Source organism: Diuraphis noxia, unplaced genomic scaffold (genome assembly GCF_037042655.1).
Source record: "Diuraphis noxia isolate RWA-SAM2 unplaced genomic scaffold, SU_Dnox_SAM2 contig0001, whole genome shotgun sequence".
In the NCBI taxonomy this organism is placed as follows: Eukaryota; Metazoa; Arthropoda; class Insecta; order Hemiptera; family Aphididae; genus Diuraphis; species Diuraphis noxia.
The window spans coordinates 91,728,766-91,848,427 of NW_028301711.1; the positions used below are offsets into that span (position 1 = coordinate 91,728,766).

The following is a 119,662-nucleotide window of genomic DNA, read 5'->3' on the forward strand; positions in this document are numbered from 1 at the left end:
TATAAAAAGTACATAATACATGTACGATCCTAATTATATGGATAAAATTGACTTTTCGTAAATTTAGGAAGTCGGATCTCGAAGGACTCAGGGACATGAAGGAAATGTGGAAATATGCGTCAATGAAATGCCGAACGACGTTCCCAGAGAACTCAGTGCATTTGCAGAACATCAAGACGGCAATGCGAACCACTCTCCCGTTGATGAAGAACTCGGATACGATGAGGGAAGTTCCAATATCAAATCAGTATGCGTGTACCCAACGTCGTTAAAAAATTTGCTGTACCAGTATCCTTGTTGTCCGCCCGACGCTTTCGCGAACATCAAAGAATTTTATTTGAATAGTCGATTAAATACTATATTAGAAGAAGACAAAAAATGTAAAGTAGCTCTTAGGAATTGGTGCGCTATTATACGGGACTGGAGTATTAATGTATTTATAAAAATTTATTAATTCTATTATTAACTAAAATAATTCTGTTGTCGCTTAGGCCACGTAAACTAAAATCCTATGGCGCTTATGCTAAAATGTATAACTAAATGTTGCTTATTCACTATTTATACACATACCTATTAATTAATTTACACTTTTTGGCGCTTATGTCTAAATCTAAATTTCTGTTTTGTATTGTAAAAAATAATCATTTCAATAAATGAGTAAGAGTAATCGATAGAGAATGACGTCGCTTATTATACTATGTTGCATCATATTATTATTGTGAATGTGTATCACTCAATTGTGCATTGGGATAATATTGAAGACAACAATTTAGAATCAACTCCTATAAACACTACACACCAAAGTATTTCTGATAAAAATTGTTATTAAACACATTTTTTGAATTATTACCTAAGTTAAAAAATCATTACTCTGCAGAGCAAGAAAATCATTACTGCAAGTACTTCTAAACTATATTTAGAGCATGTTTGGCTCATAAAAACGGCCTTGTACAATTTTTATTGTAATGATTTTTGTGTGTCACATAATATCTCTCCAGTGAGTAATGCAATGTTTTACCTAACAGAAGAAAAAAATATTTCTTTATTTAAACCCAAAAAAGATGCATGTGATAGTATATGTACAGCATATGAAACTGGAAATTTATCTATTGAACAAAAAGAGTTACATGACCAAATGAAATTTGAAGCTCGTCAAGAAAAAGAAAAAAAGCGGGTAAGTGGGTATCGCTCTGCTGTACATTAGGGGGTGAGGTGAACCTCTGACTAGGGTAAGTTAAATTTGAATGCAATGATAGGTATCATTGTATACGAAAAACGATTCTGAACGGAGACGGTTTATCTGTCTAGGATATATTATAGATAATTAAAAATTTTCAAGTCTTAGATTTAAAAAGAAAATTTTTTATCAATTTCTATTTTAAAATAATTTGCGAATTTTCGTGATTTTTACGTATGTTGTCAAAATTTAAATTTAAATGCTTGTAAAAAAAAATTGTGGCTATATATTTCTTTTATTTTTCAACTGCTATTGTTACAATGTGTTAGGAGCCTTGTATTTAATTTTCAAATCCTAGATCTAAAAAGAAAATCTTTTATGAATTTCTTCTAAGATAATTTGAAAATTGCCGTAATTTTTACGTATTAAGTTAATATTTGAACTTAAAATGCTAATAAAAAAAATCGTGCCTATGTATTTTTATAATTTTGCAATCACTATAAAAATAACTTATGAGGAACTTTATATACAATTTTCAAGTATTTTGATAGGGCCAAAAAAATTTTATCAACACTTCAAAAAAATGTTTTCAGACAAATTGAAAATTTCAGTCGTCTATAAATACCTCAAAAAAAGTCAAAATATTTCGAAAATTAAATCATGTAAAAAAAATGCCAATCTAAATAACTTGTGAAATTTTCAAGTATCTACGACTTATACTTTTTGAATAATTACAAATATTTAAAATCGTTACACTATTTCGTAAAAATTTAAAATTCAAACGCACTTAAAATTTTTCCTATAATGATGTTTCGAGTTTTCTCTATAGCTACTTGAAGGAAAACTAATAGAAAACTTAGTGTTATATTTTTAATCCTTAGTTATAAACACAAAAAATTTTATAATTTTTCAACTTAAAAATTACTTGCAAATTTTCGCGTTTTCGACAGATTTTGTAAAAATTTGAACTATAAACGCTTATAAAAAAAATTGTGACTTACGATTTTTAATTTTTTTTAGCTACAATAAGAACAGCTCAAAAGGAATCTTGTATTAAATTTTCAAGTTTTTTTGGTTATCCAACATTTTTTTACCGACACTTCAAAGAAAAATTCTCAAAAAATCGAAAATGTCAATGGTCTATAAATAACTCAAAAAAAGTCGAAAATTTTTTTTTGTTTTTCTCGATTTTTTTGAAAGCTGTTGGAAAATGTTTACTTTTGACCTCTATAATGCACCAAGGATATTCACTTTTACATCGGAAACCACCCCCAAAGTTTGAAATTGAAGCATTATTTCGACTAGTTATGCTGTACACAGACACAAAAACAAAAACAAAAAAAAAACACACATCATTGTAAAATCAATACATTCATCACTTCGTTCAGAATCTAAAACTGACAAGGAATCAGAAAATAAAGTTTTCATTCTGTATCACTTAGTCTTAAATTAAATGTGCCATCACAATATTACAAAACTAAACTTATTCTCCATAATTTCACATTGTATTACCTTAAAAGGAAACAGGGTTACTGTTTTTTGTGGAATGAGACAGAAGGTGGATTAACAGAAAATGAATTTAGTTCAATAATTATATATTTCCTACAAAAATTTGTTATTGACACTGCTAAAGTACATAATGTCAATATCATATTGTACAGTTGATGGTTGTACATACCAAAATCGAAATTCAACCTTGTCTAATGCTCTACTTAATCTGTCATTACTATCAAGTATCAGGCATTACAATCATTCAAAAATATTTATTGAGAGGACATACTCAAATAGAAGTTGATTCAATACATTCAGCCATTGAGAGAAAAATTAGAAACAAAAAAATCAGTGTACCTGCAGACTATGTCACAGCTTGTAAGACTGCATGTATCATAAAATCCTATAATGTTGAGTAATTAAGTTTTAGTTTTTTTAAAATATTTACTAAAATTATATTTTTTAAATCAATTTTTTAAATCAATTCGTCTTGGAAACAAGAAAGGTGATCCAGTGGTCACTGAAATAAAAGCTTTAATGTATGAAGCTAATAAAAAAGCAAGTTATAAACTAAGGTTTTCAGAAGCCTGGAGTAATCTTCTACTATCAAGTGATAGCACTAAACAAACTAAAATAAGCATTGAGACACTACCCCATTTACACACTCATAGAATCAATATCAAAAAAAAAAATTTTGAACACTTACAGCAGTTAAAAGTATCAATGGAGAAAGATTATCACTCCTTTTATGACAATTTGCCCAAAGAATAAATGTTTCGTTACAAAACATTGTAATTTCTGCTGGAATCTCATCCATTAGCGATAAGTAATTTTGTACTTACACAATTAGTTTTTTTGGTTACATATTACGAAATTTTTTGAAATGGCCCAACGCTGAAATATCCAGCAGGGCCTCAAATCTATTTAATGACTACTAATGAATATGACACGTAAGCGAGATTTCTAAATTTTCCGTTTTCAAACGCATTTTTTCAAGGTTTTTCGAATTGTACAATAATTATTGTACGTACAATAATATTTGAATTTGAAAATACATAATTTTGGGATAAAAATTGAAATGAAATGGGAGTTTTTATATTTCCAAGTTGGTACACCTACATTTTAGTTCGGCCCTGATTGATGCGTTTATTCCATGAGATTAATCTGGTATTCCATGAGATAAATCTTGGCTGTTATCTCGGGGGTCTAACTGCCCGATGCCCGAAAATTACATTAGCAATAATCGACTTTTTGTGATAAGAGAATTTCAGTGGTTCTCAACGATTATTGCTAACTTGATGCTCTTTATTGCTAACTAATTATCGTACGCTTATAAAGTCAGTGTTACCACCTTATTATTTTATAAGTTTATTGCTACGTATTCGTGCTAATACTCAATTATATTGTTGTCAATTTACAGTCCTTAGGAGGTATTTTTACTAATTATTGCTGGCCTTTTTCCAAGGTGCCACTTGTTTACTGATATTATTGCTGAGAACTTATTGTACATTTTGTACACTATTTGTGTTTACAGAAAAAGTACTCGAATCAAATGCAGTGTCGAAGCTACTATAAAGTCATGAAACCTGTAAGTGTGCAATGGCAGTTAGTGTGAAATGTTTATGTTACAGTTAAAAGTAACATTATGTACATTGTATACTATTGTATAATTTACTATTATAGAAGTGCATTTTCCAAATCCACCCAAGAGGCAATGCAATGGATTCGTTTCATTTTTTTTTTATGCGTTGAAATGATCCCCTGTAGGCCTCTAGAAAACAACGCTTCTCACAAGTGATTCATTGTGTTAGTAGGTACCTATCTCAACTATTAATTTTATTTGGTTTTATGTTAGGTATATATTAAAAAATAAAATATATTTCGCTGTCCATTGTACACAACTTGTCATTAGCATTAATTATGAATTCACTATACCTATTATTGTTGACTATTACTCACAGATTTATATTAGCTTAGGTAGTGTTGTAAAGTATTCAAGTTAAACTATTACTATTAGGTATCTGGTGTTATTTACTAAACTATTTAAATACTTACCTACCATTGTTACTTACTTAATATTTGTATTGGACAACTCAATACCATAGTTATTAACTTTATTGATTTGTAATAATTGTTCATGTCTTCACTTTTATTTTCTAGGTTTTTGATTAACTTTTTTCCTGGCACAAGAGACATTTAAAATCACTATGTTCATAATCTGCTGTTGTGTCTAATTTATCCTCATCAGGAATACAATCAATCACCATCCAACGTTTGCAGTCCGTGCACTCAACCCATTCAACACCTTTTTTACCACACATTATTCTGTGAGCCACACCAGTCCGACCACAATATAAGCAGATGTCTCTCATGAAATCAGAATTTTCCAACAAATATGTCTTGAGATACCGCCTGTATTCCATAGGTTCGAAAAGCGAATTAAAACAATCTCCATTCATCAACGTAATGGCATAATATAGTACATACACTCCACAGTTGTACACGTCTTGTTGTAGCGGAACTTTTTGTAGTTTATGGGTACTTAAAGTAAATTTTGGAAACCATTTATGTTCACCATACGAACAGTACAGTTTAAGTCCCTTAATCAACTTATTGAAACGCCCTTGTTGATTGATCTGATTTCCCATTGGATCCAATATGTAGCATTCTTTTTTACAAAAATCTACAAATGCTATTATCCAATGTGAGTTTCCTGAATTCCAAGGCAGAATGAGAAAACTATTTTCTTTTATAGACACTTTACCTTTATATTTTTGTTTTTCAATTATAGCATCAACCAAACCAGATGTGAATATTTGGGTATTTGACTTTTTGCTGTATTTCACAGAATAACTAGCCAATATAATAGATATCACAAAATTAGTCAGCCACATTTTTTTGTTCCCATAAGGACTCTCCGACCGATAATCAGAGAGTGTATCGAAATCTGAAAACAATATTTCTGAGTAACCTACAATGTTTTCTATGTGTTTATAATCGCCTACAACATAATCTTTCTCCTCTTTGGTATCGTTATTTCTGACCATTTTTCTATAGAAATTGACATCTTTTTTTAATCTGTTAAGGTAAGTATCGTTTTTCAATTGTGTTTTATCTATAGGCGAACAGTAACTACCAGGCGTCGAAAATGTTTCTACAGTTTTAACTACATTCGGTGTCACCATAATATTATTTTCTGTTATTTGATTACCTTCATCACTAATCGTAGTTAAATCAACTACCGTCTCTGTTTTCTTGTGTATAGCTTTAATAGTTTTTAATTTTTTCATATTTGCCATTAAGCTGCCTTGCTTAAAATAACCTATTTTTTTATTTTTTCTAGCTCTCCATTGTTCAGCTTCTTCATCGTCACTCAGATCTGTGACAGTATCAAATGATAAGACGCTTTTTTTTTCCAAACTTTATCGCAATCGACATTTCGTCGTTTATTGGGAATAGCACAACACGTGTTTGGTATGTCACACAGCACTTCCTTGGTGACACTTTCTATCCTGTGTCTAGTAAGCCTTATGAAGCGACTACATTTCATACTTTTTGCTTGCAGGCTGTTCCCTTTGAGATAATGAAACCATAATTCTGCACCAGAATTATTTGGTCTATGGCACACTTTTAATTTGGAATATAACATAAGACAAGTCCACATTGGTATGACGGGTACAACAGATCCCATCAAGTCACTGAAATATTCTTCATTGTGAAACTCGTTTGGAACGCCTTTATTATCTATTGTAAATGATGCTCTTATGTCTCTAGACATTTTCGCAAAACGACCATAAAACTTTGAAGCTTTATATTTCCCCTTTGATAATGGGTTTGTTTTCAGATCATCTACTTGAGGACAAATTGTTTTCAAAATCCTTGTACTCTTTTGAATTCAACACCGTCATATCGCTATTGTTAAGTTCAATCTGGTAGTCAATGGATTTCTGGACATCACCATTTTGGTACGGTGAAAGTATAACAGTACAAAGTGCTTTAAACCACTTATCTAAATCATTTACCATTTTTAGGTCAAATGCTGGTGTTACAAAACCAACAACAATGCGTGGAAGATCTTTGTTTTTATTAGTTTTGCCAGCTGCACCATAGTACTTGAACACGTCATCTGAAATGTTTTTTACCAAATGACAGCAACACAAATTGAGTATGATTTTTGATTTCATTTGTTTATGATCGTACAAGTAATCATAACATTGATCTAGGTAGTCAATAACATCTTTGCACCCGTTAAAAGCCTGTTCCAGAGATTTAATTATTGCCGTAGAGAAATCACTCGTCACATTCGCAATTAAATCTGACACGTCAAAGCCGTGTTCAGTTGCAAACCGTTTAAATGCATCTAACCATTTGTAAATGGCTGTTGTCGATTGATCGGTGCTTATAAATTCCGCAACTGGCATCATGTGTTCGTTTGCTTTAATTACTGCCGCATAGTACAATAAACGTTTTTCTTGTTTTTTTTTTTACGTAGTAGGTCTTATGACTGTACCCGTCGCGTCAACATGTAAAGTGACCGGCTTGAGTTTATTCAAAACCATCAATTGTTCCTTACTGAAAATGTAACATTCAAAGTTGGGACTTTGGGGGTTTGATACGTATTTCACAAATTCTGAGTTTTCAGAAGCCATTTGTACCATATCTACTCTGTCATCGCTATCGAAATCAAACTTACTCAACGTCTCGTGTGACACTCTGTTATACACGCTGATTGATCTTATTTGTTGAAGGTTCCCGCGTTTAATCTTGCTTGGAGAAGATTTCATAACATGTTGTTGTCTCAAAGCCAACGGTTTTATGTGGCCCGCCTCTTTTCGATAACTCATTCGCTCAGGTCCTCTTAGAAAGTTTGTTAATTTCCCACCTTGGCTATAGTTAAGTTGATTGCTATGAACATATACCTTAACCCCACTTTCAGTTTTTTTTTTTCAAAATCAAACTTAAAATTTTTACAAGTATTGTGTCTGCAGTAACCATTAATGCTAGTGAATTCACCGCAACTATTTTTATTAACACTTTTTATGGACAGAACACAAGAGTTATTAACGGTTACAAACTTATCTCTAATTAACATATTTCTTAGATTTTTTGAAAATTTATCATGTCCATTAGACAACATTTCAAGTTTATTCCATTCACTTATGGACAACTCAAAAGTTCCCTCTATAGTATTAAGAAATGAAAAATTATAACGTTTTCCTTTTTTATTTTCTAAGTCACCACTTACTGTCAAAGGAAATATGTTTTTGGAATTCCTGGGAAGCGCTTTTGCGTCTGCGTCAGGAGTGCTACAAGCGACAATAGGACCAGGCAATTTTATTGGAGTTACAGCATCGATCACCTCCACCTCATTTGGTAGCACTATAGATTTCATAGAATAATTATTACTGTCAACATAACTTTTACGATATTTAAAATCAACGGCTTGCGGTGAATGTGTAAATGATTTTTGTGTAGAAATGTCTACTTCCAACCTAATCGGAGTTGAAGTGGTAATATTAAAACACTCAGCAACCAAAAAGTCATTTTTCTCTTCAATCATTTTAATTTCACCAGATATAAGGAAACTATCGTTCAAAGGGTGTACGGACCAATCAAGTTTGGAGACTCCACAGTCACTCCCAAAAGATTCATTTTGTTGCTTTGTCGCTGTACACTTTGAAATCTCTGACTCCATGTCACAGTTCACTTTAAAATCTAGTTTTCGCCTAACATCTCTCTTCAGTATTTCTTTTGAGGACGTGTCAATTGTATGAGACTCTCTAGAGCAGCAATTCAATACTGTTACATTTTCAGTTTCACAGGGATCCTTACCTGAATTTTTGACCGTCAAGTTTTGGTCATTGTCAACGAATCCTAGTTTTTCTGTTGACTCACAACTTATATTTGACAATGAGTGTCGAGTGATATTCTCTACTCCGTCACTGACATTTAAATTATTCTCAACGTTAGACTCACTAATGTCTACTGGCAAAAAGGTTTGGACACCTTCATCACAATTTAAAGATAAAAAGTTTTCCTCTTTTATTTTTTGAGACCTTTGACTGTTACGGAGTAAACGCATTATGTGTTTTTTACTTTTAGTAATTTTTTTTAGTCTACAAATTTCATTTGCAGTTGAATACGGATGTAGCACCAACTCATTGTTGTTAGGTATTAAATATTTTATGTTTGCAGGGACATTATATTCCGTAGTTCCTCTAATGAGTCTACACAGCGTTGAGTTTCTATCTGACAATGCTTTTACTAAATCATTACTTAGTTTTTTGATATTGTTTGTTTTAAATACCTCTTTGCAAATATCTATTATTCTCGGGTCTGACATTTTAACAGATCCATTTATTATAGATGGGTATTTTAATCTAATATAATCGGCAACATCATGAACTCTGTTCTTAAGACTTACTTTTTGTATGCGCCCACATATTTTTTTTTTGTTAAGAGATACTTCTATTATATTATTATCACTCTCAACAAGTGAGGAGAGTTTTGTTGTACCGTTTGTTACACCGCAGTGTTCCATGTCAATGTTATTGGACATAATGAATTTGTTTGTTTAAATAATAAAAAAAAAAAAACAACTTGTTTTTAATAAATCAGTGTTTTTATTAATGTTTTAATAATTAAAGTATATATTTTATAAATAGTATTATTTATTAAGAGTACACAATATACTTATAGCGTGTTAATATAGGTACACACGCTGTACCAAATGTCGGGTTCAGCACTTAGGATACTGCACTTAAAATCAAATATTTAACCGGGTAAATTGGCTTAGAGTTCCAATACAATATTGTATACACTCTGTCGGGGAAGTAACACCAAAGAATTAAATTATTTATAATTATAAATCAATGGTCCACGTGGGGAATGATAAAAAAGGAGTTCCAATACTTTCGTATACACTCCTGAGTGGTATATAACCAAAATATAAATGTATAATGGTTCCACTTATTGTAAAAAAACGCAGGCTGATTGGATATCTATAGTAGTAGGGGATTGTTGGTCGTATAGATCGCACAAAAACTGCTACCGCTGAAAAAAAAAAAAAATAAATAAATACAATTTATTAGTCATCATTATAACTAGTTAATTAAATCATATAATACTTTTAAAGCCATTTGAAGAATATTTTACTTTAATAAAAATAAATTTAAGGTTTCAAAATTTTTCAAAACAAAAATGTAAGGTTGATTAGTAATAATATACACCAAATGACTTTAAAAAATATCAATTTTTAGTTGTAACATTATGCATTTGATAATTTGAGCGATTGCATGTCCTTAATTCTAAAATAAAATTGTATGACCATAGCGTCTAAGTGTTTAACCAATTTTTACAACACATATAAAATATTATTGTAGTACATAGGTGCTCACGACGAAGAATTCTTAATTTCTTAATTTTGTTTCATAATACTATGTATTTAATTTAACATGAAGAAAAAGGTATTGAAATATGACTGTAAATGAAAAGAAAAAAAAAATGCCACATAAATAACTTCAAACATGTAAGCACAATATTTTTTTCTAACTCTTACAACCCACACAAAGAGCATAACAAACTGCTATTCAACAGAGCTAATCTTAGTGTTGATTACTTTAATATTATGATTGACCTATTATCAAACTTGAGGTTATAAGTTATGTGAGTGGTATGTAAAACATTAATTTAAAAATTGTGACATATGGTAGAAAAATTTAAACAGAATGTTTTTTAAACCTTAAGGTTTATAATAGGCCAAATCAGTGTAATATTAAGCTGCGCTGGCTGACGTGTTCTGAAAACAAATAACAATAATTAATAAACTTAATAAAATGTACAAGTTTTAAGCTTTTAAAATTATAAAATAGTCTTTAATCTTAAGTATAAACTTAGCTATTTCATCACAAGTAATAGGAGTAAAATAAATACTTTCAGAGATATAATAACCCTTATTTAGATCCTTAAAATTTTCTTTAGTATAATTTTTATGTAAAATATTATCATAGATACCTACTGCAGAAAAGAAATCATTTAAAATATTAGAAATAATTTTACTATCAAATATCTTAGTACCATCATTGTTTATTAATGAGTGTACTGTATTCTTGGAATTATTTGATGCTTTATAAGTTACATATTTAATTGTTTCCAAAAGTTTTTTAACATTACCTTTATTATTATTTATTTTATTATGGTAATAAAGATTTTTAGCTTTCTTAATCAAAACGTTAAGTAAATTCCTAAATTTGTTATATTTAGAAATTAGTGTCATATTATTTGGATTTTTATTTTTTTGACAATACATTTTTTCTCTGTGTCTGATAGAAACAAGGATTCCTTTTGTTATCCATGGTTTTAATTTATAGTTTTTAGAATTAAATCTTTTAGAATGTTTTTTGGTAGAACTAATTATACACAAATCAATTTTGTTAATAAAATTGGTGACATCATTATTAATGTCATTACTATTTAACATACTATCCCAATTTAAATTAATTATACATAAATTTAGTTTATCATAATCAATAATTGGTAAAATTGTATTAGTAATATTATAATTATCATACTGTAAAGAAGGATTATTAATTAAGTTAATAGATAAGATTATACTAAAATGATCTGTAATTTATTGAAGAAAGAAAAACATAAGAATGAATATAAATTGGTAAAATTTTCCCAACGAAGAAATGATCTATGCACGAAGCAGAAGTATTTGATTGTCTCGTTACATTATTAATGCATGAATAAAAACCAAAACCAGCAGAAATATTTAAATAATTACTTTTTAATATATCAATGTTAAAATCACCACAAATAATATGATCTTTAAGTTCAGAATTTTGTGTCAAATAATTATTTAATGAGAAGCATTAATAAAGCATCAATATTATCACTTGGGGATCTATAACACCCAGTAAAAATGTACTCTGAACCATTAATATCAAAAATTACTTCAATAGAATTAACATTAGACATGAGATTAGTACAAACATTTTAAACCGGATACCTATTCTTAATGAAAAGAGTAACACCAGCCGACTTATTATTTACACCAAGATAATTAAAGGATTGATAACCATTAATAACAAAATTTCATTTAATTTCATTTAAAAGCCAAGCTACATATAGAACAATAATATCAAAATCAACTACTATATCGTCCTAAAGTGATCATGTGCAAAAAGTGACCAAGTGAAATAACATGTGTAAATGTCTTATTTTGTCCCTATTAATATACGAAAAAGGTACTAAGTGATATCTTTATTAGCTTAGGAACCACTGAATACTTCATACTTCATACAAATACAAATTTGAAAAAAATGTTCCCACTTTTAACAATAAATCCCGCCATTTATTAACTTTTTGAACGGAGAAAATTATAGAAATTGTAGCTTGGCACACGACTTATTACTGCTAAAGCTAGTTATACAAGAGATTTATTTATTTGTTAATTACTTGAATATTGTTATGCGTGAAATTTTCAAGACCACTTACAGCACATTCTGATCAACTTAAGTCAGTCATATCTTGTCTGTGTTGGAAGTATGGAATGAACATACAGTCATTGTACACCCTTATAATTAGCCTATAACAAATATAATATTATATTAACACCACAAAATATCTATATCGACTTGTAAATGTAACTGACACACACAACCAATTTTTTATCTATATTATATTATATTTTTGTCTATATTATTAATATATTTCAATAATACTTTTACATGCTTTTAACATGAACCATGACTATAAGGTATGCAAGTCTAGAAAAAAAATAATGTTTCATCTATAATATACACCATAATAATAGTAACAATAATGTTGAAAAATATAACTCACCCACAAGATATGAACCATTGGTTGGTACGGTACGCTATCATTTGATTATGAACCTATACAATTGCAGATTCATTGTGTCATTCACCAGTAAGTTCACAACGTCGTGTTTCATTCCACACAACCTAAAAATAAATTAAATACTTAGGTAATTGATTATCATCAGATCATCAAACAAGGTTATAATGTTATGAGTGTGAAAAAACGGAAACAATGTTTATATTCTAACAATAAAATCGCATGGCGCATAAGGCATAACCACCATGGCAGTATGGCACCATAGAAAAAGAAGTAATAACCACGGCTTTGTAGTAGTAAAGTTTTTGGGTTATCTAGTTAGCGGTGGTTAGCGTAAGAGCGTGGTGATATCAGTTATTTCTCTCAAAGAATAAAGAAAAGTTGAGAATCTTTATCATGGACAAAAAAATATCATACAGTCTGATCAATCGACGAGACTGAGAAAAGCATAGATAATAGATTCTATTATCTATGGAGAAAAGTGTCATATAGTACTATTTAATAACTAATTTGTGGGGCCATCACGATGTTACGGCCATATTCAAAAATTGCTCAAATTATCAATATGCAATATAATTTTCAGATAACTCACCTAATAGATGAGGTCACCTGTGGACAAATTATATGCTAGATGTTCAACCTTATTAAGCATCATTATTCCACTAGACATTTGAAGTATTAATAAAATAGTCATTCATAATGCCTACGATAAAATAAATGTCTAACGTTTTTATGTTGTTTGGCACATTTTTTAAGACATTTTAATTTAAATAAAACTATTTTTAATAATAATTATTATTTTTAATTAGGGTGTAATAGTATTTATAGATACATTTATAAAAAAAACCTTAAGCAACAATTAAAATAGCTCCATCTGTTGAAAATATTGTATTCTTGTTATATGTAATATAACGACTAATAATGAGTATAAACGAATATCGTATTCGGTTTTAACTTTTGTTTGTAGTTCAAAAATCAGAACATAGATGGCATAATCCAATTAAGGACGATGTACTTATACATATTATATTTCATAATTCTAAACCAATTCTCAAATACACCCTGAAAGGTTTAATAAATTTTCATACAGTTATAACCTATAATTAAAGTACTTAAGTAGGTATTTAAGACACGATTTCCATGTTTTTATTTTCAATACCATGTACAGTGAGTGTATCCATGAGTGGCGCAACTAGCGGGTAAGTTAGCAATGTGAAACTTTGGGGCCCCCACAATAAAAATTTTTTTTTAGTTTTTTTTTCACATTTTATAAATATTATTTTTATTTCCGATACTTTATTATAAACATCTACGTATACAGTTGTGCTCACTCGTTAACACGAACTCGGTTAACACAAACTACTGGATAACGCGAACCGGTTTTTTGGTCCCGAGAAAGGTTCTATAGTCTATACTATAAGATAGGGTTTTTTTTATTTCCTAGGTGTATTTGTTTTTTCCGTACGTTAATTAATAAACAGTTTAGTATTCAACAGCAACGCATTTTCTTTTTACATTTAAAAATTTTCTAGCGTCATTCATAGACCATTAAAATAATTTTTAAATTTTCTCAACATTTTGAGGCAAATCCCTCGGCCATCCGCCTGGATGCGCCACTGATTTAATATAGTTTCATAAATCGTGTTTACCAGTGGCGCAACAACCAGGGCGGATGGCGATGCCTAGCATCGGGGCCCCATCATAATCGTAATCTGGAAGGATATTTTTAATGCTAAAGAAATAAATCAAATCTGAGATCATTTAAAATTTTGATATTGGATATTTTTGCATAGTATTCTTCCGTTGTTAGCAGAGCCACGCACTAGCAATGTCCATTACCTCTCCTCGCCATTTGACATAATTTCACCCCTATAATTTTGTTTATAACTTGCTGAAAACAATAAATCACTTGAAAAAAAAACTAATACATTTTGTGTAATTAAGTAAATATTTTTTTCTATAATTTAACTCCACTTAAGATGGTTTATATTTGTCTTATTAAGAACATACTACACAAAAATGCGTTTGTTATCTCTGTAAAACTAGAATAGTGTTGGGCTTTAATGGGACGAGCATTTTATATCAGGGTATGGGCTGGGTTGGGCCTGTATTCTGTAAATTTTTTTAATTTGTATTTGTGGACGACTTAAGATGAAAAATGGAAGACACGAATATGAATATGATGAACTTAATTTTATTATTTATAAATCTATTATTTTAGTACATGCACTACACGCTAATAGCGATTAAATATAAACATTACAAAATATATACGCGATGGTCATCGGAAATAGTCTTCGTAATCGTAATATTGATATTTCCATAAATAATAATAAATTATAAAGTATAAACTAAATATATCACTACGTAATAGCTTCATGTCATATAATTATCGTTGTACGGCAATATCCGTCTAAAAGTTTCATATAACAAATAATATTTTTAATTTACAACAAAAAAACTAAAATCGTTATTTTTGGTTTTAATATCTATTTTTGTCCAAATGTGCTTGTGTTTAGTTTTTTTTTTTTTTATATAAAGGTCTAAAATTAAAATCTAGAATAATATTATGATAGTTGACAGTTGACTGCAATGATGAACATATTACATATACATCGATGGTCATAATGATATTTTTCTTCGGAAACGGTATCCCTGACAATTGACAAAATATTGAAAATATATATTGCATATAATTATAACCGAGTTTTTATATAAAAATACGATGGTGGGGACTAGCTTCAAAAAAATCACTCATCGGCGATCGCCGCTCACCAGACTCCAATCAATTTACACTAAGCCTTGCTATTGAGCTCTTCTGACTGAAGACTCTTGTGACGGACGACGGTGTGACTATATTGTTTTGACCTACGAATTCTTATTGTAAGTATAGAACTTTGAACATTTTTTCAGAAATTTTTTAATTAATTTTTTTTGTGTTGATTTCATACATTGCTGAGGGTTTTGAATTTGAATTTTATCCTAAAATAACTAGAAACTTTTAATTGTTTTTATATATTATACAATTTATTGACGTTTAGGCTCCATGTATAATATTTTAATTTATACAATTGTTTAATTTTAATTTTCAATAATAAAAATAAAAATGTTAAATCTTATTTAATTATTTTTGATAAATAAAACTAACCAATTTGGAAATCTAGTTTAAAAAAAACTTTTCCTTGTAAAAATATTTATCTACCAAGTCAATAGTGGTATATTTTTTACCGGTTTTAAAAATGTCATTAATTTGATTGAAGAGTAATAACTTTAGTTTTTCAGCTAATAAAAATACAATTTTTTTTTAAATTTTCCGATCTTTTGGATTGCGATGAAGAATATATTTATAATATTAGTGGGTAGATGGTTTTTAAAACTTTATATAAAAATTTAAAAATAATAACGTTATATTTTAGATTCTGAGCGGAGCGATGAATGTATTGATTTTACCATGATGAGTGTTTTTATTTTTTTGTGTCTGTCATCACGTTTTGGGGCAGTAAAAATGCTTCGATTTTTGACTTCAGTACCTCGTTCGATCAGAAAGTGAATCTAGTTGGTACTTTGGGGGGTCAAAAGTAAAAATTTCTTAATACTTTTCTAAATAATCGAAAAAAACAAACTAAAAATTAAGGGAAAAACGGGAAATTTTACGCACACTCATTTTTCGACAAAATCGATTTTGGTTTTTGATGTAACATTAAAACAAATGACCATAGATACATGAAATTTTCACCGAATGTTTATATTAGTATATTCTATCCACCATGCAATTTTCAAAAATGTTCGACTTAAGTTGAACTTTTCATAGGTATTTGAAATTTTCGATCATTATTAGTTTTTTTTTAAATTAATATCGATAAAAATTTATTTGTTTGGCAGAAATGCTTGAAAATTTAAGACAAGATTCCTTACAAGTTTTTCAATCTTTATCATAAATAAAAATTCCACCGGAAATTCAAATTAATTTTTTATGAGCATTTGAAATTTAAATTTTTACAACATTGGATTTTCACTTTTAGCGATTTCCTTATTTTGGTGTAACTCTAAAACAAATTACCGCAGATACTTGAAATTTTGACTGAATGTTTATATAGGCGTTTTATATATTTGATAAAATTTTCAAAATATTTAGATTTGTTTTGAGCTGTTTACTGATATTTTAATTTTTCAACTTTTTTAGTTTTTTTTTCTATAAATATCGATAAAAATTTATTTGTTCGGTAGAAAAGCTTGAAAATTGAATACGAGGCTTCTAACACATAGTAACAATAGAAGTTAAAAAATATTAAAAATTCGTAGGCACGATTTTTTTTTATAAGCATTTAAAGTTCAAATTTTGACTAAATACGTAAAAATTACGGCAATGTTCAAATTATCTTAGTTAGAAATTCATAAAAGTTTTTCTTTTTAATTCTAAGGATTGAAAATTGAATACAAGGCTCCTAACATATTTTTACAATATAAGTTGAAAAATAAAAGAAATACATAGTCACATTTTTTTTTTATAAGAATTCAAAGTTTTAATTTTGACAACATATTATGTAAAAATCACGAAAATTCGTAAATTATTTTATGCTAGAAATTCATAAAAAATCTTCTTTTTAAATCTAAGATTTGTAAATTTTTAATAATCTATAATATATCCTAAACAGATAAACCGTTTCCGCTCAGAATCGTTTTTTTTTTAATTCTGAAAATAAAAATAATTAAATTAAATTAACATTTTTTTGCAAATATTCAAAATAGCCAATTTGTAAATCTGATTGTAAGAACAATTTTGACAGTAAAAACTATTGAATTATAATTCATCATAACATAAATGGCAATAATTTAACATTATATATGATATAAAATATTACAACTATGCTTAAACTAAATACATTTAATTATTGAATACACTTTTTAAATTATAGCCTTACTTAATTGATTATATTATATTAACTTTATAAAATTAAAGAAATATGGACGACAATAAGGTTCTTGAGGGTAACCAGGACGGTCTGGAGAGGCCGCAGGTCGACCACAACACGACCACGGAGAACAAGGTAGAGCAGCAAACGCCGTAGTAGCCCAAGTAACAATTTTCAATGATACAGGTTGATAAATATTTAATTTTGATTAAATAGTTAATATTTAATTTTCAATATTCTTACATCAATAATTAAATATTTTAAAACTATTATTTATAGTTCAATATTTAGAATATATTTATAAAATATTATGTAAGCAATATTCAAAATTCAACTATTAGTAAATATTTAACAATGATTAAATATAAATAAATATCAATGTTAGATAATAGTGTTTAATTAATATTTAAAAACCATATTTATTTAATATTAGTATTATACTATTATATATATTCAATAAATATTAATATTATAAATTTATACTTATGCATATATAGTTAGGTTTATTTTAATACTAGAAAAGGAAGAAGGTAGTGGTAAATTTAAATTAACTAAGTTAATTATTATCTTCATTTATATAGTTTATTATTAATTTAATCTATTCTGTGTTAATACTAATAAAAGTTTACTAGTATACAACTGTATACTAATAAGTAATATAATATTGACTGTACTATTGGACCAAGCATTTTAAATTTTATATTGTACTCGTTTGCAAAATTAATAAATGAGTATAAATAGATCAATAGTATATTGTTTCTAATTTCTAAGTTATATAATAATATGTGATAAAAATTATAAGAAAACCCACATCATCAATGTGTAGTATGATATCATAAACACATTATATTCTACAATAACCAGTTCTTATGCGTGTGTTCCTCGCGTTTATGTATACATTTGTTGTATGTTCCAATTCCAATATGATATACTCGAGGATATACTTAATATTAATAATATTATATTATATCATATCTCCAAAAAAAACTTCTGAGAAGTAAAAAAAGTCTTCTGTGCTTTACTTAAATGGATTGGAGTACTTGAATTTTGAGGTAAATAAAGAATTGAAATCAATATCAAAATTATGTGCTTATAGTAGGTGCAAGAGAGAGTATAAAGAATGTTCCTGTTAAAATTTTGGTAAATAAAGAAGTGAAATCAAACCTCAAAATGCTGTGCTATAAGACTAAATATTGACTTAATTGAAGAAAATTCGATGACATGCAATTTCACATTTTCACCACATTTTTAGCTACAAAAAAAAAATTGCACAGAACGAAGTGCATCCATGGACATGCGAATTTTTGCAGGCAAATGTAGAACGTTCTGTGCCTCTAGGCCCCCCTCTGGATCCACCACTGTTAAGTTCAATAAAAAAATATGGTTATATTACGTACGATAATGTACGCACTACACCAGCAGCACGGCGGCTAGCGAGCAATTCACATAGTCAACCGTCTGTACGTTATTGTTGTTATTGTAATAACTAATAATAATATAATATTAGGCTCGATATTAGGTAATATCAATAATATCGAATGGACTACCTAGCTAATACGCTGTCTCTGTTCACTTTGAGCCTCGACAGTCGACACCGGGGACCTGGCCGGCGTAAAGCACAGAACGCTCTCTAGCGAGATCTATCGATTTCTTAGTTATGAGTTTATGACTTACTAATATAATATATATAGCTACGATAATATATATTATAATAATATAGTGTCATATAATGATTCGTGATATTTATATATAATAATATTATATTGGTTATTGCCGCAATGCCGCCTATCGGAATATCTAAAATCGACGACAATATCTAATTATTATTTAATATTTATAGTAATATATAATAATAATATAATAAAATCGGTATTTCCCGAATCCCGATAACCAGCGATCGACGACGACCATTACAGTGCTGCACTGCTGCCCGGGAGATTACGAATATGGAATAGCTGTATAAGTATAATATACGAATGTACGATAGCGATAGGCGAAAGATATATATGTTATAAGACTATGGAAAAAACCCGACAATAACAATATCCGATATTTCGATAACAATCTACTATTTTTATGCCAAGTATACGCTTTACGCAGTCTGTTCACTGTTGTAGACTGTAGATAGTGTTGTCACTTGTCTGTACTTCGTTGAGTCGGTTGTCTTATGTCTACTCATCTTGGTTATTCGTCATTCACCCATTTTTATGCCATTTATGCGTCTGTACTCCGTTTAGTCCGTTGTCTATACTTTGTATTTTAGCTATTCGTCATTCACCTGAGTCCTGAAGGCGTTTCAACCTAACCTTGACAAACTTCGTCAATACGGACAATCCGGTAAGTGCACATACATTTTATTAACTAATTATTTATGAGAGAAATGAAATGATTAATAAATTACAAAACATAGGTTATTAGTAGGTTTTGACCTATTGACAATTGAGTATATTGACATATTTTTCTTTGATGTAAAATTAAATTTAGGTATTTTCCTTCAACATTTTTAAATCCATTTTTCGATAATGAAGTGTGCCATGTTCATCGTTGACGTATAAAGTTAATACTTAGTTAAAACCTACTTAGGTATACCTTAGGCTAACATTCTACCTAGTAAAAGTTGAAATTATTTAAAAAGAATGATATTTTGTACGTGTATTTTTTTTCCGTAATATTGTTGGTAATTATATGGACTATTACCTACTTATAGCCTATAGGTATTATTTATTTTATTGGTGATGGACAAGTTGAATGTTTGATGATTTGGTCTCATATTGTGGTATCCCATAAGTATATTAATACCTAGGTACCCATTGAAATTAATTTCTTTATATTATAACATCTATTCTCATAAGATATTAATTTTAAAAAATCCTGAAAAATTGACTGAATGTGTAATTTATGTTCAACTCTACATACTTTCTGCAATGCATTAAATCTTAAATATTAACAACATACATATCAATTCTTAATAAATTGCAGAAGTCTTATAATTTACATTACATTATTTAAATGGTACTTACCAGGTAGCCTAATTTGTTGATAATATTTAATTTGTGTATTTTTGTTTTTTATTTTTGGTAATTGTAATTTTATAAATTTGTTATAAAATTTAAATCTAATTCAATTTATTTATATCTTTTTGGTATCATAGTTTTAATCACAGAATGTGAGCTTCACATGCCTACAGTAATGTTGTGTTAACTGCTTCTGCTGTTCATCTTATTATTTTTATTTTTTTTTTTGTAAATTTTATTAGGTTCGTTAAAGTTAACTTCTTTTTTATTGTACCTATATTATGTATACTGCTTAGTATTTATCTATTTTACTTTATATTTTATTTAAATTTAAATTATAAATTATTAAGTTGGTAAATTGTTATCTTTTAGGAACATTCATATTTTAACTGTTTTAAGTGTACCTAATCATCACTGTACCTAATTAGTTGGCTTAGTTATTACCAAAGTTTTGTTTTTCACATTTCATTAAATTTCATCAGTTCAAAAATGTCTTTAAGCAAGTCTACCAAACGTAGGAAATGTTTAGAAGAATGTGAAGAACTAGGTTTAGCAATTGAAAGTAGCGAAATTAATTATGAACACTTAAATGTTACCAACCAGCCTAGCACCTCATATGAACATGAATCTGATCATGAAATATTAAATAATTGTGAAGGTGGTAAAAGTTATTTCACTAATTTTAGTACGGAAAGTAATCATAGTGACAGTGAAGGACTTGATCAACATTTAATTGTGGACAAAGTGATAGATGATCGTCAAAATGACATTATTTTAGTACCTACATTTTCTTCTGATTCAGATAATTGTAATGAATGTTACAGTGAAAAGTTATTAACAAATATTAAATACTGGGCTGTTGAGCATAAAATATCAAATCTAGCATTATCTAATTTGTTAAAAGTATTAAAGAATAATCATGACTGTTTTCATTACTTTCCATGTGATGCCCGTTCATTATTAAAAACAAGCATGAGTAACAACCCCTTACAAATTCAAACCATGAGTCCTGGTATATTTCATTATTTTGGTTTAGCTAATGGCCTAAAAGCAACTATTGGTACAAATGTTTTTTCTGATGATACTATTATATTACATTTAGGAATAGATGGTTTGCCTTTAACAGGGGGGTAAACCACTAGTGGAAGTAGGTGTACACATATTAGGAAATACTTTGGAAGTATTAGGAAGTACACGGAAGTCCGTGGAAGTACTTGGAAGTACTTGGAAGTACGTGGAAGTACTTGGAAGTACTCGGAAGTACTTGGAAATATGTGGAAGTACATGGAAATACGCGGAAGTACCGATATTAAATAATTATTATTTAACTTTATTTGGAGTGAAGCAAGTAAAGAACGTATGTCTGCCACGGCACAGTAATGTGCCCTGAGATTTTCTAGGTGTGCCGCGAGAAATGTGGTTGTCAATATTGCGTGAGTGTGCCGTGAACCAAAAAAGGTTGGGAACCATTGGTCTATATTGTTCAATATAAAAGTAAACATGACAAGAAACGGTGTTTTGCAGCTACCATGCTCTCATAATAATAATATTATGTGTGTGATGTGTATATTGCCCTGTTTATTGTATTATTAAATAATTTTGGCCTGAGTAATTAATAATAACTCTTCATTTTGAATAAAATATTTCTAAAAATAATTGAACTATACCAGTTTTAAATAAATATGGTTAAACTTGGCTATAAATAAATATGGTTGGGTTTGGCTTAGTATTATTTGCTTAGTCGTCTCCAGTCCGATCGAAGTCGTGTCCGTTGTATGACGTCTACACACATACAGCACACAAGTTAATTTTTCCACAGTTTTTCAAATAATTCTATGTCAATTGGTAAGTTTTTAAGATTTATTTACTCAATGTTAAGTTTTAAATAAAATATAATAACTATAATATGTCAGTAGAATCTATAATTATATTATAAATATGTAATAGGTAGATTTTAGAATTTAAATAAGTTGTATAGTAATGGAATTTCGATTTAGTATAATTAAAATAAATTTTAAAACAGTATGATACAATAATCAACACTACATATTATTATCTAGAATAATTTAAAATAAGTTTAAAAATTGAAATAAAGACTATTATTTGAAACTTAAAAAAAAATACATGTTTAATAATTTTGCGAGGTCTATTTTCAGCACTTTTTGCCTGTTTTTGTTTATAAATGTGCACATTGCTTTATTATACTTTGTGGTGCTGGTTATACTATACTGTATGCTTTTATTTCAAACAAATGTATTCATTTTCCAGATATTTATAAAAATAATTAGTGATGGGGACATAAATTGAAATAAATATTACGAAAATAATCAATTTTTTGTTTTTACTCTTGAACTCGAAATATTTCAAATTGTCGTTCCTGACATTAAATTTTATATTTAATAGTTTAAGTACTATTATCAGCCCTTTACTTACTCATTTCAGGGCTCGGAAGTTATAGCACTTAAACAATTAATTTTTAGCGCTTAAATATGCCCATTAAAACATTAATATAAGCGCTATAAATAGCACTAAAAATTGGAAAATATGCAAAATAAAATTCACAACAAATTTTTTTAAACATAAAATTTAAGAGATATCTAATTTTACAGATTTTTTTTAAATATGAAGTATTCGATTTTTTTAATTTTACAGATTTTTAATGTTTTTAATAGAAAAATAAACAATTTATTGGGAACGAACAAAATTGTCCTATTTAATCGACGATAACATCGTTTTTCCCGTTTATTTCGGATGCGTACCATCATAATTTATGTCCAACTGACTGTAACCAGCTCAAAAAAATTCAGTTAAGAGGTTGTTATACCCGTATGTGTTGTCTCCGTTTTACAAGTGTGTAACATAGCAAATTTTACGCTCAGCAGGATCACGCGAAGCTCCGTGAATTTAAAATTTAGAGTGAATTGACCTCTTATAAAAATTAAAGGTAACATTATTATCGAGGAATTCTCATTCACTTTATATTACAGTATAATTTTAAAGCGAGTTATGAGTATTTTAAAACTATAAAATATAAAATATAAAATTATAAATAATTATAAATTTATAAGTATCTCTTAAAATACTCATAACTCGCTTTAAAATTAAAATATAATAAAAAGCGAACGAGAAGCCCTCGATAATAATGTTACCTTTAATTTTTATAAGAGGTCAATTCACTCTTAATTTTAAATTCACGGAGCTTCGCGTGATCTGCTGAGCGTAAAATTTGATATGTTACGCACTTGTAAGACGGAGACAACACATGCATATTTAACATCCTCTTAAGCATTTTTACTGACCTAAAAGGTGATAGGCACACAAAACAAAAATCGTTCTAAAATACATTCATTGCTCAGCTCAGAATCTAAAATTACAATATTATATTTTTTTTAAATTTAATATTAAATAGATATCAATAATAATAATAAATTAAATAAGGGTATATTATAAGGGTCGTTCATACACCGCCGATAACAAAATTTTCAAAAACATTAATCGCAAACGATTTATAAATACCATTGTTTTAAAAACATTTAAACGTAAATTAAAAAACAAAAAAAAAATTACATTCGTGATAAGCTACGTCTTATGGTTATATGAGGTTATATGTATCATTCTGTTTGTAAATAATATTTTAAGATCTTACATCGAACATTAAAAAAAAAACCAATATACTTTTACAAATTTAGCCGTAATAAAAAAGCTAACTAATATAATTATATAATTAGTTAATTGATTGGTTTTAAATTAGATTTTGTATTTTATTCAATCAGATAGTTTGTGTGGGCGTTAAATTAAAATATTCGAATGGAGCTTGAAATGGATATCGCGAAAGATCCAAGCATAGAAAACTGTCCTTTTGCTGAGGCTGAACAGCACTTTCAAACACTTTTGCCAGATGGAATTAAAAAGATATTTATTGCAAATGGATTTTCGAATAAATTTGTTATTTCTAAAATTGACGATAAAGATATAGAAAATACTGAACAGTTTGCAATAGAAATATTGCCAGATATTATTGATGAAAGCGAATATCCTGAATATTACGGTATCTTCAAAAATAATATTAAAAAATTTAAGATTTTATCTGGATATAAAAAAGTCTTGCTTTGTATTTCTGATTTCTATAAAGAACAACTTCAAAAGAAGTCAATAGTTAAACTTGACTGATGGCTTTTAGAAAAACCAAGAGATCGGGTCAGCAGTGATCGGTTGCGGCGGTTTATAAGTAATTACGAATGTAGAATGAACAAAAAATCATCGAAAACTAGCCCTGAAAATAAAATACCACCTGTCTATACACTGACCAAAAAGAAAAAAGTTACTACTGATGAAGATTCTTCAGAAGATTCACAAAATGAAGTAATAAAATATGCAGATTCTCCAGACACTGAATCTTCTGAAAGCAGTCAAAATGATAGTATAATATCACTTCAAACTGAAAAATATTATGCTATCATATACGATAGTGGATGGTATATTGGTCGTATTCTCGAAATAACTGAAAAGAATTGTAAAATAAAATTTTTAAAAGCAGAGTTGGATAAGTTTAAATGGCCTAAAGTCGACGATTTACAATTAGTACCTCAAAAATACATATTTTATGGACCAATTTCTTTGATTGGTTGTAATCCATTCGATATTAAAAGATCAGATAAATGTAATATAATAAAACTATACAAAAAATTTAAATAATTATTATTGTTTAGTTACAGTAATTGTTATTATAGTTACAATGTTTTTTAATTTTTAATTTTTTAATTTTTTAATTTGTTTTAAATTGATACGATATGTATTTATAATTTTTATTTCATTTAAATAGTTTTTGGTTTTTCTCTTTTTATACATTATTTAATTATTAATCAATACCTTGTTCTAAACATAAAATTAAGTAATATAGTTACAAGTAATGAATTTTTATATTTTGTATTAAAAAATACAACTAAAGGCAAAATACATTTCTTTCATCTATAATAATAATTATTATTATCATTTCAATTAGCACATATTGTTTACTCTTATTTCAGTTATATGTAGAATTGTAGAATCTAAATATTTTGTATTCAAAATTTGTTTTTGTTATAGTTATAGCACAAGAATGTACCTGTTAATATTTAAGGAACTACATTTTATTCATTTTAATATAAGTGTTAAATCTGTACTTACTTAAAACTTGCATTTAACACTAATAAACTTATTTGTTCAAACCTGATAAAAATACATTTTGATTAACTATACTTGAACAATGAACATTGGTTCAATGTATTTTTAGTATAGTAGTACTTGTACACTATAATATTCTTTGGCTTTTTTCCTTATCAAGTATAATACTTTTTAATTACATAATATATGAAATCTAAAGAGTTTTTTGGGTTATCTGATGTAAAATTATAGATACTTCAAACAGTTACTTAAGCTTCTAATATAATAATTATTAAATTGTACTAAAATATTTTAACATGTTATGTATAACATGTTGAAAGTATTTAGAAAAGTAATAATAGGTAAATTTAAATATTTAGAAATATACATAGAAGTATTAGAAAGTAATGTATGGAAATACTTGGAATTATATGGAAGTACTTGGAAGTACATGGAAGTACATGGAAGTATACGGAAGTATACGGAAATACATGGAAGTACACATGGTTGGAAGTCTGGTGTACACAAAATTGACTAGTGGTTTACCCCCCTCCTTTAACTAAGTCAACAAACAGTCAATTTTGGCCAATTCTATGTTGTATAAGAAATTTAAATTATACCCGACCTTGTTTATTTTTAGTAGGTCTTTATTGGGGCACAGAGAAGCCATCTGATAGTAATATTTATTTATCAGATTTGGTTAATGAGATAAAAGAATTAAGTTCTAGTGGAATTGATCTACCGTCGGGTAGAAAACAAATAAAATTGGAAGCAATTCGCTGTGACGCCCCAGCTAAAAGTTTTATTTTGAAAACCAAAGGGCACTTTGGTTTTTCATCTTGTTCTAGATGTAAAACTGTTGGAGTGTTCCTAGAAAGAAGAGTTTGTTTTCCCGATATATCTTTTAATAAACGCACCCACACTGAATTTATCAATCGCTCAGATGAAGACTACCAAATATCTGATAGTATTTCTGTTTTATCTGAAATTCCAGGTATAGACATGGTGAATAGTTTTCCATTTGACTATATGCATTTGGTTTGTCTTGGGGTTGTGAAAAAAAATATTTTGTTATGGTTAGGTTCTATTAAAAAACTCTCCATTGTCGGTTCGTATACCAAGTAAAAATGTGAAGTTAATAACAATCAGACTATTAAATCTTAAAATATCTATCACCTGTGATTTTGTCCGTATCCCAAGAGGTCTTAATGAAGTTTTGCGGTGGAAGGCCACAGAATTCAGGACATTTATTTTGTATACTGGTCCAGTAGTTCTCCAGTCTTTAATAAGTAAAGAATGTTATGAACATTTTATTTGTTTACATGTTTCTATAACTGTTCTATTAAGTCCTGCATATGAACATTTTTTACATTTTATTGATAAACTTTTAAGCTATTACGTACAAAAGTTTGGTGAGATTTATGGAGAAGAATTTTTATCACATAACATCCATGCACTTCTTCATCTTTGTGATGATTATTCTAAATTTGGACCGCTTGATAATTGTTCTTGTTTCCCATATGAGAATTTTATGCAAACATTAAAAAAAATGGTAAGAAGTAATGCTAAACCTCTGCAACAAGTAATAAAACGGTATGAAGAATTTATTTTGTTTGGTAAACTTGTCATAAATGATATTCAATGTACTCAAGATGTCTTTAAACATTTACACTTTGATGGTCCTTTGAGTAATGACTGTACATCTCCACAGTATAAAATTGTTTGTAAAAAAAATAATATGATTAAAATAAAATCATCATCAGATTGTTTTATTGGATTTTACGATGATAACAAAAAACTTATTATTATGAAAGTAGTAAATATTTGTTATCATCCTGAAAGTAGTAAAAATGTATTTTTGGGCCACATTTTTAAAAATATAGAACCTTTCTACACTAAGCCAATTAATAGTTTAAAGTTAGGTATTGCTATTGTTTCAAATTTATCTAGTAGTTATAGTATATGTTACACCGATAGGATTAATTTAAAAAAGTACATGGTACTTAATAAAATTGCTTTTCCTGTATTACACTCCTCATATAAATAATTATTATTGTACAAAAATTATACTTAATAATATGTTCAAACTGTATCATTATAATATTATGTTTAACTTAAAATTAAAAAAAGTAATCTGTTTAGATAAATACTAACTGCTATAATTATTTATCCCTTTATGTATGTTGCTACCAAATATATATGTATTACATAATAAATGATATTCTAAGAAAAAACTATGTATTCATTATTATTTATTAATTTTATTTTAATAGAATTAACATGGACTCAACATTATATTCTGTTGTTTATTTTAATGATGATAACACCGTAGAATGTGTCCCTAACAGTTGGATAAAAACGGTACTTGTGCTTGGCCATCAAAACACATTAATGCTCGTAAAATGATTGAACAAAATTGTACACCTAACAAAAATGAATTTAACTTCTATAAAATAAGGGAACTGTGTTCTAACATAAGTAAGTCTGATTTTGTAATTTTCTCTTTAAAAATATCTATGTTATATATATAACTAATAGAAAGCATTAAATAATGATTCAATACAACAAATAGGTTAATAATATATGTTTATAAATACCTACAACAAAAAATGTATTTATTATTTGATTAATTGTTTTCATTTGTAATCTAAAAGTAATATACATTTTTTTAACCATATTTCACATTTAATTAATTCTCATAGAAACTCTAGCAGAAGCACAATTTAAAGCTAGAAAAGCACAATTTACTTCTGATTTATCAGATAATGATTATACCAAGAAAAAAAAGCTTAAGAGAAAGATACCCAATTCTACGGAATGCCCTATATATTCTGGTATGTATGTTTCTTATAAATTTCGTTATGTACAACAAAAAAATTTAGAAAATTCTACAATATTAATTTTATACTTTGATATTGATATGTTGTAGAAAAAACTAATAAACTATTTTAACCTAAATATATTTTTTATTTTTTTATTTAGATTCTGATAGTAATGACATGTTTATCATTCCAGACAATGAAAAAAAAAAATAAAAATATTAAAGGTCAGTATTTAATATTTATAAAATAGTAATTTCTTATATTATGCTAACAATTTGACTAATTCATATTTATTATTAAATCGAAATATATCAGAATCCAAGGTACCTAAATCATTAACTCTACAGTCACAAGAAATACAAAGAAAAGTGTTTTATGGTATGCAATAATAAATTACATAAAAAAATAAATACTAATAAAATTATATCTTATTTGAAATATTAAGTTCTTATAATAATTATTTGAATTTATAGATAATATGGATCCTGCAGTTGATCAGTGTATGTCCGAAAATCAGTTGTATTTGATGAATAGCCAATCTGAAATCATGAATAACTCATCTGAGCAGTTTAAATATCATAAATCATCAACCCCTCCAACAAAAAAAAAAAGGTATTATGAATACCTACTTACATTAATATAAATAAAATATTAGTTTGATTAATTAAATTTGCATGTTATGCTTTTAATTTTTAAAGGTAATAAAACATTAATTTCTGAAACTTATGATGAATTGCAAGGAAATTTGTTTGAGAAAGGTAGTGGATGGTCCCCTTCACCATTAAAAAAACCATGGTCTTCTTCTCCAAAAAAAAGTCAAGGTATTACATTCATATATTAGTTTCTATTGTTCTAAAAAATATCTGCTTAACTATTTTATATAAATTATTTAAACATTTAAAAATAATGAAAATTTTCATAGATAAAGTAATTGTGAAGTAATATGCTTTTTGCTTTTAGCTCTGACAGTGGATATATCTCATCCTAACTTGAATAAAGACCCACAAGTAATAATTGATACGTCTGATAAAGTGCAACGAAATTTGTTTGGAAAAAGTAGATCCTCTCCATCTCCTTCAAAAATTCAGTGGTCATCTCCAAAAAGGAAAAAAGGTATTTTAGTCTTAAATATCTTTTTATTTTAGATACTTATTTGTTTTAAAATTTAAAAATTTGAGTTTATTAGTATTCAACTAAATACACTAAAAAGTAATTTGAATCTGTTATAGTTAATATTTCAAACAATGCGGTTTCAAATGAAAGTTTTGTAAAATCATCAACAAACAAAATTAAATCATTAAATTCACCAAATGAAGATTATATTACAAATGGTAACAAAAACCTCAATAAACTTAAAAGGTAGTTTTCAAAACATTTTTTTTTTTTGGTTTTTTTTTTTTCATATTTAGATGTTGAATTTAAAAAACAAATATTGCGCAATATAATGTATTTAAAAGTTGAGTTAAAACATGTTGTAACAAACCAAAGTGAGATGTTGGAAAAATTACAAACTATTGAAAAGGAACTACAGCAGGAAAGACCTCACCAACTGCATACTAAAAATGTAGAGTTTAATAACTTCATGGCAGATTATCACTTACCAATAGACAATGAGGATGACTTGAATACCCTTGATGAAAAAACTTTAAATGATCAAGAATTTAAAAACAATCTGGTAAATAAAAATATATATTTATATTAGTAATATACCTACATTTTTAATAATTTTGCTCAATTTTTAGATTAAAGAACTATCGTGTACTGGTGCGAAAAATGTGAAATCTGCTATAAAAAGAATTATGTCCAAATTGTTTACAAACTCTTTTCTTTCGCAATATTCATTTTCCGGAAAGAAGGGAAAAAAGAAATTTTGTAATCTGTTTTTACTCCCAATTATTTTAAGTAAGTAAAGTGATTGATATGACAAAATAAGTTATTTGTTTTACCATTAACATTTGTTTTGTCATACATATTTTTAAGCTTAATTTAGACTCTGCTTTTATATGTATAGCTTTAATTCATATGTTGATTCCTACTAAAACATCGTTTAAAACAACTATTTGCATCTGATTAAACATTTCAGATAAAAACAATAATATTATATTAATAACAATTTATTCAGGTGACTAAAATAGACAGAATCCACATAGTAGTATACCTATAAGTGCACCTTAAGTAGCTTAGAAGTTTAAAAAAAATCATTAAGTTGTATAACTATTTTATAATTCCAATAATAATACTTAAATATATTTATAAAAAATAAAGTTTTCTGTTAGTGAATAAATATAAATGTGAAGTTTTCAATTCTTTTTTGTATAATTTGTGGAATAAAACCTTATGTGTAATGTATATGTAATATGCCCATTGTGTCAGGGGTGGATGCAGGAAAAAATTTCAGGTGGGTTTTGAAAAAAATTAGAATTTTTTGAACATAAGTTAGAATAACTACGTTTGTAATTAATCATCCATTCATTTCAGAGAGGGATTGAACCTCCCCCCTGTCACTGTGTTGTGTACATGTATATTGTATTTACATATATATATATATATATATATTGTTGTACTAACTATTGTCATTATTTTTTTTTTTTTTTTTTAATAGAGTCTATCAAGAAACAACTTAAATTTATAAATATAAGTGACCATGATATTGAAGAACCGATTAAAACATATTTGGCTCAAGCCCCGTTTGCTGAAAAAAGAAAAAAAAATGATTGATGTAAAATTGTTTTACAAAATTTTATATCATATGTAAACAATAAAAGAGTCTTAAAAAAAAATACTAGTTTTATTTAGCTAAAATATTCTAAACATTGTTGTAGTAAAGTGTTTAATGTACATGAAATTCTACTAATAACATCACATGCTATTAGTATTATTTTCTATAATTTAAATCTTCATTTGCGTTAAATGATTTTACTTCTTAGTATAGAGTTTTTCTACAACTGTTGTAGAGTATACATTTATCAAAAATTTAAATGACATTATTTATTATGAAGACTGAACTAAAATTTGAATAGTACTTATTTTAGAATTTTGTATCTGTTCATTATAATAAATATTAATAAATAGTTTAAAATAAATAATAGCTAACATTTTTAATTAAATATAATTCAATATTATTTTTATAATGTTGGATAATTAATTGGTTTTAATGCTTATGAAATATTGATAAATAAATGTAAGATAAATATATAATTTTGGTTCATTCAATGATTATTCAATATTGGGCAAATATTAAAAAATATTTAATAAATCAAAAACTAATGTTAATTATACATTTAATTTTTACAATATTAAAAAATAAATATTTGTGCATTATTTATTGAATGTTTGTTTGTTACTTGGGAGGTCGCCATCACAGGCCTCCTCTTATTCGGCCAACACAGAATACAGACGCAGCTTCTCCCCGGAGTCCTCTTCGGCATCCCGAAACCCCTTTCCAAGGGGTGGCAGGGGTGCCCGGGGTAGGGGCAATCCACTAGGCCGCGGTGGGTGGGGGCAGGGTAGACCTAATCCCAACATGGTCATGGTAAGATTTATTTTTAATATTTAAAAGAGATCAGCACAAGCCGTTTTTTTGGCCCAATGCTTAAATTAAAATAATGTCCTTCCCAGGCCCGGTCCGTTGTTTATTATTATAAGTCAATCCTAACCAGGCCTTAGCCATATTTATTTTACGAAGTGTGCTGATCTCAAATTTTTACTACCCTATGATGCTTGACTATTTTATTATGTATTTTGACAATATTAAATTAATTTATCATTACAGCTCTTACAGTATATGAGGATAGCTCAGCCAAAGCCCCGAAAACAGCGGCCTGGACGGTACCAGAGAGAGCTGCAGCGACGAGGTGGTGGTGGCGATAGAGGAGATGGCAGAGGTGGCGCAGGCGGCGCAAGTGGCACTGCAAAATAAAATGTCATTAAAAAATTAAAATAAAACATGCATTTTATTATTACCTAACCTACATTTAATTATTTTTCCATTGAAAATTGTCAATTTATATTTGATTATAATTATATTGATCATGGCAGGCGCAACATTTTATCTACAAACGGTTATTTATGGGGTTTGAGGCGGTTTGACACAGTACACATACAAATTTATATAATATTACTTGCTTTATTATTATACGATTTTGCGATAACATCTGTCACCAAGTCGATCTATTTTTAAATTATTATGCCGTACAATAATGGTTTTACCGCCTCGTGCTTGCCGTTAGTGCGTCCGGCGTCGTCAACCGTCGTAACGTTCCTAAGTCATAACAAAATAAATTTGTTTTGATATGTATGAACATAAATGAAGTAATAAACATTTTTTCAAAAAATAACAGAAAAAAATATTTTGTAATTTAAAACATTTTATTCATTTGTATAAATATATAAAATAAACTTTTTTCATAAATACTGAATGTTTCATAATATTTAAATGTGTGTTAAGTACATTAGGTACCTAGAAAACTAAAATTAAAAGTGTATTATAAAACAGTAAGTCCCATCATAATCACCAGTATGACTGATTTCTGTACACAACTAATGTCTACTAATAACATTAGAGAATTCCTATGCCTCACTATTCCTAATAATTAATTTTATTCATGTATTCATATAAACTACTAATTCTGACTATAACGCTACCTATGTACTTATGTCTGTTAAAAGTTAAAACATGCAATATACAAAACGACTAACCCTGGCCACTCCGGGATAATAAAGAATTGTTATTGAAGTTTTATTTTCTATATTTTTTAATTTTTAATTTTATATTATTTTTATTAGTAATAATAAAATTATGATATTAACAAGAAAATAAATAGTATACACTAACAAACGTATTATAACCTTATTGTATAGCCTTATACATAAATTTAATAGTTTGAAAAAAAAAACTAATACATTTTGTGTATTTTAAAGTAAATATTTGTTACTGTAATTTAACTCTACTTTCGATGGTAGCAAATTTTCGTTAGCTAAAATATCGAATAAAAACCAACGCATAAGTAAAGATAATGTTCTTAACTAAAACTTTTTAAAATACCTAGTGAATATATTATGTATATTTGCTATGTCGTACGTGTGAAAGACGGAGATAACAAAAGGATAGGTAGCGTTCAGAAAATATAGCTAATACCTACTAAAAAAAAATAAAAACTTAAAAATTTTAAATATGCTAAAATATTTTTTGGAAAATTAAATTTCTCAGAATGATTTAATTTATGTTAAAATATTAATAACCGAACTAAAGATATTTTTTTAATATCACTGACAAGCCAGTTGTCAAAATTACTCTAGTGATAAATATTTGACCTTCGATTATTAAACATAATAGCAGAGATGAGATTTTTTGAGAGTATGGTATATCATCAAATATAAACATTTAAAAATATTTTTCTTAAGGCTTATTATAGGTGTAAAGCCGGTAAAGAGCGTGTCAATAATATGGAAAAAATTTTAAAACAATTTTTTTGTATTTAAAATAATTTTTAATTCAACGTTATTTTAGACTTAAGTTCTAAGATTCTAGATTTAAGTGGTATTTGCACAACCACCCGGGTGATTGCCGGGAGATCAGCCAGACTCCAGTCGTCAGCTAAGTGACTCTATGGTTTTTAGTATTTTTGCATAAAATTAACAGGGATGGTAGCTGGGTACGAGTGTAATCTAATGGTGTATGATTCATTTCGATCGTACTATTATTCGATTTGTAATTAATTAATTCTGATCTAGAATAAAAAAAAAACCTGGGTGATTGCAGGGTGATTGCAAGGTGACTGCAAACAACCAGGTGATTGCAGGGTGATTGCAAACAACCAGGTGATTTCAGGATGATTGCAGGGTAACTGCAAATCTAACCTGGCAATCACCCTGCAATCACCTGGTAGTTTGCAATCACCCTGCAATCACCTGGTTTTGTGCAATCACCCTGCAATCACTTGGTAGTTTACAATCACCCTGCAATCACCTGGTAGTTTACAATCACCCAGCAATCACCTTGTTGTTTGCAATCAACCGGCAACAATAATACAAATTGTTGTAAGAAAAACTTGTCTCCCACTTTTACCTTTACTGGAAAATAAAAATAAAATGGAAATTGCACAAAATCGACAAACAGTTTCTGATTTGATTAATGTGACATTTTTTTTAGCTTAGCATAACATGCCTTTCCGTGGACATCGTGAAAATTGGTCACGTAAAAATTCCAAAGGAAATTTTAAAGACTTAGTCCTTTTAATGGCTCAACATTCATCTTCACTTCAACATGTTGAATTTATTAAATCAAGTAGGAAAAAAGAAGTTTCATTTTTAAGTTGGAGGCGACAAAATACACTAATAGAGTGTATATCAAATAATATTGCATTAACAATTTAAGAAGCTATTAAAACATCTGGAGTTTTCAGCATATCAATAAATTCAACGTTTGACTCAGCGCGTAAAGAACAAGTTTCTTTCATTCTTCGATATGTATGTAAAAATACTGGTGTAGTGAATGAAAGGTTAATTGCTATGCGTGAATCCCCTTACACCAGTGGAGTTGAACTATTTAATTTGTTTAAAGAAGTAATGGCTAAAAATAATTTGGATTGGATTAACAACTTAATAGGACAGTCCTATGATGGCGCTGCTAATATGCGTGGTGAGTATAAAGGTGTGCAATCCTTAATTAAAAATGAAAATAAATCAGCAATATAATATATATGGTGCCACGTCCATCGCTTGCATTTAATAGTTAAAGAACAGTTTCTTCTTGCACAGATGCAGTAAATCTCTTTGGTAATCTCGAAACTTTATACTCCTTTGTTTGGAATGCAAAAAAAAGAGTTGAATTATTTCGTTCAAACCAAAAAAAATACTCTTCAGCACAAAACAATTTGGCTCTTAAACGTGTTAACACCACACGCTGGTCATCACATTCAGCTGCTTTAAATACAGTTTTGACCTCTCATAATGCTGTGATTGAGACCCTGGCCACAATTAAACTTTCTGAAGGTCCTGGAGACGCCAAGACATGAGCTGCAGCTAGTGGTCTTTTAGATTATTTTACTTCTTATCGTTTTCTAATTGTAGCAATAATGTTTAAGAAACTATTTCAAATAATTGAACCTGCTAATAAAATATTACAAACTCGTGATTTGGACTTGTTAGCTGCAACAAATTTGATAGAAAGTGCTAAACATAAAATTAAATTATTCAATGATAGAAGTTTAAATGCTTTTCAAGACATTATAAAGGAAGTTGATCAATTTGTAATTGATTCGGAACAAGAATTTACTCCAATAGTAGTATCTTGACCAAAACGATGCCCAAAAAAGTCAGGCGAGTTAAGTAAAGATACTCACATATTAGACCCTGTGAAACAAATTAGAATTGAATGTTTTAATAAAACACTTTATATTATTCAAATGGATTTTAGTGAAAGTTTTAATATTAATGAGACTGGCTTAGTGAAAGATCTATCACTAATTTCAAGAAGAAGAATTATGGAAGTGAGAAAAAATCCAGAAACTCTTTCAAAAGATGCTTTTATTATAGTCTGTGAAATATACTCAAAATACCTGAACAGAGAAAGTTTGATTTCAGAATACCAACAATTTGCATCAAATTTTATTGAACTTGAAAAATCAATTAAACTTTCTTTATTTTTACATGAAACTGATGACCATTCTGATTGTGATGACGATGATGTACTAGAATTTGGCTTAGATATGGATTTATATTCTAATTGTGATGCAGATAATACTACACAATCTTCATTTTCACAAGAAAACTCAGGAAGCCTGGGGGATTTGTTCTCTATATTTTGTTTGGAAAATCTACAGAGCACATTTCCTACTCTCTATGTTTTACTACTTATATTTTGTTATTTGTAGGTAACTAATAAAATTATAGTTTAAACACTTCATTTCAAATTTTCTTTCGAATGTAATTATTAAGAAAATCTTATTAAAATTTATCATTGATAACTATATTTTTTTCCAGATACAAGATTTCATTAAATTAATATACATAATTTTTTCTGAAATATTTCATTAATTATGCTAGATAACAATATGCTATCCAATAATTTTGCTTTCCTTATGTGTATGAATTTATAAATAAAAACTAGTAATATATCAATTTTATTAACATGGCATGGTTGTAGGACTTGTATGATCTATTTAAAAAGTTGGAGCTGAGTATAGGAAATTATCAAAGGCGCAACTCCATACCCAAAAAAATGTTGTATGATTAGACTCATGAATGAATGTTTTAGGCATTTAGACTGATACTTGAACATTTTATAAATATGTTACAGCAATTTAAGAGCTATAAATGGATTTGGAGGGCTAAGCCCCAACAATAAAATTATGATGTGCAAGGAAAATTTACAAATCACCCCCTCCTTGGCGAACTCCAGATACACCACTGTTGCTAGGTGGGTATGTCAAAGTTATCATAATAGCAATCCATATAGCAAAAAATTGAGGTGGGCGCCCCTGGCGACAACAGTTCATGTGTCACATATAAAGGGCTACCATTTGCCTGAATCTGAAGAAGAAGAAACTTGCAATCAGATGATGAGGAATCATTAAACCAAATCATAGAACAAACCCAAGAGACTGATAATGGACAGGAACCAAAGACTAAAAACGAACAAGAACCAGAGACTGACAACGAACAGGAACCAGAGACTGACAACAAACAGGAACTTGAGACTAATTGTGAACTAGGAGAACCAAAGACCAGGAGGATAAGAAGACCTCCTACTTGGCATAATTCCTACCAGATATGACAGTCATGTAATAATACTCTAGTAATACTATAATAAGTTTGTTAGTATTATTGTTTAAATAATATTTTATTTGTTTATTTATTAATTTTGTAAGTATCAGTATGTACAAGTTAGAGTAGAAGTGACACTCTATTGCTGTAAGTTAAAAATTATTAACTACTTTAAATGTTTAAATTGTTTAGGTGAGAGCACTTAAAGTTCAGGATGCCCGAATGTTATCAACAATGTGATATGAATGTCATGGTAGAAGGACAGTCAGTCTACATTGTGCGAACGACTCTGGTGGTTTATTGTTTGACACTGTGTCGCCTGTGATATATTTTTATGAGTAATTAGTTTGTTAATAAATATCTTTTAAATCGAACTTATGAGTTACTTTTATTATAACACATTAAACATATCTGTAAACTTTTTTTTACCATTGAGTTGTTTAATATTTCTTTGACCAATTAAATGTAAACTATTGAACATGTTGTAACTTATAAGCAACTTAATACAAAATACAAATAATAAATAATATCACTTTCCAGATTTTTCCAATCGATGTGCGCAAAAAATTATGTTTTCGTTATCGCCTATGGTTGATGTCACACCTTAATTTTAATTAATCATTTTGGTAACTAATATCGCTACTGATTTGGCAACAACTCGTATCTGACATTTTTTTCAAAATTGACGTTTTGGTATCATTGGATTCGTATTTTCAAGGAGAATATAATTTAATTGAGGTTAGTTTAACGTACTATCGTTTATTTCCCGCTAAAACTTGTTTGAGTGATACCACGTATCAAATATTTGATTTTAAAACCACGTAACTGCAAATCAGATATTATGTTAAAATAACAGTACAATACTGCCATTATAGGCATTAATGCCTTTTTAAACATTAATCTGTCGACTGAATTTTAAGTTAATAGGTAAGTACTATATTAATTGTATGTTTTATTTTCGAAATGATAGATTTCATAATAAAATAGTGTACACTGCATGACATTCTATTTATTGTTGTTTTATGTACAATGCACCTAGATCAATATGACGTCGAAGAAACGAGTACATGCAATGGTCAATTTAGTTAAAAATCCTAGTCAACCTGCACAATATAATAAAGTATTTGAAGATAATCCCCCTGTGAAAAGTGACGAGTTTATGACATCTTTTATTAAAGATAATGACATCAAAAATACTACAGTTAAAGGTAAAAATATTATTTTATTATCTTCCCTCATAAAGTTTATACATTTTAGCATAATATTATATAGTTTAATTGAAGACAGAATACCTATTAATAATTTCTTTTTTTAGTTTCCTGTTTTAATGTAGACATTGAAGGATTTGAAACGTTTGACATTTTACAAAATGATACAGATAAAAGTAAAAATATTATTGTATTACATACTCTGATATTATTTATACATTTTAGCATTATATAGAAATTAATTGAGGGCATTTTATTTTTATTTTTAGTTTCTTGTTTGGATATAGACATTGATGCTATTGAAACGTTTGAAATTGAACAAACTGGTACTGGTACAACTAGCAATAATAATGGTGATTGTAACACAATTAATATTTTACAAACTTCAACAGCTGAGCTAACTGAAGGTAATGTTTTAACAAACAAAATTAAAATAACTATGACTATTGTATATTGTGTAGATAATGATTTATTTTGATTGTTAGTTTCTTACACAGATTTGAATGTAGATGATATTGAAATGAATAGTGATATTACAAATGACCCAAGTAATAAGAAAAATTTAAAGAAACGTCCTACTGCAATGGAAAATAGAATGTTTGGCCAAAATTATACTGGGTTTCGTAGATTGGGAAAAAATGTATTTCAAGATACTAATAGAGATTGTAGAAAAATCAAGCCTCGCTGTAATTCTACTGTTTGTATTAAATCAAAGGAATGCAATAAACTAACTGAGGAAGATAGATTGAATATGTTTAATTGCTTTTGGGCAACAACTTGGGATGAAAAAAAGACATACATTATAAATTTAGTAACAGAAGAAGATACCAAGAGAAAGACTACAGGAAAATATGAAGTAAAAAGTAGACGATCTTCATCATACCAGTATCATTTAAGAGATATAAATGAAAAGAAAATTCGTGTTTGTAAAAAAATGTTTTTGGCAACATTAGATTTAAACGAATGGATGGTTCACAACTGGGTAAAAAAATCTAATGGCCTATCACCTAAAGTATATAAAAAAAATGTCAAAAATAAAGATCCTGAAACTAATGAACAAATGAACAAAATTGCATTTACTGTAAGGTATGATCATTTTATTAAGTGGTTTGATAAACTTCCAAAAATGGAAAGCCACTATTGTAGAAAAAGAACTAATCGGCTTTACTTGGAAGGGCCATTTGAAACAAAGCAACAATTATACAGCTTGTATGTCCAAGAAGCAAAACATGTAAAATATACACCAATAAGTAGGGCATGCTTTAATAAGTTTATAAAATCAAAAAAAATTTCAATCTTTAAACCCAGGAAAGATCAATGTGATCTGTGCTGTTCATATAAAACAAATCAAGTAACAGAAAATGAGTATCAGGAACACATATTAAATAAAGATCTAGCCAGAGAACAATTAAAAAGTGATACTGAAAAAGCAAATAATCAAGAAAATTACACTTTCACTATGGACGTTCAGGCAGTTAAATTGTGTCCAGCCATGAATGCTAGTGCATTATATTACTCAATGAAGCTCAAAGTTCACAACTTCACAATATATAATGTAAACAACGAACGCCAATGTCACAACTATTGGTGGAATGAATGTGAGGGAGAGTTAGATGCATCAGTTTTTGTAAGTATTCTGTTATCTCATCTTGAAACCTATTGTATTAATATTGACCAAGAAGAAAAAAAAAATATTATTCTGTTTTCTGATGGATGTGGATATCAAAATCGTAATTCTATTTTATCAAACGCACTTTTAAATTTTTCCGTCCAACATAATGTAGTTATTGAACAAAAATTCCTAATTAAAGGTCACACCCAAATGCCCTGTGATAGTGTACATAGTGCTATAGAGCGCAAGTTGAAAAACAAGGAAATTCATCTTCCTTCAGATTATGTAAGAATAACTAAAGAAGCTAGAACCACTCCTTGTCCATACCAAGCAACATTACTTGATCATACATTTTTCAATGACTATAAAATAAACCAAACATATAAATCAATCAGACCAGGAAAAGGAAAGGGTGATCCCGAAGTTAGGGACATCAGAGCTCTTAAATATGATCCTGTAACTCAAATGATCTACTATAAACTTGATTTTAAGGATACATGTTATTTACCATTAACATTACCAAGAAACAAACATTTTGAGCTTATAGAACATTATCCTAAGCTGTATGCAAAACAAATTCCATTGACTCTATCCAAGTGGACAGACTTACAGAAGCTTAAGCATGTCTTGCCTGTTGACACCCATGCTTTTTATGACAGTCTACCACATGCAGATACATTAAAACAAAGAAAACACCCAGGAATATAATATTGTTACCTATTGTTAACTATTTGTATATACTATATATACTATAATTTGTGATTTTTAATGAAAACAGTGAGACTGGTTTTTTTTAAATATTTAATAAGAAAAAATATTTTATATTATTTTAAAAAGTTATAAATTTTAATTTTGTTTTGTTATGATTTTAAGAAGTTGAAAAATTAGTAATTTTAAAAAGTTATTATTATTTTATTTTGTTGAAATCTTATAAGTTGTCATTTTTATTTTGTTATTTTTTTTGTTATTCTATACCTATATAAACTAAATAAAATATTGTGATTAAGAAAACATTACAATTATAGTATAATTGAATACCTAAAAAAAATTTTCTGTAGAGTTACAATACCACGTAAGTTAAAAAATAAATATTTTTTTAAACACGTATCTACAAGTAACAATACCACGTATATAACTTTTGAAATGTAATAACCCGTAACTACAATAAAAAAAATTAATAACCACAAATATTAATAAAATTTGTCATATAATAGTATAGCATCTGAAAGTAAAACTATATTAATTAAAAATATTACATAATAATATCTTAAACAGAAATAAATTAGTTTTTAGTTGCTCCTGAAAAATGTATTGATTGTCAGTTACGTGTTGTTGCCAAATCAGTAGTGATATGCTCTTCGACCACTCTTGAATACATGTTATTTCCATGTAATCCATGTATATATTATCTATGGAGTAAACGGTGTAGCTCATTCTATGCGTGAAACGGTCCCGTTCTTTCGTGAGACAGACTATAGGTCGTGTGTTACAGGATGGGTGATAAAAAAAATTTAACCTTTTTTGAATAACTGTAAAATTTGCCATTATAAACTAACATCGAATAAATTCTTTGATGAACATAATTTTACTAATGTCTGGGAATATGATAAAAGTAAACTAAATTATCCTACCAGAGTCAACTCATTTATATACATTGGTTATTTATTATTTTAATGTTTATATCTGGACAGTGGACTTTATTGCAAAACCAAACTTGCAAAAAAAATTAATATCAAACATTAAAAATTATATTGATATTCAGTCTCTAAATTGTCCAAAACATGACCTCCAAAATATATTTTTAAATGCATCAGTTCTATTATTAATTTTTTTATATGTCAAAAAAATTAATTATATTTTAAATAAGGTGAGAATAATACAAAAGATTCTTTAAATACAATTAAGATTGTGGCTCTAAAGTACACCAAAACTTATAAAATAAAAAAAATAAAGATAAATTTGATGAAATGTGGTAGAGATTAAGAGATCTAGGTATATTATATTATATAAATAATTAACTTTGTTTTTTAATATATAAATGTATGTATATAATATATTATATTTGTATTAATATTAACTGTATTATTCTTTGTTTATAGTCCAATAAAAAGTTATGCTCCTATTAAAATTATTTGATTTATTTTTTCTTTATTGCGAATATGTATACCTAAGTATTATGACATAATATTCCATATTATATTATGTGTATATTTTTCAATTAATATTATCTATTACATTACCATCATAATGTTTCATGTTGAGGTGTACAGTAATTAATTTTATGTCAATTGATAAGTACCTATCAAACAATAATTAATTAATAAGAATACTAAATGCCTAAATAGCAAATAGTAGATACACTAAAAAATAGAAAAAAATAGATTTTATTGACTTACTATCGATAGTTTAGTTACTACGATAACCAGTGAGTGCTAGAATCGCTGTTTCAGTTGTCTGCTATGTATGTGCGTATGTGTGCCTACAACTATATACGAAGAATTCACAATGAGTGCGTCCAGGACAGGAACACAAAGTCAGTGTTGACACTACTATCCCCAAGAGGTACACCACACCACGTTGAATCACAAACACAAATTGCTGGTAATTTTCGAACAACCTAAAGTAGGAATGTCTAAAATGAATCTTTGCAACTTAATGGGTGTACCATCAATTAATCATAAGCAATTGACCGCCCGACAAATGACCGCAAACCATGCTAAAGCAGGCTATATAGGTTTTTTCGGTGTATTTTAAGGCAAATAGTGTTTTTTCATAATATTATTCGATCGATAACGATTAAATTTCATCATACTCGTACCCTATTTTATCAGTCCGAATTTTTCTCTATTAATTGTATAGAACCAGGGGCGTCAATTCACGTTTTTTTCGGGTGAGCGAAGTTTAAAGCAGGCCATATAAAAATAGATATACATACATGTATATTATACTGCATTCAATTATTTCCATACATTATAGACCGGTTATTACAATTTGATTTTAATCATATAAATAATTGTGCATTTGTGGCTCGTGCATTATTTTAGGCTACAGCAAGGCGCAGACCAATTGTAACATTCTAAAAGTAAGTGGTGCAACCGCACACCCTGCCATCCTTAAAATGACGCCCCTGTATAGATCATAGATCACCATGAAACGCTAAAACACAATCGTTAAACAATATACTAATAACTACGTGTAGCTGAAGTACTGTACATAAAATTATGACTCTAGACTTCTAGAGTATGTTTTAAGCGAGAAAAATAAGTATATGCTTATTTATCATGGTCTTTTACACGTAAAAGAACGAGAACATGAAAATGTTATTTTCCGATCAATTGCCATGAGGTAAATTGTAATCGATGGCCTGATGCTTTTAAATGGCTTGCGATCAATAATTTGCAGTAAATTGTCGTGCGGTAAATTGTAATTGCAATCAATAATTTGCAGTAAATTGTTTACGATCAATTGACGTGTATCGAACTTCATGTTTGCAATGCACGATAGATACCAGACGACTTTCTTGACAAAGTTCACAAAATCACAGCAGCGTGGTTGTGGTCACCAACTGCAACGACACAACAACAAAACATGCACAATTGCACATGAATAAAATTGTGCGAAGCACACATCTTGATGGCAAAGAACGAAAAGAAGTAAGTGGCATTAACGGAGAAACAAAATACGATGAAAACGATACGAAAGGTTTTTCAGTGTCACCACACTAAAATAATTAAAACTGAAAAAACTAAAAACTTTGTGACACTGAAAGCATGACTTGACTTCATGTGAAGTAACTTTGACAGTTTGACTAACTAGGTGTCTAATAATCATAGTTCGTGGGTATAACGTATAACAAATCTTTTGAAAAACATAAATTGATAACGATCACGCAGCTGGTCGGTCACAAACGGAAACATAATAACATTCTATAAATTGATTAAGGATGCAACTGCGGACCGCACCGTTACACGCACACGAAAATGATTATACAAAACAAAATTAAAATGACACATTGACACAAACATAACAAACTTAAACATAAGCAAAGTGTATAACAAGTTTTGTGTTTTAAAAATGTTTATTTTTTATATATATTTTAGTTTTTGAGAATTTGGCAATTTTCTTCTTATTTTCTTGTTGTGAAAATTGCCTCATTCTCATTCTAATGTAATAGTCTACAGTAAATGAAATTACATCCCCCATGACTTAAACATGAAAAATTTATTGTATTTTCAGACATCAAATCTGTGACGATGAGTTCAAACAACGACACGCTCTTAATAGTTAATAAATTTCTATACTTTTGGTAAAAATGCACGTTTTGTATTTCAAAAATTTAATTTAATCTGATAAATTTCATATTATTTTAAATACAGTCACGTTCCACAAATAAGCGTGTCACCAGGTGTTCACACCCAACGCTTTAACGAAGCTGAAAATGTAAAAATATAAACCCAAACCTTCCTAAGCCCAAACTTTAAAATGTTTATTTTTTAAATAATTTTTTTTTAACTAAAATATTTAATAACAAATTATAGTTAATTTATAATATAGTGCTAAAGGGGTATTGATAGTTCCTGTAGTGAATTGCATTCTGATACTTAATAAAAGTTAAAATAATAAAACAAAATAGAGACAACAGACAAATTAATTCCAGCCATAGAATGCATTTTAGTATAGGGTTACCAGGAAATTCCTATAAGAGGCAGTATGAAAGAGGAATGAATCCTCCCCATAGAAAATTCCTAGTTACGGCCCTAGCTATCCATGACAATATTTGTATAAATGAGTGTTAAATACTTACAAAGTAATGTCTATAGGCAAATAGTTCTATAGAACTCTAGACAACTAATTTTTAGTGACAACATTTTTTGGATTTCGAAAAAATCATAAAATATCCTTCATATACCTAACTAAGATTTGAAAATTTAAATCAAGATTCTTCATAAATTTTTATATTTTCAAAAAAAAAATCCTACTGAAAAGTCGCCTTAATATTTTTGAAAAATTCATTTTTACATTTAATACATTGCCTGCTGATTTAAATTTCTCACCGAACAACCTTTTGTTTTAATTCTAAAATAAATGACTCTAGAAAATTATTGTCAATAAATAATTTTTGCCCGATTATAAGACTTTAAAAGTAATCTAATTAATATAATGTGAACACAGTTTTTTTATGAATATTTAAATTTAAGTTTAAACAAAATTATTTATTTAAAGGACGCTATACACAAAGATTGTCTCCGTCTTACATGGGCATAACATAACAAATTTACGCTCAGCAGATCACATTTAGTTCTGTTAGTTTAAAAATTAGAGTGAATCAACTTATTATGAAACTTGATGTTAAAAACATTTTTATAATTATTTAAAAAAATTATCTAATTGAATATTTTAGTAATAAAATTTGTTAGCATTTCAAATTTAATTGATCATTTATTAGAATTGCCAACAGAAAAACTATTAAAATAAATTTTGTCAAAAAGTATACATTTTTATTTAGCAATTTAGTATACTTTCTGCTTGATTAAATTTAACTTTAGTCATAGGTAGCTTTAATATTACAAGAAACCTTATCTTTGAAATAAGTATAGGTAAGTTTGAAGTATGATTTTTTTAATAATCCTTTGTATAATATTATGTAAACCTGATTTAAAATCAGACACATATTATGTTTATGCAAAAATTAAACACCATATATACATTGTTAGAATTTAAAAATGTAAATATTTGTTTAGTCACTGTTATATAAAGCATTTAATACAAGGATAAGTTAAAAGAATGTAAAAATAAAAACTTTTAATATGTACAAATTAGCTAAGAAAACAATTATAGGTAAAATATAGTAAACCAAAATGTCTAAAACACTATACAGTCCACAAACATAATATGAAAACATGCAATTAAGTATAATGTAGGTCATGAGCAAAATGTAACTAGGTTAAAACAAATATCAATATAAGTCAATAGTATTTTATTGTAAGACTAATAAATAAACGATGTGTTTAGACAGAAAATGGGTCAGTTGGTGGTGATCATGTGACAGGATTACCAATGGCCACCAGTGTCAAAGTCAGAGTATGGTAACCATGTGACTAGGTTGCCACTGGACATCAGTGTCTAAATAAAGTGCTCTTAATTTATTATTTGTTTAATTTTTATGCAGCCTATACGACATCATATATACCTATAGTCCATGTTTTTACCTAATTTCATGTTTGACTGGTGACCCATCCAAGAACAATAATATTCGAGTAACATGTGTCTTGAATGGAAAATATACTTATACATTTATAATAAAATATTTTTGAAAGATCAAAATATTACAATATTGCTAAAAATATAAAACTATGATATTCAACACATCATTTAACAGTGCTAAATTGCTAACATATAAATAATTAAGGTTGTGGACTAGAATTATAAGTTTTCTACATACATGTTACGTACATAACTGGTAACACGTTGTTGCAACTAGTAAAATAATTAACAATTCAATTTATAATAATCAACCAGATTTAAATCAAATCGATAATACAAACTAAGATTATTTATATTAATTAGCACTCTTAAATTTTTGATCAATTTTAACAAAGACAATATCCATAATTTAGTATAATTTAAATGATGACAATAAATCACATTTTATATTTTGGAAGACAAAATGTACTTTAAATACCATAGAATTCAACCAAACATCTTAGGTTAGAATTACTCACTACTTTCAATTGAATTTAGCTTAGTACAAGTTCATGCATCTCAATTATGAATCATAATTCATATGATATTCAATATTACCAAAATATAATAATTAATAAACCACTAGAACTACTTTAATGAGATAAAGCACCCTTCTTTTACTCTTCTACACATAACTCTCTTGAATATCTAGCTCAAGTTCCAATGAAACTTAAGAACTCCCAATTCGGCAATGTAATGAATTTTTATACTTTGTATATTAAATTATCATTTTCTACCATAATCTTCTAATTTAGGTCAACCAGCATAACAAATATTATTATACAGATTGAAACAAATGTCAAATTACATGGAAAAATTTAGATAACAGGTAACATCAAAATACCACACAAGGAAGGATTATTTTGGTTTAAAACAAAGTAATATGATTTCAAAAAGATATACTCTTAATATTAACAATTTTAAGATAACTCTTAAGAAGCAACCTTCTTTTTATTGACATCAATGTCTAATGTTAATTTATTTAGTACATCATGAGTGTAGAAGTATATTATCTTATATGTTCACCTTGAAAAATATACATCCAAGTTTATAACAATTTACTTGCTTTTTATATATAAATAACTGGATAATTTTTCATTTGTATCATTGAAAAGAAATTAAAAATCAATTATTATGTCTCTAAACACAATGAAATAAATAGAAATAAAATAGAAAAACAATTTTTATTTTGTACAAGTAAAAAAAAATGTTACAGAAACATTGACTGTAAACAGTGCACAATATATAGGTACTTATATCAGCCTTCATATGGGCAAATTAATAATATCCAGTACAATTTAAACAGTAAAAGGTTATCATCGACATATGTTTCTAAATGACATTGACAATTTTAAGTTCCTAGTAGGAACAATTATTTTAATTTTATCGAAGGTTGGCAATTTTTTTAAGTCTATATAAATATATAAATAAATAAATAAATAAATAAATAAATAAAAAATGACGTGGAAATATGAATACAGGTATACAATTTTCCTAATAATTTCCATCAGTAGTTAACTAACATAAAAAAAGATCAATTTACTTATTATTAAACCTTTATATTTTGGTACTGTAATTCACATTTAAAGTTGATGTAATTAAGAGCAGATATGTATTTAATTTAAAAAAAAAAAATGAAATTAGTATTAATTTGCGTTACAATCTTTGGATAGATAACTAGACAATTTTATTAACAATTGTGTATTTTGATGTAAACTAACAATTAATATTAAAGTATTAGTCATCTATCCACAATGATTGTAACACATTTCAAGACAGTTAAACTTCTAGCATATTATAAAAACCACCTCAACCTAAACCATTTAATTAAAAATGTAAAAGAGCTTTAGGTTTGAGTAAGTTAGAATATGGTACATATAAATATATATATATATATATATATATATATTTTAAGGCCACCACATGATGAAAACACTGTCAAATGAAATAAAAGAACCCCATTATTATAAATACAATATTAAGTACCTCTACGGTTGATTTAAAAATGTCGTAAAACATTTGTGATGTTTTTTTTAAATTTTCCACGTTACCTTTTATTACATAATCATACAACATACATAATTCAAAGTACATTATGTACATAAACATAAGTGTAAATACGCATCTATATAAATACACATATATTTATACACATATAACATTATATTATAATGTAGATAAAAACCTTAAAAACCTGCAATTAAATCTACAAAGTAATATTACTGAAGTACATATTCATTCACCTAATTTGTATTTTATATAAGCTGATTTTGTTCAGGTCATGTATGTAATACTCATCACACTCATCCTAAATCTTCGATCCAGAATATGGTTAATGTACATTAAAAAAAAAAATGTTATTTTAAATTTAATAATAATAAAAAAAACAATAGTACTAAAAACTAAAAAGTTTTTTTTTTACCTATATTATTTGTTTATGTATACACATATTTATATAGAATTATATAACATATATACAAAAATAGGTTACACATAAAATACATCGAACATGTATGGGGGTTATACATAAACAATGGTGACTGAGGAAATGTGGTCACATGACTAAAAAAAAATGTTATTAACAACTAAATACCAGTATAATTACATAAACATTCATAAATTTGTGTGTGCGTATGCGACACACTAGCTGCTCAAAAAAGGGTAAAAATTAACTAGCAACAGAATACTAGTTTAAAAATAAAACTGATAATTGTCGGAAAAAATAAAAATATGTATTTATATGTATGATTATTGACCAGGAAGAAAACGTATAATTTATATGTGTAGTACAAGTATAAGTTTTCTTTACAAATGCACAAATACATCTACTAAGTGTAAGTTCACCATATTGAAAATACACTATCACAGTTGTATAAAAAATCACTAAACAAAATTTTAAAAAAAAAATAATAAAAAAAATCAGGGAATCGACATTTTAAAAAATAGATTTGTTTACTCATTCTTTTTCAATTTTAGAGAGCAATAAAATATATTTACATCACGGATGCCTCAAAATGATCTATTATAGTAAAACGGCACTTATCTTTTAGATGATAAATTCAATTGAACAAAAATTATAAAAATCAAATATCAAATTTGAGCTTAAGGTTTGAAGTAATCAAGAATTAAACAAATATATTTTTAAAAAACTTAAACGTCAAACCAAATAAGAAAAAGATATCTTAAAAATACTATTTAAAAAAAAAAATAATACTTTTAAGAAAAAAAAATTGTATTAAAACAATCAAGAAATGCTTATCTGAGCATCAAATACTAAGAATGGTTTTAAACCTCTTCGAGACGTAGCTAGGAAATTTTAATAAATCCATTATTCTGGTGTTGGCGATGGTGAATGCGACTTCGTTCTTGCAGCTGCAGCTGCGGCAGCTCTGCCTGCATTACTTCGTAAGTTCTTACGCTCGACATTCTCATCAACAGAAGTTTTCTTTAATCGACATCTTTTACGGTTTTTTCCTCCATTTTTATCATCATTTTCATCATAATGTTTTGTCATATCTATGCTTTCTGAATCGCATTTATCTAATAATTGTGAATCACATTCCGCGTCTATATTAGTGGATTGAGGAATATCCATTTTTTTAAATTTTTCTCTTTGTTTTTCAGGAGATTTAGCTTTAATAGTACCGGATAAATCAATACCAGATTCTGATAGATTTTCCCTATTAATAGATGGTAATTTTGTCATAGTATGAGGAACAGGTATTGTAATTGGTGATATCATATCTTTAGCTCGTTTGTTTGGTCTTTCATTTGATGTATTTTGATCCGATGGTCTCTTTAAAGTTTTCTCAATCATTTCCATGGATGGGAAACTAAATTTTTTGTCATCAGGCAATGAACGAGCAAATAGCTCAGGTGAAGCTTTACTTAAGTTCTCAAGAGCTTCTCTCATCTCTTGCTCTCTAGTTTTTTTTGAATCATTACCACTTGCTAGAGTACCCGCTGCTAATACATTAAATGATGGAATACTTGACATTAGGGAACGCAAATTGTCAACATCTCTTGAATTACGGGTTTTTGATAAATCTGGAGGAGGTAAATTACGCCCAGCTCTTGTTAAATTCTCAAGAAGATCTGTAGAACTTTGAGTTGGTGATGGAAGATGATGTGTACTGGTCCTTGGTTGTCTCTGGCTAGACGATGTAACAGTGCTAACATTAGAATTTTGACCACGGCTACTTGATGTTTTATGACGAGAAAGTGAGTTTTGAGAAGTGTTAGGTGATGAAACGTTTAAGCTACCATTCAACAACGAAAGACTATCGTATGCAGATGATATAGCTCCTGGTTGCAATGAAAATGGATTTAATCCACCCAAACCCAAAGGCGTATATAACAAGCTAGGATTTGGAAAGAAAAATGGCAACGAACCAGGCATACTTGAAGGTACATTAGCTGATGAGGATGGAATATTTTTACTATTAGATTCTGATTTCCTGGACTTGGAAGACTTAGAGTTCGACTGTGGACTTTGTGTTGAATGAGAACTATCGTTTAAACTCGATGGATCCATACCAGCCAAGCCAGGAAGGCCTAGACCAGCGAGGTTGGCAAATAAGGAATTGGTTAAATTCATATTACTCAATCCTCCCATACCTCCTAAAGCACCAATATTTGGCAATCCACTAAATGGCATTAGCAAAGGATTATTTTTAGGGTCAAAATTTCCCATGGACAAGCTTGATAACAAAGTAGATGGATTTAATCCACCAAGACCGGCTGATGCCAACGACGGAAAAGAAAGATTTGGTGCCATTGATGTTGAAGGTTGATTAGCCGATAAAGATTGACTAGATGGGCTTTCTCCAGATTGCATTGGTGGTCGACCAGGGCCTTTTTTGCGTTCTGTTTGAGGTAAGCGCTTTTGTAAATCATGAGTGAGGTTTCCACGTTCTTTAACTAAGTCTGCCCATTTAGGATCTACATCATAAGCTGGATTTTCAAGAAGCCATTGTCCAATCCTTTTCAACTGTGGAGCTTTTGTACCAGTTAACTAAAAAAATTTTTAAATATTATTTATAAATATTAAAATTTAAAAATATCAATTAATTTTAATAAACAAACATCAAAGAAATATTATTTCATTACACTGTACCTTCTTTCCTGTTGTTCTATTTATAACAGATACATTTTCTTCGCCAGTTAATTTTTTCCAATCCAATAATGTAGGATCTACCCTTGGCCGCCTCCTTCTTGGAGCTGATAAAAAGTCTGCAGACATTTGTTGGTCAGTCATTAGCGCGTTTTGTTCAGCTAACCATTTATTAACCTAAAACATTGATTAATTTAAGATAATATTTTTATCAAGATTTATTTGTTTAAAAAAATAAGTAATACTTTAGATTCTTGAGAAAATGATGAAGCATTTAGTTTCCCCGAATACTCAGCAGTACTCTTTGCCATACTGTCCATCATTGCTTCATACATTTTACGTTGTGTTTGAGATACAGACGACGCATTTGATGCTTGAGACATTTTTAATACCTGGGAGTGAAAAATAAGAGTTTAATCTTAAATTTTAGAAAAAATTAGTTCAATAAATTGTGTTACCTGTTGCTGTTGAGCAAGTTGCTGTTGTAATGTTGTATGTTGCTTAAGTAAATTAGATTGCTGTTCATGAACTTGAGAAGATAAATAAGCTGCTAGTGGATCTAATTTACCAGATTGTCTATGAGCTACTCCAATTTGTTGTGTCATATTTTGTTGTGATTTATTTGAAGGGGTTGGATAATTGTGAGCAGTAGAAGTAGATGCCAAGTGTTTTTTCTGCTCTGACGAAGGTAACGATTGCTGTTCTTTGGCAGCAGAGAGACCAAAAACAATTTCATCTAGTTTACGGCGTTTCATTTCCTTCCCAACAACGGGTTCATCAGCAGGCTAAAAATAAAAATGGAATAATATTATTTAAATTAAATTATAAGTTTATGTTTATCATTTCATTATTTGTTAAACTTACGCGAGGTGTGCGAACACAATTTTTTTTTTGCATTAGTTTGTTTAACATGTCATCTAATTTGCTTTTTGGAGGTGTAGATGAAGACGTTTGAGTTATATTTTGAACAGGTTTATTTTTGAATGGCATTGAAAAATCTTGAGCCTCATTGATAGACACAGACGTTGCTCTTGGTCCTGAACTCAAATCCATGCATCCAACTTGCGTAGCACCACTAATTTTAGAAGAAAATGTTAAAATGATCTAGGTATTTTTTATTCTTAAGAATTATCTTGTTGATAAATTAAGGATGTATTTTTTTTTTAAGTTTAATTTGATATTATGTATTACCCAGAAGATAAATCCATAGGTCCAGTAGATTGTGTTGTAGCAGCAACAGTAGTTGGAGGTTTTGGATTGTTCAACACTTTAAGATCATATCCCAAATTCATTAATCGTGAAGGTGTGTTATGAGATTGTTGATGAGCTGGTGGCGGCTGAATGAGTTGTGGTGTAACTGGAGTTGAACGCCTATGTATAAATGTTTAATATATTATATTTGTAAATATTCTGAAAAACTAAAATCTATCTAACCTTGAATCTTCAGAAAGTGATTCATCTGTTTGTTCCCACATAGGAGCTGGAGAGTGTTTGATTGGATGAGCTGGGATAGAGTTTGTATTTAATAATGCATGCAGTTTAGCTGTAACAATTTAAATATGTTTAAATATAAGCTATTTAGGTACAATTATGAAAGTTAAATCAACGAAAGTACCTCTTTCAGTCTCAACATCAATAGCAATATGACGTTTACGTTTTAAATTAGGATTTGAATGAGCCATAATATTATTAGATTTCAAACTTGAATGTTCATTATGAATATCGGATAAATTTAAATGATCATGAGATACACCAACATCTCTTTTAGAAACAGTTATATCAGTTTCTTCTATTCCCATTCCACACATATTTGGATTTTGAGCATAAGCAGAAAATTTCTTGCTAACAGGCCATTCACCTGTTTCAACACACTCTACTATATGCTGTAGACGGACCACTAGTGCATGTTCCTATTAGTTAATATAAACAATCAAATTAAACATCTACAAATGTATATCAAATAAATATTTAAAATCATTAGTTAACTTACTTTAGGCCATTTAATTGGATTTTGATAGCTAGTTGCTAAGAGATGAGCAATTGTTTGGTCAATCTGTTGCAGAGGCTTATGCACTGGTAATTTATCAATGGTTGGATTAGATACATCTTTGTGTACAACTTCCAGTTCTGGAAACATAGCTTTTAATCTATCTACACTCTCTACAGATGATGAACATTCCTTAGGTTTAACAACGGGTTCAGTAACTTTAGTATCAAATTTAACAATCGTGTCTGAAGGAACCTCATTAATGGCATTTTTAATAGATTCAGTTTTAGATTCAACATCATCACTTTTTACAGTATTTTCTACTTCAATATTTTTCAATTCATCTTTCTCTTTGTCATCAGTCTGTTTGCTTTCTACACTTGTAGTATTTTCTGATTTTTCATCTTCATTCTGATGATCAGGTATTTCATCAGAAGATTTATCATTTAATTGCTCTTTTGGAATATCAGATACTTCTACTTTACTACTATCATCAGGTATATCTGGTTTTTCACTTCCTTCATTGTCTAAATCCAAATGTTCTTTAGGTTCTTCATTTGATGGAATTTCTGCTTTGTTATCAGGAGTATTCACTAAATCACCATTTATATTAGCAGCAATAGTTTCAGTTCTTGTCGACTCGGTTTTATCAGAAGTTGAATCATCATTGATTTCGACTTTTTCTACTTCTGTTTCTTGTAACTCAACCGATTCTATTTTTATTTCTGAATCCACTTTTTCAGTCTTAGCGGTTTCAGATTTTGGTATTTCAGAGTTAATGGTTTCAGAATCGACTGATTCAACTTCAATGGCTTCGGTTTTAACAACATCTAGTTTGGTTACATCTGATTTAGCAGTTTCCGTTTTGGCGGTATCCAATTTTACTGCTTCTCCTTTGGTTGCATCTAATTTAACTGCTTCCGTTTTAGTTGATTCCAATTTAGCAGCTTCAAGCATTTCTGTAGTAAACGATCCAGATACAGCTGATAACAAATTTTTTTGAACGATTTCTCTGAATGATAACTCAGGGTCATTAAGAATATAAAAATCTGTTCTTCCTAAACCATGCCTAAAATAATAACAATATGATATTAAAAAAAATATAATTCTTATATTTTATTATAATAATAATAATGCCGTAATCTAAAAATTACTTTGAAACTCCAATGAGTAAGTCTTTATCGTGTTTCCCCGGTTGCCACCAATCAGGCACATCAGCAGATACTTGACAACCTTTTAAACGTTCATCTAGACGTGGATGATTCAATGTTTCTTCTCGTATTTTAACAATTAAATTAATACGATCAAGTGCTCGTCGAGCTCGTTCTTCATTTATCATCTCCATAGGGAAATCACAAAGTTCTAAAAATCATTTGTAAGAATTATTAACAATTAACATTGAACATAAAAAAAGCACATTTTCATAAATATTTTAATTACCTTCTTCTTCTGTTAAAGTTTGACCACATAAACGTTTACACATTGCATAAAACGAGCGGAAATATTCAGTTAATGTATCATCATATTTCTTTTCTAATCTAGCAACACTCTTAAACTTAGTCCAATTATAAGTCTTCGAAACCCTGAAATACATAAATTATTAACATGTTGTAAAAAAAAATTTTTCTCGTTAATTTATGAACCGGTATATACCTGTCATAATCTACACCATAAGCAGTAACAGCTCTATAAAATTCTTGCTCTTCTTTACGAGTCCATTTTTTCTGGCTTATTTCGAGTCTTTGACGTTCACGTTCCCTTACAAATTGTTCATATTTTTCTCGTCTTTCCACCTTCTATTTAAAACAAAATAATAATAAAAAAAAAATCAAAGATTAGTTAATATACAAATAAATATTTTACAATAGAAATACCAACAAATGTAAGGATATTATATTTTGTGAATAAATTCAAGTATATTTAATATTCATTCAATGATTATAAATTGATTTATATTAAAAATTATAATACTAAACGATGTTCATGCTCCGTTGATAAAGCGCTAAAATTAATTTAAATAGCCAATGAAAGCAAACTAAGATAATCCACACACACGCAGGCATCAAGCGTTAAAATCAGGCCAAATTTGACTTATAAGTGTAGAATAACATAAAAAATTTGTGTGAAAATACACTTCAGATTTATCAAGATTTTCCGTTCATCAATATACATGAAATGTCTGTCATAAAACACAGCGGTCATGAGTAACAACCAACTTAATAAACATTTAATTTAAACTTAATAATATAAAATGAATAGTTTTTTTTTCCACATGCATAGTTATCCCAAAAATTACATTTAGTACTCACTTAATTTGTTTTAATACAAAATTAGTAAATTAATGCATTAAATATAAAAACATAAGAGTGACAAGCACTATGTGTTTTACAAAGGTAACTAATATTGGATTTAATTAAACATTTTGAATCTATATTTATTTAAATTATATATTAGGTACAAACTGAAAAAGTATTATAAATTTTATATTATTCAGTCATTAAAACATATATTTTTTTTACAAGTAACAAATATAAATCAAGAACTCGTATACTTATTAAATTAACTTACAGGAAAAATTAAATAATAATAATAATAAATTAATAACCAAATTCAAAATGATTGCTTCACTATAATATGTATAAGATTGTCACTATCAAGTAATTAAGTTGCACTGTACACAATAAACTAATATATGACATCACTTAGTTCATAATTATAGCTCTACTATTTATATTCTGCTTACAAAAATTAAGAATTTTAACAACATTCAATGTCTAAAATATTTAACAATTATACTTAAAATGAAAAATGTAATATCACTGATCAAATACATTGTAATTTCACATCTCATAGGCAGCAGATTCAAAAAACATATATTATTTAAATTGTATAACAAGCATTAATAATGCTGAAGAAAATTTTTCATTCAATAATAGACAAATCAACAATATTGATTACTATAGAATATGATCTATTTTGAATAATGTATAATCAAATTCTTGTCATGTAAGACAATATAAACCAAGGGTGGCCAATATGAATACGTCCACGAGCTACATAGATAAATACAATGATATCAAATACCAAAATGTTTATAAATACATTTTATAATTTTATAGGATTTTATTGTTAATAAGTAAATACTGGTTTTTTTTATAATGATATGAGAGCCACTTACAACTATGACATGAGCTGCAAGTTGGCAACTCCTGATATATCCTTAATCATTATTTTAACCAATAAAATTGCATTATTAATTAACTACAAACTGTCACAAGAAATTCATGTTGTTAAGCTGTAGTATTAAATAACTATAGAAAAAATATTTCAAATTAATGGGTCTTATTATATAATGTTAAGAACAATTTGATATTTTTTTAACACAACCATTTACTATTATGTTTAATATTGCCTAATTTAAAATTACCTTTCTCTTATTTAATATTTTCGCACTAACCATGAAACTAAGAAATCCTATTTTATTCTACCTTAAAAATTTTTTTGGTATACTGCTGTTATTATGAAATAAAACGTAAATGTATTGCTTATAATTTTATTGGATTCCTAAAGTAAAAAGAGGATATGTTACTTCTACATTTGTTGTCTCCATCTTACAAGTGAATAGCATAGCAAAGCTTATGTTTAGTTTTTCAAGTTGTGTTAGTATTAATTATTTATCAAACATTAAGGTAATAACAATATCTTATCCTAGAGTTATCCTATAAGTATTTTTCAAACTCATAACTCACATTGAAATAAAAATATATTGAAAAAAGATTTCCAAGTAAGCAGATAATATTACTTTAAAATTAAGGATTGGTCATTTCATTTTAATATTTAAATTAACAATATAAACATATACTGCTGAACACATATTTGATTTTAGGTGTTTGCAAAATGGAAACAACAAATTTGGATGTGAAGTCTTTTATTTCATCTGATCAGTTTAAAATAACTATATTATATAATATAATCATAAATATGACTATAGCAAATATAAAAACACATAAGTTTTAATTGGAAATTTACCTAGATACTATTGAAGATGTGGGTATAAACATTAGCTTGGTAGAAAAATAAATAATTTGTATTGATATACTTGTTTTAATTATATTATTAAAACTTATTCACCGACAAATTTGTAAGAAAAATTCATTTTTATTAGGTAAATAATGTTAATAGTTAAATTTTTTTTAAATGTAAATCCCATGATCAAATTAACCACTTTTTAATATTAATTATTAAAAAGCAAGTCCAATCCATAACTATTAGTATTAGTGCAAATCCATTTTATTTGATGACCAACAAGTAATTTTGATGAACTCAGATACGAACCCAAAGATACATGGCCAGTTGTTGCCAGTCCCATCCGGGCTGTCCCGTACCAAGGAGGCTGGCAACGTCTCCTGGTAATTGGGCTGTACCTGACGTCGCTGCGCACGTTGATTCTCCTAGCTACGAACACACAAACATCCATGCAACTAGACATAATCTACGTCAACAGATCTACTATACTATAATATTATATTGAATGAAATTTCACATAAAAACATTAACATTATATTTTAGCTCAAGAAATCAAATCATCTACAGAAATCTACAAAAATATTCTAAACAACTAGATGTGTCTAGTTAAATAATAATAAATAATCGCTCAATAAAGATTAAATCATAAAATAATCTTAAAAAGATGTTAGCCGCCCAACTACTACATGTGTAAAAGCTTTCTAAATACATTAAATGTCTATGTAAATAAAAAAATTTAAAATATAAATAAAAATCCATCAAGTAGGAAGGTAGTAATTAATCTCAATATAAAAATTTAAAAAAATATTTTTTAGTTGTGTAGATTAAATTTATGGAAATTTTAAGAGTTTAAGTATATTTAAGACAAGCTATATGTGAACACAAAATGTTGAATCATTAAAGTTATGTGTATTAAGCAACTAATAAACGTAATGATGCAAACATATTAAATGCTGAGTACATTTTTAGTTTTTAAATGATATATAATGTAACAATTTGTTTTTACCATACAAATAAAAATAATAAATTTCATCAGTCAAGTCAACTACCAATGACACACACAACTTTTGTGGTTGGTAAATATAATTTTAATCAAACAAAAAAAGATAAACAATTCAATATGTATTTTTAGGATATATAAAATAAATAGGTTTATCTAACATTCTAGAACTATTATTTTATAACAATCAAGAGGATCAATTTTACTTCAAGAAATATTCCAAGGAGTAAAATAAAACATCTATACTTTTCAAAAAATGAATTTTCTTTTTCAATACTAAAATACAATGATAAATGACGTTTTTTTTAGACTTAAAATTTGCAATTTAACTCAAATATTTTACTTAAATTCTCAAAATTCAGCACAACATTTTTTAATAGTTAAAGGATTATTAAAATGAAATTTCAAGTTAATTTTTTGTTTATAAAATATTTAAATATATATATTGTGTGTGTGTGTTTATGTGTGTGTATGTACGCGTATATATGTAAAAATAAAAATTTAATTCAACGACACACAAGGCCATATCAATAATACTACGACATCATTCACACACACAAAACCAACGCAAAGAAAACATAATATTCATACAGACATTTATGCCTTTATATAACCCAAATCATACATATTTTTAGCTTTAAAGTTAAAAGTTATTTTAAGTAAATTAATTCAAAGTTAATTTTGGTTCCTTGGAATAAGAGAGTAATTACCATTTATTTAACTAAATAAATAACAAATAACAAAATATAGCGTGACCATATAATAAAACATGTTTTAAGGTGTGTCCTGAACAATTATTTTTCAATTTTTGTATTAAATTTTGAACAATATAAACTTTAAAAAAAATATACCACAAAAGTGCATGACAGTTGACCAACAAATTTGTACTGATGAAGATATAGTATAATAATTTCAAAGATTAATTTTCCATCTTCTTACTTCATGAAAATTAACCTACACCAAAACCACCAATTACCATAAGGATTCTATTAAATAAATAGTAACATTAAATATATTCAAGGACCAAACTATAATTTAATGTAATAATTTAATTTTAAAATTTTAAAATTTAATATTATTTTAAAATAATAGTTTTATAAATTAAACTTATTAATTGGTAACTGATCAATAAATTATAATGAAACACAAAACAAATATTTCAAAATATTTTAATCTATGTGTCATGCTGAATGAAAGGTTCAAATGAAAATCAAATAAAAAAACGAAAACAAAAAAAATAATAAAAATAATATAGAATATTCACAAGACACACACAAAAAGATTTACCGGCAATGCCTGTGATGAACTGATGGAATCCATCAAAGATCTCGGCGATCCGAGATCATATTTATACATGGTCACATCCTGCATAGAAACAAATACCAATTTTGGAGTTCCAGAATTCACAGTAGTAATAAAAATAGCTTACCTATTCTAACCTATCAATTTTGAATATTTACTTAATATAAATATAAATGAATTGAAAATGTTTCTTAGCCAGCATATCTAGGGTTATTAGCTAAATATTTAAGGCATAAATGCTTGATTTAACACTTAAGACAATTTCATAAATTTAAAATAGGATAGAATAGTTCCCTATATAGAATATTTTTTTAATTGGTAAATCTTGACTATGTTGTCTAAATACTATTCTGTATTTAAAAATATTACTAACCTTAGCTTTTTGCACCAACTTTTGTTCTTCTTTTTTGAAGTTTCTCTGGCAGGTACTTATTAATCGTCTAACCCTGTTGTTAAGATCACCAATTGACGGCCATATGTATTCATCTGTGGTAGATGTTGGTGTTGGTGGTGCTATAGCGTTATCTTCAGTTGCTAGAGGAGTTGGTGGCTCTGATGATACTTCTTCAGAGTTTAAAGGTAATTCAGCACTTTCTTCGATATCATTGAATTTTGTTACTGATGTTTCTTTTTCTTCGCTGATATATCAATTTAAAATATTTTAACACAAGTCAAATAATGAAATATTTTAATTATTTCTAATTCACGTATATTATTCTACACAAAATAATAAACTAATACATACAGTGTCGGTGGGCCACATTTAGCAAGGAAACTCAAAGCTGGATCACTTCTCATTTGGTTATAGGACTCAAAACCATGTTTATACGTTCCTACCAAAAGTGAACGATCTGCGTCACGGTCCCACCAAGGCGCAGGAGTTAAATCACAAATTGGTGTATTAATCGGTAAGGCACTAAAAAAGACAATCAAAATTAAATGTATGCTAAGAAGTCATAAGATATTAATATATTTAAAAGTAAAAATAATTATTATCTTAACTAATTTTAGGTTTTTTAAGCTTATGTTTAAATAAAATATTTGCAAAACATTTGAATGAGCCATAATATGATGAAATAAATATCACTGATAATGTAAAAAAAGATAACAAAATATACATTTAAACTTATCTGTCTAAAGAATATATTAATACCTCCCATATTTGAATGTTCAAATACTAAAAATTAACATTTTGTAAATATTATTTAGCAGTTTTAAAATACAATATCTACTAATTCATCTTTCATGTATTTTTATTTACATACTATATAATTTTGAATAAGCATATAACAAAATTCAAGTTGTACAATAAATTATTTAGTTTATACAAAATATAATAAAAATATAATTTCCAAATTCAATTGAAATTTTGACATTATGATCTATAGTATTTGCAACATAACAATTATAATTTGACTGATTTTTTATTTAAGATATATTTTTTATGATTATTTTCTCAATCAGAAAATTTTAAAACTATCATATTTTTTGTTTTTTAATAATTTCTATTAAATTATAATTAACTGACCTGACATGAACACCTTCAGCAACTTGTAATGCGAACTCACCAACTATATCACTTTTAATGTAATATAACATACGTATTCGCAATAAAACTCTGCAATATAAATTACAATTAACTTGTGAGGTTTTAAAAAAAAATATATATAAATAATATACTTGTTTGCATGTCGACTTAAATGTTTACGATAATTGCTTTCTAAAAACAAATCTCCATCATATTTGCTGTTTCTACTCCAATGTTCTTCATCAATTAATTGAGCAGTGTTAAAATCTTTTTGTTTAGGCTTTCTATATTTTTTTGATCCACGGGAACTTTGACCTTCAAAAATAGTTATGATATAATTCTTTATGATCCAAATTTTTAATTTTTTTTGCAACTTAAAATATTTCATGTTTTAAGTATTGTAAATGGTATCATCAATGATTATTATAAATAGATTAGGTTAAGTATCCATAATTATCAATAGGTATATTGGTGAAGAACAAATAATAAAAGACATAAAAAAAAAATACAAAATGTTATAGTGTATGCTCATTTTTTTTGCTGAATACTGATTCTAAAACAAATACTAATAATTTTGAAAATAGTATTGATTACAATAATCAGGTAAAAACATTATAATTACTTAGCATTACGACTAAAAATATAAGAGAGGAAGACAATAATGACAAATCTTATATTTAGGTAAGACAGCTGCCAATAAATGGTTTTTTATGGAAAAGAAGAATGTTATAGATCATTACATATTAATTTGTTATCTATTTATAAATTTACAGGTTCAACGCCCTTTTAGTAAATATAAAAATAAACATATTAACATATAAATGTAAATTAAAATTACTCCTACTACCATATAAATAGATAAGAATATTGTAATATTTATCAAAAATAAAAAAATAGTAAGTAATAAACTTGTTAGAAATTACGTGTATAATCACTACTAACTCTGATTATTATAATATTAAAGTCTTAAAGTTCTAATGGTATATTTAATATAGCATTTTGTTATTAATTTTTTATGTTAAAGGTGATTTATTTACTGAAAACTTTTTAATTTATTTGCAAATCACGAATACAAATATCTATATTGCAACAACAACCTTTAATTGATAAGTATTCAAACTTTTTTGTACATAGTTATTTGAATTAGTATAGTACTGATCATTCATTGAATTTTTAATTAGTGGAATTTTAACATTTATTTAATACATTTTTATTAAGAAGTAGGTTTGTGGTAGAAAAAAATAATCAGAATTGGAAAAGGCATACAAATATGGAAAATACAAAATAAAAATTCTTCAATGGGTATATTAAAAGATCTTATCACAAACAAAAATTTTTTTAACTCTTATAATAAAGCTGTTAAAAAAATATTAGTCTGATTTTAATAATTAATTTTTTTAAGTTTATAGATTTTTCATATGTTCTCTTTATTATTTGCCAGAATGTTTAGAATATTTACATTTTTCATTTAGTCACTACTAATACATTTTATAACTAAATATTAGGAAATTTATTAAAACAGCAGAATTGTAAGTATTAAATAAATAAAACATTGAGTTAAGATAAAATTTTAAGAATTCCACACAAATTCATAAAATGAGTAAAAATTAAATATTTAAAAACTAAGGTGTCGCATGCTGTATATTATGTGTCATATAGGTCAGTATAATGGATGTATTAAATTTCAATATAATGAAATAAAATTAATGTACACAAAATTATATATATCATCTTATATTAATTAGTATATACGTATTATAGTAAAATTGCTATTAAAGTCATTCATTTTAGGATTACAAATATAGTTGATTGAATAAATATTATTTACAAGAACATTGTGTTTGAAAATGTAATTGTGTGTATAAATTAAAATAATATACAATTAAAGTTTTAAGTACCCGAGAACAAAACATTTGAAATACAATAAAATAACATAGTAGTTATTCTCTAGGTAAATATCTAATTTAATTGAATTAAGAACTTTAAATATCTGTTACAAAAATAGTGTTTATATATTTTATTAGAAATTTAGGTTCCAGTATAAACAACTTATAAGAAACATTGGTTTAAACTTTCAATGCTAAGCTTTGAAAATTTGATTTTCAACTAAAGTAACTTTTCTGGTGGGAAAATGAATCTAGTTTATAATGTGTAAAAGTCAATATTAAAAAATTCTCTAAAAGATTTCTCATTTGTTGAAAAACACAAAATAGAAATTAAAGTAAAACAGTTTTGTTTCAAAATTCTATGTTTTTATATATGCTTAAATATAAAATATTTTGACTCTTTTAAAGCTATCTCTAGGTATAAGGAATCACAGATTTAAATCAGTTTTATTTTTTAATTGTTAACTCAAAAATGTCACTCAATTAAATAATTGAAATGTAATAAGAAGGTTTCTCTTAAATTGTTATGGATAATTTTTATTATAATTTCACAATATTTTGTATGCAAAAAAAAATTCAATTTACTATATCACTAATGATGTAATTGTAAAATGAATTAATTTAATAGCAATTACAACGTAAAATATATTAGCAATACAGGCTGACAGACCGCCTTCGCACTAAATCACTTTTTGAATTAGTGATTTTTTTAACCATGAATTAAAATTTTTCACATCTTATACTGTGATTTATTCAACAACACCACTTACCCACATTTGTATTTATAATTTTTACAAAAGAGATTGAATAGTACTGAAGAATTTAAGAAAGATATATGGTATTTTTGACTAATTTATTAAATGTTGGCTTAATTACTTATTTTGATATTATATTATAAACCAGGGGTACTCATCTTAATCTTGGGAGCCAAAAATTTAGGAAGCTAATATGAAGTGAGACGCATTGTTAAGAGAGATTTATGAAATTGTTAATAAACTAAAACAATGTTTCATTTTGTAAAAAAAAATAAAGGGACATATTATTGATACCACACAGACCATTTTTGTTCAGGTACCCTTTCTAACTTCTCTAACTATATTGTACCTATATCAATTGGGAGGATTAACTATTACTACAGCCAGAGTGATTCTATTCTGAGCCAAACAATTTTTGCTATATTGTACATTTGTTAGACGGAGACAACACAAACGGGTGTGGCGTCCTCATAACTATATATAACTAAATGTGACTGAAAATAATTTTAAAATGGCATTATTGGGTTTTTATCATAAAAATCTTAATAGAAAATTTAAAAATCATTTTAAAACAATTTTTAATACCAAATTTTCTTCAATCAATTATAGGTACCTTTTTTTGATATGAAATATCTTTTAAAAAAATAATACTTTCTAATTTTTTTATTAAAGACAATTATATAAAATTTATTTACTAGTGTTTTCAAAATTTATGAAGTTCTAACTGCTAACATATTATATAATTCTAATCCCGTGCACTTTATCACCCATTAAAAATTCCAAATCTATATGATTCAAACTTTGTTCAATTTGTCATTTAATAATTGAAGTAATGGGGTTCATAATTTAAAAATTTTTATTAGCATTAAAAAATCTTTTTGTGCATGATAAATATAAAACATATTAATAATAATACACACAGAATTGCACAACAATAATAATAATTTAATTACCAATTATACATTCATTAGAATTGTCAAAAAGAAAATATGTTATTTCAAAACTAAAAAATTTAAAATCTTTAAAATTAAAAACTTAGATCAATAATTCCAGGAATTATTTTTATTAAGTATTGTAGCTTATAAGTCATACAATAATACTAATATTATATTAATATCAATAAAAAGTTAGTATTTTTTTTTTAAATTCAAATGTCTTATGATTGCATTCATGTAACTCAATCTATTCAAGGTTCATTAAACATTTATTATTTATCATCATATATTTTTTTATAATCAAAATGTGCCAGCACTTCCTAAACTGTGCATCGTGTCGCCCTGGAGCGCCATAGTGTCTTTACAGGGGTACTGCGCTGCACGTGAATTATCATTCATCCTATTAATTTTATATGTACAAATAAATATATACCTAAATCTTAATATAACTAATGTCTTACAACATATTATGTATAATTACAATTAAATAAATATTTTCATAGAATATAATACAAATCTGTCTGGTTTTTCAATATTTTTTAAGAGGGGCACCATGTAAACCAGTTATTTCAAAAAAGAGCACCAAGATACAAAAAAGTTTGGGAACCGCTGTTTTAAGCAGTTAATATAAAAAAAACATTATCACTAATCTTTTGATAGTTTTTGTAAATGTTCACTAATGATAAAAAATATCACACAAAAGTAGTTGTTTTAGTTTATTTATATCATTCTGTTTATTTTATTTTTTATTGTATAAAATATTTCAAAATTATATTTAAAGAGATCATGTTTATATTTAATATTCAATAACTGATTTACAGGCATTAGAATGAATTTAAAATAGTGTTTGGTCATGGTATTTTCAAAATATACAAATTTTTATAAATAGCATATTAGTTTTATATGTTTTATGATTATTGTAAAAATTATTAAATTCAATGGTGCAAGACAATAATATCAGCATTAACGAAGTGAAATTATTTAATTTGGATACAAAATGTTTACTTTTAGAAGGGTAACTTCTTTTTTCTGGTACCTAAGGAAAAAATAATGGAATGGTCGGGTGTTACATTCGGCCATTCTAACATACATACAACTCTACTAACCATACAAAAAAAATTTTTTTTGATGGAAATTTATCTATTGTTCTTGTTAAAACTGCATTTGCAGTATCACTTTCCTCACACAATCAAAAACACATACACATCATTTATATTTTATATTTATTTCTAAAAACTTGATAAAGGATTTGATATTCTTTATTTAAAAAATATTAGCTCCATTGAATCAATTTTTGTTCAACTATTTAATTTGCAAAAAAGTACTAACCTAATTTAAAAAATTTTATATTGGTTCATATATTTAGCGTAGGTTATACACTCAACTCTCATTAATTTAAACCTTGATAACTTAAAGCTCTCGATATCTTGAATAGTTAAAATTCCTTTTAAAATGACAAGAATACTTTGATATTTCAAAATTTCTAATCCAAATTTAGTACTAAAAAAAATATATCAAGGCAATTATTTTTTTGATTAAGACCTGTTTAGTAAAACTTAATCATTATAATCAAGTACATATTTGTAACTTAAACCTTGATAACTCAATACAATATATTTCAGTTTTAGTTCTATGCTGTTTGTTCATATAATCATTTATCATGTGAGTGTGACAGTGATAAAACAGTGGTTATTATGGCTCAAAAAGAAAATTAAAAACATTATCACTTGAAAAAAAGAAACTTGTCTAAAATTATTGAAAAATGCGAAAATAAAAAATAAAAACAAGAATAAGGAAAATGGAAAAATTCAATAAAAATAATATGATTAATGTGTGCACAAACCATAAGTTATAAAATTCAAACAACTAGGTACATTAATATCGATATAACACTTACCACCATGAGAAGGAGAATCATCAGTTGAAATATTATCTGGTGTAATGAGATCCCAAATAAAGGACCGTATTTTTTCATCCCCACGATAGAAACGCAAACAATATAAAATCTATGATAAAAAAAATTGCAACATATTAATAACATATATTTCATAATTCGATAAAGATATTTGAAATAGACAGTTTATCATGTAAGAAAGACTAATTAATATTTAAACCAAACAGGCGATATGAATTAAGAAAAGAAGATTTGGATATTTTGTATTGTCTTTTTTAGATTGTAAGAACTGCTTTTAAATAAATGTGAATACACAATTATCAAAATTTAACTTAAAAATATTATATACTAATACCTTTAATAGCGAATTGATTCTTTGAAAAAATTAATTAGAAAACTTTTAGTTGGATTAAAAAAAAAATAACCAAAATAAACAGAACTAATTAAATTTCTAGGTTGAGACCATATAATTGGATGGAACAGCATGATGGTACAAAAACTGATTAATTTATCAGTGACAAAACATAATAATTGTACGTAACATATTAAAAAATCAAAAAATTTCGTGAACATGCAAAACTATATATAGTCTCTACTACATATCTATACACAAATGACAATTTATTACAAACACACTTCCTCAACAAGCATTATGGATATCTTATAGCCTATAATAAATTTCCTTAGGTCCCCACATAGCAGTGGCAGAAGCGGTAAAATGACTCCAGATACAATTTACGCCACTACTGGAGTGTGCGGTCACATAAATATTTCAACATCTCAAAAATCATACTTAAAATATATTAATAATTAATAAATAAAATAATTAATTTATGTTACATGAATAACTCACAACAATCCGAGCAAGATCCTCCACATCACTTTCTTTCCACCCTTCACGAAAGTCATTATGTTGAATTATTTCTGGCCAGCGACTCCAACTATATATCAAAACATAAATTCAAAAAATATAACTAAAACAATTTACTAAAAATAGTATACAAACCCAAAAGTTAAAATTCCCCTTTCAACTTTAAAACATTCACTTCTGGTCCAACATCCATAGGCGACTTCACCATCTTTAGGTACATAATCATCTGGTATAAATTTAGTACGTAATTTTTTGCTTTTTCTAGTCCGGCGTCCTAATAAATACAAATATATATATACAATGTTGTTTATCTTTTTTTTTTTTTACTAAGAAAAAATAAAATATATAAAATCATTTAAATTTATAAAATTGTTTAGAGGCTATAATTTAAAAATTTCTCTTAACAATTATAAATCAAATTTATTATAACTTTCAAGTTTTGAATTATACATAATTAAATTAAGGTTGTACAAATTTAAATATGTTAATTTTTAGGTCAATTGAAACAGTTACAAAAAAAAAATATAATGTAACTATAATGAAATAATTAAAAGTAAGAATTAACCTCTTCCACGACCGACTCCTAAACTATTGTCCACATCACTATCAGCAGAACCAGATGATTCCAATTCTGACATGTCCATCACAGCTTCATCATGACCATAACGTTTAATTTGTGTACGTCGACGTGGTTCTGATATAACTAAATCATTCTGTGAACAAAACAATGATAAATTAATTATAAAATAAAACAATTAGAGTTTAAAACAATTGTTTGACATACTTGATCTCCTCCTTCAGATGTGTCAATGTCAGCTTTCCTGGCCCATTTTTTCCAAAAATCAGGATCATCAATATCAATATCTTGTCGAATGCCACTAGATGCAAAACTTGCTTTTGAAAAAGTAGATCCTTTTTCACTTTCCAATGTAATGACTTGAGTCCTACGTTTTAGAATCTGATCTATATCTTCTTCACAAAATTTATCACCTGCATTATCTTCTTCCATAACAGCACCATAAGCTCCTAAAATCATTATGACTTGTGTTATTGAAAAAACTAACAATTTATAATAAATATAATTCTGAACCTTTCTTTAATAAGTCTTCAATTTCTTTTTTAGTAAGTTGTTTGTTGTTTAAATCTTTTCCTTGTGCAGTATTCATACTTTGAAGAATTGCTTTATCCAACCCAAGTTTTAAAGATGCTTTATTGAACATTTCTCTTTCATAAGTATTCCGACATAAAAGTCTATATACTTTAACCATTTTCTGTTGACCAATTCTATGACAACGTGCTTGAGCCTAAAATTTGAATTTATTTTACAAATACATTAATATTTATTCCTATTCAGTATTTTTAACTGATCATTAACCTAACATTATAATATTTTACCTGAAGATCGTTTTGGGGATTCCAATCACTATCGTAAATAATAACAGTGTCAGCAGCAGTCAAATTAATACCCAATCCTCCTGCTTTAGTACACAATAAAAATACAAATCTATCAGAGTCAGGTTTGCAAAATCTATCAATAGCAGCTTGACGTAAATTTCCTCGAATTCTACCATCTAATCTTTCAAACGGATATCTAAGAAACAAAATAAGTCATTACTAAAAATATTCAAATTTAAAATGATAGAACTTACTTTCTATACACTAAATAATCTTCAATAATATCCAAGCATCGCACCATCTGACTAAAAATTAATACTCTGTGTCCATTGTCTTTGAGTTTTGGTAACAATTTGTCAATTAATACCATTTTACCAGATGAATGAATTAAAGCTTTATAATAAACATCTGGATCATCACCATTCAAATTACGATAATCATATTGAATTTGGTCTTCAGCGCCTGTAAGTAATAATATGTTTAAACATGAGTTAAAAGATAAAAAAATTAAAAAAAATTAACATCATCAAACAAATACCATTCAATAAATAAGGATGAATACAACATTTTCTTAATTCCATCATTGTATTCATAAGGTTAGGTACATTGGCTGAAGTGGTTCCCTTCGATAAAAATGAAAAATTTTTCTCTAAAATTCCTCTATAGTACTTTTTCTGAATGTTGGTCAATTCCACCTGGAAATGCATTAATTAATATTCAGTAATTAATAAAAAAATTTAAGCTTACCTCAACAACAGTTTCTTCTTTAGGAGCAATTGATTTTTCAACATCTTCTTTTAATCTTCTTAACATCATAGGCTTTAATAATAATTGAAGTTTTTGTACTTCAGTTTCAGATTTCAAAGCCCCAAACTCTTGTAAGAAATCTTCACAGCTTGAAAACTGTGTTGGTTCGAGGAAATTAAGTAAAGAAAATAGTTCATTTACATTATTTTGTAGTGGTGTTCCAGACAATAAAACCCTATGTTCCTAAAAGTAAACGAAAATAAATACTAAGGAACACAAATAGTTAAATCGCTGTTTACCTAACATAAAGCTATTAAAAAAAACTTACAAGGTTTAATGCACGTAACCCTTCTAACAGTTTACAGTTCCTATTTTTAAGACGATGAGCTTCATCAATTACACATAGTCGCCAACTGATGTCTCGAAGTTCCATACAATCAGATATAATGGTCTCAAACGTTGTAATAAGAACATCAAATTTTGTTATATCCTTGATAATAGTCCCTTTTTCATTTCGATAATACATTTCATATTGCTGTACCATATTTCTACTATGAGATCTACAAACCAAATTTTAATTAATTTTTCTTTTTAATAAATACTAAAGATTTAGTTATTTAAAACTTGACTAATGATAACTCAATATTATTTAACTTCAGTAGGAACATATACATATATAATATAACTTTTAATAGACTTACGATCCATGGTAAACAATAACATTCAAGTCAGTCCATGCTTCAAACTCTCTTTGCCAATTTGGAATTGTTGATAATGGAGCTATAACTAAAAATGGACCTCGCACACCATATTCATGAACAGCATGAATAAATGTTAATGATTGTATTGTTTTACCAAGACCCATTTCATCAGCCAAGATACAATTGCGTCTAGAGTAATAAATTATTATTAAATATTAGTTAAGACTGTTTCATAAATAATGAATTAACTAATATCAAACTTACCCATTATACCAAGAAAAAAGTAACCAGTTAAGGCCTTCTAATTGATATTCTCTAAGAGTGTTGTTGCTTTTATATACAGGAGATTTATCTAATTTCACCCAATCATTAGGAGATGGTTTTTTCTTAGGCTAAAAAAAACATAATTTTTAAAACAATTACACTAAAAACTAAAAATATTGTTTACTACATTAAGTTGTATAATTTTTAATAAAACTATCTATTATATTGATGAAATAATTATTTTAATTAATTAATTTAGGAGTTCTATATAGAAGTAACATTCAGACGTAATATATTATCAATATGTTAAATATTTATACGATTATATAAACATTCATATTAGCATGGCTACAGTCATCATATTAAACTAATTAATAACATCATAGTAACAATATTTGTAAATTTACCTTCCATTGATCTTTTGATGGTGTATATCTGATTCTTTCAAAAACTTCAATTTTAGCTGGATCAACGTCTTGTTCTAATTCCCACGTACTGTCTTCATATTGAAGTGATCGCCACTTAACCAAATAGTACTTAGTTGGTTTTTCAGCATTTGGTTCTTCTAATTGTTCCGATACATCAAGAACACGATCTACTTCAATGTAATCAGGATTGAAAGGTTCTTCTTCGAGCTAAAATGAATATAAAATATTATAAATAAATAACAGTTTTTTCCCTAACTTTCTTTATGACTTACATTTTCAAAAATATTAGTATTATTTGCCATTTTTTGTTTAAATCTTTTAAGTTTAGCAGCAATTCTCTTGTCACCTTTCAATAATTCTTCCTCGGTTTTCCACTCACAATGAAGGTATGAAAAATTTCTATATTTAACATAATATTCATCGACTTCAATAGTTTTCTTTGAACCATCTTCATTTTCATCTGCATTTTGTTCAGTTTCATCATTTTTCACAGATTCATCACGTTCTGTTTTTAAAGTTGTATCAGATTCTTCAGGTTTGACAACAGATTTTTCATCAGGTAAGTCTTCTGACATCTTTTCAGATTTTACATCAGGTTTTTCATCTGATTTTTCATCACTTTGAACTTCTTCGATTTCTTTTTTAATTTCCCCTTCATTATCACTAGTTGAATTTTTATCATCTTTATTTAAATTGGTAGCTTCTCTTGTACCTTTTCGAACAGCTAATATGTGTTGAACAACCATTGAATCCTCATCGGTTACATTCTAAAATTTATAAATTTTTTAAATCATACATAATTATTATTATACAATCTAAATATAAACAACAATTTTTTTTTTTTAATATTCAATTTACTTACTATATATACCATATTGGGCTTAACGGAATTACTTCCATTTCCATTTTTATCTTGACTTGTTTGTTTATTTTCATTTACATTACCAGAAACTGCGGTTTTGGAACGTTGAGGAGAAGAAGATTTTCGTGAATCCTCATCAGACATAGCTAACATGATGTCATCCACATACTTTTTTCTTTGTGTATGTCTACCAGATCTTCGTTTCTATTAATTAATAAAAATATTTTTACAGTTGTAAAAAAAATTTGAAGATTATTATAGATCACATTTTATAATAGATCGCATTTCAATTTTTTTTTGCAGTATATGAACAAAATTGTTATTCACAATTATTTGCTAAATTATTATTGTTATAATTAATATCAAATATTTTGATCCTTAAAGCTAAATAATTTTCAAAATATTTTTACAGTTGATATGTTTTTAAATATTCTTAAGATATAGTAAATTGAGTAAATAATTATTTAAAAAATAAAAATGTATTCTAAACGTAAGAGAAAAAAGACAAATAAATGTAAATAATAAATTACAGATACTCACATTATCATCCCCTTCAGGCGACGGCGGTGGTGTAACATTAGGCTCATCATTTTCAGACTCATTTGTTACCAGCGGTTTAGGTTTCTTACGCCTATAGCATAAAAATACAAAAAACTCATTAGTTTTTATTTAAGTAACCACAAATTAAATATGATTAAATTTCAAATACTAATTACTTGTTATAAGTAAATTATATAAATATTAATAGTACGGTATAAAAAAAATTTTAAATGAAAAACATTTAATATTGTAAGCATAAGCAAAGATATGGTGTTAGGGTAGAGAGCTTAGTTTCCTGTCTTTAAATCATATATTAATAACATGGTCTGCATTGTTAATACAATCCTAGCCACCCTCCACTCTTTCTTTCAAAACAAATTCCAAAAGTTTCACCTTTAATTATAAAATATACATACACATAACACACAAATATATATTCATAACATACTTGGATGCACGACTGCTACGACTTTTTGACTTTCGATCAGTACTACGTTTAGATGATTTTGAAGATTTAGTTGGCTGCTCTGGTTGACTTTCAGATAATGACTCTACGTCTGCAAGTGATTCATCAGCTATAGCTTCTTTATCATTCTTCTCGAGATTTGTATCGAGCTCAGTATCATCCAACTCTTTTTCGACTGTTTCGTCGACTTTACTTTCCAGTTCATCAGGAGAAATTTCATCAATTACTCCCTCTTGCTTTATTTCCAATGTATTTTTACTTTTATCTATGTCTTCAGATACTTTATTTTCAGGTGTAGTGTTTTTCTTTTTTTTTGATTGTCTAAACAGTAAATTATACCATATTATTTTTAAAAACTTATTTAAATCAATTACGTTCAAAATAAAATGTTTTTGTAATTAACAGATATTGACAAAAACATTCGCAAACTTAAATTGAAAAAATAACTAAATAAAATATGATAACATTTCATCAATGATGAAATATCATCAAATAGCTAGTTAAATAAAAATTAAATTAACCTTTTAGGCTTTGGAGGAGGAGGAAGAGGAGTTTCTTCAACTGTTTCAGGTTCTAAAGTAATTTCTTTTTTCTTACGATCTTTTGCTTTAGATTTAGGAACTTTAGTTGCTTTAGGCTTTTTTGTTTTTGGAGATTGTGATTTTTTCGTTCTAAAATTAATATAAAGAATAATTAACAATAACATGTATATGATTAGAGATTACAAATCAAATTAAATACTTTGTTAGTGCTTTTAATTTCCGAGGAGATCCATCAGATAATGAATGAAGTGGTGGGGGAGGTTCTTCATCTTCAGTGAAATTGAAAATACTTGATTCAGTTATTTCATTTTCAGCTTTTGGAGATGTTGGAGGTGAAACTTCTGCGGTCAATGTTGGTGGAGGAGGATCATGTTCACTACCAGACCAACAATCTCGTTCAAGAGATTGTGGTTCATTTAATTCCGCTGGTGATAATGATCTAGACTGATGAGAAACAACTGAAGTATTATCATTATCTATGACTGGTTTTTCCACAGTAGGACTTCCAATTGGTGATTGAATATCAGGATCAGAATCTTTTTTCTCTTCTGTTGGAGCTTGTGGTGACAGTACTTCAGATTCAGGTGGCGGAGGAGATTGGTTTATTGGCTCCACCAAAGGAGATTCAGCACGCGATAATGACTCTGATTCAACTGGAGACTGAGGCATTATTGGTGGTTCTTGTATTTGTTGTTGTTGCAATTCTTCTAGTTGTGGCTGTTGTGGTGGAGGATGTTGCTGTTGCTGTTGTTGTTCAGGAGATATTTGAATAGGTTGTTCAAGGTGAACTGGAGGCATAGGCTCTGGATAAGGAACAGAATTTGATACTATTTGTGACTCAGAAGTGCAGGGTATAATTGGTTGCTGCACAGGCAACTGTTGCAACTGTTGTGGAGGAGGTTGTTGAGGCACATGTTGCTGTGGTGGACATCCTAAGGACTGCATATGGTGATGATATGAAGCATCTGAATTATTATACATAGACGATTGCGGTATATGTTCATGATGCATGGGGTTAGGTGGCATTCCCATATGTGGTATTCCGGGAGCCATCATATGATGAGGTTGAGGCATACCAGGACTCATATTCATATGCAATGGCATCATATCTTGTGGCACCATTGGATGTGTTGGCATTTCTGGTTGTAATAAAGGAGGAGAAAATGGAATTTGTTCAGGCTCTTGGGCTTTTTTCCTGCTTTTTCTAGGTCTGGGTGTCCCTCGGCCTTCACCTGAAGTAGTACCTCTTCCTCTTCCACGCCCTCTTCCTCTTCCACGTCCAGACACCTATATTAGTTTTTAATTATAAGTAATTTCATAAAAATTAAAAAAATTAAAAATTCATACCACTGGTACAGCCGGTTCCATTATAGCAGGTTGATACATAGGGTTGACAACTGGACAGTGTACACCACCCATACATTGATCATTTGCCTCATGTTGTTGCAGAATGGATATTCTGTCTTGAATATGATTTATCTAGACAAACATACACATACAATTTTAGTTCATATGAAAACACAGTGCGTTTTTTTTTAATAATTAAAAACTTAATGCTTTTTGAATATTTTATCATCATAACCTATGACTCTATGAGGCTATAAAACACAAAACATTTATCTAATTGAAACTTAATGTCCTCATACACACTAGTATATAATCAGCTTTATAATATTTTTCATGTTTATACTTATTTGAGAATTAAATATATAAATATAAATATCATAAGTACCCTTAATTGATGATCAGGCCCAGAAGGTGGCATACAATATAATTCTTGAAGTTGCTGTTGTAATGCAGCCATTTCTTGTTGGTGACTAATTGGTGAAGAATGGTACATTCCTGGAGGTGGAGGGCCTCTAGGATCGTACATCGAAGCTTGGGAATGTTGTATCTGTTGAGGTGCATCAGTTGGTTGATTGTTGATCATTTCTTCCATTTTATTACCATTTTGATACTGTGACATTGAGTCATTATAACCTATACTAGTAGAAGTCATACTGTTAGATCCCATATGTTCCATTGAACTTGGGTTCTGATTTGTTGGCTGTAATTGTTGCTGCTGTTGTGCTGGTGGTATATTTGTTTGTGGTTCTAATGTTGGAGGCATATCTGCAGAATGTGAAACAGGAATGTGTTGCGGTTCTAAAATGGTATATTTATTTTGTGCGTTAGGTGGATAATCGAGATTATTTTGATTTGGAATAGAATTTGGTTCACCCATATTAGGTATATTATTCATATTTAAATTACCACTAGAATTAGAATTAGATTGGGATTTAGAAGAATCCAGATTTTGGTCTTCAGATGGCATTGCTGAATAAACCGGTAATCCTTGGTCATTAATATTTTGAGAAACCATTCCTCCGTTATGTGGAGGTCTTGGTGCTGACTGCCAATGAGGTGAAGTATTAGCTTGTAAGCCACTTCTATATCCTGGGTAATCGGTGGTTGGGTTAGTATTAACTGTAGGCATCACCATTTGTTCAAGTTGTTGAAGGGTACTCTGTTGAGCATAAGGAGATGGGCTAGAAGTAGCCACTGCTTTTGGGGTTAATGCTGTAGCAGGCCTCGGAGACATATTAGATTGAGCGGAATGAGGATGTGGTGAATGTGTTGTTGGTTTTGCTGGTGACATTACAGGCCTTGGAGACATTTGTGGTCTAGGTGACATTTGAGGTCGTGGAGACATTTGGGGTGACAGTTGGGGAAACTGTGCACGGTATTGTGGCTGAGGACTTCCTCCTTGAGAAGTATGAGGTTTACTTTGGTTACCCCCACTAGGTGGTCCATAAGAAGGATTACTAGGTACATCGATTCCTAATGATCTTTGTGGCATTTGTTGTTGTGGTTGTTGTGGTTGAGATTGTTGTTGTTGAGGTGGTTGAGGTTGCTGTGAAAATGCTGGATGAGAAGTCATTTGGGTTTGTAAATGATTGTAGTTTGACGGAGCTTGAGGATTAGGAATTTCAGGCATTTGCATTTGTTGTTGTGGATATTGTTGCATGTGATGTGGTGGTATCCGTGAAGAAACAGTAGTAGTGTTCTGTTGATGACCATAAGCAGAATACCCTGGTGAAGTATTAGAATACATCATATTTTGATAAGGCGCCATTGATTGTTGTTGACTTCGCGAATAAACACTAGATGGAGTTTGATGTGAAGTCATCATAGATACATACTGGCCCGGTTTCTGTTGATTTTCTTGACTGGGTTGTTGTTGATAACTCATGTGTTGTCTGTAAGATGGTTGAGCTATGTGTGGATAATGCCTACTAATACCTGGAGCAGGATAATTAGACCAAGCTTGTAGAGCAGCTTGATCAGTGGCACCATACATGCCTGCAGCAGCATCTGAGTAAGGTGAATACTGTGGCGGTCCAGATTGTCCTAAATTAGGTCTTAGACCTGAAGAAACCCTACTTGCTCCATAAGCTGATCCAGAGTGATTAGTATGAAAATGATCCATGTGATTACCAGGGTTGTAATCCGGTGCACTTGGCCCTGTACCACTTGGGGGTCCAAATGATGCAAGTTTTTGTAGTGGAGACTCCCCTTGGTGACCATGCATTTCTCCAGGTAACTGATATGGTTGCGATTGGGCATAACCTGTATTTGCAGGGGGTTGACTTCCACGGCCAGCCACATCTGTGAAATTATCTCCTCCCAATTCAGATAAACCTTCCAACATGTTTCCACCCACATCCTCTCCAAACAACTCATATGAATCCATAATCTTCTGAACCAACTAAATACTGCTATTTAGCAGATCTTCATTGGTGTCGCCGTCTGACATTGTTTGACGTAATTGAAATTAATCAGTTTTGGATTTATTTCCTAGAACAAAAAAAAAATAGAAATTAATTTGGCTCAAAATAAAAATAAATTATACAAATAAACGTTTCAACTATACAAATTTAAAAATAGTTTAAAGATGCAGTTGATGTATAAAAATGACAAGTTTCTTATTATAAAAAATTTTGAATGTTGATTGTTGATGTGAATACACTAAAAGGGGAAAAGCTATACGCTTACGACTGTTATTATGAACATAACCGTTATAACTTTTCCTCTTTCAGCAAACCCAAATTATAAAGAACTAATTTATTTTAAACTTAATGTTAAAAATGTAACAATCCTATTTTTATGTACTAATATTTATACAAACTTATAATATATATTACAAAAAAAAAATGTGGGTGGAATAGAAGTATTTTATCAATCAAATATCTATAAATGCTAAAATCTATATATTTTTAAATTTACTTAAATTCTAGTTTCTAGCATGAAAAAAAATAAGTAGGTAATAAAACGCATAAATTAAGGTTTGAGGTTTAAAAAATAACAGTTAAACCACATATTTTGAAAATAAATTTTCAGACAGTTTTATGGTTTACAAGGTTGTTAAGCTTAAAAATATTACGCAATTAAATATAATCTATTAATTAAAGAGAACCTAAATGAAAAAAAATAAAAATGATTTGTCAACAAATACCTAAATGATTTACTTGATAATTTTTTCCCCCTAAGACTTGTATAATAAATATTGAGATCTATAGATATAGGCATATTTATTTTACATTATTATTATTGTTCATGTGATACCAATTATAGAAACAACCTTTTATCGAAAAACAAAATCCTTAACCAAATCTAAAGTCTGTTATAATTTTATATTGAAATTTCACTAACAATCATAGTATATCAGATAATTAAATTACTTTTATGACGTATTTAATTTATTATAGTCAAAATCATAACATAAAAAAAATTTAAATAACTTTTTGGCAGATAGATAATAAATCAAACGACGCACAAATGCAATCACAATTGATCATTCATTTATACACTTTCATCAATATACATAATATATATATATATACTGTGTACACCTTAAAAACAATCTTTATGTATATCTGAAAAAGATAAAGCTTAAAACTTTATCAGCTGATCTTTAACTATTAAAAGTTAACTTTTAGTTATCTTTTTAAAAATGGTTGCAATTTACCATTATATCAAAATAAAACGATTGACAGTTATCGGTTATCTAAGATTGTTGATAACGATCTGAAACCTTGCAGCAACACAGATTTTGTTTAAGTATAATATTATGTAAATTAGGTAGGTACCCAGTACCTAATTAGATGAAATCAATTTAAACCAATTTATATAAAATTACATAGGTACAATTTTGTAAGGAGTAGTCTTAAAAATACAAGAAAATATTAGCTGATATTTAATTGTCAGTAAAATCTGTGAAATAGGTATTCAATAGAAAAGTTAATTAATCGATTAATAAAAGTTACCCAATCATTTTATCCAGAATACATCACAGTATTTATTGATTCTGTTTTTAAATTAATTTGAATTGCTACTAACTTATGTAAGCATAAATAGTGTACACTGATCATCTGAATCGTATATTTATATTTATTTATCAGTAGAAACTTTAATTTAAATATTTTAATGTTTTATCACTTTTCCATTATTATTATTATTATTATTTAAATACCAGAACCTAATAGCTATATTATCTAAATAAGTTAGTATTAAATATATTTACACATCAAAAATAATATTTTTTAATTTAAATTATTTTGAAATCTATTTACTAGAAAACCCCATTTAAATATAATGCTTTATTAACTTTGCAAAATAAATTTTAGGGGGTGGAGTGGCCGAGCGGACTAAGGCGTCGGTTGCGACGCACGCAGTCGCCGGTTCGAATCTCGGTCACGGGCGGCATCGCTCTTTGGGCATTTCGCGATGTCTGGAGAGAGGCCGCCGGCCCCCAACCGGGCATGGCAAAAACCCACGGGTGCCCATTCAAAATTCTGCCAAAAAACCCACGAGTTAAAACCTTACAGTACCTTCCCCTACAGTTCCCCAGGCTAATGACCTCAGTTGTCATAGCCCTAACCATAAAAAAAAATAAATAAATAAATAAATCAATTTTAATCAATTTCCTCAATATATATTAAAATTAAACTATAACATGTAAAAATATGGTTACAAGGTATTCAAAAAATTGGGTACTCTTTAATTGCATATTTTTATATCTACCTACATATAGCAACAACAGATAACACTGATGTACATTTATTAGGTAAAACATTTAATCACCAGATTAATTATATCACATATCATTTATCAGTCCTAATAAGTCTAATACTACTTGCAAACTTTATGAACACAATGTATATTAAACTACTAATATAGGGACATTAAAACTTAATGAAAATGTATTTCTCATTATACAAATAAAAAAAGGATAAGTTCAATTGATCCATCTATCTCTCTATATCTTATATCATATTGCATAGGCACCTAAATAAAAATTTTAATATTATTTTAGAATGAAAAAAATAAGTAATGGTTTTAAAAGTAGATTTTAAATAATTATAAACACGTTAAAATTATATAATGTAAATAAAACAGATAAAGTATTGATAAATTACTTCTTGTTAACAACTAATAAGTAATTTTTTGTTTTTTAATTGCATGTACTTGATAGAATTGAATAGTAAAATTTAATTAAGGTGGAATTATTTAAAATTAGGTAGAAAAAGTAGTTATCTTTTGAACTCAAACTTTTATATTATATAACTTTTATTAAATAATAAAGTTAAATATTATAACTGCATAATGAGTAGTATGTATACAGCTCAAATAATTTCATTTCTTCATATATACTATATCCAAAAATAATGTATTAGTTTTTTTTTAAACAAATATTTATTTATTTATTTTTAGTTGGAATTTTGGCTAAAGTAGGATTATTTTTAATCACGCTAAACAGAATAAAAATCTTGAGGCCAATGAACAAAATTATCCATGATATAAACACTACTACCTTTACTCAACCACCTGTATTTTGCCACCAAGAGTGGAGGTTAGGTTAGTTACTATTATCTTAGATTTTGGCATTAGAGAAAATCAAACAACGTACAAGCTCATTTAGTATGCTTGTAACTAGCATTTTTTTCTCTAAACCTTCCTAGATAAATAATGATGCTAGATTTATATGCGGATATAATTTTCAATATTATTTCTTATGTATGGTACCTAGTATCTTGTACAGTATAAATGAGCACAATTTTTTAAGAACCATTATAGATACTTACTATTTATTTCATGTTGGCTTAATCGAATTTGGTAGAACAAAATTGATGCATATACTGTATGCATACATATATCACTTGATTAAAAAGAATTTTTAATAGATAGCTATAACCAGTACTTCTCTTTTAAGCGCCCAAAAGTTAAATAAATAATACAGACTTGAAAACCTTAAAATATTGTATAAAAGTAGTACTTATAAAATTAAAATTTGAGATTCACTTATCACTGTTTCATTATGGTTTAACCTTCCTTATATTTGTAAGTGTTCAATACAGTACTAAAACATTTTATTTATATTTATACTTCAATATCATCAATAGGTACCTATATTAATTTATAAAAACTTGTTATTTTAGTAGTCTTACACTCTTATATATTAAATTTCAATTACATATATTAACTCCATACTTTGTGGTAACATAAATTGGTAAAACTTGAAGCAGAGTTTGAACCCAATAACAGTTTTAAGATTTAATTCTGATTTTAGAAAAATTGAGTGCCTGCTCTCAATTTATAATTTTTTTATGGCCATGCTACCTAATGAACTATATTCAGTGTATCTACTATTTGATTTTAGTTTAGGTTTTGTCAACAGTTAATTTAATTCTAAGACTTACATTTGTGTAAGCTTTTAGTTTTGGTTGTAGTAAAAAAGATCAAAAAATTATTTAATTGGTGTTCCAAAAACTGATTTCAAAATTCAACTAATGTCTATTATATCAACACCAGATATTATAATATATTCAACACTCGATTCAACATATGTGGTACAACAACATCAATTTTAAGGCCCTAGAAAAATTCTGTTTATTCATATTTACATTTTATACTACAGCATTTAGCATTATAGCAACATATTTATTACTGTCCTTTGGCTGTTGTTATAGATCCGGGGTCATCAAATGGCGGCCCGCAGACTGAGAGAAAAAGCCAATAATTTAATTATATTTACATTAGTTTTAGTTAAATAATTAATAAGTATAGATTTTTTTATTTAGAAATACAATATTTTTGGCCAACCGGCATATTATAATAAATATTATGTACTTAGAATTTTTATGGCCCGCGAGAATTTTCCTAATTCTTAATGTGGCCTGCGGAAAATATTAATTGGTGACCACTGTTATAGATGATACTGATTAGTAGGGCTCGGAAGTTGATGCATTTTACATTTTTTTTGGAACTTTTTAGACGATACTCTCCTGGCTACAAATCTGTTTCATAAGCATGTGAATCTGAATAACTAATTTTTATTTTGCAATTTTTGGTGTTTATTACTTTTTAAGTCATTTTTTGAAATTTTTAAGTCATTTTCCCACAGTTTTAGTCATTTTAACTGATGATTTGGTACATTTCAGATTTGCCCCAATCACTTCAGTAGACGTAGAGAGAAATTTTTTTCCAATTATAAATATTTATTAACAGATAATCGTCGTTCAATTACTTTCGATAACTTAAAATACGCTCTAATTGTGGAATGCAATGATTTTAATTTTTAAATAATTTGTAAGCTTTGATAAATTTATAAAACAAATATTTTTTATTTTTTTATCTTCCTATTTTAAGGACATTTTTGTCATTTTTAAAAAAAATGTATAATATTAATATTTGTAATTTTTAGGTCATTTTTTGCCATTTTTATGTAATTTTAACATATTTTTTAGGGCATTTTTTATTGTTTTTAAGGTCATCAACTTCCGAGCCCTACTGATTAGGTAGGTCTTTATATGAATATTTAAAATGTTTTTATAGGTACCAAATAAAAAAGTTAAGAATTTGTGAGTTTAGGTACATAAAATATTATGGAAATACATAATTTAAAAAATAAAAATAAATTTATTTATTTACCATAAATTCATTAAGGTTGAATTTTTTTTTTTAAATTGGTACTCTTCTTAAAGATATGGTGCTTCAAGACATTTGGAGAAGTGTACCTATTTAGGAATTGGGTGTAAAGGGTGTTGTAAATCGGTTCATAAATGTTTAGGTACAATAGATCTGGGTGCATGAATCTACTCTATACAGCGAATTGGTGACTAATACTAGTAAAAATCAGTAAAAGTCAAAGTAAAAGTAAATTATAAATACTAATTTATAATAATTTATAAACATTTTTAGAATTTTTTTTTGAATATTATCTTGAATAACAGGAAGATATTGATGTTAATATAGGTAATATGACAAGATTTTAATTTTCAGTATTAAGAATTCTGAAGAAGTGAAGACAAGAGTAGGTACCTATATTGAATAAAATTACAACAATTTAAACTGATGAGTTACATAAAAAGTTGATTAAATTTTTAACTTATGGTTTACTAAATTTAGTGGACCACTAACGTTTATTGGACCATTAATCAATTTATATTCTTTTTTTTTTTATAAACACAATCTATGTTAATGGAGCACAATAAATAAATATAATGATAAAATTATAGGTGAGACATAATAAATATGAGAAGGGAGGCCATCCATTGATAGATTCCAATGTTAATTATTTTATTGTGGATTTATTTGAGTTTCTACTCCATTTTCATTTCAACCGACGTATAGGGTTTCCAGGAAGAGTTTTGGATGAGAGTGATGAGATTGTTGGGTTTAGATGTGTAGATAATTTTGAGTGGAATCTAGATAATGTTTAGAAGTTAACTGGGTAACTGTTTGTATTTATATTCTTCAAATGTATAATATTCTGTATTATACGGTAGGTACTTATACTATACCTATTTATTCTTTATTCAGTTTAAGAGTGAACTTGTCGGCTAACAATAACTGTTAGTATTCTCAGATCACTACTATTAAATAACTAACACCAACAATTAAAACAAAATTAGCACAACTTTATAAAATAATCAAAGATAATTGTGACTAATCAGAAAGCCACTAGATGTCATATAGAGGTCTGACTGTATTTGGCAGTTCAGTCTTCAAATGTGAGGACGGTCGCACCCTTGTCCTGAATAAAGGTCATAAACTATCTATGCTAGATACCAGTGGCGGCTCGTAGAGAGGGGCGATGGGGCGATCGCCTCCTTCTAGAATTATCATTTATTACCAATTTACAAGTTAAATATTAAATTTCTCATTTATATTTTAGTATAATATTGTCAAAAATAAAAATTGTGTTTCCTTCATTTACACTAATACCTATTATGAAAACATTATCACTTTATCAGATTATGGGAGTTTAAAAATAAATCATTCAAAGCTGTAGCTTCTGAGAATCGATAACCAATAACAATTTTCCGGGATTGGCGAGCAGCACATGCGATGTTAAAAGTCGCTCGTCATTACTATGATTGGAATACAAAAACTAAGAAGGGGGAACACAATAATAATACTGCCGCCGGGGCGATGATTTTAATCGCCCGTTGGCCGTTATACACGGATTCCGAACTTGCGTATTTAGTATTTACTTTGTGCGGTCGTAACTCTAATCAATTCTATCTATAAAAAAGTGTTGACAATTTAAAATATATATAATAATTAATAATTTTTATGTATTAAACTATTAAACAGATTAAAACAAATTATTATTATTAATATTATTTGTATTCGATACTTTCCATAAATAAGCAATTTTATATCGCCCTTCCACTTTCAGAGCACATGAGCCGTCACTGCTAGATACCAATATAATAATGATAATTTTGAGTGAACATATTAAACAATATTGAAATAGACCTGACAGTGTAGGTAATATAGGTGATAATATAATATACCTTATACTTAATACTATTAATACATGCATACATAAGAATAATCTTCTAATTACCTATAATATGATTTAAGTACACACAAATTTAAAATGTCTAATCAAATACATTTCATTTTTAAATTTTCAAATATTTTGATTGTGTATTTGTTTAATCATAAAAATTGTTAATCAGTAATCACTTATCACTCAAACATTGCTTTTAACCATAATGTCTTGTTTACACGTGACGAGTACTCGGCTGAGCACTGTCCCGTATGAACTCAAGGAACCAGTACTCGGCCTAGTAATTGGACAAGTAAAATAAGCGGGCGAGTGACTACCCCTACTACCAAGACCGAGCAACATAACGAGTGACACGGCCGAGTACTCGTCACGTGTAAACAAGGCATAAACCTTTTGCTAATAGACCGACCATCTTCACATTTCTACATAGGTGGCACTTTTCAGTTACACTGAATATATGTATATATAAATATATACTAAAAGGGCTGCATCACTGCGACTATCTATATACTTTATATCGGATGGACTGGGCTATGAGTATAAGGTCTATGCTTTTAACAACTGTGGATCAAAAAGTGTTAGTAAAAATTATATAATATCTTAGGTATTAAATAACTGCACACATACAATACCTATTTCATATTTAAACATTACCTTATTATACCTAGGTAGTAGGTATGCATATTACCAATAGAGTAATTTACATAGATGAAACATAGAATAGCAAATAGGTGTATTAAGATACTTGTATTGATCTTAACAGGTAAATAGATTCCAAGTAAAAACCTAAATGTAAATACTCGTAGATTATTTACTTTTATGTTTATTACTTTTATCGCTGTGACTGGCAACATCATTAAGTGATTTGAAAATTATTTGGTCATATTGAAATGTTTTAAAGACTTGAAAAGTGACTAATTTATTAAATTAAGGATATTCGCAAAAGCACTAGGTAAGGTTACCTAACCTAACCTAACCTAACCTGCATAAAGATAGTCACATTGAAAAGAATAATTAACAACAGTTTTGATTTGTAATAACACAAATTAGGTAATCTAAGCACCTGACAAATTAATAAATCACTCTGCAGCAGTTGAACATGACAGAAGAATATACCTCCATTTTGGTATACTGTAGAATGAAGACGCTGGCGACGGCCAGAGATAAAAATACAATGTAAAAAATTCACAGCAGGAAGAGACCAGATTAAAAAACTCATGGTAGACTTATCCAGTTAGTAAAATAATGCCATAATAACAACCATAATAGTAATAGTAATAATAAGCAAACACGTATAATCGGGATCTTACCAAAACACGGGTGGTATCCCGTCGGCGTGCTCTCGATCGTGTCCGCGCGAACGGTATTAGACGTACGCACGCAAACGGCGAATCCGGCGAGTAGAAGAAACCAAATTACGGCCGAAGTTCGTGCGGCGCGACGGGACGACGGCGGCGGCGGGACGCGTTCCGGACGACCAAATGTCATGAAAAACTGAAACGATCGGACGGTGATCCCGGCGTTTTATTTATTTCCCTTCCGTGTCGTTTGCGTCATTTACGGTTGCGGTCCGTGTTGTACACTATCCCTGTGCGTTGTGCATCACCATCGTGTAAACAACAAACAAAACGACGACAGCGGCGGCGGCGGCGGCGGCGGCGGTGGCGACGGCGACGACGACGACGACTACGATTACTACTACAGTACTACAGCGGCGGCGCGGCGGCAGTGGTGACGGTGGCGGTGTTGGTGGCGGCGGCGGTACTCTCACACACGCGCATACGCACAGCCACACACACACATGCGTGTATAACTGTATACCCATGCGAGTGTGTGTGTGTATATATATACATATACATATAAATATTATGTATATATATATATAATATTATGTTCATTGGATAATGGAATACATATACAAACGTATTTAATTTACAAGTGCATATATATATTATTTAATATAAACAGACGCATTCGAAAGCACGCTGACGCGGCTTTTTTTTTACGAAAATACTCGGTCCATCCGTATTTGAAACCGCCTAGAATTAATGCCAAAATCGAAAAGCATAACAAAAACAGGATAACGAGAGTACGACACGCTCACGAAGAAGCCCCGATAAACCGTTCAACGATAACAATAATAACGATAATAACAGTAAATAGTAATAACTAATAAGCAATAATAATAAATAATAATAATAACAACAACATAGATAAACAATCGCGGGGCGATTATTAAATTATCAGTAATCGTTGTTCGGGAGGAAAAAACGGTGAAAAATAAACTTACCGGACATAGTCTCGACACAATCACATCATAATTTCTGTCGTGTATTGATATCGCGGCGTCGTAGCTAAGCGGCAACAACATGAACGACAACCATTCATGTAGGCGCCGTGACACTTTTAACGTAGAAACAACTGCAGCGACGGCGGCCAAAATGCATGTTACGCGGCGGCGGCGGCGGCAACGACTCGAGTTCGATTCCAGTCCCGTGCGTGTAAACTCACTTCCGAACTACAACGGCAGTGAAAATCCGTACAAGGTCTATCGCGAATTCGCGAACGAGACAAACACAAACGAAAGATCCGTGTCGATAAGAAACGAAAATTTTACAACCAACGATAATAATATAATAATAATAATAATAATAGTTTATGTATATATATATGATGTGTGTATTATGTAGCGGTAGTGGTAAACAATATTCCGTGTGGTAGTAGTAGTATAGTAGTAGTAGTTGTAGTAGTAGTAGTAGTAGTAGTGTAGTAGTTGTACTGCACGTCGTGTGTCGTGAGCGAGACGACGTTCCCGGACTCTGTTCTATCTTCAATGGTATTTAGATTTTTCGTAATTCGTTCAAATTTCTAAATTTCGTGTAGGTTAGACACACAACTACCATCACTATTACTCTATTTGGGTTACATTCACGGTATACTATTATACTACCTAACTATATTGTACTTTTTGGCGTTGACATTAATTTGTGTTTTATTTGTATGATTTATGTTTTATTTTTATTTTAAATTATAATATTATTAAATGTATTCCCGTTTAAGGTTTAACAGTCAAAAGCAACTCCACCGGCAATTCACACACGCACACGCACGCACACATCCGCGCACACGCCAATACATAAACACATACACAACGCACACTCTCTCTGACGGTACGTCGCGGTGTTCACGAACTCACGCCCGCACGCACAGGATCTGCGCCCCGTCGTACACACAAACCATGACGGCGAGCGGCGCCGTCGACGATTTGCCGGTTCCGATGGGTGGGGTAGGCCGGGGACGGAGTAGGGTACGAGCGCTCGCGTACACGGTACACACACACGCGCGTCGCGATCGCGCCCGCGCGCCGCGTCGACATTGTATCTTGGGTCGCGCTTACGCGTGTACGAGCAGCCCGTAACGCGACACACGATTGGTCGGGACTTCGGCGTTTCGTCCGACGTCTATCGGAAGTGTCGGCAAATCGCAAGACGCGTTAGGAGCCGTACCGGCGGGATGATAATTTGACCAATAACGCATAATACGGTATATCGTCGCGGCGGTCTCCGCCGCCGCCGTCGTTTATACTCTCTTCTTTGACCACAATGTTTTTACACGTCCGTCTGTATGACATATTACGCACACATGCACACACACGCGCCTGCGCGCGCTGGGATGTATAATACTCGTGTATACGGACGGGCGATGCCACTCACCCTCTTCCTCACCGCACCAGCCTTAATCACCCCTCGTTCGCTACCCGTCTGAATGGCCCACCCGATTTCGGACTATTCGTAGCCGCGGTGTACCAAATGACATGCGACATGCGTACATTTGACGGCATGTAATAACGATTTGATTTGACGGTAACGATAATAATTATCGCTGTGGTCGTCGTCGTCGTCGTCGTACGGCTTATATGATCGTCTCTTTTGAACATTTCCTAGTTAGATTGCGTCCGACGGACAGCAGAAATCCTGTGGGAATAATTTTCATAAAATTATCGTCATTACTGACCATAATACAATTACATTAATACCAGTGTGGCTTATGACCATTGCGTGCGTAGGTACACGTCGCATAGGGATTATAATGTATTAATGTATATATCGTGTCTTAACGTCGGTTTCCCTAGACGATAAGATTACGGATTTCTACCAAAGCGTTGCCATCGAATCTGCGAGCTTATGGCGTCCGTGTTACGACCACCGGTTGAAACGCCGGAGGACGTGCCAAAAACCCGACGGGTCGTGTCACTAGACGCACACGTTATCTTATACTCTTATAGTGCCGACGAAATTATATTTTAAAACCACGCCGTCGGCGAAACATCAATACCACGACCAGCGTGAGGACAGAGTGAGCGGGAGAGAAGATCGAACCGAGTGAGTGAGTGATGGGACAGCGGTGAGGGCGTGCTAGAGTGGCGGTTCCGTCCCGCTCTGCCCGTGCACAACATTCGGGATGAATAAGTTTTTTTATACATTTAATTGATCTGTACCCAGTGCTGTCAATTGTGCGGAATTACAAGTCCAGCGTCCGAGAAACGTTTTTTTATTATAATTATTATTATTTATTTTTTATTCCTCTATGCGCTTTTATTTTACGTTCCCCTACCCCGACTACCGGTACGACTACATTCAACTACTACTACACCGTCGATGGCCGCCGGTGATAACACTTGCGCCCGGCCTCAGCTTCGTAGCCTGTTCTCTCGACGGCGACACCGCCGCCGCGTAAGCCGATCCAGCCGATTTATGAATCGCGCCGTGGACCTACGCCGACGTCGTTTATGCGCTATTGTAGTATTGTCGTTACGCCCTCACATCCGTATGCAATAACAGTTTTGTTAACATTATTTTTCCATCGCCACCGTCGTAGTGATGATATTATGATAGGTGTGGCAAACCGTTTGCAATCGTAAAACGAATAACGATATCGAATTTTCGTGCGGTCGACCTACGACGGTGTGTCAGATGGGGGTGAGGGGTTGGTCTCGGATGAGTAGCGGAGTGCCGGGGATGTTTTGCGGTGATGCGGGTGGGAAGGGAGGGAGGGGCAACGTCCGACAGTTGTAACATATTTTCAGCAGCAACGCGCGTTAAACGTGTGCGAAAATCCCGGCACGTCCGAGAGCCAAGAGGTATCCGCCCGCCCGCCCGCCCGCCTGCGCGTGAAATGTGAATGCCTGCTTACGTGGCGCGGCGGCAGCGTACAGCGAGAGAACAATCGAAAAATAAATAATTCCACTTTTTCTTCGTCCGGTGTGGCGGTGTGGCGGTGTTAGTTGACGGCGGGGCAATAGGTAGCGCTCGTGTGCCGCAAGAGCGCAAGAACACGTCGTCGCGCGTAGGTACACGGTGTGTACTATACAAACACAACTACACGCACAACAATAATACCCATAATACGATATACCGCTGTGATGTATATATTTGCCATTTCGCCCGTTCGTAGATTTCAAGATCGCATGAAACGTATGAAAATAATAACGATCGTTTTGTCGGAAGGCGAATAGGGGACGTCTGCTGCTGTTTATTGTGCCCACCGCGTGTTATTGACCGGAGTAGATTCTCCGTCGATTTCCGATACTTATACCTCTACGGGCCTGTAACCGACAACCGTATGGCCAATATTGTCCCGTGTGGCCGTGTAGTGCGCGCGCTCCACCCTCCTCTGTCTGCATACCATACAAATATTATGTTTTGTGCTAGGTTACCTGGCTGTATACCCACCTACATTGTATAATATTGCTAATGTTCGCGTTTGGCGGTTATTATTTTCATTTTTTTATCCACGTGGTCTATCGAATTCGCCAAACATTGTTCAAATGGTACTATACGTAGATATGTACGGACTTAATTTCTGAAAATATAAAAAAATGTCATACTAAGTAAAATATACCTGTTAATAAAAAAAAAATGTTATTCGCTCAATAGCTCTCTAACTAGTAACTACCTAATTGATTTTTCAATCGTGAATATTTTTATAATTATCGTATCATGATAATATAAGTATTGGTATAATGTTGGCAGTTTCATTAAATGTATTTCAATATTTTGGTTTAACACTTGAATTAAATATTGTAATAGATCGTTATTGTTTGATAATTTACGTACCCATTTGGTATTTAAAATTAGAAATTATGTAAACTAATTCCCATGCTCTCTACCTTCAATTATTTACCACTGAGCATTTTGATATTATAAAAAAAAAAAAAAAAAATAGAATTAAAAACAACCTTTTGGTTCTGGTTTAATTTATTTGTAATTGTTTCACAAATATTTTTATTTGTGTAGAGAAGGCACACCAAAATGTTGACCCAGTAGCCAGTGTACAATAGGTACACTATCGATCTAGATATTAGCCACTAGTTACGTGTTGATATACTAACACAGTTAATGAATTTGTTTAAATAGAGTATGAAATAGATTAGGTTTAGTTATATATAATTTTAATTGTTGAAATTTATATTATTGATAAGTAGTATTTAGTGCAACAATCACCTCAGTAAATTTTTAGTATACCAATCGATTAGATTATAATACATATCTTTTATATTATAGTTTACATTGGTAAATAACAATGTAATCTTTAATTTAATTTAATTTAAAGAAACTAGATATACATGTGATTGTAATTACATTGTGGTACACAAATATAAAATAAATAATAAATGTATACATAAAGATACTTAGATACCATCTTTACACATTATTATATTCATTTTTATGTTCAAACCATTTATTTTGGTACACATTACAAAGGTATGTTGATTCTTGACTTATTAGTAATTATGCATAAATATAGATAGAAGTACTTATTACAATCAAGGAGTAAGTATCAAAAGCATATTTATTTAAAAAGGCGAAGTGATCGAGTGGCTTGATCGAATATTATACATGCACGCGAATTTAAAAAAAATATATAGAACCCATTATTATTATCGCTAGATACGCCTACGATGTCGGTGAAATGTAATAATTATTCCATATATAATGTTTATAATATAGGTTTGCTAAAATAAGTAACGGACTTTTGTATTTAATTTTACATGTGTAATTATCTGAAGGCCAAAATTAACATACATAAATATATAATAAAATACCGGAAATGATAATCCAACTATCAATAGTCAATAATATCTAATATCTATGTAGTATCAAAATTATGCAGCATACGACATACGTGGCCAACGTGTATATTTAATATTTACTAGCAAAAGTTAAATAATACACCGACCAACAGAATGTAAAATTAATAATAAGTAATAACTCGTAGTTGGTAATTGATTTTAAACGGATATCACACCCGTATTTGATGCAACCATTTAGAAATAGACTGCATATTATCAAATTTGTGTCGACAGCTCTAACAATTGTTTGTGTTTTTAGGTACAATATTAGAGTGAATTGACCTATTATCAAACTTATTGATAACAACATTATCTGTGTTCTCTCATTAAGTTTTTACAACTAATTTTTAAGCAAATTATTAACATTTTAAATATTAATATTATTGGATTGATTCTTCCAAGAAGTTTTTCAGCACAATAACTTCCATATCACTTATACTTAAAAAAAAACACTCCACATTCACAAATCGTATAAATAAATATTTTACAAAAAAAAAAAATATTTTTTTATAACTCATAACTCGGTTAAAAATTAAAATATCGTACAAAACCTACGAGAGATCATAAAATTATAAACATTATATCAGGCTTTAAGATTGATAATAATTATTAAGTTAATTCAATTTAATATTCAAGCTAACAACATAACATTGGAACTTAATAATTCTAACATTAGGTGTGACAGCCCGAAAGAAGAGATATCTTTTGTATCACAAAGGTTTCTGTTATGTAGCAGATATCATAGCCACTCAAAGATAGTAAAACAAAGAAAAATAGCACCTACATTAATTATTTCATGAACTACTTTGTAGTACCTAGTTCGTGAATTATTTGAGACTGTATGATACCGGCTAAAGGCCTTTTCAGTTCTTGGATAACAGTGTTATAAATCGTTACTTTTTATAAGTACCTAGGTAAAACTAATTAAATAAAAATGTTTGTTCCTAAATCATGTATACAACAAGCTACAAATGTTTGTACAGAACAATCATACCAACATGGCAACATTATATTTGTATATGTATGTAAACATTTAAAACAATTGGTATAGTAATTTATAATACAACTCTTATTAGTTTACACTTGTTATAATTGTTATAAATGTATTATTAATTTTATAAAATATAAATCATCATTAATAATATGATTATCAACTCTTAGGTATAGGTATCCTTTAGTATCTATAATCCTATAATATATTTAATAATATAATATAATAAATTTTCTTACTAATTTTCATGTATGTAAAAATAAGGCGATATAAATACACAAAAACTAACAAGTAAATTCTAAATTTTTTGTATTTTGTTTTTTAGCCAAGCTGCCAAGCGTTTAATAGTAATAAAAATATATTATTATGACATAATCTACAACAGTTGATAATTATAATTACAAAATACCTAATACACATGTTTATATAGATTCAGAGGTTGATACTAAAAAAACAATTACTTAATATTGTTAGATTTATTGCTGACGTTTTCAAAATTTTAAACTTAAATATTTAGGTACCTAATTACACAAAATCATAAATATATGTACAGAACATACAAAATAATACAACTGTTGCTTATTTTACCAATAATATTATGTATGATTTATGAATATAGTCATCGGGTACCTATGAAAACTGTACAAAATAGATAGGTCGGAGGAATTTGGTATATTATTATAAATATCAGCTGTAGTATCACGAATAGTTATGAGGAAATGAATGTTAATTAAAATTATTTTACTATGTTTAATACAACATTACAACAAAAAAAGAAAAATCATCAATATTAATCGTAGTCGTTAGTGCCTGATTTCACTTCGTTTAAGGGTACCGAGATTAGGTACTATACTACTATATTATATTAAATAAAAACGGTTTAGAATTTTATTCGCACTATTTAATATACCTAATACAACATATAATACATATTATAATAGCTATAGAACAGCTTTGTTTAACGTTATTTATATAAAGGCATCGCAAATCGGTATTTCGACTACGCATATACAGCTAAACTAAACGCATCTCAAAATATAGCAAAACAATCAAATAAAACAACTAAATAAAATAATCTATATCAGTAAAAAAGCAGTGTGATAATTATTTTTGATCTACGTGAGATGCACCGGTGCATGCCTGCAATGCATAAATATAGGCAACACAATTATCTTTTTCTTTCTGTTAACAAGTAACGAAGGAAAAATAAAATTGTAATATACCTTTAAATATTCCTGTTTTTAATTAACCTGGTCATGAAGCTGTACGGAAAATTATTAAACGTAGAAGAAGAAAATGTTTACCAGCCAAACCAACAACTTTAGAAGATAATAAGATTTCTGAAAGCCTACAAAATACTTTTGCCGGAGAATAATTTCTATTAAGTGAGTCTAAAATAGAAAATGATAAAATATTGATTTTTCAACTAAATTTGAAATTGAAAAACCTGTAATAGCTAAATTTTGGATTATGGACGGGATTTTCAAGACAGTCCCAAACATATTTTTACAAATGTACCCTATTCACGCATCAGTGGAGGAATAAACTCGAGAATTCTTCCACTCGTTTTTATTTTAACGTCAAGTAAAAATCAAAAATGTTATGAACATTTATTTCAAGATCTGATTGAAATAGGCAATAAGTATGGTTATGAACTTAATCCAGCATGTATTATTACTGATTTCGAAAAATCCGCAATTAATAAAATATACACAATATGTTTCCAGAATGTGTCCAAAAAGGGCGCTTTTTTCATTTGGCACAGAATGTTTGGAGAAAAATTCAATCGTGTGGATTGGCTATACTGAGTATGGTATAAACATTTTAGTTTAAAATTACACTATATTCCTGCATTGGCATATTAATAGCATTTAATGAAATAAAACAGTATACAGGGTGATTCTTTTAAGTGGGTACACTAATTATCTCAAAAAGTATTTAATTTTTTTTTTAAAGGTTTCAAGTTGTTAAAAAAACCAACGTTTTTATTAAAAAATTATATTTTTAAATATTTTTTATCCTTATCATTTTTTAAGTTTTTACTTTTTTGAATGACGAGTAGTTTATAAGTTATATGTATTTAAAGTGTAGACAAGCGGAGTAGTGGACAAACATTTTGCGGAGTAACCCTATACCACTCCACTCTGCCAATCTAAACTTTAAATACTTAATTATAACTCAAAAACTACTAGCCCTAAATTCGATTTTTATGAATCAAAATACTTAGAAAAATATTCTGCTTTGGAATATGAAATTCAAACTATGTTATCATTCAAAAAAGTAAAAAACTTAAAAATGATAAAAATAAAAAATAGTGTACCCTCTTAAAAGAATCACCCTGTATATGCCAATCGAGATGTATAGTTGGTTTGATCAGACTTATGTAAATGGGAAAATTCTTCGAACATTTAAAAATGGAACAATATCCCGGTCTCCACCCTTATTTCCACCAAAATTTTGGTCAGTAAGTCATAATAACAAATTGGATATATCTCAAACTCAAAACAATAGGTAGAATCGTGGCACAAACGTTGTAAGACTTTAATTGGAGCGGATCATATTGACTGTTTAGTGTTTACATATTGTTTCAGAAATGAAAAAAGAACAAAAGAATACAATAGGTTAGTATACTAGTGTAGTAATACATGATTTATTTAACAGTGTATATATTTCATTTATAATTCATAATTAAATCTGGTGTTATAGGTCAAATTGAACTAATACTATCGGGTGAACTAAAGCTTCTGCAACGTCCAAAATATGCTGCTCATAAGAAGCGGTTGAATATGGTGATAAATGTAATAGGACTCTCATAGATTCATAGATTTACTAAATGGGATAGCTTATAGTATATAGCTATAAATTTAATTTTTTATCACAATTTTTTCACAATTTTTTTACGATTTTTTTACGATTTTTTGATAATATGAACAATAAATGTGATTTTTAAATTCTGAGCGGAGCGATGAATGTATTGATTTTAATATGATATGTGTTTTTTTTTTTTTTTTTTTTTTTTTGTGTCTGTCATCACGTTTTGGGGCAGTAAAAATGCTTCGATTTTTGACTTCAGTTCCTCGTTCGATCAGAAAGTGAATCTAGTCGGTACTTTGGGGGGTCAAAAACGAAAAATTCTTAATACTTTTCTAAATAATCGAGAAAAACAAACTAAAAATTTAGGGAAAAACGGAAAATTTTACGCACACTCATTTTTTGAAAAAATCGATTTTGGTTTTTGATGTAACTTTAAAACAAATAACCAAAGATACACGAAATTTTCACTGAATGTTTATATAAGTATATTCTATCCACCATGCAATTTTCAAAAAATTTCGACTTAAGTTGAACTATTCATAGGCATTTCAAATTTTCGATCATTATTAGTTTTTTTTAAATTAATATCGATAAAAATTTATTTGTAAAGCAGAAAAGCTTGAAAATTTAATACAAGGCTCTTAACATATTGTTACAATAGCAGTTGAAAAATAAAATAAATTCATAGTCACAATTTTTTTTTATAAGCATTCAAAGTTTGAATTTTGACAAAATACGTAAAAATCACGAAAATTCACAAATTATTTTAAGCTAGAAATTCATAAAAAATTTTCTTTTTAAATCTAAGATTTAAAAATTTAATACAAGATTCCTTACAAGTTTTTCAATCTTTATCACAAATAAAAATTCCACCTGAAATTCAAATTAAATTTTTATGAGCATTTGAAATTTAAATTTTTACAACATTGGATTTTCACTTTTAGCGATTTCCTTATTTTGGTGTAACTCTAAAACAAATTACCACAGATACTTGAAATTTTGACTCAATGTTTATATAGGCGTGTTATATATTTGATAAAATTTTCAAAATATTTAGATTTGTTTTGAGCTGTTTACTGACATTTTAATTTTTCAACTTTATTAGTTTTTTTTTCTATAAATATCGATAAAAATTTATTTGTTCGGTAGAAAAGCTTGAAAATTTAATACAAGGCTTCTAACACATTTTAACAATAGAAATTAAAAAATATTAAAAATTCGTAGGCATAATTTTTTTTTATAAGCATTTAAAGTTCAAATTTTGACTAAATACGTAAAAATTACGGCAATGTTCAAATTATCTTAGATAGAAATTCATAAAAGTTTTTCTTTTTAATTCTAAGATTTGAAAATTTAATACAAGTCTCCTAACATATTTTTACTATAGAAGTTGAAAAATAAAAGAAATACATAGTCACAATTTTTTTTTTTATAAGCATTCAATGTTTGAATTTTTACAACATATTACGTAAAAATCACGAAAATTCGTAAATTATTTTATGCTAGAAATTCATAAAAAATTTTCCTTTTATATTTAAGATTTGAAAATTTAATACAAGGCTTCTATCATATTTTTACAATAGCAATTGAAAAATAAAAGAAATGCGTATTCTTAATTTTTTTTTATAAGCATTCAAAGTTTGAATTTTGACAACATATTATGTAAAAATCACGAAAATTACGAAAATTCGCAAATTATTTTAAACTAGAAATTCATAAAAAGTTTTCTTTTTAAATCTAAGAGTTGAAAATTTTTAATAATGTATAATATATCCTAGACAGATAAACTGTCTTCGCTCAGAATCGTTTTTCGTATACAATGATATAATATCATTGGATTCAAATTTAATTCCATCCATTACAGTAACCCACTAGTAACCTACTGTACAGCAGAGCAACATCCACGACTTACCCGCCTTTTTTTAAATTTAACGTTAAATCTTACCCTTACAGTTAAAAGTAAGTTCAATATATCTATCTAACTAAATTGCGACTGTGGTGAAACGTGCATGTTTTTGATCGTGTTTGATATTGAGTTTTTATAGGTACCTAATGGTTACATTAAATATTGATAATTTTAATATTCTTCATCTATATAGTACCTATATTTTAAATTTACTGCACAATATATACAATACGTTTAATGTTTACTCTTGAACACTTTCCAAAAGTAAAAAACACCTCAGGGCCTGTTAGCCAGCTCTGTTATTTGCATTTCGCGTAAGTAATATTTTAAATACCAATAATATAACATCTAAAGTGTATATAATTATATGTAGTATGTAGATACAAATGCGTAGTGTAAAACGAAACTTTACATAATATTTTTCCTGTGTCTTCGTTTTATTTTTTAGTGTATGACATGTGTAATAAAATAGCGGAATAATAATATTATTATCATGGGTAAACAACGTTGTCGTACGAGTCGGCAGACGTAAAATGTGTTTGACCAACTATATACAGACAAAACAGTACAGCTAGTATCAATCTTATAAATTGCTTTTTTTTTAATTGTTTATATTACATCAAATATTGTTTAGACGAAAATAAATTATAATTAAGTAAAACATTTTTTTTTTTTTAAACATTACTACATACTATTTAGATACCCTGTCGGCGAACGCCGTCGGCCTGAATCCTGTCGGCCTATTGGTTGTCGGCTCAACGTCGTGATCCCATTATCATATACTTCAATGATCTACATGATTACTTGACGTGTGAAACAATAAATCATCATAAATCATTTATATTAATAATTTATATTGGTTCCATAACGCCTATATATACAGTTTTGAATCAATTTATTGATTGGTGTTTTACTATATGATGTAGGTAAGATGCGAAATATAGGTAGATACATAAACATATAATAGGTATCCAAATATGAAAAAACTACCTATAATTGTGTATAGTACCTAGTACCTATAGTGAATACCTTCTTTACAATAATGACAATATACTAATGTAATATTAGATCCATTCTGAAATTATACTTTATTTTTGTTGATTTAATAATTATTTACGCATCGTTATAAAAACATATTATAATTTATCTAAAATACGAATGCGATAATATCGTCTATTTTTAGCAGAGTGATAATGGTTAGGAAATGGAATTTATTCGAAGCCAGAGTACTGTGAACAGTAGCGTACATTCAAAATTGTTTTGGGGAGGGCTTAAAAAAAAAACCAATATAGAAACCTACCTTTTAAAACTACCCATTTGCCTAACAATCAAACCTATATACAAATATAATTAGGTAAAATGACAAAACAAATACAAAGGCTTACATAACTTATGGAAGTAAGATATCATTTAATATGTACATATAGTATGTATAGAATAGAATATCTTCTTCTTCGAGTGCCATATTCGCTAACGAACGTAGACAATCATGTTAGCAATTTGATCTTTATTAATGGTTGTTCTGAATAAAGATATTGTTGATGTATTGAACCATTTTCGGAAGTTTTACTTATATAATCCTTACCAAGACATGGTCAAAATTTCAAAACATTTGTATGACTTTTGAGCTTTTTATTTTATTTTATATTTATTTTTATTTTATGATAATATTTCCTAATTATAAATTATAATTATAATTATATAAATTATAATTACCTACTTATATAAATCATTCTTAAGCAGTTCTTATAAAGCTTTGTTTATCACCATAGAAACGAATAAAATTATATAAAAAAGATTCCCTCGTCCGCTCAGAATCATTTTTATCGAATGCAATCATTGCATTCAAATCAAATACAGTAAAATTATACTATCCTGTCCAAGGACCGAAGAAATGATGGAAAAACATCCATCACCGAAATTCTGGCCTACTTTTTAATTGAATAGTTCAATCAGCACTTCATTGGGAGTAATTGAATTGTTTTTGTTGATCGAGAGCATAAACGATGAAGTTTTCCCTACTAAAATTTATTACAACATTAAATTAAGTTAATTATAATCATAAGAGCTCGGATGTAAATGACCAAAATGTCATTAAAATATGCATTTAAAAAAGTCAAAATATGGAATTATATGTCATAAACATTATTAAATATACCTATTTTTTCATGCAAAAAAAAAGAGTTAATATTAATTCAAAAAAGATTATACACTCTATTAAATGTGTATTTAACCTTATTTTATTACAAAATACATAGTTATTAAATATGAAAAAATGATTAATTAGTTCCCATTCTATCAAAAAGGACCACTCCACGTCTACAAAGTTGATCGGTGCAAACTTAAATTCAACAATGTCGTCAATTTCCATAGCCACTGCACCGTTGGTTTATATCTATAATTTCCTAATTTTATGAGTGTGTTATTTTTAAACTCAAAAAGAATTTATTTTTGAAATATAAAATATTAACGATAAAAAAGCGGGAAAGTGGATCTCTGAGCGACCTCTGCTGTACAGTAGGTTACAAGTGGGTTACAAATGGATGAAATTAAATTGGAATCCAATGATATTATATCATTGTATACGAAAAAAGATTCTGAGCGGAAACGGTTTATCTGTCTAGGATAATTACATGTCTCTATGGTCATTTGTTTTAAAGTTACATCAAAAACCAAAATCGATTTTGTCGAAAACTGATAGTGCGTAAAATTTCCCGTTTTTCCTTTAATTTTTAGTTTGTTTATCCCAATTGTTTAGAAAAATATTAAGAATTTTTACTTTTGACCCCCTAAAGTACAAACTAGATTCACTTTCTGATCGAACGAGTTACTGAAGTCGAAAATCGAAGTACTTTTACTGCCCCAAAACGTGATGACAGACACAAAAGAAAAAACATACATCATGGTAAAATCAATACATTCAGAATCTAAAACGTTGTACTATATGTGTAAATTTGTAAGCATATTTAAATTATACAGATTTTTTTTTTAAATGTATTAGAATAAAAGTTATTTTATTTGTCATGACTTTCTGTCACACTCTTATTGTAATCTATAAGTACAACAGGTTTAACAGGAAGACACGAAAAAAAAAATTATGCTACTTCAATGTAGAACGAAAATTGAGAAAATTATATAATTAGGAAAAAGTAACTTATGAAATATACTCATGTCAGCAAATTCCCAAAAATAATATTTTGAAAAAAGTTATTACGTTCTAAATTAATTAACTCAAAAAATATTGATATTATAAAAAATTTTTAAAAAAAAACTACTTGACTTAGATAAATGTCTCTACCATCATATTGTTCTTATAATTAGATTCGCAAAATGGCCATTTTGAATTTTTCTAGAAAAATTTTAATCAAATTAAAATTTTTTTTATTTTTAGTATTAAAAACAAAATATAATTTTTTATTATACGTGTGTAACACAAGTGACTATAAATATATATATATAAAATTGTAATTATTGATTAGAAAAAAAAATCATTTAATCTGTCAGTTCTTCATATTTTATACCCTGTGTAATATGATTGTGATTTTTGTATGATTAGGTTTAGATAACCAACTTACACATTTTAAATTATGGTTTAGGTTTTTATCTGCGGAACTCCTCATAGATCATTAGCATTTTCATTTCGTATGACACATAACACGATCAGTGGAATAATGTATGAAACATGTAACACTATTTGGAATGTTTTTGGACAAATTCATATGCCTTCTCCGACGAAAGAAATGTAAAGCCAGATTGCTTGATTGCAGATTTCTGAATCAATCAATCTGATTTAAAAATTATTAGTTTAAAAAGATACTCAATAGTTAGGTCCAAATAATTCGGATGAATGCGTCCGACGTCGGGTAAAATCAAAATATTTTGTTTTTTCCGGCCGCATCCGCCCGGCGCGGCATGCAAAACGCATGAAGCCATGAACTATTTTCATCATATTGTCGAAAATGGCCATATTTTACCACTTATAATTTATTTATAATTTATATAGAATTGTTTTGGACTGTAATATTATTTTTGTATGTTTTTTCTTGCAAGTTATTTACAGTACCTTGTTCATTTTGTGCAATTGCGTAAACCTGGTATAGCAGTGGTTGGACCTGTGTTTTTAATTATATTCAATATTTTAAATTTGATCAAATTAGACTGTATTGACTATTAAATATCTTTTTAAACTAATAATTTTTAAATCAGAATGATTGGTTCAGAAAAATTAATTAGTTTAGTTTATGACTGCAATGCCTTGTGGAATAAAAAATCAAAACATTACCACAATAGAGACATAATTAGGAAACTTTGGGATGAAATAACTAGCAAGTAGCAGTAGGTAGGTAATCTACTCATAATAAGCGATAAGCGGGAACTTTATTTCAGTACCTAGATAATAGGTATAATAAACAACTCAACATCACTACCTAGTACCTAATACCTGTAACATATTTCGATTTAAGAAGACCTGATACTTGCATCTGTTGTCTTCGTCTTTAAAAGTGTGTAACATACCAAACTTTACGCTCAGCGGCTCAGCAGATGACTTTTAGCTCCGTTAGTTTAAAAATTAGAGTGAATTGACCTCTTATTAAATTTAAATGTAAGAATATTATTTAGATGACCAAATAAGCTTTTTATTATTTTTTAATTTTGAAGCGAGTTATAAGTATTTGAATATATGCAAAATATTTACGATTTTATAATAATTATAACTCGCTTCATTATTAAAATATAGTACGAAGCCCACGAGGTTGTCTAAATAATATTCCTAACTTTAAATTTTATATTCTTTTTTCTATTTTTAAACTAACGGAGCTAAACGTGAATCAAATTATATATAACAGTAAATATTTATAAAATATTAAATTATTAATACAATTTCATAATAAAATCCTAGATATAAAACTATAGATCTATAGATACTTAACTTCCAAATTAGAACAATACAATGAGTAGAATTGACATTTTTTTAAACAAAAACATTTGTTATCTTTTTCTAATTGAAATTGAAACTATTCAAATAAACCTGTACTAAAATAACCTATTAGATAATTCGTAAATTCGACTTGTTCCATTGGATTGATAAAATATTGGATTGAAATTAAAATTTTTAAATATATTTTCAATTAGATAACCAACATTTTAAATAAACATTTACTATTTATAATTATCATTAAATCTGATGAATTTATAATTGTCTCCTAAATCATAAAAATATTTGTGAAATTAAATTCTAAAATTCAGTTTATTACGTAAATAAAAAACAGGACTAAAAAAAAAATATTGAATCTAAATATTTTCTCGCATTTTTAGCTTTGTAAAGGTGAAACAATTTCTGAAATTGGTAACTAATAACAAATTACTTATTTCTTATTTAAACTATAGCGATCGATCTTTTGGGAGGCATAAGTGGATAACTGTATAGAAATGGCGTTATTATATAACAAAAAAAAAAAAACACAAAATATCAATAAAAACTTTTAATACCATAGAGCACGTGTCATGGAAACAAATAATAAAAATTGAGGGACAATAATTTCTTTCGCACTAATTACTATTACTATTATTATTATTATTATTATTATTATTATTATTGAAACTAATAGTAACCATCTATATAAACAAAAATTTCCATCGTATAAAACTATAAAATCTCAAAATGTCTAATTGAGTACCTACCGGGGTAAGCCTATCACTTTTTAATTCAGCCTATCTTTTGTCCATAGGTCTAATATATCTCTGTACCAAATTTCGTCATATCGGTTCAGCAGTTAAACACAGACAGAAATTCATTTTTATATAGATAGTATATGTACCTATTATAATATATGTATTTAAGATGTAACAGATACAACAGACTTTTGGAATAACTTTTGATCAAATTAATAGTTTTTATTTATTTATATTTTTTTTTGTTCATTAAGTGACCCTAGCACTACATGTACATTAATTTTTGTTATTTTTGTTTTTTAATACTGAAAATAAAAAAATTTAAATTTAATTAAAAAAATTTTAGGATAAATTCAAAATAATAGCCTATTTATGAATCTGATTATAAGAACAATTTTGATGGTAAAAAGATTTATCAAGTCAAGTAGTTTATTTTTTAGAATTTTTTTTAAATTCAATATTTTTTTGGTTAAATTAATTTGGAACGTAATAACTTTTTTAAAAATATGTTTTTGAGTATTATTGCTGATAAGAGTTTATTTCTTAAATTATTTACTTATCATATAATATTAACAATTTTTCTCATTTGTTGAATTAGTATAATAATTTTTTTTTTAGTCGGGTCCATCGCTGTTACATCCTGTATAATATATAAAATACTAATTTCTACTAATACTATTTTAATCTGTAACAAATGGCAACAATAAATAAACAATAGAGGAATTTTCAATTTCCATCATCAATTTTAAATTCCATGTATATATAATATAGGTACCTACCTATATGAGCGCCTCTAAAAAAAAATTGAACTGGAAAACAAATTGAATTTTTCATGTGTTTGAAATTTGAATTTGAAACTAAATAAGATATTTGATCGAATAATAACAATTTTAGTTATCATAATCTTGTAATTTAAAAACATAGCTCGTAATAGTACTTGAAACTTTAAAAGTATACATAGGTACCTACTTATAAAGATTTATTACTAAATTTAAACACCCTAATGGCATTTTTAAATACAATTTTTTCGGGAAAAATTAATCTATTGTACCTACTGTATTAATATATCACTAATACCAAAATAAATTACTTTAATATGCGTAATGATAATAATAATATCATAATTTATAATTAGTAAATAGTAATGTAAGTTGAGGGTTAGGTAAAACGTGGCTTTAGTCATTTATTTTTGCACTTCGCTCTTAGCAACAAAATATTTTGATAAAAACATTAAATAACTTTTTTATATGAAATGTTTGTACTAAATGAATTGTGTTATGTTGAGTTTTTGATATTAATTTAAAATACCTACTAGATTGTTTTTGGATTTGGGAAGTTACAAATTAAATATGACTGCCGAGGGTGAAACCAAAGATCAAACATTTGCAATACCCCCAAATTCAATGGATAATGAAGACATTACATTCAATTTTTTTTGCGATATAGTTAAGCAATTAATTTTAAAACGTAATGATATCGGAGGTAAATTATATTATCATAATGCTTAAGAGGACGTTGCACCCGTAAGTATTGTCTCAGTCTTACACATGTACCTACGATGAGGTACGAAATAATAACATTTTCGTTCACCAGTACCAATAGTGAGCTGTGGACTGTTAATTTTAATATTAGAGTGATTTTTTCTATTATCAAACTTTTAGGAAATTAAATTATTAGTATCTCCTCAATCGATTTTTTCACGATATTTTTATTGTTAATAGAATTGTGAACATTTTCAAATATATATATTATACATACCTACTCATAATTCGCTTAAAAATAAAAATACCGTAAAAAACCAACCGAGAGAACACAGACAATATTCTCACCTAAAAATTTGATATAATAAAGTAATATCAATTATCAACACGTTATTTAAACTGGTGAACTAAAACGTTGCTATGTTAAACATAATTGTGTAAGAGACAGCACATGCGGGTACGGCGTTCTCCTAAATTAACGTTTTATATGTTTTTATTATAATTAAGAATAATATAATAATGTAATATAATTTGATATCATTAAAGGCGTAGATATGATACCTTAAAAAATGTAAACCATTCTAAAAGTTAAAAATCTCACATTATATGTATAGTTTAAGAATTTAAAACCGATTTAATTTTAAGCCGTTTTAACGTCATAATATAAACGTAGTAATATATCGGTTATTAGTTCAGCACTGTAAAAGTATTTACTAACGTAGTTATAAATGTAGGTACCTACTATGGTCTATAATTATATTAGTCATATTTTCAAGAAATTATTGTCTTAAATGTGACGATAAGCTTATCATCTTAAAATAAATACTCATATTTTAATTTATTAGTAGGTATACCTAACACTATAACTTAAATAAAAAAATGTTTAATGAGTTGGTTATTAGAACGTGTTTATGAAGTTGGGCAGGTACATTAATATTTTCTTTTGATCATTTTGTATGCCTCAAAATTTATACATATATTTTTATACAAATATCATATTTAAAGTACCTAATCGGCATAGGCGCCCGACAAGCTTGGGCATTTGCCCCCCCTGGCTTTTTCAAAATATTTTTTTTAATTGAATGTTTTAGGATAAATTACTATATACTATACAACAAATTTAAAGTATAAAATAAGTTGTGATATTATAAAATATAATATATTGAATACGAGTATAATAAAAAAGGTTATTATTTTAAAACACCTAGTAAAATTATAATATTTATCCTGAAATCCTAACAAATCCCTCCCTAGAAAAATTTCTGCGGGCGCCTATGCTAATCGGCTAATCACAAGTAATAAGTAATACCTATAATACCTAATTAATAAACTTAATTGTTTAGGTTTAAACTCAGTTTATTTGTATATATATATATATATATATATATAGGTTTTTAATGTTAAATAATTTCAACACAATTCCTATAATGCAGTGATGTACAATGTACCCGTGAATCGTGATTATTCAATGGTAGGGTAGGAGGCTAATCATATTTCAATATCAAAATTTGATATCCGTTATACCTTATACTAAGTCGTTATTACTATACTCCGTAACCGTAATAACTTTTACAAATAATTGATAGTACGCAAAATGTTTCTACAAACTCGATTTTAAAATTATATTATTATAGATGCTAGTGTATTAGCAAGCTGGTTGAAAGCGTTGGAACAAAATAATAATAAAATTGTACGAAATGAATATATAAAACTTATGACGCTGGCATTGCAATATACAGAACCAATATGTCCATTTAAAGACCCTCCTCCCAAAACAATTGATCCCTTGGAAAATGGAGTAAAATATGCGTAAATGAATCGTAAGGCGTATACTTTATATTCAAAATATGAAATGTCTATAGGTAATCGAAATGGCGAGGAAATTCTTAAAGAAAGAAAGCACTGCGACATGTATCGGAGATAACGAAAAAGATTTGAAGTTTACTTATCCGACAATTAGCACAGCGATGTCCAACGACAAATGCCAATATGCTTCATATCAAATTATACCGAACGTTGGAGTCCAGTGTTATTACGCTTTTTCGGACGAACCAATGTATAATTGGACTCAATCATCACAAATAATAGTCCCTAAAAATGGTCCACACGCCACGAACATTGATTGGGAAAGATCACTAGCGGGTATTCAATCCAAATTGTACAAAACGAGCACAGACAAAGTGCAATTTCCAGAAGACCAAAAAAATGCAACTGCTAAAGAGTAAGCCGTATTATATATTATATATATATAGGTGCGATTATGATCATTAATATTATGCAGTTTTAATTTATTATCAACAGTGAAGAAAGCGAAGACAAGTCATTAGTTTCTGGCAGTAGAGTATCTACGAAAAAGTAATTTTGCTATTTCGTTTAATAATGACCTGAATTATAATATAATAATAGGTATATTATTAAATACAATATATATATCAGTGGCGTGCAGAACATTTTTCAGACCTGCAGAGGCAAACTATACAATTTGACAACCACCCTACAACCATCAGGTTTTTCACTTAATAAAAAATTGTATACATCTATATGTTATTTAAAATGTAGATCAAATTAGTGCTCAGTTGGCCAGTTGCACACCTAGTAACCCACCCACCCACCCACCCGTACTTTCCCTTAGGCTGCAGTTGTCTCAAAAAATAGTTGTTTTCATCACGCCACTGATATATATTATTATATTAATATATTAATACATTATTATAATACAATATAATATTTTACATGTACCCTATATGTATCTAAGCCTACTTGATAAACCTACATTATTATAAGAACGTCATGCTTTTGGGCGAGTAGATTACACTGTGTTTGAGCGATTATTATATGCTATATAAAAGATAAAATTAAGTAAGTTGGTGCAAATATACATCAGGTAAGATTTAACTATTAGAGTACATAAAATGCAATATTAAAATGTCCAGGTGAAAAAATTGATAAACAAAATTAAATATAAAAAATAATACATTTATAAACAATTTTACAATATTAATAACATTTTAACTCGAATCGTGATTTTTAATTACATACAAATAAAAAAACCATCTATTCTTAATCATACCAGTGGGGTTCACAAACAGTACCTACCAATTTTGTCAAGATGAGAGGGAGAATTGATTAATAAAATATTGCACAAACGTATTACAGAATATAAAAAAAGTCGCCCAAACACATTGCAATTTTTACGAACTCGTCTAAACGCTAACCAGTAACCACCATTTTTTGAACTGAGACTTGAAAAAATCTCCAATTAGAATTAGATATCTAAAAATAAATGTTGCCTATTTCATTCTCACAAAATATCTCGTTTTTATAATATAATATTATGATTTGACCGCAAAATTGTTTTAAAAACACAAACATTATGTCAGTATATAACGCTCTTTTATCGACTATAAAATAATACCTACAATCTAAGTACATGAAATTATCTTTAAAAATGCTTTTATATTGGAAATATCGTTTATGCAAATCATTTTTATAATATATAGTACGTATGATATATTTCTTTATTTAAGCTGAACTTTAAAAATTAGCTTCGTTATTATAGGTGGCGTATTTAGATTTTAAGGATGTGAGGGGTGTTTCAGGCAGAACATAATGTTAAATTTGTTTACGTGATTAATTAATAATTATAATTATAATCCACGCTTATGGAAAATTATGTGCCCCCTTCACCATGAAAAATTCCTAAATATCCATATATTATAAGAAAATTATTATAATTAATTTTTAGTAGAAAGGTAGAAAGGTAGTAGTAGTAGGTAGGTAACCTAGTAAATTTTGTCGTATTGTGAAATGGCGGGCACCGTAGCAAATAAATTTTTTAACCCCAGATGAATATATAATGATAATTATTGTTAGGCCAGATAGTTTAAAAGAAAACGAGCAACATACTCCAGATCTTTGTAATGTTATGTACATAGAACAACAAAACCGAAATGTGACCGAAGTATTCGAATGGAATGATGCTAGCTTATTAACAGGAGATATAATACTTGGCGCAGAAATGTGTTCCGACCGCAAAGTTGATGCTCAATTTAAGACACAAATAGAACTCGACAAAGAAGCATTTAATGCTTACGACAAACTTTATCCCGGCGATTTCATGATTGGCGTAGATCAGTCGATTATCAACGACGTAATTCCAATCAAAACAAACGTTGTTACGGAAGCCGGCGATAAAAGTATAGCAAAATCTATATAGTATAATTATATCAAGAAATATTTATTATTCATACTTACTTTAAAAACTATATAAATGCATGCATTTGTATAAGCCTTCAGAAGGCGTCGAACACGTGTGTGTGTGGCCGCTTTAATACAAGCATTAATATGCTCATAACTCACTTTTTGTTTTAAATATAAACATAAATCAAATAGGACAAATAGGTAGTTACCTAGATTACATAGATTTTATTCTTGCATTTAAGCTTATTAATATAGCTATTTCAATTCACTCTAATATTAATCTAATAATATAAAAATGGTTCTGCTCGACTTCAAGTTTGTAACTGCAGCATTCAGAGATTCGAAATCCACCGGTCGACATTTTTATAAAAGTAGAACAATTATTCTAATAGCTAATATTGTTTATTGAGTATTGTATTAAGAATAATTTTATATTTTCGTCATAACAATAATAACGAGTTTTGTATTTTGAAAACCTAAAAATCATGATTGCCAAGTGCCCAGTATTTATTCTGAAAAAATGACTCGTGAATTTCGTTTTTAGGGCCTAGCTACCAAGCCCTATATAGCCCTTGTGAGTCTTGTAATGCCTAGTTATCATCAGCTATATACATTTACGATATACGTTAAGTGTGATACTGTGTTGCAGTGGCATAGCCAGTATATTATTATAAGTCTCGCAAAAAAATAAAATATTTCTTTTAAATACACTTTTTGTACCTAAAATAATGTTTGTAACAAATTAAGCAACAATTAATTATATAAGCGTATGAACATTTTTTTTATTGATTATGACTCCAATATTTTAACTACATCCTTTTTGGGGCGTGATAGTATAGTTATGTGATTGTAAAAGGTAGGCTCCGGGGCTCGTATCATCAAAGTACCACACTACGGATTTATTAACCGAGAGCTGAGTGATTAATTTACAATTAAGAGGACGTGATAGCCCCCGCATATTATGCTGTCTCCGTCTTAAAAGTGCGTAATGCAAACTTTGCGCTCAGCAGATCGCGTGTAGTTCCCTTAGTTTAAAAATTTGAATGAATTGACCTCTTATAAAATTTAAAAGTAAAAGTATTATTTAGACGACCACATGAGATTTTTACTATATTTTAATTTTGAAGCGAGCTATTAGTATTTTAAAGTTATAAATGTTTTGTACATCTTAATACATCACATTTAATTATAACGTGGTCTGCTGAACGTAAAATTTTCTATGTAGTTACACACTTGTAAGACGAAGACAATACGGGTAAAACGTTCTATTAATCAAGATAATATAAGGAACAATTTTTGTAAATAATTAAATTAAAAAACATACTTTTTAAATTTTTTACTAAAAAAATTTAATTTAATTTAAAAAATGAAATAATTGTAGCTCTTATCCCTGTGAGTCTTAATACAAAACCATAATATTTTGATATCTCCATTCCTTTGCGAGATCGCAATGAGTAAATACACGCGGGACACCTGTATGGCTGTATAATATAACTATCGTGCGTTTTATACGCACTTAAACATTACATTTTTTTATTTCAGTATACTATGTAGGTAGGTACAAAAATAAAAATAAATACACATTGAGTACAAAATAAATTAATAAAAATAAAAATATAATTTGTATAAACACCTCAACAAAATCAAAATTACATAATTGACCTACTTCTGGCTGAAAACTTTCATAGTTTATTTCTAAAATTATGAACTCTTTCACGTTACTTAAATAAACACATAAAATACGTATGTTGTTTATCACCTCGCACGATTTTTGTTAATATTGTTATTTTTTACTCAGCTACGTCTAACATTCTTGATAATTACTATATTAGATATTAGTTGATTGGTTCAAACTGCTTAATCATCTTTGACTATTGTATTGTATAATATATAACAGAATAAATAGATATCTACCTATCATTTCATCAATTAGGTGCGTCCATAATTCATCATAATTCATGTTATAAAAGATTAAGCAAAACAAATTTACCAGTATAATATATGAATAAAAAATAAGTTAAAGATGCTGACGTCTTATTTGTTGTTTGTCATTAATAGTTATATCCCGGATCCACACAAGGGGGGGGGGTCAGAAGAGCCCGTGGTCTGGGGCCCGGACTTTCGAGGGGCCTGACGTTGATGCAAATGATTACTTCATTATCTATTAGAAAAATATTTCAAAATTAATTGTTATTTAAAAGAGGCCCATGGATTTAGTTTAGTATCAGGGCCAAAAATATGACGAGGAGACGTGGGCATATATCGTATAATATAATGTGTAGCAAAATAAGTGACAATACACATCGCAATTACAATAATGTGACAACGGTTTCAGAAGCGATCGAAGACGAAGAACAACAACAAAAGCATCAGCCATTGGCTCATGACGGCGGCGGTGGTTGCGGCGGTGCGAGGAAAAAGCAACGCGAGTGTCCGCGGCCGAAATTGTGCACGATACGGCAGAGCGCAGGCCACGAGAGCGTCAAATCGCCGGCCGAAGAACGTAGTCGGACCGTTGTCGAGAAGTCACCGTTGGACCATCATCGTCAACGGATTTCCGAACTGACGCTCAAACTGGCCGCGCTGAATTCCCCCGTCGACGGCCGCACCGGCAGCAACAACACGATGAGCCGCGACACGTTCGACGAACCGCCGGCGAGACGCTCGGCCGCGATGGACGACTATCGCGTCACGTCGTCGTCGTCCGGACGTCGTGGTCGGGGCGGCGACGACGACTGCGGCCGCGGTGGTGCTGGCGCGAGACCGGCGCGGACCACCGATTCGCGCGCCGAACGGCAGTTGGACAGCAGCGACTTGCTGCTCAAAAGGTCGGAACTCCGGAGCATGCTCGACTTCACCAGCGAGTGTTTCGAGGAGGTGAGCTCAATGCTACGGAGCCCGCGCAACGACCCAAAGAGCACGATAAGCCTGGCTCAGTTGTACGGAAGATCAGCGAATAGTCATGACGACGTCGCGTAAACCCGTGCAACCTAACCTCTCTTTATCTACCTACCATGTTTATATTTCGTCAGAATAAAAGACACGGATGGGTGGCCGTCACATTTATTATTTTTAAAATATTTAGGTATACATTTTATAATTTGTTGGATAACGCTATCCAGTCATACTAAGGTATAGGTAACTCTTTATAATTTATAATCAATTATTAAACTATCATTTAATTACTAGTGTTTTTATTAGAGTATAAAAATTATTATTATTATAAGTGACTACACTACAGTACCTACATAAACTGTCTTGTTCATGACAGTCTTTCATTTTGCTTGTTGATTAATGTGCTGCTATTAAGTACATAATAAATTTGTATCTCATTAGACCATTAGACCTACCTATTCTTCAAAATCATAATAAATCATATACATAGGTATAATAAATATAATATAAATTATAATATAATAAATCTGTTGGTAGATTATAACTATTAATATTTTAAATTTATCTACTAAACAAACACTTAAAAATGTTTTTTAAATGTTGTGACGAATATGTTATATAGTATAATTAACAGTTATCCTGTTGATTATTTTTGAATAAGCGATTAATTTATTTTACGAATACAGTTTTATAATTTTTGGAATACAAATATTACTTTCAAAGATATTTTAAAAACAATTGAATACTGAGAAAACTACTTAACCGATTTGGCTGAAATTTTTTACTACTATACCCGACGCTATGCTGAAGATTTTAGTACCACTTTTTTTAGTAAAAAAAAAAGTATAAAGTTCATAAAAAATTAAAAACAATTATACCTATATTGTATACATATTATATTGTGCGGCACGGCGACCCGCGGATTTACATCTATACTAAAATTATTATAAAATTGTAAGGGTTTTTTTACGACCTTGATAACCGGAAAACTACTGAACCAATTTTGTACATACACTGTGCGGCACGGTAAACCTTACCAATGATCCCTAAAGGTACTCCAGCTGATGTCGTTAATGCTTGCTTAAAATCTTCCTCTATATGGAACAGTGTTGAAATTTGAAAAATGTTATTTGCGAACAAGCATGAGAGTTTATTTATGCGGAGGGGACGATATTTTTCATCACAGTTGTTGAAAATTGGAAATGGAACTTTAGAAAATGAAAATGGTTATATTCTGTCAATCACACGATTGGACGGGTGGTCAATAACGTGGAAGAGTTGATTTATACAGTTTATCTTGACATTTTTAATCTGTCCAATAAATCTTATCAGAGGTTATGTGAAAGAGCTATTATCTCTCCGAGAAATGTAACAGCAGGAGAAATCAATGATATCATCCTTCTAAAATTCGATGGAAACTCACGTGAATATCTATTGATACAGTTACATCAACAGATGATGCTATTCATTATCCACAAGAATTCTCTTTCTCCTTCGAGATTTCCTCCTCATAAGCTAAAATTAAAAATTGGCGCTCCAATTACATTATTAAGTAATCTTTAATCACCGAACTTATGTAACGGTACAAGATTACAAATAAAATCGTTTCGAAATAATATTATAGAAGCCGTAATTCTTACAGGGCCAGCAAAAGGAGAAATTGCATTTATTCCAAGAATTTCCATGATTCTCTCTGAACTGCCGTTTTCTTTCAAACGGCTTCAATTCCTGGTTAAAGTTTCTTTTGCGATTACGGTAAACAAAGCTCAAGCTCAAACATTCAAGTACGTTGACGTAGATCTTCGTACAGAGTGCTTTTCACATGGATAATTTTCTCGATTACTGGGGACCCGAATCATCTTATGATTTTAATTTCAACAGGAGATAAAACAAAAAACGCCATATACTCAGAAGTCATATAAAATTCTTTATCAACCATAAATTACACAGAATTTCTTTTTTATCTGTATTTATTTTTACTAAAAATATATTTATCATTTATACCGCTAAAAAAATTTCAATCCGTTTTCATTAACCGTTTTTTATATTTACTTGCCGATCAGATTAAACAATAATATTTAAATAAAAAATTTTACATATCATGACCCGAAGGTAAAATCAACAATCAATCACAAGCGAAGTCGTGACGGGTCGGCTAATTAAATATAAATAAGTCAATAATTATTAAATATTTAAAATTTGTTCGTAGAATTTTTCCTTATTTGATGGTCGTTGTGTAGTGAATATTTTAAGATAAGAAGTCACTTGTGATTTCTAATACATTTCAATCATAATTACCTTTTTAGGTTGTTTCGCAATTTTACTGTACATACAAACTAAATCTACAATACATTTCACAAAAAAAAAAAAAAAATTAAAATTAAAATGGGCAATTATTACTCTGATAAATAAAAAGACAAACAATTTATATTTTTTTTTTTTTTATTACAGAATCATCCTCATATAATAATAATTTAAAAAGATAATCTGTTGATGATAATATAATATGTTCATTTATATTTTAGGCCATCTAAAAAAAATTCATACGCATTCCTTGTGGAAACTGAATTACAAATTTCTGATATTGAAATTTAAGCTTATCAAGACGTAAAATTATTTAAGATTACTTACTAGGTAAGGTATAACCTTATTGATTATGTTAGAATGTCCTTAAATTATGTATGTTAATATGAAATATAGATATGCAACTTTTATAAAATATACATTAGTATTGAAAATCGTATTATAGAGTATAATATTATCTATGCCTATGAATAATAATTATGATTATGTAGTTCGTTTACTCGTCGTCTGGTTTATTAAATATTAGTCAAGTTTAATTCGTAATTTGCACTTTAAATTCTAATAGCATACCGCATACGTGTATGGTTAAATAGCTGTAGAAACATAAAAATGCCAAGACTCGAATAGTTACGAACAAATAAAAATATTTGAGCCACGATTTAGGCATGGCTATGGCAAGGGCCGCTCTAGCTTCTGCTTATAAGGTCGGCTCTTATATCACCATACAAGTAAATACCAGAATACCGTAATAATATCGATACCTAATAGGCAATCTAAAAATCTGAAAACCGTAAAATAGTATACCAAAAAAGCAAAAACCCTACCTAGCTCACAAGAGATCACTTGTAAAGGAACTCAGGGTTTACTTAATTTATAATCTATAATTTCTTAAAAAAAAAAACTAACTAGGAATATTAACAAAAACTTATATATAATTTAATTTGTTATAATAATTGTGTTATTTTCGTTAATTACTTTAAACATAAGAAATAAATAATAGAAAATATAATATAATTTTTAATTTGGTAAAAAAACGTTTTAGTTATATTATTTGCTTGACTTGAAATAGGCATTTAGTTTAGCACCTAGTACTTGGGCATTTGATTAATTGAGAATACATCTAGTTAAATATCTAAATAAACAGTAAAATTACATAAAAATTAAATTCTTTGACAATTTGCATATGCATTTAGTAAAATGCCTGATTTGAATATATGATAACAAAATATGCATATATATCAATATATGTATTTAATTAGATACCTACAATAGCTGTTATTAACGTATTACTGTATAGATAAATCATTACAATTCACAAACGTATAACAGACGTATGAATAATTTCGTCATAAAAAATAAAGTTTTTAATTGTGTATATAGAATATAGATGTATCATATACCTATATCCATTGTATGTAACGGTGAAAAGTTTTAAGTCCTTATGAATAATTTTTTAGAATTAAAAATGTACATCAAAATAACTAAAATATAACTATTATTTCATTAAAATTTGAGTTTGAATGTTCAAATGTCTACATAAAAAAAATACGCATATTATATGACGCATATAGAAAAAAAGGATTGATTAGTAATTAGTAATTAGTTTAAGTTTTTCAATAATATTACAATTTAACTATTATTTCCTATATACTCCCCTTCCCGGCCATCCCTATCGGCACATTGCTGTATAATATACGAGTTTTCCATTGTCCGAATCAGTGTTGCTGCAGAGGTAGCCGAGGTAGGTCATTAAATGTCAATCCTTTGAATAAATCTGTTATTTTTGGCAATCCTCATACTATAAGCTATACTGGTATATTTTACATCTTACCCTAATTAAAAACATTATTGTTATTACATACCTATGACTTTTGTAGGTATCAAATAATGCACACCAGTGGCGGATCCAGGATTTAATGTGGGGGGGGGGGGCCCATAGTATATAAACACTACGGACAACAGCATTAAATACGAATTACACACGAGTGACACGACGACTGTAAAATTACAAACATTTTAAAACGATAATAGCAATATAGAAATGGATAGGTAAGTGAGAATCGTGTGACAAATAAAATAAGATAAGATAGCGATGGCCAGTAGGAACGTTACATGGCAAAAATAGCCGGTCTGCCGTCTGCGTTAAGGCGCATAATAAAAGTAATAGTAATATGTTTGGGAAAATTTCTTATATAATGATAATATAATAATAATATAAATATATAATGATAATATTTCTTAAATTATAATATAATGTGTTTGAGTGAAACAATATAAAAGATAAAATTATAAAAATGAATTATAAAAAATAATAAAACCTAACTTATGCCAATGGGGGGGGGCCCTCCGGGCCCCCCCTTAAATCCGCCACTGATGCACACGGCAAATTTATTTTATCATTGTGTTGACTATACCTCCATCATAGTCCATAGTCCCTATGTCACTTACGTGGTACGGAAAATAACCATATGGAATGGAATAATTCATATCATCAGTGACTAACAATAATTTCAATGTTTACATATCTGGTCATGTCTTAAAAATGTACTTTCATCTGAAACATGTTACCTATTTTCAGAAAAATATTCAGCATTATTCAACTTTTCTTGCGTCCAATGACAAAGATGTAAACGAATTTCTTTATTTCCCGGTCAAAGTTCGTATTGACTTAAAGTTCGATGACTTGAATATTTTATTTATTGACATAACCTATAATTCCAGCTTTTCGAGCACAGTTACGCTAAGATAGTTTGTGCTGTTGAACCAGCCAAAATATTAATTAATCTACCTACCATTCATCTATTATACTCATTCAAAGCATTGTTGGCCGTTGGGTGTAGCAATGAATGTATTGATTTTACGATGACGTGTTTGTTTTTCATCCGTCACTACTTTTTAAGCTTATAAAATGTTTTCAACCTTTAACATTGTTGTTTCTATAGTAGCTCATCTGATCTAGTTTAGGCTGTTTGTTGGATCACTGAGATCAAAATAAAGTAGTTGTAATTCAAAAATTAATAACTAAGGAACTTAAATTTTTCACTAAATATTTATATTAAATTAATAATTCCTATAAATGATTTTAATTTGGCGCTACTTTATAGCTATAAAATATAATCAATAGATATTTGAAATGTCCAGTTTTTTTTTTTTCTACAACGTGGAAATAAGTTAAAATGCTTAAAAATATAATACAAGGTTCCTCATAAGTTATTCTTAGGGAAATTAAATAATATTGTAAGTACATAAGCATAAACCATTATTTTTTAAAGTTCATTTTTTCTACAAGATCCGTCAATTCACGCAAATTTCTAAATAATGTTGTAGGTAGTTAAAAATGCATAACAATTTTGATTTTAAAATCTAAGGTTTGAAATAGATATCTACCAGATTCTTCATAAGTTTTTAGTATACTTACTAGAAGCTTTAAAAAAAAATATCGACAAAAATCACATAATAGGCACACTTTTTTTGAAGTGATTGCAGTTCAAATGTTTACGATTTGGATATTGGATTTTCACATATAAATACTGATTTCTCCTCAAGCGATGTAAGTTACATTATTGTCATTTGAAAAAATATTAACCGTAGAAACTTGAAATATTTTACTATCACTATTAGATAATAATTTTGTGTACAGAAAGAAATTTAAAAAATATTTAGATTAAGCATAAATGCATAGTCATAATACCCATATGATGACCTTTTTTGTTGATGTACAAATGGGCTTTATTATGCTAATAGGTTAGGTTACCTATGTAAGTAATTTATAACCTTATAAATGTGAAACATTAAGGAAATTAATAAAACGTACAACATTCTATACATACTATTGTTATACTTTGACAATATAAGAGTATATGATTAAATTATATCGACGATGGGGCTATGGTGAGTAGACGAGTAGTGACAAATGCCTTAGTGAGTCAGTGTATTATATACACTAAAGTAGTAAAGTGAGTAATTGAGAGTAATTAATATTAAATGATTTGAATGTAATTATCACAGTTAAGTTATAAGTTATAACAATACAATCAAAACATGAAAATCTATAGGTTCATAATGTATACAGTATACAGCACTATCATATGATTTTTATTTGCATTAGCGGAACATTTTAGTGACTAAAAAGCGTACCTACATCAAAATAGATCAACAAACATCAATCAATATTAATTATTGCGCCTAATAAACATACATATATTTTATAATCTATTAAGTATGAATCATTATAAATTTATAAACCTAGAACGTTATCGATTATTTTAGCAAACAAATTTGGTGGTTATATTACAAAATTGACATTGTTAATTTATTTATTTTATTTTATTTTGTCAATATTTGTTAGTAGTTACAACAGTGAATATACTGGTTATATTGGTGTTTTATTAGATATAGTTTCTATGATTAAATGTTCCAAAATGTATATAAATATGAGTATATATTATACAGACTAGGTACAGACTAGTGACAACAGAGTATAAAATATTATAAGAGGTTATTTACTTGTAACTACCACACCCAACTAAAAACATTCTCCGTTCTAATAACAATGTATCGTTAATTAATGGTTCATTAATAGCTTAAAGCCAATGTTAAAATAATGTCATATGTAAAAATAATTTTACATAGTTGGGTACTAAGAATAAAATCGTTAAAACAAATTCAATTTGTATTAATATTCACTGCTTTAAGAGGACGCTACACCCGCATTTGTTGTCTCCGTCTTACAAGTGCGTAACATTGCAAAAACTGTTTTGCGCGGGAAAGAACCGAGAATGATACAATTATAACCAAGAAACTAAATTTTCACCACATAAAAAGGAGAATTTTGTCTGTGCAATATCGTTTTTATTTTTTCGATATCAGAACTACAAAAAAAGTTATTCATGCTTAAAAAACACAAAATTAATATATTATAAAACAATAAGAGTTTTTTTTGTATAAGTGATATCGAAAAAATAAAAACGATATTGCACAGACTAAATTCTCCTTTTTATGTGGTGAAAATTTCGTTTCTAAGTTATAATTGTAGCTTTCCCGCGCGAAACAGTTTTTGCAATGTTATACGTACTTGTGAGACGGAGACAACACATGCGGGTGTAGCATCCTCTTAAGCTTGTACCAACATTAAAATTATAAGTTATAAGTTTATAACTAATAATGAAGACAATTTTTTATACATCTACGGACTCTTATTTCTTATGAATGTGTGATTTCATGTTTGTAGTCGCTGAATTGGATATAATATGTTGAATTTGATCTTAATGATAAATCATTCTATGCAAAAAATTATAAGCTATTTTTTAATTTTCTGTTTACCTACCTATACGTGATTACAGCGTGTTTGTGTACGTTAAGTAAGATATTTTTGTCCAAAACGTCGTACAAATTATATAATTATTATTTGATAAATATTATTCAATTTTTATTGTTATTACTTATTAACTTACAAGTCAACGGTGTGAATAGGTTCGTGGTATAAATAGCTTAACATTAGTCTAAATATTTTAAATGTTTCATCGTGTATAGAAAATATTTAATAATAATATACCAAATGTTAAAAAGTATCAAGTTCTTGTGGTTAATGTTTTTTTTTTAATTACAATAAAATAGCTATAATTGCTAGAGGATCTAAGTTCTTATTTTTTTTTTTTTTTAAACAAAAGTTCGTATTAAAATTCCAATCTATTTGATTTGAAAAAAAAAATTTTATCAAAAAAAAAAAAATAATAATAATAATAAGTTGGCCATTTCAATTGCTATTCAACACAAAAATTAACAAAATATTTTTTAAATATATCATGTCTGGAAAATTCTACTATAAATACCTACTATTTAATAAATGTTTCAAGCACACTTCTATTATTTATTTTAGAATTGCAAAAAAAAAACTGTTATTGCGTTTATCAATAGGAAGATTAAAGAGTTTTAT

At 28.6% G+C, this 119,662-nt stretch overlaps 5 protein-coding genes, 1 long non-coding RNA gene and 1 pseudogene across 17 annotated transcripts; 5 read left to right on the top strand and 2 right to left on the bottom strand.

Annotated features, from left to right (window-relative positions):
* Nucleotides 1–19,574: 19,574 nt before the first annotated feature.
* On the top strand, nt 19,575–28,432 carry LOC149062458 (uncharacterized). The gene is made up of 3 exons (XR_016191174.1): nt 19,575–19,779; nt 27,872–28,076; nt 28,301–28,432. It is a non-coding gene; the product is annotated as an uncharacterized LOC149062458 (long non-coding RNA).
* A 206-nt stretch (nt 28,433–28,638) lies between these two features.
* Nucleotides 28,639–43,862, bottom strand: LOC107167892 (uncharacterized). 7 transcript variants are annotated; one of them, XM_089224613.1, is made up of 6 exons: nt 43,515–43,862; nt 42,403–42,623; nt 42,247–42,305; nt 32,200–32,328; nt 31,765–31,932; nt 28,639–28,959 (listed from the first exon to the last, which is right to left on the bottom strand). In XM_089224613.1, exons 3-6 carry the CDS (start codon nt 42,250–42,252, stop codon nt 28,888–28,890), a joined length of 375 nt encoding a protein of 124 aa, XP_089080739.1. In that variant the 5' UTR covers nt 42,253–42,305; nt 42,403–42,623; nt 43,515–43,862; the 3' UTR covers nt 28,639–28,887. The 7 variants fall into 7 exon arrangements, 4 of the variants coding, with proteins under 4 accessions (XP_089080739.1, XP_089080733.1, XP_089080750.1 ...); XM_089224607.1 differs by having other exon boundaries at nt 43,466–43,862; XR_016191166.1 differs by lacking the exons at nt 28,639–28,959; nt 42,247–42,305 and adding exons at nt 32,393–32,472; nt 32,546–32,681 and having other exon boundaries at nt 31,190–31,932; nt 43,466–43,861.
* LOC149062459 (uncharacterized) lies at nt 29,100–31,179 on the top strand. The gene is made up of 6 exons (XM_089221839.1): nt 29,100–29,241; nt 29,381–29,533; nt 29,650–29,751; nt 29,830–30,095; nt 30,163–30,322; nt 31,023–31,179. The coding sequence occupies exons 1-6, from the start codon at nt 29,100–29,102 to the stop codon at nt 31,136–31,138; spliced, it is 939 nt and encodes a 312-aa protein (XP_089077965.1). The 3' UTR covers nt 31,139–31,179.
* Nucleotides 38,703–40,809, top strand: LOC149062460 (uncharacterized). The gene has a single exon (XM_089224543.1). It carries the CDS (start codon nt 38,915–38,917, stop codon nt 40,712–40,714), a length of 1,800 nt encoding a protein of 599 aa, XP_089080669.1. The 5' UTR covers nt 38,703–38,914; the 3' UTR covers nt 40,715–40,809.
* A 3,552-nt stretch (nt 43,863–47,414) lies between the features above and the next one.
* kis (chromodomain helicase DNA binding protein kismet) lies at nt 47,415–87,458 on the bottom strand. 6 transcript variants are annotated; one of them, XM_089224516.1, is made up of 41 exons: nt 86,622–87,458; nt 75,224–77,328; nt 74,839–74,970; nt 73,691–74,778; nt 73,471–73,620; nt 72,932–73,270; nt 72,484–72,574; nt 71,944–72,147; nt 71,354–71,848; nt 71,061–71,288; nt 70,654–70,781; nt 70,390–70,578; nt 70,017–70,248; nt 69,689–69,931; nt 69,480–69,636; nt 69,196–69,403; nt 68,942–69,137; nt 68,637–68,850; nt 68,331–68,572; nt 68,112–68,259; nt 67,682–67,820; nt 67,529–67,616; nt 66,679–66,787; nt 61,358–61,520; nt 61,206–61,295; nt 60,423–60,593; nt 60,051–60,315; nt 59,663–59,740; nt 57,685–57,804; nt 55,003–55,145; nt 54,790–54,932; nt 54,504–54,711; nt 53,353–54,418; nt 52,978–53,272; nt 52,797–52,905; nt 52,554–52,733; nt 52,227–52,437; nt 51,821–52,147; nt 51,608–51,754; nt 51,366–51,539; nt 47,415–51,263 (listed from the first exon to the last, which is right to left on the bottom strand). In XM_089224516.1, the coding sequence occupies exons 2-41, from the start codon at nt 77,222–77,224 to the stop codon at nt 49,578–49,580; spliced, it is 12,597 nt and encodes a 4,198-aa protein (XP_089080642.1). In that variant the 5' UTR covers nt 77,225–77,328; nt 86,622–87,458; the 3' UTR covers nt 47,415–49,577. The 6 variants fall into 6 exon arrangements, with proteins under 6 accessions (XP_089080642.1, XP_089080637.1, XP_089080621.1 ...); XM_089224511.1 differs by lacking the exon at nt 59,663–59,740 and having other exon boundaries at nt 75,224–75,636; nt 75,745–77,328; nt 86,622–87,457; XM_089224495.1 differs by lacking the exon at nt 59,663–59,740 and having other exon boundaries at nt 86,622–87,457.
* Nucleotides 87,459–104,196: 16,738 nt separating this feature from the next.
* Nucleotides 104,197–111,507, top strand: LOC107167888 (uncharacterized; annotated as a pseudogene).
* A 955-nt stretch (nt 111,508–112,462) lies between these two features.
* On the top strand, nt 112,463–114,018 carry LOC149062461 (uncharacterized). Its single transcript, XM_089215337.1, has 4 exons — nt 112,463–112,531; nt 112,756–112,975; nt 113,048–113,207; nt 113,949–114,018. Exons 1-4 carry the CDS (start codon nt 112,463–112,465, stop codon nt 114,016–114,018), a joined length of 519 nt encoding a protein of 172 aa, XP_089071463.1.
* The last annotated feature ends 5,644 nt before the right edge of the window (nt 114,019–119,662 follow it).

Excerpts from the sequence above, each read along its gene's own strand:
- LOC149062459 (XM_089221839.1), top strand. The coding sequence starts at position 29,100 with ATGCTTTTAATTTTTAAAGGTAATAAAACATTAATTTCTGAAACTTAT. Across the intron at positions 29,752-29,829 it reads TGAAGATTATATTACAAATG|ATGTTGAATTTAAAAAACAA; the intron begins GTAACAAAAACC and ends TTTCATATTTAG. Across the intron at positions 30,323-31,022 it reads TTTACTCCCAATTATTTTAA|AGTCTATCAAGAAACAACTT; the intron begins GTAAGTAAAGTG and ends TTTTTTTAATAG.
- LOC149062460 (XM_089224543.1), top strand. The coding sequence starts at position 38,915 with ATGAATAGTGATATTACAAATGACCCAAGTAATAAGAAAAATTTAAAG.
- LOC107167892 (XM_089224613.1), bottom strand. Across the intron at positions 31,933-32,199 it reads CTGAGCTATCCTCATATACT|GTCTACCCTGCCCCCACCCA; the intron begins GTAAGAGCTGTA and ends TGTTGGGATTAG. Across the intron at positions 28,960-31,764 it reads CTGTGATGGCGACCTCCCAA|ATTGGCTATTCATCAAATAC; the intron begins GTAACAAACAAA and ends TCATGATTTCAG.
- kis (XM_089224516.1), bottom strand. The coding sequence starts at position 77,224 with ATGGATTCATATGAGTTGTTTGGAGAGGATGTGGGTGGAAACATGTTG. Across the intron at positions 69,138-69,195 it reads GATTATTTAGTGTATAGAAA|ATATCCGTTTGAAAGATTAG; the intron begins GTAAGTTCTATC and ends TTTGTTTCTTAG. Across the intron at positions 60,594-61,205 it reads GCTGAAGGTGTTCATGTCAG|TGCCTTACCGATTAATACAC; the intron begins GTCAGTTAATTA and ends TGTCTTTTTTAG.
- LOC149062461 (XM_089215337.1), top strand. The coding sequence starts at position 112,463 with ATGATCCCTAAAGGTACTCCAGCTGATGTCGTTAATGCTTGCTTAAAA. Across the intron at positions 112,532-112,755 it reads CTTCCTCTATATGGAACAGT|AGGTTATGTGAAAGAGCTAT; the intron begins GTTGAAATTTGA and ends AAATCTTATCAG. Across the intron at positions 112,976-113,047 it reads CGCTCCAATTACATTATTAA|AAGCCGTAATTCTTACAGGG; the intron begins GTAATCTTTAAT and ends ATAATATTATAG.